This window comes from Dryas octopetala, chromosome 1, assembly GCF_963921425.1.
Source record: "Dryas octopetala chromosome 1, drDryOcto1.1, whole genome shotgun sequence".
NCBI classification, from domain to species: Eukaryota; Viridiplantae; Streptophyta; class Magnoliopsida; order Rosales; family Rosaceae; genus Dryas; species Dryas octopetala.
In genome coordinates, this window is record NC_141366.1 from 24,001,015 (window position 1) to 24,132,753 (window position 131,739).

Consider the following 131,739-nt stretch of genomic DNA (forward strand, 5'->3'; position numbering starts at 1 on the left):
GAGAGCGAGTGCGAAGCGGCTCTTTTTATTGCGCATACGTTAGTTTTTTAGCATACATTCTATCTATTATTGTGCACCTTTGATGTTTTTTTGTTTTTAGCGTGAGAGTGTTTCATTTTTTTTAGATTAATCTTAAACTTTTACGCATACACCATTGATTTGTTACGACAGTTGTTGTTATGAGTCTAAGTATCGGGTTCATCTCAAGTAATACATGCGAGAGGCCGGCTTTTCCTTTTGACCAAATTGTCATTACACTTTGTAGTAAATATTGTCACTTTTTGAGACATGTATTAACTGAGAATGTAGTTACTAAATTTATTTAGGCTTATTATGATTTTTGCCCCCTGAACTATGATCCCATTCCTAATGTGCCCCCTGACTTATTAATTTTATCAATTTACCCCCTAACAGTTACAACGTTAGTCTAATGTGCCCCTTCGTCCAATTTCCGTCTCAACTTCCGTCTATTTTGCTGATGTGGCAGGGTAAATTGGTCATTTCGACCTCTCTGGACCATTCAGCATCCCATTTTTTCCACCTAGACAGCCCCCAAATGCCACATCCCCACATGTGGGACCCACCCGATGCCAGCTCAGCTCACGTAGGGACCCAGTCTTATTGGGTCAACTGGATCGATCTCCATCAAACAACTCATCGCATCCCCTCCGTTTTCAGAAGATTCTCTGCAATTAGGGTTCCATCATCGCATCGCCCATCGCCTCCTTTCTTCAGAAGTGAAGCCGAGATTCTCTGTGGGATTTTGAGCTGATTTGGTGAAGTGAGGTCTGAAGATTCGTTTGCCAGACAAAAGTAAGTTTTTTTGAACTTTTGGAACTGTTAGGGTTTTCGACTTTTGGAACTTTTGGAACTGTTTGGTTTATTTTATTGTGTATCGATGAGTGGTGTGCCATGTGCAAGATTCTTTGCATTTTAAAGCTTTTTTGAACTTTTGGAAGTGTTAGGAATTGTTTATTGCTTTAGACCCCAGTTTTCAACGAATGTGGTCCATGGTTGGTGTGGTGTCGTGTACTTGTGTAATAGTGGGTTGGGGGTTTAATTGGGGGTTGTTATCTACCATTCAATATTGGAAACAAAATTTGTCTTTTACCTGGTGTTGCAACTTTATGGTTTTAGATTGGTTGGTGTCGTGTCTTTTAGTGCATAAATGAGGAGGGTGGTGGAACATACTTGCAGTGAAAAAAACTTAATATATGCTGCCAAGGGTTGTTACACACTTACATGCTGCCAAGGGTTGTTACACACTTACACCTAATAAATTTCATTAAACATACTTGCAGTTAAAAAAACTAAGAGGAGGGTGGTGGAACCTGCTGATGGCGAAAGGGAGAATGTGATTGAGGTGGAAAGTGAGTCTGAAGATGATAATGCAGATGATGGTGAGTCTGAAGATTATAATGCTGAGGAGAGTGAGCCTGAAGATGAAGATGATAATGCTGAGGAGGGTGAGTCTGAAGATGAAGATGCTAATGCTGAGGAGGGTGAGTCTGAAGATGATGAGGAAGATGATGCAGCTGATCCTTTGTTTGAGGATGAATTTTATGGGGTTAGTGATGAAGAGATTAGGCTAGTGAGGGATGATGATAGGCTATTTGAGGGATACATAGACCCCACTGCTGATGACAGAGACCCTAATGCTGAATTGGATGATAATGTGGTTTCGGATGAGGAAATTGATGATGAGGTGAGGACACCAGACAACTCATCAGATGAAGATCTTCCTCAGCAGGGCACTGCAGTTAAAAGACCAAAGAGGAGACTGCCCAAGTTTCATGAATTCAATGAGGATGTAGACCTAAAGGACCCTCATTTTAAGTTGGGAGACAAGTTTGCCACTGCTAATTTGTTTAGAAGGGCTGTTAAAGAGTTCTCACTGAAATGCGGTAGACAAATTGATTTTGTGAAAAATGATAAAAATGCAGTAAGGGCAGTTTGTAAGAAGAAGTGTGGGTTTGTTGTGTTTGCATCCTCACAGAATGGTAGTTCTGAGTTGTATGTGAAGACCTTGGTGGGCAATCATGTTTGCAATAAGGAAACAGTGAGCAAGCATCTCACTGCAGATTGGCTTGCAAAGAGGTATATGACTCAACTTGCTTACAACCCGAGATGGGAGCTGAATTCTTTCAAGGAACAGGTCCTAAATGAGACAGGGATAAATGCACAAGCCTCATTGATCTACAGAGCAAAGGCTAAGGCCACTGTGTTACTTGAGGGAACATATATGCAACAATATGGACAAATGTGGGACTATTGTGCTGAGTTGTTGAGGAGAAATAGGGGAAGCACAGTGATATTGAAGACATCTGGTGGTGAGCAAGATGCTATTAGGTTCCAGAGGGTGTACATTTGTCTTGGTGCCTTGAAGAGAGGTTTTTTAGAGGGATGTAGGCAAGTAGTTGGGCTGGATGGGTGTCACATCAAAGGACCTCATCCTGGACAGATTCTAAGTGCTGTTGGGATAGATGCCAACAATGGCATGTACCCAATAGCATATGCTGTGGTTGAGGTGGAGAATTATGAGACATGGTACTGGTTTCTGGAGCTGCTGGGGGGTGACTTGCACATTGAAAATTCGCATCATTGGGCATTTTTAAGTGACAAGCAGAAGGGACTTATAGATGCCATCAAGGATCAGTACCCCGAGTCAGAGCATAGACATTGCCTTAAGCATTTATATGCTAATTTCAGTCAAAAGCACAAAGGTTTGGCATTGAAGAAGCAAATGGAGAAAATAGCAAGGGCCACCACACTGGAGTGGTTTGATGCTGAAATGAAGAAGATGCTTGAATTGGATGAGGCTGCTTTTAAGTGGTTGCATGAAAAGGATCCTAAGAATTGGGCTCTTTCTCATTACAGTACCCAATTCAAGTGTGAAAAGATGCTTAACAACTACTGTGAGGCCTTCAACATGGCTATATTGGAGGCTAGAGATAAGCCCATTCTGACTTTGTTGGAAAGGATTAGAATGTACTTGATGTTGTTAACAGCCACTAGAAGGGCAGGTGTTGAGAGGTGGCATCATGAGGTAGGTCCTAGGGTGGTTAAGAAATTGAATGACATTAGAGATGAGGCAAGGTGGTGCATTCCAAGACCAGCATACAAGCACAAATACCAGGTTATCCAGCATGGTGGCAACAGGAGCTTTGTGGTTGATTTGGTCCAGCATACTTGTTCATGTAAAGCTTGGGACCTAAGTGGGCTGCCATGTGTTCATGCTTGCTCAGCTATAAGCTACTTAAATGGGGATCCCCTTCAGTATGTGGACAATTGTTACAAGAAAGATGCTTACATAAGAACCTACAGGGAGCTGATTGAGCCAATGCCAAGTAGTGATCAGTGGAAAAAGACTGGAAAAGCCCCAATGCTACCACCACTTTACCACAAGCAGCCAGGTAGACGTAAAAAGTCAAGGGTTAAAGCACCAAATGAAAGCCCCAAAAGGCCAAGTCAAGCTCACAAGCTGCAAAAGTTTAACTTCCACACAAAGTGTGGTAATTGTGGAGAGATTGGGCATAATGTTAGGAGTTGTAAAGCAAGTGTTGGGACTCGGGGCAAAAAGCAGGTAAATAATGGCCTTCTCATTTTTTCATATGTATATGCAATCTATTGTTGGGCTTTGGTTCTCATTTTATCATGTGTACATGCAGGCTGCTAAGAGTGCAAGGACCACTACAGATGGAAGTGCACGCAGGCCCACCAAACTACCAGTGAGTGGACTTGCCCCTTTAGTGTTGTCCTGTTACTTGACACTTTAGCATTTAACTTTGGCTGTTTTTTTTGTATGTTTCATGTAGTTCAATAGACAGACCCAAAACAATGGAGAGGGACCATCAAAGAGAACAAATCCATTGAGGAAGGCAAGATGTGTATCACATATGAGCCATCAGGAGGGTGAAGGGCCTTCAAATAATGTCCAAAAAGAAGGGCCATCTTAGCAGGACAACTTTGAGGGTCCATATGAATATGACAACTTTGAAGGTCCATCTCAGCAAGCCACTCAAGGTCCATCCCAGCCTCAGCCATCCCAATCTTGTGGAGACCCCCAACAACAAGCCCAACCTTATGGAGACCCCCAGCCTCAGCAAGCCCAACCTTATGGAGACCCCCAGCCTCAGCAAGCCCAACCTGGCACCAAGAAGGGCAAGAATAAGAAGCCCAAGACTGCAAACCAGCTATTCAGGGAGAAGTGTTTGAACTTGCAGAGGGCCACATTTGGATGGTTGGATTGATGATGTTAAGACAACCAGTCATTTTTTGAGAACTTTGATATGGGTGGCAGACAATTGTCAAGATGATGTTGGTTTTAGGCTCATTTTGTAAAACTTGCATATTGCCATGTTTTGTGTACTTTGTAAGCAGGTGTAGATGTTTGGATGTCTTGTGTTGGTTTTAGGCACATTTTGTAAAACTTGCATATTGCCATGTTTTGTGTACTTTGTAAGCAGGTGTAGATGTTTGGATGTTTGGTTTTAGGCACATTTTGTGAACCTTGGAAGGCTTGTGTTGCTTTTCGGATGATTGTATGCAGGGTATGCAGGGGTTGCAATATATAATGTCATATTACTGCAAAATTCATGTCCATTTATTTTCAAGAAAATCTTATGTCAATTTATTTCAAATAGGATCAACCATTAATTCATGTCAATTTACTGTCCAAACCCATGCCAATTCACCTTAGTTTTTCATACTATTCATTATCATATTCATGTCGTTTTCATACCATTTCTAATCAAATTCATTGCATAATATGGAAAGAAAATCTAAATAATATATACATTGTCAATTTTATTACAAACACAATTTCTCATACTGATGCCCTTTGTTACAGTAAGTAATCTGAACTGCAGTTTGATTTCCGCACAGTAAGTAATCTGAACTGCAGTTTGATTTCCAATTGGCATTTGATTTCCAATTGACATTTGACTGCTTAGTAATTGCCATATGAGATGTCAATAATCTGAACTGCAGTTTGATTTCCAATTGGCATTTGATTTCCAATTGACATTTGACTGCTTAGTAATTGCCATATGAGATGTCAACTGTTACATTACGGAATGTAAATTACTGCATTGATATAAATAATTCTTACACCCTTAATAGCATAATAACCAACAAAATTCCCCAGGAGACAACCATACATTGTCAATTTCATTACAAACCCAGTTGGATATTTTCCATACTTATGCCCTTAATAGCATAATAGCCAAGAAAATTGCCCAGGACACAACCAGGGCAACCCACAAGCGCTTTTCTCTAGCATTCTCTCTTTCAACCATTACTCTAGGACCCTCAATACCATTAAGCCTTCTCCGCAGCCCATTGATCACATCCCTTGAACGATCGCACATCTTTGGATCCAGCCACACGAAAAAACCACAACCCGTGTTTTTCTGCAAACCCAACCATTATTATCTCTAACTAAATTATTAAACATAAACCATGAACCAGAATCAACCCATAAATCTCACCCCACTCCACTTTGGACACCCATGAAACCTCCTCCCTGGATTCAAATCTGTCCAGGAGGTGGATATTCGTGCAACCAATCCACAGTGGCAGCGCAGTGATGATTCACCATCAGCATCTTCGTTCTGCGTCCTGCTCTGGTAGCTTCGATGGCTGCTGCTTCGACTCATTTTGAAGAGAAGAGAAAATTGATGAGGGAGAGAGGTAAGCTCGAGCTGAGATAAAGAGATGGGGATTTGAGGAGATAAAGAGGGCCAGCTGAGCTGGCATCGGGTGGGTCCCACATGTGGGGATGTGGCATTTGGGGGCTGTCTAGGTGGAAAAAATGGGATGCTGAATGGTCCAGGGAGGTCGAAATGACCAATTTACCCTGCCACATCAGCAAAATAGACGGAAGTTGAGACGGAAATTGGACGAAGGGGCACATTAGACTAACGTTGTAACTGTTAGGGGGTAAATTGATAAAATTAATAAGTCAGGGGGCACATTAGGAATGGGATCATAGTTCAGGGGGCAAAAATCATAATAAGCCATTTATTTAAATAGTTCTCAAAATATATGTGCAAGTAAGAAATAAAGTTGTAAGCAAACACTGATATTTTAGCAAGCGTAATCCGTTTAATAGGTTTTTTCTATTATATATATGTTTTTTTTTGTTTCATTTAATCAATGAGATGAAAATTTACAATCATATAAAAAGTCATAAAATTTGGGCTAATCATGTCTATACTGTTATTTAAAAAAGAGATTTTCTTTGTTGCACACCCCTAATCACTTAATTAGTGATTTTACAAATTTGCCCCATTGTAAAAATACCCTAAAACCCTCCTCCAACACACCGCATCTCTCTCCTCCCTCCCCTCCCAACCTGCCTTGCCGAGCTCTCATCTCTCCAGCTTCTCTCCCCTCTCTCCGGCTCCTCTCTCCTTCTAGCTTGTTGTCTGCAGCACCACCCTCCCAGCTTGCCGTCTTCCTCGCAGCACCACCCTCCCAGCTCGCCAACCTCCTCGCAGCACCACCCTTCTCACACACCACCCTCCCAGCTCACCGAGCTCCCCGCAGCACCACCCTCCCTACAACACCACCCTCTCAGCTCGCCAAGCTCTTCGTAGTACCACCCTCCCCGCAGCAACATCCTCCCAGCTTGCCGACCTCCCTACAGGCCGCAGCACCACCCTCCCAACTCAGCACCGACCCTCATCTCTCTCTCTCTCTATCTCTCTCTCTCTCCTCCCTGCAGCACCACCATCTTATCTCTTTCTCTCTCTCTTCTCCCTGCAGCACCAATTTTTTTTTTTTTTAAGTTACAGGTTCGGCGTACCAGTGCCGAACTTGGCTGTTTCGTTCAGCAGATATTCACCGAATAGAAGAGGATTGTTCAGCGGGTACCTGCCGAACGAAACAGCTAGGTTCGACACTGGTCTGCCGAACCTGCAATTTTTTTTTTTTTTTTAAGTTGGTGTTGCGGGGAGGAGGTGGTGCTGCGAGGAGGAGAGAGAAAGAGAAGGGTCGGTGCTGCGAGGAGGAGAGAGAGAGAGAATGAGGTGGTCGAGTGAGGGAAGGAGAGTGGGAGGGAGGCGGTCGGTGAGGGAGGGGGAGGGGCTGGGATGGCAAAGGCTTGAGGGTGGCTGGTTTTAGCATTTTTTTTTTGTTCTTTGTTTTTTTTTTTAATTTAAAAATTCACATTTGAGGTGGGGTGTGTAGTGTTTGGATTGGGTGGGTGTGTAGTGAGAAATTTGGTGAGATTAATGAGGTTGGAGTATTTTGGTAATAAGAGGAGTGTGTAAAAGAGAAATTTTAAATTTTAGAAGATGGTAGGAGGTGTGTAGGAGAAAAGGGTGTGCAAAAAGGAAAAAAAAAATGTGCAAATAGTAACTCTCTTAAAAAAACATACGTTACTTTTAAAATGAGAATGCCTTTTCATGAAAAAACTTATAAGGAAAAGGATTTTAAAGAGTCTCGTTTTTCTTGGTAAAAAGAAGAAAAAGAGAAGATGTATTTTTATATATTATTTAAATTTTCTAATTGAAGCTGTTAGATACATTTTTTTTAATTTGTAGTTCACTTGTAAAAAGAATTATTTTGAAAATAATGGAGACAATTTGATTTTTGACCTCAAAATAAAAAATCAAAATTTGATAGTAGTGTCAATTCTACATAATGTAGAATTGGGTCAGTTTTCCCATCTGTTTTAACTTAGATAGATAAAAATTATAAAACAGACAACTAAGAGAAAAACTATTTACAAAGTAGCATGGAGAAGAGTTTAAGCAAAGGCAAATAGAGTAGTAGAAACTTGGCAAAGTACACACGCTGGAATAACGACAACGATGTGCAAAGTAAAAAAAAAAAAGATGATAATTGAAAACAAATGCATTTGTGTGTGTGCGTGTGTGTGCAATCAAACATGCAAATTTTTCTTTCTATTTAGTTTTAATTTGACAACAGATGGACAGCAGCCAACATGTACCCACAAAGCTATCATCCACATATTCAATTTAAAGAGTGTAGTAACAACAAAAAATATGCCACAGTTAATGAAAAACATTTCATAGGTAAGAAAAAAAAAACTATTTAACAAAGTGCAGTCAAGATGAGTAAATGCTTTAATGATAAAAAAGTTTTGTAAGAAAGTTTTGTAATCTACAAGCATAGCTGCTCCCCTTTTTTCCTGTGCACAGGAAAAATGCTGATATTGGCTGCTCTGGTTTCAATTGATCCTTTTCTTTCTTGATTTTCTAGCTCACTTTTTCTGTTTCCTACTTGAGCTGCAGGTATTCTTCAAGCAACTCTATAGGTGTCTTCTACTTGTGCTCTTCTTCCCAGAACTGCATTGACTCACTCTCACACTTCTCTTTTGAAGTCACTTTCAAATAAGATTCTTTCTTTAGCCTGGTACCTTTCTTCATAAGGCTTTTTCTCTTCCTGATGTTCTTCCACTTTGCCCCCTAAATTTTTAAGATTTCTTTAAACTCTGCCTCAGGATTCTTCTTCTTCATCTCATTTAATCGATCTTTGGACCATAGGATATAAAGAGGGGCGGGCTGGCATTTTCTTTTTAGGGAACACCTATTTCTTATCATTCAATGATTGAACGACGTCATAGTGGGTCTCAACTCCTTCATCTTTTGTACCTTCTTAAACTTCATCAGCAAAGTGTCAAAATAACAAATACAGTGGTACCTGAGAAAGTTGCAAGTGCCATCTCTGCTTGGTATAAATAAAAGAGGAAGCTCATTCCCTTTGCACTGAAAGGCTTCATCCAAACAGTGTCAACTTCTAAAATCAATCAGGGTCATCAAAGTAAATTCTTTATTTGAGCACAAAAGAATCCCAAAAGAATCTTAGTAAGCCAATGTTAAGAAGTGTGTCTGCGAACTCAAGGCATATACATAACACATTCACATGCAATGTTAAAATAGGAAAAAGTGTTCTAGGGAACTTCTTATGCAGGCATGCAGTAATCTGATGTTCTAATGTTGGGATTTAAAGTCTAATATATATTCTAGAATTTACCATCTCCATCTCCCATTTCTTTCTTTTAACAAATGTTATTTGAGTTTTAAGCATAGTAGCATCAATGCTAATATAGAGAGGAACAGAAAGATCAATGCCTCAATCTTCTTTCTGGATATAGTACAAAAGACCATATGCAGTAGAAAGGGAACAGAAAGATCAATGCCTCAATCTTCTATCTGGATATAGTATAAAAGATCATATGCAGTAGAAAGGAAAATGCACAAAAAACTGGTTATTTCCTCTAAATAATACAGGATATTAATTCTCCAAAATGATCAATTTAGCTATTCAAAGAGGTGAGGAATGGTTTTTGAATTAATCTTCACATCTTAAAGGTTTGTTATTTGTACTATTTAATCTTCACATCTTAAAGTTTCATATTTTTTTTTGTTATAACGATAAATAGTTTTCTTTCGTTAGAGAGAGTTAGAGATGATCAACATCATTGTTTACTATGTTTTGAAGGTAAACAAAATAAAGGACTACACACAATTACAGCAACCCCTTACACACTCTCTGTTTCACTATATCCAATTGCAGGGAAAAAATACTAAATTAAATTTTGATTACCTACAGACTTAACGGTCGTGAAAGTCCTGGTTAGTAATCAGGAAAACAATAAAGAAAACAAAAGGGTGAAAAAAGATTCTTACAGCATATTGCAGCATGATTAAAAGGAATGCTAAACCCCGCAGGTATTCTGCAGAAAACCCTGCAGCAAAACTGCAGAGCACAAAATAATCCGTCAAATACAATAAAAAGAAGAAAATTACCATTACCTCTGGTATATCAAGGTTGACAGATCCATAGTGTAACTTAAAAAAATAGTGAGTGTGGCTCCAATAGTAAAATGCTCACACACCAACAACTGCAGATATCTTGTTGCATATGATGCACATGGAAGTAGGCACTAACACCGTATACATTCCCAAAATTATGACTGGAACTTGTGATTGCGCCAAACTATAAAAAATATGCAAACTGCAATTAGAGAATCCAAGCTTTGAAAGGAATGGACAAATACACGAAGAACTTGGTGCTACAGAAATGGACAACTACTGCACATTTTTTTAAGGGTTTTCCTTCTTATTCTTGTGTCAATGCAACTTGTTGCATATGATGCACATGGAAGTAGGCACTAACACCGTATCCGTTCCCAAAATTATGACTGGAACTTATGATTACCCCAAACTATAAAAAATATGCAAACTGTATTTAGAGAATCCAAGCTTTGAAAGGAATGGACAAATACACGAAGAACATGGTGCTACAAAAATGGACAACTACTGCACATTTTTTTAAGGGTTTTCCTTCTTATTCTTGTGTCATTGCAAGAGTTATGTTCTAAATTTCTAAAGAAGTTCCATTTCTTGTGCAGAAGTATTCCATTTTGGATTTAATGCTTGTAGACATTTTGGCTAGATGTTAAGATACTATTTTGGCTAAATGTGAAGATAAGTTCTGCAGGAGCACAATTCAATTGGATTGTAATCTGTCTATAGAATGTTAGAAATGCATTAACCATGATCTTCAACCCAAAAAAATAAAAAAACAACAAAAATCAAAGAGGAGAAAAATGAGTTGATTAATATTTAGTACCTCATCCTTCCAGTTTTATTGGTCTTCTTTTTGCATCTCTGGCCCACTCCAGTTGTCTATTTTTGCATAGTGAAAAATAATAAAAACCATAAAATCAAACAAAGGAACAAAAATAGTAAATGAAAGGTTTTTGGGGGAATATCATTATCAAAATCCTAGAAGTAAAATGCTAAATACAACATTAATAATCATTAATCCTAGATTCACAAAACCTAGCGCCACACCTAACATAGTGTGTGTGGGGCTTGTTGCCCCTCTGTCCAGAGTTCCCTTTCCCATTGGTGCATAGGTCAAGCTGTTGGGAAGAGGTGTTAGGCTGCACAATGCACACTACATAGATTAAAGATTTGACTTTCATACTAAAATTGTCATTACCTTAACAAAACTTTAACAGATAGATCGAGAAAAGAGAAGGAAATGCAGAAAATATCATTGACCCAACAATGAATTCTGTTTGTTAATATATGCAAAAGCCAAATATATCCTGAAAATGATTCCTAATAAAATAGCTTTAGGCAGCAAACCTGGGTATTGATGGAGGTAGTAAACTTAGGCCGACAATGAATTTGGAGTGAAACCCTCTCATCAAAAGCAATGAGTCTTCTTTCAACCCTTTTGCTAGTTTCGATTCTCCAACATTCTTTTCCAACGAAAAAAAATCAACAACACAGCCTTAACCCATTTTGGGTCCAACCCAAAATAAATCAAAAGAGAAAGAGAGAGAGAGAGAGAGAGCAAAGGGTAAACGGAGACGCTCACCATTTGGGTGGGTTGAGAAGGTTCGAGGTTTTGTGGGTTTTGGGCAGTTGGGATTTTGGAGAACGGATGCTCATCTGCTTCTCTTCTCAGCAGTCTCCCCCTCCCCCAATCCCTCTTACACATATCACTCCCTCCTTCTGATTTCCAAGAAAAGTCAAAGAAAGGAACAGACCTTTGTCTACAGAATGAGCTTTCCACGGGAGAAAGAGAGGGAAACTGAACCCAACAAAACTACTAAAGGAAATAGTGGGGAAGGAATGATGTGCTGCAGAAGAAGAGAACGTGCGAACGTGGTCAATTGGTCATGACTGGTTTTTTATTTTCTTAATTCGTTTACTTAGAATAGTGGTTGATTTACTTATTTATCCCCCTCAAATAAAAATTGTATGTTTTAGCAAACTGTTTCAACCATGGGTATTTGTGGAATATATGAAAATTTCACCTAAAGGAAACCTTTGCTTTATATATATAGATAAACTATCAAAAATGCTCTAAAACTAACTAGTTAGTAAAATAATATAATATTAACCACCATTTTGGGCCTACTACACAATGTAATCTCATAATCCAAACCGTTCATATTTTAGGTCTCTATTCAAAGATTAACCTTGCAAAAAATCAACCAAATCAGAAATCATTTAGCCATTCGACTATCATTACAATCATTTCATGTTTTATTGAAAAACTTGTGTTCGTCTATTTACATGAGCACAATTAGCTTACAAATAGTTGGCTAAACGATTTTCGATTTTGTTATTTTTTTTTAAGGATGATCTTTAAATGAGAGCCTAAAAAATAAACGGTTTAGATCATGAAATTACATTGTGTAGTGGGCTCAAAATGATAGTTAGCGTTATATTATCATACTAACTGGTTAGCACTAGAGCACTCCTCGATAAACTATATACTATATAGCAGCCTCCTTCTATTGACGTATACCTCAACTTATTTATGTTGAGGTATACTCTATTGGGGCCCACACGAGTCGTTTTGTGTCGATCCGAATCGTTCAATTTTTACATCTCCATTGATAGATCATCATTGCAAAAAATTAGCCAAATCAGAAATCATTTGCCTATCTAACTTTGATCAAATAAATAGACGAACCAAATATTTTCGATGAAACCGTTCATTTGTTTGATCAAAGTTAGATAGCCAAATGATTTCCGATTTGGCTAATTTTTTGCAAGGATGATCTATCAATGAAGATGATCCTTGCGAACGGTTCGGATCGACACAAAACGACTCGTGTGGGCCCCAATAAGATCATACCTCAACATAAACAAGTTGAGGTATACCTCAATAGAAGGAGCATGTACTATATAGTACTATCAAATATATAATTAGTGTTTCAATTGGGGTTTAAATTGGTAATTTGTAATTGACTAATCTAATTAGGGTTTGAGGGTTTCAATTGGGGTTTCAATTGGGGTTTAGAGTATATGGGCCATAGGGCATTTAGGGTATAGGGTATAGTCTTATAGTAAACAATAATATATATAAAAAATGATAAGCTAGGATATACTATAGTATTATAAACTATATACTATATAGTACAATATATATATAATATACTATATAGGCCATATAGGGATATATAAAATATATTTTAAGGTCTAAAATATAGCTAAGTTAATATTAATTTTATTATATAAAATGTGTATAAATGTGTGTAAAAAAGGGTATAAAAATATAAATATGTATAAATATATATGTTTTTTGTCCTACACGGTCCGGTCCGGCCCAGCTTCAAGAAGAGCAACACCGGAACCGAAACCGTATTAGACCGATCCGGTCCAGTTTGGTCCAATCTTTGACCAGTTTTGGTCAACACGGTTTTTACGATTTTTTTACTCCCAGTTTGGTTCGGTGTGCCCGGTTCACGGTTTAAATGTCCACCCCTACTCTTTTTCCCTCGAATTTTTTTATTTATATTTTTATATATTCCTTTTCTTTTTTTCTCACGCTTCACTCAAACAGTAAGAAGAATCCCCTACTCTCCCCAAGCACCTTCTGTTCCGCCGTTTCTTCTTCTTTTTCTGTTCATTGAGAGGTTAGCCAATGAGATATCGCCATGTCAGCAAAGAATGGATAAGGGGTCCCACACAGTAAACGGGCTTACCAAGTAAAGTGGTTTGGACTCTTGGAGTGGACTTTGGACTTTGGACTTAGGGTAAAGGGCAAGCCTATAAAGCCCAACATCACATTCTTGTGTTTTTGCTTGTAGCCCAAGTTCACAGAAAGTTATATTTATTATTTAATGAGTAGAAAAATGACATTTGGTCGCTCTTATTCGATTGGCTCTATCCAATCAGAAAGCTCAGTATCCCATCAAATAAAAAGAAATGAATAAAAACCTTCCCATATTTAACTCCCCTCTATAAATAGAATGACTACTCACTCTTACTGTCTTACATATTACAGTGTTGACTGTTAAGGTTGATCACCAGTGAGAAAAAGATGAAGAATAGTGGGAATGGGAAGGGGGGTTACAAAGGGAATGGGAAAGCCATGGAGGTGAGGAAGGACAAGAAGTCAGGGACGGGCATGAATGGATCACCCAAGAAGGGAGGCCATGGAGGCAAGTTCACTTGGGCTGGTGATCTTGCTTACTCCCCAGCCGAGATGGGCCTCCAGAAGGAAGTTCTCAATGCCAAGGACCCTAATTTTGAAGACCCAGAAGAGATCCCAACCGTCTGATTATACTGATCATCATGATATTGATCGTGATCTACTACTCTTGATGTTTATGTAAATAGATAATGCCATCCTACATTGTGTACAACTTTTCATTAAAGTGGGGTTTGTTGTTTTCGTTTGTTAGTGCATAATCTGATCGTTTTGTTCTTTCTCTGATGGATGCTTTATATATTTGTCAAATTGTTGATGCTTCTCAGATTGGCGTTTTAGTATCATTTCAGATGATATATCACAGAATCAGTTAGTTTCGGATTAAATTGTAACTTGTGAGTACTCTTAAAAAGGTTATTTGGTTTTAAAACAAGAGACAGAGAATGGGGATTGAATGATTATGATATTGTTTATTGCTTATGCCATTATAGATACAGCTTTAATAGCTCAGTAATGCACCACTATCCACTAATCCAAGATTCGAATTTTTTGTAACAATAATACACATAGATGACTGTTTAAATCACTATCTACAAGGTAACATTTGAAATCTGCATAGTATTTCAGTCTACAAGCTGTCATGTTATGTTAGTTCACCATTGATGATTTGTGATGCATGTCTGACAGTTCTAGAGACTTTCCAAACTTCATGCTGTACAAATTTCCATGACTATGCAGCATTCAAATTCCTAGCATTTTCAATGGCTTCATCAATTCCAGGGAAGGATTTAGATCCATAATCATCATGCTTTGAGGGTCCATAAATCTGCACAAAATATTATACTAATGGGTCCATCTTGTAATAATCAATCAAAATGCAAGATCACCAGGTTTGGAAAACCTGTTTAGTTTCAAGGGACCATACCAAATGTTTGTACCATGACCTTCCAAAGAGTCCATCTCGACCAGTAAATGCACGCTCTGCCATCATTGGTCTGTCATTCAGCTTTCTCACCTTAAAATGGTCCTTCTTCCACATGAATTGCCAACCTTTGTTTTGTTCTATTTCATGGAGAATTATGCTTCAGTTTTGCAACACATGTGAAATGGAAGTGTAAATAATGATTTGTAAGAAACTCAATTAATACCTTCCTCTAATTCTTTATTTTTGTGGCTGCTTTTTTGAGCTCCTCAATGGACTTGAACTGAGGAGTTAGGCTTATGTTCTTATCTGAGATCTTACCTTCCAAGTTCTTCATTTATTTCTGTCAATCAGGTTTTCAATGCTATTCAGGTTGATTTCAATTATTTTGGTCACTAAACCCCTGTGCAAAAGTTTTTTATTGTAATGTTGCCAATCCTAGGGGTGTGATTTGGATTGGAAAATCCGAATCCGACTGATTCTAATCCGAAAATTTCCAATTTTGGAACGTCCAAATTAAATCCGAAATCTGAAAATGCCGAATTCTGAAAATTCTGAAAAAAATTGGATTGGAATTGGAATGTATCTGCAAATTCCGATCCGAAATTTTCCAAAGGTATTCTGATTCGATATTTTTAAAATTATGCCAATTTATTCTGTATTTATATTAATATTATATCATTTATTTAGTTTTTTACTATATGTTTCATTAATTTGTTATTTGTTTCAAACACACACATACATATATATTAAAAAAAAAAAACTAATACTATTAATATAAACATATATATATTATAAATATATGTATATCATAATAACATAAATGCTAACAAAAGCACCCACATTTTTTGTACGTGTAATTACTAATTTTTTTTGTTTGTTTTTACTAATAACAAAAAGTAACGTGAAAATTCTCCGATTTTTTATCTGAAAATTTCGAATTTTTATCCAAAAATGTGATATTCCGAGAAATCCAAAAATTCGGAATTGGAATGAGATGTTAAAATTCTGATTTTTTGGAATAGAAATTTCATTCCGAAATTTTTTGGATTGGAATTGGAATGATTTAAAAAAAAAAAAAGTGCAACTTATGTCACTTCTGTCTAAACAGTAGCAAAGTCTTGCATTATTTTACCACAGATAAATGATTTTCATCCAATGGACTTTGATAACTTAATGTAACTATTAATGCTCAAAATGGCTGTATTTTGCATACGAAGATTGGCAGGTTGGGAAGTGGAGAATCAGATTTTGCAGCTTTTGTTCAACAAGTTGGAATTCCAGCAGCTGACATGTCTTTTGGCAAAGGTAACAATACATTTTTTTTTCCTCTAAACAATTTGATGTCATTACATTTGCCACTATAAAAACAAACAGTACAGCATTATGCTTTAAATTACTAACAAATAATTTTAAAATTGCAGGATACCCAGTATACCATTCAATGTATGATGACTTTATATGGATGCAAAAGTTTGGTGATCCAATGTTTCAGAGACATGTTGCAGGTTAGCCTATAATTTTTCTTTCTTATATCAAAAGCAAACAATTCTAGTTGCACTCCTTTGGCACTTCAATGAATATTAAATTACTCCTAAAAGAAGCATCCAAAGACAATTCTAGTTCCTTTTATATCCACAGTAATGTAGCATCTGAGGCATTGTTTGTTGATTTCATTGGTACTGAAAACAGTGGCAAATTTATGGGGTTTGGTAGCTCTTTGGCTAGCAGATGCAGAATTCTTGCCTTTTAATTATCTCTCCTACACTCTAGAGCTTCAGGTATGGCTAGGAGTGTGTTTCGGACGGATCGGATCGGAAATAGGGTGTGATTCTTTTGGTCCTGCCGTCAGGTATATACCGTTACAAGTTGATTGTTGATGGTGAATGGAGATATATCCCTGATCATCCTTTCGTAGCAGATGAAATGGGCCATGTTTGTAATCTTCTTGATGTTCATGTACGCATCTTATTCTTTGGATTTGTGTCTGCTTCATTTTGGTTTTGTTTTCTTTACATTGTGTACAATGAAAGATCATAATGTGGTGTCACATAGTGGATGTGTAGCAGATTGGAAGAACAGTGAGAGGAAAGTCATGCATCTTCACCATGTGGAAGCATATGTAGGCATGCACAGTCTTATAAAACCCAAAAATCCAGATCCCTAAAGTGGAAATGATAATTGCACACACAAGCACAAACACATGCACAAATGCAAAACACCAATGAGGTTGTGAGATCATGTATGCAACTTTATACTAATCCCTTAAAACGTGCCATTAAAGAAAGATTTAGATCACCAGTTACATACTCGTGATCACTCATGTGCAGATGCTTGGGTGAGCTGCATTTTTCCATGCAACCTTTCTGTTTATGATTTTCTAATTCTCTGTCAACTATTCTGGTTTTAACAGGACTATGTGCCAGAAAACTTAGACAGTGTGGCTGAGTTTGAGGCTCCAGCATCTCCAGACTCTAGCTATGATCAAGCATTTCCAGCTGAGGAAGATCTTACAAAGGAACCGGTGGTTGTTCCACCCCATTTACAACTGACTGTCCTTGGTGTGGAGAATTCAAATGAAGCTTCTTCAAAACCTCGACATGTTGTACTTAACCACCTTTTCATAGAGAAAGGATGGGCCTCCCAATCTATGGTTGCCTTGGGACTAACTCATAGGTTTCAGTCTAAATATGTGACTGTGGTCCTCTATAAACCACTTAGAAGGTAATCTTCACGCTTTCTTGCTTAACTCTGTAAAGAAAACTTGTTTGATATATTTTCGCACTTGTTTTGTGAAGGTATAATTGTTTATAGAATTGGTTAACTGATGTTGATGTTTGTTATATCATACTGCGACATTTGTTTAATTTGAAGTGTTTTTGCATAGTGTAATGTTTTCCTTCCCACAAATTATGGGAAAAAAAATTTATGGGTCTTATCTGCATACTCTTCATATTCATAGATGAAGATCTAAATTCCCTTTACCCCTTATTCATCAAGGCCTCTGGCTTTGGCTCAGGTGATAGCCGGTTTTCTGGATACAGGGTAGATACTACTACTGGGTTCAGCACTGGCCAAGCAAACTAAAACAATCTTTTATACCTTCTAAACTTGTTCAGTGGACTGCATATGGCTTAGAACCGCGTTTTGAATGTCTTAAATATAAATGGTCTGTTTGATTGGGAAGTTCAAACTGTTTTTTTAATTAAATAGTGGGGTTGATTTAGGTGGAAACATCAAACAGGCACACTTTTGTGTGCATTTTGCTTAGTTTATGATAGTAGTGCACGAAAAAAAGGGTCAGCGATAGATAAGTGCAAATAAGAGGGTCCATGCACACAATAATCTACCTCTTCAAAAACAGAACAATTTGGTATGCTTTTAAGTGTTTGGATGCAATTGTTTTTAGTTGAGTGTTCAAACCTGCCTTGCAAGTGTTTCAAATGTTTGCAAGGAGTGTTTCAATGTTCAATGTCTTTGTTGATCAGTAACACTCACTCAATCTTGTTAAACTAAGGGTGTGAGTGTGTGACCGACCAACAATTGTACTTGTACTCGAATGCTTAATTTAAAACTGGACCAAATTAAAGAAGTTTAAAACATGGTTTTTTATAATCATTATAAAGTCTGGAAGGGAGTTTGTAATGTTTATTGAAAAAGAGAACAAATTCTCACCCAAAAAAAAAAGGGAACTCATTTTGTTTTTAATTGCACTCCTATTAAAGAACTTCTGATGATATTGTAGAGAAGTGATATTCTCTAGCACAAACAGGTTTTAATGGCAATAGCTAATAAAATCCAATAGGAAATAAAAACATGTAAAAGAAAACTGGTAAGGAAATATAACTCTCTAACTTTAGCTTAATAATAAGTTAAAGAAAATTGCTCTGATGCTCCCTGAACTATATAAGATTGGGTGGCATTTTTAATTCACCCCTTCGCAAAAGGAAAAATATTTTATCCTTCTTGAACTTTCAAAACTTTGCAATGTAAGGTCGCGTAGCATGTATGGGAGTATTTTTTTTTTAAGGTAATTTTGTCATTTATCTCCCTGGCCCTGGACAACTAAATTGCAAGTTCTGAAAATAAACAACAAAAGTCATGACACTATGCCTTGGCATATATTTGGATTAATCTTCAAAGCTAACACAGTTGAAACTTGAAATGAGACCAACCTCCCTTTTTGTTTCAGCTAAAGCCTATACAAAAGTTCCATTTTATCTCAACGTGGACTGCTTATCGCACATTGTATGCACACCACATAGTAGAACGCAATGTGAGTGTCATGTAAGTGAATAAAATGTTGGGCGACTAAAAGCAAAAGATATTTGTGCTGACATACCTATATCATCACTGATACTACCGATATTACCGATATTTCATCAACATGGATGAAAGACGGAGCTTCCTCCCCTACCGGATGTCGGTACCAGGTTCGGGCCAAAATTTCAACAATTTCCCCTGGACTTTTTTTATGGCAACATATCATTAAGACTTGAGTAATTAGATGAATGAAGATTAGTTCAATTTAGGTCTATTAGATTTAAGATGACAAACAAACACCACCTAAGTTGTGTATAATGTAATAATTGATTTGACCGAACACCATTTAAGGCAGCTGGGACAGTACAATACATCAACGCACCACATGTGGTATTCCCAACACAAATCAATCTTGATTGTTCAATGCGCAATAGTAAGAAACTGAAGATATCATAGTGTGTCATTTACAGAGGGCCAGAGCAAATGCTACATAAGCTGCTAATGTGGAGGTACTTGCAAAATAAAACATCAACAAAGCAATCATTGGATTTGAAGCCATCTTGTATCACTTTCTACTTGTTTTGAAAATATTCGCCTTGTAAAATTTGAGTTCTTTGATGCTTTCTCTGATATCATCCAAGGCTCTGTGTTTTTTTTCTTTAGAAGGGGCTTTCTTTCGATCTGATAAGCAATGGCAAGACAATGAAGCAACTAGTCACGACTTGTACAAAGTATTGGGCAAACACTAATGGGAAATATACAGAGCACCAAGAGAAAAGCCCAAATACAAGTTCTGGGAAACCACATAACCAAGACTGAAACATAACCAGCTAGCGTGACAATGAATCTGAAGACAAAGTGGGGAAAAATAAGAGATGGTCTCTCGTGCAAATAGAAGATGATTAAAAATTTGCAATGCTTGCCTACTTTTTTAGAACTACTCCACACATCCCCAGGGGGACAACATGGGTGGCTTGTCCAAATTTTCCCACAGGCAGGCCTGGGTTCAACCAACCCAGGTCAGTGTCCTGCAACTTAGCCTAAAAAAAATATTGCACTTAATATTTCTTAACCACCAAATTCCTCATCATTGTTAAGCACCTTTGTCACCAATGTTCTTCATATACGAACATAATTTCTATGAGCGAAGTAAAAATTGGTTTAAGTTACAGGACTATACTTCATTGTAGTAAAAGCAAGGTCAAGCCATCCAGCGTTCTCAGTCGGATGGCTTAAAAGTGGTCATAGTTGCTACATGGCAAGCAAAATTTTTAACTCATCAGGTCTGAAGTTTCAAGCATATAACACTGGAAGAACCTTTTTTTTTTTTTTTTTTTTGATGTCTCAGGTATCCGGATCTTTGACCCAACTAATCCCGAGGGCACGTGTAGACCCACCAATCCAGATGGCCAGGACAAATCCCCAACTCCATCGATAGTCGATAGTGGAATTGGGTGGTGGTGGCCCCAACAGGAGTATACACCCAGTGGGGATCAAACTGAGGACCTTGCAAACTAGGCAGACTTCCCTAACTCGTCCTTTACCACTGGACTGACCCCTGGGGGTTAACACTGGAAGAACCTATTAAAATGATTAAAGAACTAAGGCACAAACAATAAAACTAATTCAAAGAATTTACTTGCCTTCTAAATAGTTCAGAAAAATTAGTGAATTTACCAGGTACTGGAAGAAAGTTTACCTTCAGGATACCAGCGAGTGCATAGAGCTTTAACACTACTAACATCCACTACTACATGGTGGAAAAGACTAGCCAAATCTGGCATGTATTTCTGCCAGAAAAAAGAAAGCCGGTTAGGAAATCCAACCAAGCTGATCAAATTTAAATAAAGAGTACTGTAACAAAATGAGGAAAACATGGGAGACCAAGAGAATAGCTAAAGCTTATCATAAAATAGATACAAGTTCACCTCTTTTTTGATAAGAAACAAAAACTTCATTAATAAATTAAATTGAAGAAATTACAAAGAAAATATATGAGAAGTGCAACAACTAATAAAAAAACATATAATACAATGAGAACAACACCACAATCAAGAAGAATTACATAAAAGCAATGTTTTAAAATTGCTTGACACAGAAGCTAAAATCCAATCCAATACCAAATTAACTCCACTTCCTCCTCCTTGTCCTTGAATAACCTCTAGTTTGGTTCCAGCCAAACACAGCAGAAAAAGCCAAAACAGCAGGTCTCAAAAGAGTAATCGCCTTCTGGGTTAGCCCTCCTGACAACAACAAAAACCAGCTCCTAGGGCACACCCACCAGTCCAAACACCTCCAAATGCGAGTCCAGATCTGCCTACTGAACCTGCAATACCTATGTAGTCGGCATTCTCCCCCTCCTTTTTCACACAACACACACCAATGTGTAGTCAGCATAAGGCCTTCTTCTCTGGAACATGTCAGGTATTTATTTTCCCATGAACCACCAAGTGAAAATTTGCACCTTAGTGGGAACACTACCCCTAGATCTACCATTAATGAGAACTGAAACATTTGTTGAGCTCAAAAACCCACTAATTCACCACATACTCCCAAAACCTTTCTGCTACACAAAGTCGAGAAATCCCCAATCAACATGACCATAAGCTTTCTCAAAATCAACTATAAAAACTACACCCTCTTAACACTTGGCTCTATACTCCTCCACCACCTCATTAGCAACTAAAAACGAATAAAAAATCTGTCTAACATGAGCGAAGGCCCCTTGAGAATTTGGGACAGTGTCACACGAATCTTCCCACGATCTCAAAGATAAAACTTTAGCAAGAATCTTCCAGAGGCTAGTAATCAAACTAATGGGACTAGAGTCCCTAATTCTCAAGGAGTGGAGCTTTTTAGGAATATTTCACCATTCAACATAAACAATAAGACAAGGGTCTATTTGGATTGAATGATTTAAAAGAAGGGATTGGATTTGACAATAAACATAGATGAATTAACAAACGAAAATAACTACAAAAACACTAGATATACTGTATTTGAAATAACTAGATACAATCAAGTATTTCAAATCTATGCATTTCTTCCTTTTGCCCCTAATCATAAAGATTCATCTATTGTTAAAGTCCAATCAAGAAACTACATAACTAAATGCCTAGATTAGAATCCTATTTCCGATCCGATCCGTCCGAAACACACTCCTAGCCATACCTGAAGCTCTAGAGTGTAGGAGAGATAATTAAAAGGCAAGAATTCTGCATCTGCTAGCCAAAGAGCTACCAAACCCCATAAATTTGCCACTGTTTTCAGTACCAATGAAATCAACAAACAATGCCTCAGATGCTACATTACTGTGGATATAAAAGGAACTAGAATTGTCTTTGGATGCTTCTTTTAGGAGTAATTTAATATTCATTGAAGTGCCAAAGGAGTGCAACTAGAATTGTTTGCTTTTGATATAAGAAAGAAAAATTATAGGCTAACCTGCAACATGTCTCTGAAACATTGGATCACCAAACTTTTGCATCCATATAAAGTCATCATACATTGAATGGTATACTGGGTATCCTGCAATTTTAAAATTATTTGTTAGTAATTTAAAGCATAATGCTGTACTGTTTGTTTTTATAGTGGCAAATGTAATGACATCAAATTGTTTAGAGGAAAAAAAAAATGTATTGTTACCTTTGCCGAAAGACATGTCAGCTGCTGGAATTCCAACTTGTTGAACAAAAGCTGCAAAATCTGATTCTCCACTTCCCAACCTGCCAATCTTCGTTTGCAAAATACAGCCATTTTGAGCATTAATAGTTACATTAAGTTATCAAAGTCCATTGGATGAAAATCATTTATCTGTGGTAAAATAATGCAAGACTTTGCTACTGTTTAGACAGAAGTGACATAAGTTGCACTTTTTTTTTTTTAAATCATTGGAGTGCAGTTTTGTGCCTGGTGAAACTTCATTGAAATTCTATTATGGATGAATTTTGTGAAGCAGTTTCTTACCATAGGTGAACTGCTGGAACCAACCCATGACTGGTAGATAGTTTGTGATGAGTTATCTGGGTCTTTAACCTTCAAAAATCAATATTTAATATGATGGAGAGGAGTGAGAAATTATACAGAAACCAGACATAATTTAAAATTCACAATCATGTTAAACAATTTGAATAGTATATCTATACAATTTTGCAATACCTGTTGTGTAGCTTGTTTAATTAGTTCATCAAGCTGTGGAGTTGCAGAGACATGGAATCCTGGCCCATATACTGCACTGTCAACATTCAAGTAAGCAATAGCCCTTGCAGCTAGCATTTCCCTGTTTCTTCTACCCATTCAGTTGATCCTATCTGCAAACAGTGTTTAATTTAAATTTTGAGAGATACACAGACAGAGGGAGAGAGAGAGAGAGAGAGAGAGAGAGAGACCAGGCCATATTCCTCAGCATCCCAATTACACCAAACAATTGTGCGCCGAGGTTTCCACCCTCTTTTCTGCAGCTTCCCTAATCTTTGGGCAATCTACATTACACATTGAAAGCAGCCTGTGTTGATTATTCCTTGCTGCAAAAGGAAGTTGATGGTGGTATATAATTTAAATCCACAATTTACCTCTAGCAGTGCTGCAGTGCCACTATTTGGATCAACAGCTCCAATTGTCCATGCATCCCGGTGATTACCCAGAATGACAAATCTACACACATTTGGCAACAGAGTGATTACTAATCATTTTAAGGTTGGTATCTTTCATTGATACATGTCGATTATGATGAGTAGTACTAGTTTTTTTTTTTTTGGCCATGAGTAGTACTAGTTAGTATCACTTTCTTTGTTCACATGTTTTAAGTCTCTTGTTAGATGCTGCTAATGCTTAAAACTTCTACTTGCAAATGATTTGAAAAGTACCTATCAGGTTCTTCTGCACCTTCTATGACACCAATCACATTCTCAATTCTCCCTAAAATTTGCTTTCCCTGAAACCAACATCCAAAACTGAAATACAAAGATAGCAATTTGCTGCATAATTAACTAAGCTGTTAACAATACTGAAAAAGTGTTTTCCATATATACAATGAAATTGATTTGAGACTTACTGTGTAACTAAAAGCTGTAGAATCCCAGGGCCTGGTCCAACCCTATAAACTGGGGCATCCTCACTTCCCTGCCAATCAGCATTCGCCTAGTGCCCTCCAATCGACCTCAAAATGGCTTCACCATTAGCCGCCGACACCGGCAGTGAAGGTATCAATGGAACATCCCCTCCCTTCTCAACCTCATCATCCGAAAGCCTCTCACAGTCTTCTTCAGTACTTGGTCTCCTTGGCTACATTTAGGTTGCTGTTCTGGTGATGGTGTTAGAGTTTCCATACAGGAAGAATTCGCCAAACTCACAAAGTGACCAGGAAGATGAGCTTGTTTATCTCCTTGGCTGCATTTAGATTGCCGTTCTAGTGATGGTGTTGGAGTTTCCATACAAGAAGAATTCGCCAAACTCACAAAGTGACCAGGAAGATGAGCTTGTTTATCTCCCTGGCTGCATTTAGGTTGCCGTTTTGGTGATGGTGTTGGAGTTTCCATACAAGAAGAATTCGCCAAACACACAAAGTGACCAGGAAGATGAGCTTGTGGCAATTTTTTAGAAATTTCCACTTTCGTACCTAACGAAAACCTACCAAGCCTCTCTTTCAAGATAGGAGAAAGTGCATCACAAGTGGTCAAGACATCAAGTGAGAGAATCACTCCTTTCTTAACAAGTACACTAAAAGATGACGACACACTTTTAACTAAGATATCATGATGTTCCACATCATAGTTGTCCACAAGAAGGAACAGAAATTCAAGAAGAGTGTGAGTCACATCAATGTATCTGGGTATAGAGTATACCATCAATAGCATTGCAGGCTCAATATTCATAATACTATCTACTCCTTCCTCAAAGAAGAGCCAATCATAAAGTAGAGCCAGTTTCACATTGGCTTCAACATATTTCTTCGTGCAAGATTTCAATAGCCAACCTATAACAGCCCATCTTGGAATGACATCTGACTGAATGATTTCATTTGGTGGGTGGTGTGCACAACATATAAAACGAACAATGTCAATTATCAAAGACTCTTTGTTTGGTTCGCATAGAAACTTCTTGGAAAACCATGCCTGGTGACACTTCTGGCTCCTCAACTTCACATGAGTGAGTAAAAATCGCAATTGGGCATCCATTTTTGGAGTAATCCGAAGTAACATATACTGACTTGAAGTCCTTGTTTTATAGAGCTGTGAAAACTCACTCCGGTTCAATACCAAATCCTTCCATATAGCTCTAAACTTGGGCAAATGAACCAAATCTTGTAGAAGCCGAACAAGATCCCTCCCAATCTTCACACACAAAGAAAACTGCTCCTTTAAAACTTTAATACAAAAATCAATCTCCAATTGCTTTAATGCCTCCAATTTTGGATTACTTAACAACCTATAGTGATCCGCTAACAACCGAAGATATGTATACAACCCACTCATCAAAATCATCGGCTCTACTTCTAACAGAGAATCCCATTTGGTCAAAAAAATTGTCACCATCTCAAAGCACAACCACAAATTTCCATCACTAAAATCTCCGCCAACAATTTGCCTCAACAAACAAATCAATAAACCATCAACACCTACTGCTAGAACATCAATCATCTCCTTAGTGACCCAAATCAATTGGCATTTCACCGGTTCAACAAGTTTTACATACAATTCATTCACGACCTTGACAAGGAAACTAACAAACAAGCCATACCCATCAGTGACAATGGCATGTAAGTGTTTAATATGTGTTTTGGTAACATGGGTTTCGCATAAAACCCCATAAAGTATTGCTTTGTTGAGCAGCAAGTATTCTTGTGGGTTTGGGATTGTTAATGCAAATGGCGGTCTGAGTTTTGGTTCAAGAAGCTCAAAGGCTTGCCTCAGAGAGAGCTCTGTTGGGTTTTCAGCTTCATGGGTAGCAATTTGAATCAGTTTCAAAGCCATGTAAGGTTCATAGGGTACAGCAACAAGCGATTTGAATCAGTTTTCTGTGTATTTCAAGATTTGGGCCTGAATTTGGAGAAAGTCCAGTCTAGCCTTTATGCCATGTAACTTTGTTGATTTGGTACAAATAACAAATAACAGATTGACACCTGCACAAATAAACCACATCAAATTTGTTTTAGTTTAAAATTTTAAGGCTTATTTACACCATTGACCCCTGTAAGATACACTATTTTTCACTTTGCCCCCTGAAACTTAAATCTTCTCAGTTTGCCACCTGAACTTCACAAAGTTATTGCAAAAGACTCTATGCCGTTAACTCTGTCAATTTTTCCGTTAAAATAGCTGATGTGACACCTATATGGCATGAGTGAGACCTTTTTTTAGTTATGTAAAATCCATGTGGACAAAAAAAATAATTTTTAAACTAAAAAATAATAAGATCCATGTCAATTTTTTATAATTTTGTTTGTCTACATGGATTTTACATAACTAAAAAAGGGTCTCACTCATGCCATATAAGTGCCATGTCAGCTATTTTAACAGAAAAATTGACAGAGTTAACGGCATAGGGTCTTTTGCAACAACTTTGTGAAGTTCAGGTGGCAAACTGAGAGGATTTAAGTTTCAGGGGGCAAAGTGAAAAAAAGTGTATCTTACAGGGGGCAATGGTGTGAATAAGCCAAATTTTAATAAGAAAAATCTGAATCTAACAACCCCCCCCCCCCCCCGGCCTCTCTCTCTTTCTTTCAAATCTTTCACCTCCTTAAAAATTAATCAGGAAACTTTTTTTCCTATTATTTGCCAAAAGAAACCTAATAGAAACCCACGGCTCGTCTCAAGATGGAAAAAAAAAAGCCCAAATCAGCTAATAACCAACTCAATCATCACAATGCCCAATTGATGAACTGTAAACCTAAATCCAGAAAATGGATATGTAAAATAAAAATTCTACGAAATAAATTGAATATTTTAGACTCAAAAATCAAGCCAGCAAAAACAGTAACCTTCATTAGCAAGATTTAGAAAAAAACAAAAAAAAAAACAAAAAAACAAAGAGAGAGAACGTCTAATATCTAAAGAAAAAAAAAAATCCTGACCTAGAGCCTAGAGGCCATGTAATCGTGGCAGAAAACTAAAATTCACACCTGGGAGAAGCTCGATTTGGCTGCACGGAATAAAGCAGGGCCTTGATTTTTGTCATGTTTGAAGAATAATAAGGTTATATACAGGAGAGAAGAGAGGGAAGAGAAGGGAAGCTCAATAGTGAGGACAGAGGAGAATCCTTTCAGGAGTTGAATTTTCTCAAACAGGACCCATGCTAGGAGGTGGTGGTGTTGAGAGTGGAAGAGAGACGAAACACAGAGAGACTGCACAGAGAGGGAGTAAAAGATTTGCGAAGAGTTGTAACTGAAAAATAGATTTGGGATAAGATACAGAGGTGGGAGGGGAGGGAAAAAGTTATATATATTTTTAGATTAAAATTTTAAAGAATAAAATTATATTTGGCCCCCTAATAGTTTAGCTCGAATTTCAACTCTGCTCTCGGTCCTTTAAAAATCAATCTAACATTTCAAGATGAAGTCAATTTTAACCCTCCATCCGGTCAAAATTAAATGCTGACATGTATGCATTGGCCTATTTTTGGGCTGAGGTGAAGGGCAAATTTGAACTATGTGGACTAAATAATCTTTTTGGGTCTGAGAACTAAATTATCCAACCTAGAAAAAAGAACTAAAAAAATCTGGTCTGTTAAAGTAATATAACTGAAAATTCAATAAAAAAAAAGATTAAAAAATCAGAAAAGGAAAAGGAAAATCAAAGGAGCAGCTCCTTATGTTCTCCATCTTCCTAATATCCTGAGTTCATCTGACAATAAATCCAGCACAGTATTCCCCTATGCCTTCCAACTATGGTGAAAACTATATCCAATGTGCTGAATAAAGAAACCGGTAAAGATAAACACTAACACAGTAAACAGTGTAATTCGGATATCAAACTTCCAACTAGAACCTTAAAATAAGAAAAAGTATTCATATCAAACAAATACAAAGACAACAAATCCAACAATCGTGAACCAAAGAGAAAGAGAAAGAAACCCATAAAGTTTTGAGCTGAATACCCCCAAAGCAGTCATTTGAGGATGTTTCATAAACTTCCAATTACTAAAAGCAAATGAGAAGAAACTTCTGTCATTATTGTAATTAATCTAAAATTATAACACTTACAGCATGATAAGCACTTGGGTCTTGCTATCTTGGTAAAATCTCCTTCAATATCTTAGTGTAGGGATATGATTTAGGCACTGTAAAATCTACTGCTAGTATTTAGTTTTGGTTTCAATTTCAGGCAGCAGACCAAACATTCTTCTCCGCATTTGGATCACTATTTGGATCAACATCCCCTCCCTTCTCAACCTCATCATTCGAAAGCCTCTCACAGTCTTCTTCAGTACTTGGCCATCCGGGTGTAGTGGGGTCACCAATTCCATTGTAAACAGTCCCCACCTGACCACAATTGACATAGACCACAGGACCAGTCATAGTCCCTGACTTTGCAAAGGCATGAAAAGTGGGCAGGACTTCATTGGCTACATCGACATATGGGTCACCGTCATAGATTTCTTGTTGCAGAGTAAAAGCGATGGGTGGGTCTTGGTGGTAAAGGTGTGAGTGTTAAGGAGCGTGAAACAGGGTATGTGAGGGCCACGTGGTAAGGGGCTATGTGGTAGAGCGTGACACAATGGACCGGGTTGGATTGCTATGCATCTGGGGCTTTTCCAAAAAGGGACTTTTCTTTGGCCCCAAGAAAAGACCAAAAAGCTTGTCCCTTACTCCCTTATATATGATCACACGAGAGATCTCGTATTACAATATTTGTGCTGACTCTCGTCTTCCTTTCTCTCTCTCTTTCTTTCTCAGTTTCTCCCCTGTTTTCCCGCCCTCTCTTCCAGCTGTATTCTAAAGCAGAATCTGCATGGAGGCCTACAAAGATGAGGCTTACCTCCAGAGCGTGATTCCCAAGCGCATCCAACTCTTTGAGTCCATCCAGGCCCAACAACATGCTCATCGCAACTCCCTCCCTCCCAATCCCATAAAGTAACCATAAAACCCAAAAACCCAAAACAGTACGTATATATTTTATGCTATATTTTTGGGTTTTTATTCTACTGGTTTTTTTGTTTGTTTAAATTTTAGGATTACATTGCATGACGATGTGGTGAGGGAGGGCAATAAGTGGATAACTTCGCCGTTGGGCATTGCGAGCCAGATTTCGAAGAGTCTGGCCTCCAATGCTGTGATTTGTGAGGTGAATGGGGTCCTTTGGGACATTAATAGGCCTTTGGAGGGCGATGCACACCTTAAGTTCTTCACCCTTGACTCCTTTGACGAGGAGGAAGTCCTCCGTCACACATTCTGGCACTCTAGTTCCCATATTCTCGGACAGGTACCAACAGTTATTCAGATTTCGGTTTACCGAATTCCACTGGATTTTTTTATATAAAGTCTAATTACTACCGTACACTGCAGGCACTTGAGGTGGAGTATGGATGCAAGCTCTGCCGAAGCCACTAAGTGGGCGCGGGCTGAAGAGTGGGATGCTCAGGTGGAGGCCTTGAATCCCAGGCCGACCTCGGCCAAGAGGAAGGAGGGAGAGGTTGCAAGTCCCAAACCCCAGGTCCAATCCAAGAAGACCAGGGCCGAGGAGCCACGCCAACTTCTGGGCAAGGGACCCAAGTTTGTCCAGTACACGGAGTACACTCCCCTCAATGCCGGTCTGGAAGCGATCTTCTCCAAGATCAAGGACCAACTCCCAGCTGCCAGGGAGATCAAGGGACCACCCCGGACAAAATCAGGGAGGGCGTTTTCTGCAAATACCACTCCAATCACGGCCACGTCACAGGTGATTGCTACGCTCTCCGCGACGGGATTGAGACTCTTGCCCGAGCGGGTAAGATCAATCAATTCCTGGCCGGTGGGCCTAGGGTACCCAAGGCCGCGCCGAAGAAGCCCACCAACACCATCGAGGTCCAGGATGCTGCCATCGGATCGATCGGCGGGGGACCAACCTTCGTGGGAAGCTCTAACCGATCCCAGAAGGAGTATGTCAGACAGGCGGCACAAGCTCACGAGTCCCTGTCGATCCAAGCGGATCAGCCCAGCACTTCCAAAAGACAACGGAAAGACTGGGCACCGGTCACCTTCGAGCCTAACGAAGCAAATGAGATCATCTTCCCCCACTATGATCCGGTCGTCATAGTGGCTGAGGTGGCCGGAACTACCATTGCACGCTCCTTCGTCGATGGAGGGAGCTCAGTCAACATCCTCTACCACTCTGCGTTCGCGCAGATGGGAATCGGCGAGGATAAGCTGGAGACCGATACACCTGCCTTGGTCGGATTCGGGGGAGAAGTGGTTCAGCCCCTCGGACACATTTACCTTCCCCTTTCGCTCGGGAAGGGACCGATCAAGAAGACCTGCATGACGTACTTCATCGTCGTCAAGCGGCCGTCAGCCTACAACATCATTCTGGGCAGACCGGCTCTGGTCGACCTCGACTGCATCGTCCATTATGCCAACCTCCTCATCAAATGTCCGGTGGGCGACGACTGCATTGTCATCCAGGGAGATCAGTGCTCGGCTCGGTCTTGCTACGCCGCTTCGATCAAGCAGAAGGGTCAGCTGCCGAACTCACAGGAACTCGACTCCATCGCTGATTCAGGCAGGTGGCCGAGGGCGGAAACTTTCGACTTCACTTCCGAGCCGAACCCAGACACTCGGCCCCTTCCCGCCGAGGCCTGGGAGGAAGTGCCGATCTCGGCCGAGACACCGGATCGGCTCGTCCGAGTGGGGACTCAGATCAGCCAAGAACAACGTTCTGCCGTAATCGACTTCCTCCGCGCCAATGCGGAGGTGTTCGCCTGGTCTTACGATGACATGCCAGGCATATCGTCTGACGTGATCACCCACAGGCTGAACACCGACTCGGGATGCAAACCGGTCCGTCAGAAGAGGAGGTCTTACGATCCGGTCCGATACGCCGCCATGGCTGAAGAGGTAACCAAGTTGCAAAACAACGGGTTCATCCGGGAGGTCAATTATCCCGACTGGCTCGCCAACGTGGTCATGGTGAAAAAGAACAACGGGAAGTGGAGGATGTGCGTGGACTTCACCGACCTGAACAGGGCATGTCCCAAGGACAGCTTTCCCTTGCCCAGAATAGATCAGCTCGTCGATGCAACAGCTGGACATCAGCTCCTCAGCTTCATGGACGCCTATTCTGGGTATAACCAGATCCTCATGCACAAATCCGACCAGGAGGGCACATCTTTCATAACTGATCGCGGCATGTACTGCTACAAGGTCATGCCCTTCGGCCTCAAAAACGCCGGAGCCACCTATCAAAGGCTGGTCAACCACATGTTCAGACCCTCCATCGGCAAATCCGTAGAGGTTTACGTGGATGACATGCTGGTCAAAAGCATCAAGGCGGACGATCACGTCAAGGACCTCTCAGACATGTTCGGAGTCCTAAAAGAGTATCAGATGCGGCTGAACCCAGCCAAATGTGTCTTTGGAGTTCGGTCCGGCAAGTTCCTTGGCTATCTGGTCAGCCAACGGGGGATTGAGGCCAACCCGGAGAAGATCCAGGCCTTGATCAACATGAAGTCTCCAAGGACACGCAAGGAAATCCAGAGTCTGACTGGAAGAGTCGCCGCCCTGAACCGGTTCATCTCGAAGTCCACTGACCGGTACCGCCCTGAACCGGTTCATCTCTGTCTCTGACTCGGCTCTCAGCTCAGTCCTAGCGAGAGAGGTCGGCGGTGTACAACACCCCGTCTTCTATACGAGCCGAGCCCTCGCCGATGCCGAGACCAGATATCCAAAATTCGAGAAGATGGCTCTCGCCCTGGTCAGCTCGGCTCGGAAATTGAGACCCTATTTCCAGGCTCATTCAATCATCGTCTTGACGGACCAGCCGCTCAGACAAATCCTGGCAAAACCCGAGACTTCGGGTCGGCTCATCAAGTGGTCAATCGAGCTCGGCGAGTTTGACATCATCTACCGTCCCAGGACGGCCATCAAAGGTCAAGCCATGTCGGACTTCATCTGTGAGTCGACCACCTCGGCGGAAAACCCACCGCGCGCCGACGCTACGCCAACTGCGTCTGATCCGAACACAAGTAACAATCATGTCCAGGCCGATCTTCTCACCTGGACCCTTTATGTGGACGGATCCTCCAACGCCATGGGAAGCGGAGCCGGGCTTGTTCTGATCTCCCCAGAACAAGTTGTGATGGAGTATGCTCTTCGCTTCAAATTTCAAGCATCCAACAATGAAGCAGAGTATGAGGCACTCATCGCTGGACTCAGATTGGCAAAGGAGCTCGGCGCGGCCAAATTGAACATCTTCAGCGACTCCCAACTAATCGTCAATCAGATATTGGGAGAGTACGAGACTCGGGAACCCAGCATGGCTGCCTATCTCGAGAAGACCCGTTTGCTGCTCGGGAACTTCTGCGAATACAAAATATCCCAAATCCCGAGGGCAGAAAATTGCAGGGCCGACGCCTTGGCACGCCTGGCTTCGGCCACGGATACTGGGTCCACTAGGCACGTTCCAGTCGAAATCCTGGACAGACCTAGCACCGTCGAGACCGAGGCCGCCGTTATGCAGACCGAGGCCGAGCCGAACTGGATGACGCCGATCGTCGGCTACTTGGTCTCCGGGATCCTTCCCCCGGAGAAGGACAAGGCACGTCTCATCAAGACCAGATCGGCTCGGTTCAGCATCATCGATGGTCAGCTCTACAGGAGGAGTTTCTCCCTGCCCTACTTGCGATGTGTCACTCCTCAAGAAGGTCAGGATGTACTGAGAGAAATTCACGAGGGGATATGCGGAAACCACTCTAGAGGAAGAGCCCTCGCCTACAAGACGATTCGACAGGGTTACTTCTGGCCAACGCTGAACAAGGACGCAGATCATCTGTCTCGCGCTTGTATCAAATGCCAGCAATTTGCCGCGGTTCCCCATCAACCTCCCCAGTTGCTGACCTCCATATCCGGCCCCTGGCCGTTCGCGCAGTGGGAACTCGATCTGATCGGCCCCATGCCAAAGGCAAAAGGGCAAGTCACCATGGCGGTGGTAGCAGTCGACTACTTCACCAAGTGGGCCGAGGCCGAGCCCCTAGCCACAACCACAGCCGAACGGATGGAGACCTTCGTCTGGAAGAACATCATTTGCCGGTTCGGCATGCCGCACACCATCATTGCGGACAATGGCAAGCAGTTCGACTGCAAGAAGTTCAGGAGTTTTTGTTCACGTCTGAACATCAACTTGCACTTCACCGCGCCTTACCATCCGCAGTCGAACGGACAGGTCGAGGCCATCAACAAAATCATCAAGAAGACCCTCAAGACTAAGCTTGATAATGCTAAGGGGAATTGGCCTGAACTCTTGCCAGAGGTGCTTTGGTCTTACCGAACTTCCTATCGCAATTCTACGAAGGAAACACCTTACGCATTGGCATTCGGGACTGACGCTGTCGTTCCGGTCGAAATGGGGACTCCCTCATTCCGAACCGGTACGTACAATCCCGAGACCAATGACGCCGGACTTCGGCTCGGCCTGGACATGATCGAGGAGAGGCGAACCGACGCAAATCTCTGCCGAGCCGCTTACCAGCAGAGGGTAGCCAAATACTACAATCAGAGGGTCAGACCCAGAAGCTTCAGATTGGGCAGTCTCGTCATGAAGAAGAATCCCCTTGCTGTCAAGGAGAGCTCATTCGATCCGAACTGGACCAGACCATACAGAATTACGGGCATAGTCAAGCCTGGCACCTACAACTTGGCCACTCTGGCTGGGAAGCCTCTCAAGCATAGCTGGAACGCTGAGCACTTAAAGACTTATTATCAGTAAGAATGTAGTTAGGGTCGGGGACTGTCCGACCTAACACTCATTCCAATCAATGAAGAGATGAACACATTTTGACTCATTTTCTTCTTATTTTTCGAAGCAAACACTGGGGACTCTACGCCTATACACTTTCAACAAAGAAGAAAAATCTAAGTGTTTCCTTCGAAAAATTAGTAAACCCATGTGCCGAGCCGAAGCGCCATTTCCGGCCCGACGCTCGGCATATTACAGACTCATCAGGTCTATAAACTCATGTGTCGAGCTGGCGCGCCATTTCCGGCCCGACGCTCGGCATATTACAGACTCATCAGGTCTATAAACTCATGTGTCGAGCTGGCGCGCCATTTCCGGCCCGATGCTCGGCATATTACAGACTCATCAGGTCTATAAACTCCCGTGCCGAGCTGGCGCGCCACTTTCGGCCCAATGCTCGGCATGGTACAGACTTATCAGGTCTATAAAAATCCCTGTCCGAGCCGAAGTGACTTCCTACAGTCCTAACGTTCAACAGGATATTTCTAAAGGAAAAATATACACTCCAACCAAAACTTTCATCGTGCATACCGAGCCGATCTGAAAGTAGGTTTGAATATTTTTCTCAAAAAACAAAATTCCTAAATATCTCAATGGGTATGCCGAGCCCATCTGGGATCACTAGGGTTTTCAAATTTTTACTTATCTTGGTTATGCTTATCAAGCTGATCCGAAGACAAGTTCTAATTTATCATTACCATTCATTCTCATTGCAATCGGCATGCCGAGCCGATCTCAAAATGCCTCTGTTTTTATTATGTTTTTCATTTTTATCATTTTTCTTATTCATGTGTTATTAGTTATGTCTTTAGCTTAACTTCCGAGCTGAAATGATAATAACTTTGCTCATAAAGAAAATATCGATAAATTAAACAAAATAAACCAAATACAGAATTGTTCCAAAAACAACTAAACCCGAGCCACACTTCGGCTCGGGAACAAAAACAAGATAAACATGAAAATTAAATAAAATCAGCTCATGCAGATCGCTCGGCAAGCCCTTCCTGGATCGGCTCGGTGGACCCCTCGGGCGTCTCCTCGCCGAGCTGCACCACCTCAACCCCGCCGATCTGCATCTCAGCATTGGGATCGGATTCGGGGACTGGGGGAATCGGGGTCGGCTCGCACTCGGGCGGCGGAGGATTCCCCGGCATCGACTCGGTCATCGAGGTAACCGCCTCGGCCCCAGCCCGGTGATCAGAAGGAGGGAGGTCTTCTTGTTGACTTTCCTGGGTGTCCCCTTCGCCGTCGGACTCGCCAACGAAGGACAAATCCCAATCCGGCCTCTTCGACCGGATCTCCTCCAGCAGCTCCTTGTATCCCTCGAACTGGGCGTCGGCAAGTGCCTGGACGCTCGGCACCCCAGCTTGACGCCGAGACTCGAGAGCCCTCCGCTCGGCAGCCTCGACGTCTCGCTGGAGGTCGTCGGCGAACTGGCCCAGCTCAGCCACCTTCTGCTCGGAAGCAAGGAGCTCCTTCCCGAGCAGAGCGACGTCCACCTCTTTCTCGGCCAGCTTGGACCGCAGACCCGCGGACCGATCGCGCTCGGCCTTCACCACCCGCTCGGCCTCGGCCAGCTTCTCCTTAAGCTCCTGGATCCGCTCCCGAAGCCTCCCCATTGTCGCCTCGGCCTCGACGGCGGCATGGGCGGCTTCAAACTGCCTCATGGCGAGCTGCAAGAACCAAAGAGAAGAATTTATTACTAATCCGAGCCGAGCGGATAGACGAAATCCGAAGTAAAAAAGACTTACCAACATGGCCTGACGGGATGTGGTCAGAGCTTGGTAGCTGAGGCTCGGCTCGTCCTGACCGGCCCAGAGCCCCTCCCGCGCCCTCGCCGTCATCACGCGCTTAAGGCCCGAGACGAACGGCTCGATGCAGGGGTCGACCTCCACCGTCTTCAGGGGCACCGAGCCCGAGGCTTCGGCATCCCCACCACCGGATTCGGCCCGAGTTCTCTTCTCAGGACGAGGCTCGGTCGCCGGGCCCTTCCTTTTCTCCCCCTGCCGAGCCGGCCTCGTCACAGAGGGCCCGGGTCGGGCTGCGGCGGCAGTAGGCGCTGGTACCGGGATCGGCTCGACGGGCACCCGACCTGCGGCCTTCCTTTGGGCGCTTTTCTCGGCTTTCTTCCTCAGCCGAGCCTCCAGATCCGCCGAACTCATACCTCTCTCCGCTCTTGGATTCCACCTGGGCACAAACCAGGAAATTCCGCTCGACCTGATCTGAGTCGGCCCGAGCAAGAACTTGGTGGACAGGTACTCGACCGGTGAATCTCTGATCACGGCGATCTGATCCTTCAGCTCGCCTCGGAGCTTATATTTGCCCCAGCTGACTGCAAAGACGAAACCAAAAGGGGTTAGCCACAAAATATATATACAATTATTACAAAACATGTACAAATTGCCCTCGGCTCGGCCCCCAGTCTTCCATTGCCCACCTGGGATCCTAAAAGCTCTCGGAACCCGAGCCGGGGTGGGTCTGCTCGGATCGGCGAATTCCCAATCCCCGGAGACGAAGAAATATCTCCTCTTCCAAGTCTTTTGGGAAGAGGGATTCCCTGTGAACAGTGGCCCCGAGTAAGCCTGTAGGTTGTAGAAGCCGAGCTCGGTGTTCTTCGACCTCAGTGCGTATGAACAGAACAGGATATCCTTGTCTGGCACACACTTGTGCACTTTGTGCCACAAGATATGCAGGGACAGGATGATCCTGTATACGTTCGGGTTAAGCTGGTGCGGCGCCGCGCCGATCATGGCCAGCCAATCCTGAAGGAATGGGTGTAGGGGGAGCCGAACCCCGTTCTCAAACATCTCTGGGTACATGGTCACCCATCCCGTGGGAGGTCGGCTCGGCTTCTCCCCTTCCATCGGCAATCTCATCTGCACGGCCTCGGGAACATAATACCGAGCCCTCAGATCCTCGAGATGAAACTTGGTCATCTCGTTTGGGATCTGATCGGCCTTCCACGTCAACTCCTCGTAAAAGTCCGGGTCGATCGGACTCCCCGTCACTTGCCGAGCCGAGGTCGACGCATCGTGACCCCTGTCCCTTTCACTTGAGCCCGAGGTTAGCCTGCTCGGGATGGTCGCGATCGGCTCGACGTCAAGGGGCTCCTCATCATCACCTTCGGCCGCCCCCTTGTTCCCGGTCGGAACTCGGCGCTTCGAGGTTTTCCCGGTCCTCTCGGGCTCGACGCACCTCGCCTGGGTTGCGACGCAATGCCGAGATGACCTCGTCCAACTCTTCGGACAACCGGTCCCAACTCGCCTCACCCGCAAGTGGACTTCGGCTCTGCTCGACGTCACTATCCCCCTCAAATGCTTCTCCCGAGCCGAGCCGGCCACTCGAATCAGTCTCAGACATTATAAACACTTTCTCACTTTTCTCTCTCTTGCTTTTTGGATCAAAAAGCAGTTTCTCTCAAGAACACCAAGAACACACACCTAAAAACCCGAAAACACAAAAACTCAAAAGTGAGGAGAATCACTTACTGGTTTTCCTCCGCCCAAAGTTTCTGCCCCAAACACCCTCGGAACCACCTCGCCTACCGCCGTACGTGGTCGGATTCGGGATCGGGCAACTTCTCAGACGACAGTGAGAGATTGAAACTCACGGTGAGAAAGAGAGGTTTCGCAGGAGGAGGGAGAAGGTCTGAAGATGAAAGTGGGGGTAGAGAGAGAAATCACCACTTTTATACCCCCATGCAAACCGATCTCGGCCCTTCATTTCTAGCGCTTCAAATGCCAGATCTTGACACCTGTCAAGCATTCAAAAATACCCTTAAGTGAGGTGACCCTTACGTTCCCCCATGCAGAAATCAAACATCCCTTCACCTGCCCCTGAGATATTCTGACCAATCACAAGTCGTCATGTGTTCGGATCTTCGGGAACATGGACTTGCAAGGTTCGGCTCGGCTCAGGTAAACACGCCATCTTTGGGATTGCCCTTGCACTTCAACTTCCAATCCACCACTGCCCGCTCGGATCGGAAGCTGGGGGACTCCTGTTTGTGGGAAAATCCACATCAATCCGAACAGCCAATCACGGCTCAACACGTGGCTGGTCAACACCCACCTCGGAGTTGACTCTCAGTGGTCAAACTTTGACCTCCACGTCATCACTGATCAGCATTTCCTCTGCCAGCTCAGACCGAGTTTCTACGCCGGGCCCACCATGTTCGGTCCGAGCCGAACCGATGATCTTCCAAGGGATCGAGTGTCCATCTTCCCACGATCATCCCGATTCAGCTCGGCTCGGCACAGGAGATGGTCTTCTTTCGAGTTCTAGCGTCGACCAGTTAAGGCTCGGAAAGACCCCAATCTACTGGACCGGCTCGGTCTGGAATCCCATGTCTGATCCGACCACACATGGACTTCGTGTCTTCGCATAGGAACATGTGTTCGTATCGGCTCGGCTCGGCTCTCCGCCGCCATTCCCAGGAAGATCACGCTGGGACGAACCGCCACACTTAAATGCACCTGACACAAATCTTCTGACAGATAGAATGTCCAGTCTGCATTCATGACTACTGGGGCAGTTTGCCTGAACCTTCCAACCTTGCATTTAATGGGGCATTCATTGCAGCATTGAATGCTGAGGAGGTGAGCAGCTGAACATGCAACTAGTTCTGACCAGGTGCGTGGGTCTCTGGCAACCATTCATTCACAATGCAGGTACCGTATTCATCAGGTTTTCCTTTGCTTATATATATCAACCCATATGTGCAAAACCACTACTACGCATTTTACACACAAAACACTTACACAAAATTTCCACTCACCAAAGAGTTTACCCAACTTGCTGAGAATAACCCAGAACATTTGCCTTGTTCTTCCTATTCTCCCAAGTTCATCCTCTGTTCTTCCTCATCCCTCATCAAACACCATCACTGATTTCATCATCGGAGCGTGTTTGGCTGGTACCACACCGGTCCATCTCCTTTGATCTTGTTTCTTTTGCAGGAAGATCTCAACCAACATCCACTCCATCATCCAGCAAAGCATCTGATCAGCCAGATCAGTTTTTCTAAGTTGTTGCATCTACCTTACGAGAATTTGCATCAACAGTATCCAATTTTCATTGTTCTTGAGCCAGAGGTACTTTTACTTGATGCTCTCAATGCTCTTAAGCATCTTGCTCACTCTTTTTTGGGTACCTAATGCAGCATGTTCATAAAAGTCATGTATAATAAAATGTATCCAATTTTCATTGTTCTTGAGCCGGAGTAGATCCTTGCTTATTTACTTTTGTGCTCATTCCAAATTAGTTTTAAAAACTTGATGAAGCTCTGCCAGTCCCTTTTTTAAAATGGTTTAGCTGGAACATTGAGACATAGGACTCATTCACCTTGGAGAGAGAATGGTAAAATTTTGTGATTGGTGGAATGTTGTTTTGGTCTGTTATCTGTACTTTGTTTTTTTTTTTTGTTTTTTTTTGTTTTTGTTTTTTTTTTTTTTTTTTTTTAAGCTAGCACAACAGTATTTGCCCCTGAATTTCTTGATTTTGTATGGATGCTTACGTTGTTAGTCATGTTACACAGGTGAAAGAAGGGGATGGTGCATTTTATGGCCCAAAAATAGACATTGGTGTATATGATGCATTGAAAAGAGAACATCAGTTGGCAACGATACAGGTATCTGATGATCACTTTTTTATTTACGATCTCTTGACGTTTCATTTTGTTGCTGTTATCATTTGGTAAAATGCTGTGGTTGCAGCTTGATTTTCAACTTCCTGCTCGATTTGAGCTGTATTACTCAGCTGAGGGTGAAGATGGCAAGAGGGAGAGGCCTGTTATGATTCACAGAGCTGTTTTAGGTTCTGTAGAGCGTATGCTTGCTGTACTTTTGGAACACTACAAAGGGAAATGGCCCTTCTGGCTTAGTCCACGACAGGCAATTGTGTGTTCTGTCTCATACATATCCGAGCCTTATGCTCTACAGGTAGGGTCTTTTCCTTCCTTCTTTTTTGGACTGACTCTACAGGTAGCTTGAGAGCGATTCTTGCTTCCAATTAGTGTTTTGCTCGAGTATAGATTGTCTATCATCTGAGGCTATGAGCCATGCAGCTTCTTATGTCAGCTCGTTCATATTGTGAGCCAAGTACTATATTTTTTGAGTACTCTCTCTTGGTGAGCTAATTCATGACCAAGTTAGAGTGTCTTACATTGTTTTTCTATTTTTGACATTTTTGGATGTCGAGTTAGGCTGAGCAAACATCCAAACTGTCTGACCAAATACTGTCTGTGGAGAGTGAAGATTTAGATCATGGAATTATGGGTAGAGTGTTGGCCTCTAGTGCCCGACTTGATCATCTCTGTCATATCTATTTGCTTTATATTTATTGAAGTAAAATGTAGTTTTTCAAGGTTTATATTAGGTTTCGGTCTGTACTCATTACTTGGTTAATAATTGAAACAAAAACTGTGTGCTTTGATAAATCTGAAACACAAAATTCTCTTGGTTACCGGCGAAGGAAACTGATCCAACCCAACCTGTCTTTGGTTAGGTTAGGAATTTTTTTGGTATTGTTTGGTTCAGCTTCTGTTGATAATTTTGGAAACTGATCAAGTAGCTAATCTGTTTTAATTCCTGTGGTTATGAGTTGTACAAATTGCCTGAGTTATATTTTCTAATGGATACAATATCTATAATATGAAGTCATGGATAAAAATTGTTTTTGTTTTTTGTAGGTGCGAGATCAGATCCATAAAGCTGGTTACTATGTCGATGTTGATGCAAGTGGCAAAACAATTCAGAAAAAGGTACGCATTCATAACTTTGGTGAAGGCAGGATTTGATTGCAGGACGCTTGTATGATAATAAACTTTAACAGCTGTAAGGACATTGTGCATTTTATTTTCTGGTGATGGTGCTTTGGAAGTATGATTTTGTTAAGAAATATTGTGGTTAAACCTTGGAATAAATAAATACGGAATTCCTCATTCAAACCCAAATAATAAAACTTATAATTGTTTTTTTCATGTTGTTAGAAACTCTGATATCATCTAAGCTGTGGTTTGATGACGTCAAATATGCCTACTGTCACGGGGAAGGGTCCAATGTTTATATATTACATGCTGCAGTCTGGTGTTGCATAAATCAATACATTAATGGTTATTGCCTTGGCTGGAAAATTTCAGATATGTAATTAAGATGTAATACATTATCAGTAAACTTGCATATGCGGCATAATTTGCAATTTTGGAACATGAAGATAAACAGTTAATGAAAAGTACCTCTAATACCAATGTTGTGATACCATGTAGTTTTTAATAATTTGTTGATAGAAGCCCGTGTTGGCTAGTGTCATTATAGTTCAATTCTATGTAGTAATATTTAGTGCGCAGCATACTGATGAGTTTTAGAGATTTAGTCTCTCAAGCATGAATATAGTGAGGACACCCCAATTAATTCTTTATGAATATTGCTTCACCGTTGTCAATTTGTTTAATGAACCGAGACATAATCTGGAGTAATTTTTATCGTTCAGCCCAGCCTTCTGTTCCTTAGATTGTTGTTTGTTTACTAATTGTTCTTGTCCTTTCAGGTTCGGGAAGCTCAACTAGCACAATACAACTATATTTTAGTTGTTGGAGAGAAAGAAGTTAAATCCGAACAGGTTATATTCATTTCTAATTTTCTAATATACCTATGCTGTGTTTCACCCTTTTAACAGTGTCTGACCACAAACATGAAATTCTGTTATTTCTTTTGAATTAAGCTGTTCTTCATCTGTTATGTTCTCGTTTATTGCAAATTTTCTTTGTACATGGCATTGTAGCATGGTTACTGAAAAAATTGAAAGCAATACTTTTTACTTTGAAACCATCAGACATCATAAGTCACTAGCACTGTCTATGAACCTGGTCCTTTCTTGTTAGTTATTATGAAATTCCGCTGTTCCATTGAGAGTTTCTTTGATCTTTGCTGTTGTAGGTTAGCGTAAGAATGAGAGACAAAGTTGATGCGACCCCAATGTGCATGAAGAGTCTAATCCAACTCTTCAAGAGCAACCTTGAAGCTTTTTACTAGGATCATTTCACTCTGTTGTCACATTGTTATGACTACGCTTCTCAGATTGGCCTTTTAGTATCATTTCAGCCGATGAATCACAGAATCAGTTAGTTTCGGTTTAATATTGTAACTTGTGAGTACTCTTACAAAGGTTATTTCGTTTTAAAACAGGAGACAAAGAATGGGGATTGAATGCTTATGATATTGTTTATTGCTTATGCCATTCTATGGTGAATTTATGAAGGAAACTTCATGTTCCTTATATGGCATCATTGAAGCTACATGTTCAATATTTATATATGAACTACTGGTTTATTAATTACCTGCAATTTCTACATATATATTTTAGTGCAAAAATTTAAACAAGTAAAATATTCATATACCCAAGTAAAACAGAAAAAATATCACAAAATTGTTTAAATAAAAGTTTCTGGCATTTAGAGTATATATATTAAATGGTTTGTATATTAACAAGAAACCATCAGCAGCACAGTTAAGGTGCAAGGTGGTGCACAAGAGGTCCTGGGTCCAAATCTCAGGCATGGCAAAGATTAAATCTCCTTTTTACAAAGTTTCAGGAAACTCGCCACGTGTCAGCGTGGGAGTGGCAGCGACGTGGCAGCGACTTGGCTGCCTGTGTGGCGCTGACGTGGCAACGACTTGGCTGCCTGCATGGCAGGCCTAGTGGCACCTGCTTGGCGCTGACTTGGCAGGCCACGTGGCGGGCTGGGCTGCCTGCGTGGCGGGCTTGGGCTGTTAGCCAGTTAGGCCTTGGGCCTTCTGAGCTGCAAGGCACATGGGCTGCTGCTGGCAGCAAGGTGTGGCAGCGAGGTGCTGGCAACAAGGGGGCTGCTGCTGGCAACGCGTGGGAGGGCCGGCTGCTGCTGGCTACACGGGGTGGTTTCCGATCACCCCAATAAATTTACTTTTTTTATTATTTAATCATTCAATCCAAGAGAGCATGTACAAAATATATAATCCCAAATAAATCAATCACATAAATTTCGGGTTCGTGCTTCATGGAGATTTTTTAAGAAATCAAGGTTTAAAAACATGAACATAAAAATTGTTTTATAAAACCTACTTGGTTGAAGAACAGATTGAATGATGATCCTCTTTTGTTTGGCGATCCACAAACCAAAGAGCTTTTCGGGCAGATAACGTGTTTTAAAGTATGTGGAGATATGGTTTGTGGAAATATGAGGCAGAGAGAATATGATCTATATATTTCATTCATTTTATAAATATCCTTATATGGTAGGGTATACTAGGGTTTTGAATATTTACTAGTATGCCCCTACAACTAATTACAGGAATAGCCACACATAATAATATATTTACAACACGTACGTATTTTTTCCATACCATATATTACTAACTATGCTCTCTTCAGCCCGTACTACATGACAGTGAGCACGAGTCCTAAACTCGAAAAAAATTACTTTTCAAGATGCAGATATCTGCATCTGCATCTTCACTTGCAATTTCTATATCTACATATGCAAATATATCTTGTAGATACAAATGATTCTCCTAAATGTCATTTGAAGCTTTTTCTTACAAAAGAAAAATTACTGTTGAAGATACCAGATCTGGTTTGATTCTTTGATGTCGTTTGAAGTTTTTTCTTAAAACAACTTACTTATGGAGATGCATTTGCATCTCTAATTGCAATTGCAGATGTTGCAGATGTATTTTAATTTATTTACACGTTTGCTACCACAAAAATTTCAAAATAATTAATTTAAAAAGTGTCCTAAAGAGTAAAGTGTGGTTTGCATTTCCTTACAAGTAAAGATATTAGTTGTTTAGTTCTTTAGGATAAAGTACCCACAAATTAATCCTCATATAGTTACAGACTGAAACTCATAAACAAACGCTAATCTAAACAACAAAGATTTGCAAGTGTTAATATGTGAAGAGTAAACATATACGAGAAAAGAACACATGGAAAAAAAAAAAAAGAAAAAAAAAAAGGCCATTTCCCCATTCATGTAAACAATCACTCAAGGATGAAAACGACATAGCATTCCCCCTTAAGCATGTACCAAACTTCATATGATCATCTCCCTTTTTTGTTAAAAATTCTACATATGTTGAACAGAAAAAGGCACGTGATAAAACAAACTGACGAGATAAATATCAATTTATATTGATAATTGAAAATCTAGTTACTTGGCATATAAGTTTCAAAGTACATGATAAGTAAAAGCACCAATAACAAAATACACCTCGAATGGTAAGTTAAGAAGTACAATAACACTACATCAGTTTGCAGCAATGCAAAATACAATCTACTCAAAGTGATCAATATGGGAAAGGGATTTAATAAATCCATCTGAACTGATGTTTTTTCTCTTTAAAAACTGGGAGTACCAATGAGCAGACAATTTAGGTTGTCTTTTTAAATCAGGGTCATCCAAATCAATGTAGTACAGTCCGTAGCTGGAATTATAGCCATCCAACAGCTCAATGGAATCCAAGAAGGACCATGCAAAGTAGCCCCTCGTGTTCGATCCATTCCTTCCAAAGGAAATATTTCATAAAGATCAATTAGTAATTTAGAACAAGTATTCGCTGTCAAACTATGTTTTAAGATAAAGCAAATTTCTCAAGGAAATTAAAAAGAAAATAAAGATCATATCAGATCGTGAAAGACTTGATAAGTTTGATAAAAAAAAAATTAAAAAATAAAAAGACTTGATAAGTAAAACATTTGTCACTAGGCTCACTACTTTTCTTATAAGTAAAATTTTAAGTTTGCTTGTTTGCATCAAAATAATAATTTTAACTTATCAAGAAATATTGCCTCATAAGCAATATCCTCCTGTAATCAAATTATTCACAAATCCTAAAAGTTTGTTGGACCAAAAAGAAAAAAAGATTTGAAGAGAAAATTAATCTTAATTTGTTAGACCAGAAGTAAAATAACTTATGAGTTTAAAAGTTGGTGCTATTCTACTCCATAACATAATGATCGAGCTACTCCATTTGTTTTTAACTTAATTTTCATGACTATACCAATTATTCTGTTTAATTCCTCATGAACAATGTTTACGTTCCATATATGTTAAATTTTAATTAAAAAAAAATAACTATTTTTGAAGGGAAAGAGAGTACCCTTATAGTATTCTTCTGATCTAGATACTAAATAAAAAATCTTTATGCTAATTTCAAAACCATTTAGCAAAAATACTTTGAGGTCTAGTTGTAATTTTCTAAAAGGCAAAATGGAGTAATTTAATTTCCAACTAATTTTTTCTTCGGTGAATAAATTTATATCTCTCGTAAGGTGCTATATTTATGCGACATATATGGAAAATAAGATAATCATATATCTATCTCTGGTAAGTTTAGAATGCAGTTTACAGAAAAAAGATATACCTCACAGCATCAAGCAAACCTCCAATGTGTTCGTGAAAATATTTTACCCTTGACCAGTCCTCCAATGATGAATTGCGTCTAGTCCGTTGACCTAAAATACATATGATGCCAGGTCTTCCCATTTAGATGTTGGAGGAGATGAAAAGAAAATGATAATTGAGCTGCTAATTTAAGCCAAAATTTAAGCCAAAGGACCAACAAGTATTTTGAAAGGGCCATTAAATCAAGATATGCAGTGCATAATTCATGGACTATAGTTTACTGAACGATCTCTTCATTTGTTGACCACTGATTAATGACACCAAACCTTGAGAAACAAGACCCAAATGATAGGATCGATTTTTTGGAATGATTCAAGGGGATGTATTAAATATTTTATCAAAAGATGCAACGTAAAATGAATGCTAGTTCCACTAACAGCTCTATAGTACTACTGCTAAGTTATTTTTCTCAATGAACCTGCAGGATGCCAGAAATGATGATTGATGCACAATCAGGCAACTTATTGAAGGACACAAGAATCATGAAAGTCAAAAACTTAATTATATAGAAGTGAAGTATTATATTTCTCAATAAATGCACTCTAGCACTACTCTGAATAAATTTCCTATTAGAGAGAGAGAGAGAGAGAGAGAGAGAGAGACCATTTTCATGGATGAATGTAGGAGGATTGCCATAATTTTTCTTGAGATATTCTAATAGTCCTTGCAGGCCCCAGGGAGTTGATGGATACTGAATCAAACAAACTGATCATTAATGCACTGAAAATACCCCCATAAGTAAACCGGAACAGGGTTTTATGCTCGAACTTCTACCTCGAAAACTGATGGATCACTTTGCATAGCTGCACATTTAAAGAAACTCCATAAGCTACCTTAATTATATCATGTCTAAGCAAGACAGAACTTCCTGGCCCTCAAGTGACTAATATACTAATGCCTGTAAGAAAAAAGATGAAAAATAATAAATTAGTGCAAAGTTAACCTCGTGAAGGAAATAGAGCTCAAACTATTTGATAAACCTTATATTGTGCTGAAAATCAACTACTTTCAGTATTTTCCCGATAAAGTTATCAAGCATAATTGTTTATAACTTGAAATATACTTTTCACTTAAATTGTGTTTGAATCTAAAGTCTGAAACATGTGACTGTTCACCTTTCACTAAATAAGCATAGTCGAAGGCAAGTTCAAAATATCATTTACTCAAAATGTTATCTTCAGTTTTGTGGAACATCCTTAACTTGAATGAATTTAGTGTAGATTTGTACCAAAACAATCATATGAATTTAGTGTATGTATGTGTAATGTGTTAGACGAATCTAGTCTATATATGTGCAAAGAAACATACATATAATTGTTGCTGCCCCATCCGCATTGAAGTCTCTGTTTTGCATCTTTAGGCTGCTGGAGTTGTCCTTTACATACGATGTGTAATAATAATTGAATCCTATGAAGTCAGATGAACCCTTTACACTTCTAGATTCAAGACTGGAGAAGGTAGGAAGTCTCAAACCTGCATTCTTTTTCATAACATCAGGATAATCTCCAAACACCAATGGATTCATAAACCTACAACACAAATTAGACGCCAATAAGAGAGAGAGAGAGAGAGAGAGAGATGGACCAAAAATATGACTGCCAATAAAAGAGAGAGGAACAAGCCACTTATGTAAACTTCTAACTTACCAACCAATATAGAAGTCAATGGCTCTTTGAGTGGCAAGTTCATCTTCAGTGGTATTTGTTAGAGGAACAAACCAAATGACCAAGAGATTGATCCCTATAAATCCACGCTGCTTGTTCTGCATCCCCAAAATTTCTCTACACTCATCAATCTATATAATTTCTTAGCTGTAAAGGTTTTATGTTCTCAAATTAAGACATGGTCAAGGCCTAAATCCTAAGTAACATGTAAACAAACTAGTAGTGGTGGAGCTCTTTACTATTAGTTGACTTAAGGGCATAAAATAATTGACTGAGTTATTGATTATGAAAATGAGCACATTGATCGAAGTGCTTGACAGGGAAAAGCTTAATAATTACCTGGTACCTTTCCTTGTACAATCTAGAAGCTGATGCATGAGCTAATAAGATATGATGAGCTGCCATGTATGGCTCGATTGAAGAGTTACCCTGAGAGCAGTTGACATCACCGAATGGAGGTGAGCATCTTCTTGGTGGAAGAAATCCAGAATCATAACCCCCAATTACAAAAACATTAGCCTCATTCACAGTAGTCCAATATGAGACTCTATCACCAAACTTTTCGAAGCACACATCTGCATATTCAGTGAAGTCTTTTCTGCATCCAAGCACATAATAGCCCCATCAAGTTCATTGCCCTTTCTACCTGCTGCATTAAATTTTACTAACAAAAGTTCAGAACCATACACAATCTTTCGACTAACCCATCCTCCATATTCATCTTCAAGTGCCTGTGGAAGATCACTATGGTGTAAAGTAACATGCGGCTGGATTCCTGCTTGAAATAAAGAATGCATCAAAAGAAGGAATTGTCAGAGCAGAGCATGTAGGGAGTGATAATTCTTGCTTTAAGAGTATAACCACTCCCAAGATGCAAAGGAAACAATAGTATCTTAATAATGATAGTAACCGTGGCTGATTAGTTCATCAATAAGATTGTTGTAATATTCTAGACCCTTTGGATTGACAGGTCGTCTTCCATCTGAAAGAAGAAAACAACTAATGTAAGGGTGGGAAGAAGAACCAGAAATCACTTCCTAATCTTAATGAGTAACAGTTGGGTGATCATACTTGGAATAAGTCTTGACCATGAGATGGAAAATCTATATGCTTCTAAACCAGCATCTGCCATGAGCTGGACATCTTCCTGCAAGATTTCAAATGAACATGCATAAACCATGAGCCTACTACAATACATAGTGTGATGTGCTTTAACTACTTACCTTGAAATCTATGAATTAGTAAATGATAGGAGTATCGAGAAAAGATGAATTCAATTCGTCAAGTATAAACCTTGTATTTGTGATACTCATCACATGCTACATCTGCATTGGCTCCATCAAAATACCCTGAAAATTTGAGTTGAGCAATGAACTAAATGGTCATGATACATGTGAATACGCAGTACGTACACAAATTGGAACAGTCAAATTCAATGGAATATGGATTGTAATTATAGGGATCATGTTATTTAACCCTCAATACACAAACTTGCTAAATTCTCCTTTCTTTCTTTCTTTCTTATTTTTTTTTTTTTCCTATTGTCTGGTTGATATTTTAACAGGACATTGCTAGGCATAGGTAAAAATAATTCACACATCCGAATGAGATTGGACTCATGATCCCACCTTGCATCCCTTGGTTGCGGGGGAAGAAATGGCATTGGTACAAAGACAATTGTATAATTGAACTCTTATATGCATGCATATTGAAATTCTAAAGAGTTTATATTCAGTTCATAATGATAAGGAAAGTAACTTGGTTTGAAGTTTCACAATGTTGTTACATCATATGGATTTATAGAAAGCATTGTTAACCTTAAGGTTAGTGGACACAAAGACACATATTGTTGTCTTGTAGAAATTGATATTTTACTTGCAAACTTCATTTGGATTTGCTACATGGAACAAAACATTTTCACATACAAAAATTTGAGATGAAGGATACGGATGAAGCTTCTTATATCATTGGCATATAGAGTTAAACAGACTGGTCTTGAATGTTATTAAGATTATCTTGAAAAAACTACTTCGAGAATATCTTGAAGAGATTTAATTAGGATGAAGGGTTATGCACCTACTGTAGCATCCATTGTTAAAAGAGACATATTCAGTTTGACCCAATGCCCACAAATCACACTTGGAAAGACAGCAGACGAAAAGGATACTTATTGCTTCAACCATTGGCAATCTCATTGATGTACAACCCAGGAAGAAATTATTCAAAAGGCTAGAAGAGACTAAAACCCTGAGGAAGAGATACTAAAATCTAACTTACACTGTATTAAATTCTTTCAATGCCACAAAACTACAAAAGCCGTCTAACACAGCATTGAGACTGTAGACATTCGAATACAGAAACCCTAATAAACCCCATATGGAAGTTCAAAATATTTAAAAATGTCAACCATAGATAAATTAAAAACTCTAAGAAATGAAACAACACCTTACGTCATGGACGTAAGTGTGTAGGCGTACATCATGATCAACACCATTAATATATGTATAAGTATATACAAGATTGATATTGGATATGTTGTGGGAATGCCTAGGCATCCAATGTAATCCATGTATAGATTTTAGAACACTAGAAGACTGCCAAAAAGGATATGTTATATTTGTGAGCAACCAATGAACGAAGGGTTATAGGCTTGCATTTAGAAGTGGTTGATATCCAAAATCAAGTTTTGCTGGATGCACAGACAGATGTTTACTGTAGGACACATACTCATTTTTATCAGAGGTGTTGACTAATAGAAGTACTAACCAAACAATATTATACTTGTAAATTGTAGAGCAGCAATAATTTACATCACATGCTGTTTAAGAAATTTTACCACAAGTCTGAAAATTATGGCTTCGAGTGCAAGGTCAATGACGGTGCATATATTGATCATCAAAGAGGATATTAAGCGCACAGAGAGTCATTAACTATAGAGATTGGAGCATCGAACCCAAAACTAATTGGCAATGGATAGAGAGGCTCAAAACCTTATATATTGATAATAGTGTCAGACAAACTAGGCTTCACATTCCCGATATGTGATATACTCTCTAACATTCACATCCCGAACCCCACTTCTAGACAGGAACTCAGTAACTTTTTTTCCTATTTTTTCTTTCCAAATTATTAAATGTCACCATAAAAATATTATATAACACACACACAATACATTCACACAAGTAGATGTCCTAGTGGTTTCTGATTTAACTAATTCTTTGCAAGGACCATTTATGGAAAACTTAAAAAATAGGAACAGCTCGGATCGTGAACTTATAATACAAAATAGGTCTCACAATGTGTCCCTTGCTAATATATAAGTATTCTAAAACTAACCCGGTATATAAAATAAGAAAATTAGTAAGTTTGGTACAGTTGATATAAACTAACCAGACCTTCGCCTCCATATATATAAAATAAAATAAAAAGAATTAAAACAAGATTAAAATGGAAATGTTCATATAAAAGTAGTAGAAGCTAACCAGCATGAGCATAGGTGTCCACTATGCTTGGAGTCCTCCCATCTTGGTATGCAGCACCTTCAACCTTTTCATATACATTTTCGAACCAACACAACCCCCTTAATTCAGCATTTTTTTTGTTTGCTTCAATTGATGTGGAACAATACAAAAGTATAGAAATGGTTTTTTTTTTTTCTTTTAATTTCTTATATATAAAAAAAAATTAAAAAAAAATTAAAGAAAAAAGAAGAAAACGGACCTGAAAGGCAGAGGAGGCAGCTCCAAAGACAAAGCCGGGAGGGAAGTCATCTTTGCTAAACTCATCAGCGCCTAAACAAAGATTTATACTACTAAGCAAACCCAAACACACCAAAACTGAAACTTGCAACATCGATTCCAACTCTCACTCCCACTGTGCTGGAAACTTGTAAAACTTTTGGTGCCACATGCATGTATATCTTTGACTTGTCAGTCACCGACACTGGTTGTCCCATGACTCCCAACGCTCCACGTCCATATGCTAATAAATAATGGGTTAATTGTGTCTGGACATGTTTGCCCCGTTTTGGTTGAAGTGTGTGTCCTACTTTGGTTAAAATGTGTGTCCCATTTTGGTACCAAATAAAATTGGCCAAAGTTCACTTTTGTTTTATTTAGTTTAAACTAAGTTTTACTTTGATTCATGTAGTTTTAATTGTTATAATTTTAGTTTTGTAGTTTACAAATTGTTACAATTTAAGGACAAGTTAGCACTTTTATTAATTAAATTGTCAAATTTGTTGTGCTTTTAGTTATGTACTTTACAAACTATTTCGATTTTGGTCATATATTTTATATACCGTTAACAATTTAATGACTAATTTAATAAATTAATAGACAAAAATCCTAATATGTCCTTGAATTGTAACAATTTGTAAACTACAAGACCAAAATTAGAACAATTGAAACTACATGGATGAAAGTAAAACCTAACTCAAACTACAGGAATTAAAAGTGAACTTTGGCCAATAAAATGTTGGATCAAAAATCAAAATGGTTCTTAAACTTCAACTGTCTTTTTTTCACATAATTACTCTCAATCTCTAACATAGGGCTTTCCTTCTTAAGGGGCTTAGGCTTCATTTGATGCATAAGATTGGATTATATATGATAAATGATTAGGTTTATGTGCATTCAAGGAAGAAGATGAAAGGTCCTCGCAAAAAAACAAAGTGGAAGATGAAAAGTGTCTTATAACTTGAAGAAAGAATATGGATTAGCTATAAGGGAAAACTTATCTCCTTTAATTCTACCATTTTTTTGGAAATTAAAAGGGATAAGTTTCCCTTATGAGTAGAAGTTTCTTTTTTAAATACAGATGAATTTAGCTATTTAGTCAATCCAATTCAATCATATATATCAAATAAAGTGTTAGTTTCCTATAATTGAATTGAGCATATAAAAGAGGGAATAGTTGGAAATGGCTTATTGGAGAAGGCAACAGGTATCATCAAGCAGAGGCTTCCAATTTGAACTAGGAAAAGAATCTCAAAAGCCATAGATAACATATTTGTTTCAAAGCAAAAATAGAAAAAAAATATATTTAAGGTGGACATGCAATCTTTCCCATATCTATGGAGATAAAATATATGTGCTTTCCAATTTTGGACACTCCTTAGACCTATGGGTCTGACCCTTTTTAACAGACCTTTTTTATTTGAGGACTCTAATGGTTGATTAGATCCCTTTCTGTAATTAATTAGGCTCGTTTAGTTAGTAGATTGAAAGCTTAAGAATGGAAAGATAATTTCATTTTCATATTTGGTAAATACAATCTTAGGAAAACAATTTATGCTTCATGGAAAGTGAAATCCTCCACCCAATTTAGGTCTCATTTTCCTTTCCTATGGAAAAGCGTTAATTACAATTTTTCAAGATCAAATTGTCCCCAAAAACAATTGAAAATTATCAAGTATCTTACATACCCTTATGCATATATAGAGGAAATTATAGATTTGGTCTACTTACTTTATAGCTAGTTCAATTTTGGTTCATGATCTTTTTTAAGTTCGGTTTTTGTCCACTTATTATCCAACTTGTTCGGTTTTGGTCCATTATATCTATTTTGGATGGATGTCGTTAATTTAAGGGGTAACTATGTAAGTTCCTAATAAAATTTATAAAATAAAAAAACAAACAAACAAATTAAAAATCAAAAATTGAAAATTACAAAAATAAAACTGAAAAATTAAAAAACATACCCAAAGTCCAGATCGAGGATCCAACCTAGGCTTGTTGCTGGGTCAAGGTGGGGGAGGAAGGGGGGCTCGGGGAGAGTTGGTTTGGGGAGAAGGGACTGGCCGAGGAGGATGGGGGTTTGGAGGGGAGGCTAGGAGGAGAGAGAAATAGAGTTGCAGAGAGTGACAGAGGGAAAGAGAAGGAGAGAGAAACAGATAGGTAGAGATAGAGAGAAGTGGAGGATTTTTCGATGGAGGCGCCGCCCAGTGGCCGAAAATGAAGGATTTGGAAATACCCCCCTCCCAAAACCCATCCTCCCAGTGCCCACCCGAAACCCACCCCCCGGCCAATCCCTCCTCCCTAGGGGTGGGCATAGGACGGGGGGAGATGGGACTGACCTCATCCCGTTCCCAATCCTAGAAGTTGCATTCGGGATGCAATCGGGACGGGATGACCATAATACCATTTCAAAACCAAATATATGGAACGGGATGGGTTTCGGGACCTGTTAGCTATTCATGCATTCATAACTATACTTCAACATACAACAATTCAAGTTTCAACAATGAATATAATGCAACTTCAAAGTTCAAAGTTTCAAACTCATGTTCTCAAATCTCAACAATTCAAGACTTTAAGCAAGGAGTTAAATTTCGAAATTTTCAGCGAAATTTCGCCGAAAATTTCGTTTTTCAGGACCATCGAAATTTTATCACATGTTCATCTATTTTTCGTCAAATTTCAACTAAATTATCGAAATTTTGCCGAAATTTCGAGGCATCTTCACGGCATCTTTTGGTGAATTTGAGCGAAATTTCGCCAAAATTTCGATCAAATTCACAAACCCAGGGAGAAAAGAGATCGTCCCTTTTCCCCTAAAAGTTCTAAAAAAAAAGGGGAAGGAGAGGTGTTTTAATTGACTAGGGAAGAAAGGGGGCGAGAAGAGATTAGAGAGAGAAGAGATCGGGGGAGAGAAGAGATTGGGGAGGGAGAGGAGGAAGAGAGGGAGATTGGGGAAGGAGAAAGGATGAACAGATCTGGGAGGGAGAGGGAGGAGAAGGAAGAAATCAGAGAGGGAGGGAGGGAGAAAGAGAAGATGAGAAGAACTGAGAGGAATAGGAGAGGGGGGACTAGGGAGTCACGGGGAATGAAAGGAAACAAAAAAAAAAGGAAACAAAAATGAAAATAAACAAAAAGAAAAGAAAAGAGGAAGGCAGGAAGCTTACTGTCTTCGTCTCTTTGAGCTTTTATTTTTTTCTTCTCAACTGAAAGAAATTCATTTTTCTTTTCTCCTAAAAAGTAGGAACTCAATTGAAAAGTTACTAAAAAGCCTACAACTCCCAGTGCTTATATTAGACTTCTTGGTTGGCTGGGCTCTCGGGCTCAGTCATGTCATGTGTTAATCATACTAATTTCATGACTCTTTGATCCCACCCCCACCAACCACATCATATATGTCAGTTTCTATGCCACAAGGCCTACAATGAATTTTAATTTATTTATTTCTTACATAATATTTTTTTTGAAAAACATGATTTGAATATCATGAGCATAGAAAAGTATTTTTAGAGTGTATAATTTAGGACGGAGCCTTTGGGCAATTGGAAATTTGGAAAAAAAAAAAAATTTGGGTTTTCGTTTGGCCATTTTAGAGTTTTGTTTAGTTTTTAAATTTTAATACATTTCTATATAAAAAATAATTAAAAATATATACCCTAAATAACCTAAACTCTAATATCTTATATCATATCTTAAACAATATAGAGTATAAATTATAAAGTATATATGGTTTGGTATATAAATTATAGAGTATAAAGAGTATTTAGGTATATACAGTATATAGAGTTTAGTATTAGGATTTAGTGTATAGATTATAGAGTATAAAGAATATACTAATTTCATTTATTCATTATACTAATTTTATTTAACAGTATTTGTCTCCAGCGAACATTATATTCATCTTATATCACATGAAACCTACTATATAATTTCGTTTCTTCAATGTTTTTTATCAATTTAGTAGATAATATGTTAAATAAACATATGGTAAAGTTTCATTCAAAATTTCCGTATTTTGATAACAATTTCCGTCGTTTCCGTCTAATTTTTGTCGAAATTTAAAAATCTTCGAAATTTCCGTCGAAATTTTCATCGAAATTTTTTCGAAATCCGAAATTTTATTCCTTGACTTTAAGTTACTGTTATTCAAATTTCAACAATTCAAGCTGGAAGTAATTTAATTCTATGGCATCAGTGCATCACAAACTCAGTCTACATCAATAACATCACAAACTTAAACTCAGTCTACATCACAAACTCAAAAAATTAGAATTAAGCCTTATGGCTTATTACAATTTACAAATACAAAATACAAACTACAAAGTTACAAACTCAGAAATCACACAAGATTTGATTTTAACCACTGGCAGCAGTGGTCACACTTCAAACTACTGGCAGGCTGGTAGCAATGGTCAACTGGGCACACTTTTGCCTTTGGTTTTGAACCCTTCAAACTACTGGTAGCAGTGGTCACACTTGCATTTTCTACAAAAAATAAATCACAGCAGAAAGTTAGAAACTATTAAAATTCAATACACAAAGCAAAGCAAGTAAAGTAAAACAAATTTACAAAACATTACCCAATTCAATACTTTCATAAAATTCAAGTTCTTCAATACAAGGTTCATCCCCCCTCAACCAGTTTTGCATACAAATTAAGGCCTCCACTGATGTAGGAGTTAATGAACTCCTAAATGCATCTATGACCTTGCCCTCAGTGCTAAAACAACTTTCAGATGCAACTGTTAACACTTGAATTGTCACGCCCCGAAACCCAGGTACGTAACAGAGGCACCTATCTTGAGAATACCAGAGACTACAACAACCAGTCCCCCGGTGTTATAATCCCAAATATCCACAAAATAGGTTAAGCCTTTTGGTTTAGTAAAAATGGGTTGGATCAGAGTGCTTGAGTTTGCAGCGGAAAATTTATTCAGAAATAGTTAATTTGGAATTAAACCAACCCTCGGAGCTACTATTGTTTAGAGTAACTTCAAAGAAACTGTTTATATAAACTCGATAGTTTAAAAGTAGACAACCCAAGGACTCAGTGTATATACATGATATGACCAAGGGTATATAAAGATAGTAAAAGGTCACCAAAGACCTGCCCAAGGAAATATACTGACTAAACAGGAACACAGGAGTTGACAAGCTCGAGACCGCACCACCACCCCTCAATCGAGGCCGTCAAAGTCCACACGCGCAGCACCTAAGAGGGAGAAAAAAAAAAACAACAATGTAGGGGTGAGCATCACATACGTTCATTGCTCCCCTTCAGGGAACTCCCTGCTAGGTTTGAAAAATAATTTGAGATAATTTAAACACAAACCAGTTGTCAAGCCTTGTAAAACTAGTAACATGCTCATACAATTTTCAAAATACAGTTTTCCGGGCCCAAGTTCAGAATCATACCTGTTGACCAGCCGTTAGGGCTAACTACCCTCTCACAAAAACATAACAAAGTCCTGCAGTCATTTGACTGGGACAGGGTAGCGAAAGTGGCCATTTCATGGTTATACCGCCTAGACTGGCCTCCCAAGAAGGACAATCGACCAGTCCGTCCGTACAACCCCTCATGAGGTTTTGGGGATCGAAACCCAGGGTCTACCGTAAGGGACCTTTCACTCTCAGGTCAAACACAATAACAATCTCACGAGAATATGCATAACAGTCATCATTCCCATCATCATAAAACCAAGCAGATATGCCAATCAAAAACATGCATCTTTATCACACAGTATTTATTATATAGTACATGCAGGAAATCCACTAGTCAGAGTGTGTTGTCCCCCTACCTAGCGTCCAAAGCTTTTGCCTGTTTTCGAGTACAAATCACAAGTTGCCACGTCGCAACGATCTCTTTTAGGTAACTGGAGTTCCTAGTTTGACAACAACTGGTGTTAAAAACGGTCTTCACGTAAATCGATGACCTTGTCTGTTAAGACCAGGTATAATTCAGAGGTTTGGCACTAGCGTAACTGCTAGGCTTCTCTGAATTCTTAATCCGACATGACTTTGCACCCCGAGGCAAACAGTCATGTCAGACCGTGTGGTTTCTATATCTATTTTAATTTATTGTCGAGGAGGTTGATCAGATATGAACCTACAACGTGACCAGGTCAGTGCATGGGGAAACTGAGGGAGCTCTGGCTCAGTACCCAACGCCTGTATGCTCATGGACTGACCTTAGTCATCACGTTATTTAGTTACCACTGATATGGCCTCAATATTTATTAAGTTCATTTGATAACAACAGTTAAACGGCGTTTCGTCTATAACCACAACTTAAATAATTGCAGATTAAATAAGCTGGGTTAAGGGTATACATGTTGAAGACTTCCCACGGGCAGAGTCTCGGTACTACTAGACTTGCTAAATAATAAGATTAAAATAGCCTAATTAACAAGAGATTAATTTAACAAAATTTTAGCAGAAATTCGACAGGGATCAAAAAATTACCTATGAAGCTCAGAAATGATTTTTTTTAAACTTCACCAAAACATAGCCTTCACACTACTAGAATTGAAGAGCTCGTCGCCACGATCGCGTAGGCGAAATCCGATCGTCGATCGGAGCTCCAGAACTCAAGATAAACTCAAAACAAGATTGAAGAAGAGAGAGAAAGAAGGAGAGAGGAGAGAGAAGCTCTCTCTTGGGAAGCGTGCGGCTGAAATGGGATGAAGATCAGCTGGGGTTCACGCCACTATTTATAGGGAGAGAGAGTAGTCAACTCGGTTGACTCATCCGAGTTGACTGGGTTGACTCAAGTCAACCGTCACAAAATGGGTCAATGAGGAAGTGACACGTGGCATGTGCACTAACACTTGGCTGCACATGCAGCCATCAGATCTTGCTGACATGCAGCGATGGACGCTCCAGATCGTGCCACGTGGCGCGATCTGGTGATTTCCTATTTTATTTTCTTTTTCCTATATTCCCCAATTTCAAAAATTAATTAAAAATAGCTCGGGACCCAGAAAAATACTACGGACTCGTATCGACTAGTACTAATTAACTATGAGGTCAAATTACCAATTTGCCCTTTAGAAAAATTTCGAAAATTTCAAGCTCCACAAACTAAGAAAATTTAGGAAATTCATAAAATAATCTCCCGGACTCGGAGTAATACGAGACTTGCACCGTTGGGTTCGTGAGTAAAAGTACTACCTTTTAAAGTTCTAACTTGGGTCAAAACCCTAGTCAAAGCTGGTCAAACAATTTAAAGCTCAAGGTGAACAAAATTAGATTTTCTAACAAATAAATTCTATAAAACCTTTTTTGAAAATAAGGAAAAATCACAAAATAAATTTGAAAATTTCCGGGTCTCACATCTTCCCCTACTTAGAAAAAATCTCGTCCTCGAGATTACCAAGGGTGCTCGAACCAAAAGTGGGTACGTGGACTCCAGTTCCTGTACAACGTTTTCTCCTTTACGTTCTCAATCAATCATAATCCAACTTTACTTGAGTGATAAAGAATGCATAACAACAACTCTCGAGAAAAATACCTCTATTGATCAAGTCGAAATACTGGAGACTCATTTTTAAAAAGATAAAAACAAGCTACGGTTGATATCAGTCCCCAAAGACACTTCCGTTGATCTGACGATACCGTAATGTCGAGGATCCTTCTGATAACCAAACCCGTAAACTAAAGCGAAAACGGAGACCTCCATTGATCTCGACTATAAGTGATACTAGAGATAATTTCTCCTCACAACAGTCATTCGCCCAATGTTGACCTTGCATCGTTGTCCGCTTTGTCGAACAAGTTCTTCTTAACCGATCCTAAGAGTTAGTAAGTTCAAAAACCTTAAAATTCAAAGTTTAGTTTTTTTTTTTTTTAAGGAAAATAGTTAAGGTAAGTAAGATACCGTCGGGTTCAGCATCGTCATCATCTCGATGGGCTCTTACAGCGAACACTCTAGCTCGGCCTCCTCCTCCACGTCCTGGACCACCTTGGTTAGCTTGACGTGGTGCTTGTTGCCCTGGTCGTGCTGGTTGAGCATTGGGTGCCTGTTGGAGTGGTTGAGTTTCTGGAAATCGGATTACGGCTCTCTCGACTGTTCTTTGGTCTATCCTTATTTCATTCCTGCGAGGGCACCTAGTCCTAATATGACCTTCCTCTCCACAATGGTAGCACACTACTAATCCTGCAATTCTTTTTGGCTGGTTGTTCTGCTCTGATTCTTCCCTAGAGTCTCTCTTCTTGTTGTTTTTCCTTCCATCAGACTTTCCATTTTGATTTCTCTCCTTGACACTATACAGATAGTCCTGCTCTACTGCATAGGCTGCCTCCACTGTTTCCTTATAAGTCCTAGTAGTTTGAGCAACAATGTATCTCCTAATGCTGTCTCTCAAGCCTTGTCTGAACTTCACAGTTTTGAAGTCCTCGTCAGCCATCGCACACTGGACAAATCTCCCTAACTCAGTGAACTTAGAGACGTATTCAGAGATTGTCATATTATCTTGCTTCAACTCCATGAACTCTTTCATCTTAGCTTGTCTCAGGGGTTGAGGGAAATACCTATCATAGAAGACTACTTCAAATTCCTCCCAAGTCATAACCTCAACATCTGGTTCTCGGTCGCGGACTGAATCCCACCAACGATCTGCTTCTCCTTCGAGAACATGAGTTGCCAACCAGACTCGGTATTTTGGCGGAGCATTGATTCCTTCCAACTTTTTCAGGACATGTTTAATCCAGGCCTCAGCTTTATCTTTTTCAGAATCACCATAAAATTTCATGGGCTTTATCTTAAGAAACCGGTCAAAGTAATGACCACGGCGCTGTTCCTGGCGCTCGACTTCAGTTTGATGATTTTGGGCAAAGTTACCCATAACAGCTTGGAAAACTTCGGCAAACTGCTGTGCGTTCATTTGGTTTGGTGGCTGAGCGCGGTTTTGACGTCGAGGCGGCATCTTGTCAACAAAACTGACAGACTGAAAGAAAAATGGGCAGACTTTAACAATGACTTTCAAGAATAGAAGAAAAGGATGATAAACAAGAGAAGTTCGAACAAGACTCTTGGAAGAAGAAAGAATTTCAGAAGACTCTATTTTGAAAACATTTTCAGGAAAACTGCTCTGATACCATTTTAACTGTCACGCCCCGAAACCCAGGTACGTAACAGAGGCACCTATCTTGAGAATACCAGAGACTACAACAACCAGTCCCCCGGTGTTATAATCCCAAATATCCACAAAATAGGTTAAGCCTTTTGGTTTAGTAAAAATGGGTTGGATCAGAGTGCTTGAGTTTGCAGCGGAAAATTTATTCAGAAATAGTTAATTTGGAATTAAACCAACCCTCGGAGCTACTATTGTTTAGAGTAACTTCAAAGAAACTGTTTATATAAACTCGATAGTTTAAAAGTAGACAACCCAAAGACTCAGTGTATATACATGATATGACCAAGGGTATATAAAGATAGTAAAAGGCCACCAAAGACCTGCTCAAGGAAATATACTGACTAAACAGGAACACAGGAGTTGACAAGCTCGAGACCGCACCACCACCCCTTAATCGAGGCCGTCAAAGTCCACACGCGCAGCACCTAAGAGGGAGAAAAAAAAAAAAAACAATGTAGGGGTGAGCATCACATACGTTCATTGCTCCCCCTCAGGGAACTCCCTGCTAGGTTTGAAACATAATTTGAGATAATTTAAACACAAACCAGTTGTCAAGCCTTAAAACTAGTAACATGCTCATACAATTTTCAAAATACAGTTTTCCTGGCCCAAGTTCAGAATCATACCTGTTGACCAGCCGTTAGGGCTAACTACCCTCTCACAAAAACATAACAAAGTCCTGCAGTCATTTGACTGGGACAGAGTAGCGAAAGTGGCCATTTCATGGTTATACCGCCTAGACTGGCCTCCCAAGAAGGACAATCGACCAGTCCGTCCGTACAACCCCTCATGAGGTTTTGGGGATCGAAACCCAGGGTCTACCGTAAGGGACCTTTCACTCTCAAGTCAAACACAATAACAATCTCACGAGAATATGCATAACAGTCATCATTCCCATCATATAAAACCAAACAGATATGCCAATCAAAAACATGCATCTTTATCACACAGTATTTATTATATAGTACATGCAGGAAATCCACTAGTCAGAGTGTGTTGTCCCCCTACCTAGCGTCCAAAGCTTTTGCCTGTTTTCGAGTACAAATCACAATTTGCCACGTCGCAACGATCTCTTTTAGGTAACTGGAGTTCCTAGTTTGACAACAACTGGTGTTAAAAACGGTCTTCACGTAAATCGATGACCTTGTCTGTTAAGACCAGGTATAATTCAGAGGTTTGGCACTAGCGTAACTGCTAGGCTTCTCTGAATTCTTAATCCGACATGACTTTGCACCCCGAGGCAAACAGTCATGTCAGACCGTGTGGTTTCTATATCTATTTTAATTTATTGTCGATGAGGTTGATCAGATATGAACCTACAACGTGACCAGGTCAGTGCATGGGGAAACTGAGGAGCTCTGGCTCAGTACCCAACGCCTGTATGCTCATGGACTGACCTTAGTCATCACGTTATTTAGTTACCACTGATATGGCCTCAATATTTATTAAGTTCATTTGATAACAACAGTTAAACGGCGTTTCGTCTATAACCACAACTTAAATAACTGCAGATTAAATAAGCTGGGTTAAGGGTATACCTGTTGAAGACTTCCCACGGGCAGAGTCTCGGTACTACTAGACTTGCTAAATAATAAGATTAAAATAGCCTAATTAACAAGAGATTAATTTAACAAAATTTTAGCAGAAATTCGACAGGGATCAAAAAATTACCTATGGAGCTCAGAAATGATTTTTTTAAAACTTCACCGAAACATAGCCTTCACACTACTAGAATTGAAGAGCTCGTCGCCACGATCGCGTAGGCGAAATCGGATCGTCGATCGGAGCTCCAAAACTCAAGATAAACTCAAAACAAGATTGAAGAAGAGAGAGAAAGGAGGAGAGAGGAGAGAGAAGCTCTCTCTTGGGAAGCGTGCGGCTGAAATGGGATGAAGATCAGCTGGGGTTCACGCCACTATTTATAAGGAGAGAGAGTGAGTCAACTCGGTTGACTCATCCGAGTTGACTGGGTTGACTCAAGTCAACCGTCACAAAATGGGCCAATGAGGAAGTGACACGTGGCATGTGCACTAACACTTGGCTGCACATGCAGCCATCAGATCTTGCTGCCATGCAGCGATGGACGCTCCAGATCGTGCCACGTGGCGCGATCTGGTGATTTCCTATTTTATTTTCTTTTTCCTATATTCCTCAACTTCAAAAATTAATTAAAAATAGCTCGGGACTCAGAAAAATACCCCGAAAAATACTACGGACTCGTATCGACTAGTACTAATTAACTATGAGGTCAAATTACCAATTTGCCCTTTAGAAAAATTTCGAAAATTTCAAGCTCCACAAACTAAGAAAATTTAGGAAATTCATAAAATAATCTCCCGGACTCGGAATAATACGAGACTTGCACCGTTGGGTTCGTGAGTAAAAGTACTACCTTTTAAAGTTCTAACTTGGGTCAAAACCCTAGTCAAAGCTGGTCAAACAATTTAAAGCTCAAGGTGAACAAAATTAGATTTTCTAACAAATAAATTCTATAAAACCTTTTTTGAAAATAAGGAAAAATCACAAAATAAATTTGAAAATTTCCGGGTCTCACATGAATGGCAAGAATATCCTTGGCAATTGCTGCCAACACAGGGTACTTAGGACCATTGAGCTTCCACCACAATAAAATGTCAAAATCATCTACATTTTTTTTGCTATCCATTCCAAAGGATCCATCAAATATTTATCAACTTCATGTGCCACCACAGCTTCATTACTCTCTTCCACCACCTTTCTCCAATCATTCAATATGTCATCCCTCCCACTATCTCTACCCTCATTTTCTACCATAGAACTAGAAGTGGCAATATGTGAATCAGAATTCACATTCATTCTCATGTGTATGCCACCATCTACGTTTGGTCCATACTCATGATAAAGGGTCATCAACACTTCTTTCAACTCTTTGGCAACCCCCTGCACCTCCCACTCTTCAAAACCCTCATTTTTATACAAATAAATTACATGTCTCATCTTGAACCTTGGATCCAAAACAAGTGCAATCAACACCAATCTGTTCAGATTGTGGAATGAGCCAAAATACTTATTGTATTTAGCTCTCATGTTGGCTGTTATGTCAACCAACACTCTCTCACTTTCTGAACCATTTGCCATCTCAGGTGCCACAAATAACCTTTTAATCTCATGTTCAATAGCTAATATATCATGAAAGGTTGTGTTGATAGTGAGATGCAAAGATACATTAACTCTTAAAGTCACATCATAAAACACCTTCAAAAACTTCACAAATACCCTTGCATTTTCCCAATTAACTTCACTTGGTGGTCCAACCCTAAACCTCTTACTACTACTTTGAATCACATTGTCATCCTCATCAAATTCTTCATCTGCTTCCTTGAAAAAGCCAAAAATGAGTTGTACGTCCTCATCCTCCCCCTTTCTTGCAAAAGCTTTTTTAAATTTCAAGGCAAATTCCAACATTATAAATGTTGAATTCCACCTTGTGGGGATATCCATACACACAAGACCTTTGCTGGACAGTTTCACTTTTTCCACTGAGGACTTAAAATACTCCAATCTCTGTGGAGAGGACCTCACATACTTCACAGCATTCCTAATAGCTAAAACAAACTTATTCAGCTTCTTCAACCCACTTCATACTATTAAATTGGTTATGTGAGCACAACATCTCACATGCAAGTACTTTCCACCCAAAACAGCTTGTGAATTCTCCCACATTTTCATCTAAGACCTAACCCAATCTAAAGCTACTTTATTTGCAGAATCATTGTCAACAGTTATGGTCATAACCTTCTCTATCCCCCACTCTAACAAACAACACTCAATAAGCTTCCCTATGGTGGTCCCTTGGTGATTAGGAATCACACAAAAGTTTAAAACTCTTTTGTGCATTTTTCAATCACTATCAATAAAATGGGCAGTTAGCACCATATAATTAAAGTTTTGGACATTTGTCCAAGTGTCAGTAGTGAGGCTGATCCTATGTGCACTCAACTCCTTCTTCAACTTGATCTTACAGACATCATACATTTTTAGAAATTGCCTAACTATGGTTCTCCTACTAGGTACATCAAACAATAGGCAAGCAACACTACAAAACTTCCTAAAACCCTTCTTCTCTACAAAAATAAATGGAAGCTCATCTACTACAATCATTTCCACACAAGCTTCCATAGCATCATTATGCACAAACCCCCTAGCAACAATCTTGTTACCCTGACCCTTATCACCAGCAATGATCTTTTGGTTTTTATTTTGGTTTGGTGGGTAATATCTGCAATATTTTATAATGTGCTTAAGCATTCCTGATGTCCCATTTTTCCCACTATCAACATCATAATCTCCAAGACTACCCTTAGGACAGTATATGCATTTGGCTCTCTTCATAATAACTTCTAAATCTACTATCTTCCCTGATTGATCCTTTTTTTTTTTTCTATTTTCTTATCATCATACACTTTAAAATGATCCCAAACCCAACTACGTTTGGAACCAGTACCAGCTTTAGGTTTACTATCATTAGTGAGGCTTACCTCTGCTTCATCTTGCATGTGCACTCCTTCTTCTGCTGGAGGTTCAGATTGCATGGGCACTGAGTTTGGAGGCACTGGGCTTGGTGAGGTTGCAGCAGAAGAAGCACCCACACTCTGCTGCTGTGATCGAGACTGCATCAACAAAGAAACAAACCACATAAACATGTGCAAAATCAATAACTCAACTGGGGATAAATAACTAATCAATTGGAAAATCACAGATAACAAACTTGTCAAGCTACACTAATCAACTGGGAATTTGAAACTGACTAATCAACTAATTAATCAAGAACCGAAGAACCCATAACCAAGAACCCATAACCCATAACCCATAACCCAGAAAGCTTACCATTTGAAGCTGAGAAGATATGACCCACTCGAAGCCCTAACCCAGTCATGTGACAATCTAATCAAGACTCAAGAGACAGATAGCGTGATTTCGAGAGGGATTCAAGATGGAATGATGGATTAGAAAGAGTTTGAGATGGATTCGAGAGGGGTTCGAAAGGGGATTCTGGATTCGAGAGGAATTCGAAAGAGATAGGTTCCGGCTTTGAGAAAGATTCAAGGGGAAAGCTGGAGAGGTATGTTCAGTTTTGGTAATATGAGAGGGATTCGAGAAGAGAGGTTGTTCTTGTATAGTTGTTTTGGTAATCTGATTTTAATTTTTGGTTTTGGTTGGAGAGGACTCAGAGGAGAGACTAGAGATGAGGCTGAGAGGCTGCGAATGGGAATAGACGAAGAGTAAAGACTGAAAGGCTGAACAAATTTGGGATTAGGGTATAGGCATTGGGTATTGTTAGTTGTGGTCAAGTCTATACTAGAAATATAGACTTGCCCAAACAGCCAACCAAAGTGTGACATGTAATTAAAAAATAAAAATAAAATAAAATAAATTATAAACGGTACGGTACGGGATGAGATTAAAGTGTGGGTACCAATCTCATCCCGTTGTATTTGGGATCGGTATGAGATAGTTCCGAAATTCACGAGACCTACACGGTATGAGACAAATTTGGGATGGTACCGGTATGGGTTCGGTATTCCGGGTTTAATGCCCACCCCTACTCCTCCCAAAACCCACCCTCCCCGGTTCCCCCTTCCTCCCCTACCCCAACCCAACAACAAGTTTTTTGTTTTTCTTTTTCAGTATTTTTTTCTTGTAATTTTTTTTGTTTTTTATTTATTTTTGTTTGTTTTTTTTTATTTTATAAATTTTATGAGAAAATTACATATTTGCTCCTCAAATTAACGACATCCATCCAAAATAGAAGGGATGGACCAAAATCGAACAAGTTAGATAATAAGTAGACCAAAACCGAACTTAAAAAAGATTATGGATCAAAATTGAACTAGCTATAAAGTAAGTTAACCAAATCTGTAATTTCCACTGCATATATATATATATAAATTAAACAATTTTTGTTTTCTATTACTGCATAAACCAAATATGAAAATGGAAATAAAAGGCATTTCCTAGTTACTTTCTCAGTATTAGCAAACATATTAATGGGAATCATGCATTCCCTTCCCCTTGAAAAATGCATAGATATTTATTTCTCAATAATTCAATTCCGCGAACCAAACAGGGACTTAGTGTTTTTTTTTTCTTTTGGCCTCCAATTTAACAAAATAAATTGCAAAAATTAGAAGAAATAAATTTTTTAATGGATTGGTCATTAAAAAGAAAATAAAGATCAAGCTAGTCAAAATTGTATAACATTAGAGGTTGATATCTTGTATATGTTGATCGAGTTTATAACAAGAACTTGTAATTCTGATATGTTGCGTGTTTATAAGTGGGAATAACATTTATCAGAGTTCTCTCATTAATTAGACCCAAAATAAGGCGTAAAGTCACCTTTGATCCCTGTATTTTGAGGTAAGTCGTACTTTGGTCCCGTCATTTTAATTTGCACGTTTGTAGGACCGTGTTTTCATTAGTGTCACAATCAGGTCCAATCCGTCTAAATCAAGATGGAAAATGCCAACGTGGCACCACCTGATTGGCTCTAAAGTAGACAATTTTGATGGATTGGACCTGATTGCAACATTATGGAAACACGGTCTTTCAAAAATTCAAATTGAAATAACGGGACCAACGTGCGACTCGTTCATCGTACAGGGACCAAAAACATCTTTTGGCCCCAAAAAAATCACAATCTCCTTGACAAGACATTATACTCATGCAATAACAAAACATTATAATAAAATAACCCAATAATTGAAAAAAGTTACTACAAGCTTGCTTGTTGTCGTGAACAAAACAATATTGTCCCCTAATATTCATCCTAAGAACTTAAAAAAAAAAAAAAAAAAAAAGAACAATTAGGTGGAGAGATTCAATGAGTGTTTATCACCTTATTAGTTAGCTCATTCAATGTGGGATTAGTGCTCAAACACTTGAGAGAAGGAGAAAGTGAAAACTTTGTACTCATAGGCCATGTTTGTTTCACCTTCTTAACAGGGACTGACTTAATTAAGACTTTAAGCCCATGTTTGGTGAGTTTAGGATTAAACAAAATAGGGCTTAGTGAATCCTCTCCAACTTAAATGAGACTTCTTAGGTGGGCTTAGTGAAACCTGTGAAAATGTGGAGGTTTAGCTAAGAACCTCCTTAGCTGGGTCTACCTAAGACCAAACTTAAAAATCAGAACACGACTTCATCAAAATCAGAACAAATTGAACGAGAAAGAGAGAGTGAGAAAAAGTGGGCAGCGGCGACCGGCGAGAAGAACTGGGCAGCGGCGACCGACGAGAAGAACTGGGCAGAAGCGACTGGTAATTTGGCTCTTTCATCTTCTACAGCAACCTAACCCATTTCTTCTACCTGCAGCAACAACAGAGAGTGAGTTCTCTTCAAAATTCCTCTCCAAATCAATTGTTTACATTGTGCCGTTTAAATATTTTCGCTGTTCTATCGTGCATACATGAAGGGACCTTCTCTTTTTTCGTCATTTGCAGAGACCTCTTCTCCTCTACAATTCATTCTCTCTTTTCATCAGTAAATCATCTTCATTTCTGTACAACCATACAAGTTCCACTCTCACCTCACCTCCATCTCATATACCCACTTCCTACAAAGTATCAAATTTAATGTTGTTGGAAAAAGAATTAGACTTGATAATGAAGAAACCCATTAGTAATGATACAGAAGCTCATTAAAGAATTAGATCCTAGAAATTGACTTCCTCTTTCCAACAGTGGATCCGATGGTTTGTACTGTTGCTGCCGGAAAAAGAACAAAGAAACCCAACTTACTGAAATGGGAAAATTTTTATCCTCTAAGAAAAAGTGGGTATGAGAGGGAGCTTAGGTAGAGATAAAATGGTGGTTTATTGATAAAAATAGAGAAGGAGATGTAGGAGGCGACTAATGAGAGGAGCTCTCTGCAAGTGATGAAAAGAGAGTGATATAACAAAAAGAACAATGAACAGTGAACCAAAAAATTAAAACAGTAATGATGTGGCACAATGTCAACCATATGATTTTTTTTATTCTAAATAAATAAATATAGGGATTTATGATTTTGTTTTAAAAATTAATTTTCCAACTTGTTAGTTCTGCACTACACCAAACATAGGATATGACTATTTTCATTTTTCAGGTTGTTAGTCCTGTACTGCACCAAACATAAAGGCAGTTCTTAGCTAGCTTAGTCCATGTCAAGCCAGTCCATGCCAGTCCCTATAGCTAGTCCATGCCAAGACAGTCCTGTGAAACAAACGAGGCCATAGGGGGTGTTTGTTACACAGGATTAAGGGGGACTGTCTTAAATAAGACACTAATCTCATGTTTGGTTGGACACAATATTAAGGTTAATGAGATTATGAAATCTGGTCTTACTAAAAACTCCTCCTTAGCCATTCTAATTTAACACCATGTGAAAGTAGTTCACTAAATAAGAACTTCCCTCCCTTGCTCCAGCATTCCCCAACCCAGCCCCTCCCCTCCCCTCCCCTCCCCGCCCCCACCCATCCTCCCTCTCCCCCTCACCCGGCCCTACCCCACCTCCCTCCCCTCCACCCAAACCCGACCCACCCAAAATTTTGAAACCAAAACCAGAGTAGCATTCAATCCACCCAGAGACCAAAATTCAAATGAATCCCACAAAATTAATCAAAACCTAGAAACCAAAACCAGAGCACCATACCAAAAAGTCAACAAAACAGAGACAATCCAAAACTTCTTAGCTTAGATTCGCAGTGCTCGGTGGTCGTTGAGGCAATCGAAATCCATGGCTAGACTCACCGTGACGAGGGGAAAAGGTTGAGGGTGGTCTGGCTTTGCGACTTGGCCGGAGACGAAGTCAACGGTGAAGAAGGGGCTTCGGGTGTTCCGGTGGGTTTCTGGGTAAAAGAGTCTTGCCGGTAGAGAGAGAAGAGTGAGAAGGTGGTGATTGTTGTGGTCTCACCGATCGGTGTGGGCTGGAGAAGATGATGTCGAGATAGAGAGGTAGTGACCTCGGGGAAGAAAAAGAAAATGGGAGAGAGAGGGAGATGAGAAGAGAGAAATTGGAAAAGGGGAAGAAAAAAGAAAAAAAAAAGTGAGAAATAGTGAAGGCGTGATGCACCACCAAACGTAGGACAAGCCTAAGCCTATCCCATAGAGTCCAGGACAAGCCTAGGAAATAGTGAAGTCCTTAATAGTGAGGAGTACCAAATGAGTCCATAGATTTATCAATCCCCGCGATACATTGTACAATCTCACAACACTCACAAGCAAGCATGACTATAATGTGTCTTCAATTATTTTTTTCTTGTATATACCCAAGGAATATAAAAATCACATTTGTGCTACATACATACCAAAGCTATGTCTACAAATTAGCAAAACTCAATTCATTCCAAGTTTGTATTTGAACTTGTTATCTTGTGAGGGTGGTTGAAATGCTTGACCCCCATGACGGTCTAACTTATGTTGTTGAGTCTGTAGAGTGTTCTTTGTGTGGAGTCGTTCCAATGTGGCCAGAACATCAATCATGAGTGGCCTATTCTTTGGGTCTGTATGGAGGCACTGTAAAGCAAGTGCAGCTGCGGCTTGGGCTGCCTTCTTGGAGTACTGACCCCCCAACCTTGTGTCCATGATTCTCAAAACTCGTCTACTATCACTCAGGAATGGCTTTGCCCAATCCACCAATGTTTCCTCAACACTCCCAGCTCTCTCATCATCCATTGCTCGTCTTCCCGATAGTAGCTCTAACAGAACTACGCCAAAGCTGTACACATCGCTCTTCGGTGTCAAGTGACCTGCTCATTTTGAACCATTAAATTAGATGAAGAGGGAAAAAAAGTTCCTTTAGTCAATACATTACATAATTGGTTAGATCAATCTCATAATGATTTTGTATTTCTTTCTACAATGAAAATAAGTTTCCCTTCTTCAAATACCTTTTTTTGTTCTTTCTTTTTTCTTATAATGAGATATTCGTAATGTTGCTTTCAATTCACTGACATATAGAACACATTTTTTTGTGGTTTATTGTTCTTATTTTATGGTTGGTCATCCTTGCAACTACTATAGAACGAACCAAGAAGAAAGGATGAATAGAAAGAAAGAGAGCTTAAAAGAAATATTTATTCACTAGTTTTCACGACAAGGAATATATACAATTTTCTTGCCATATTGATAGATTTAGCTATTCACAAATGGAAGCTGAAGAAACAAAGATGAAAACTGGTCCTAACAAACAAAAATAAGTTGAAAAAAAAAAACATCTCAGGTAAGAAGAACCAATCAAAATGAGACACATATATAAGACACAACCCGAACCAGTTTAACTCGATTGAACAGCAAAACTGAGATGAACAAGGGCCAGAACCCCTTTAGCAGAATAGAATGGACCAAATATCTGATGGGATAACTAGGCATCTGACCAAGTCCAATCAGTAGAAAATGTTGCTTCAATGTGTGGGAAGCATAAAAGAACATGACAACATGGCCTCACCCATTGGAAAAACTAGAGATGACTCACAACGTAATCCAATTTTGAACTTAAGAGCTTGTTGGATGCAGAACGACATAGGGAAACATAGAAGTTGGTCCTTGTGTTGGCATTCACAGACATGAATTGATCTTATTTTGAGAGAGCGGCTAAGCTTTTTTTTTTTTTTGTCTTTTACTTTTTCTTGAGGGGGGAGACTAAGCTTATATTTTCTATAGGAAAAAGAAAGTTGTTAACCATTAATTCATGTGCTGGATTATATGTTGGTTCAAACATTAAAGTATAGTTAATCAAAAATTTAATTTGAAGTGAATAAGTCACCCAGCATGCTTTAGCCTGATGTATGATTGAATCATTTCGTGGTGAACTTGCCCTCCTATATATGACCATTAATAAGGCGATGTTCTGTGTGGTTGAGGAGTGTGCTTTTTTCTTTTCATTCTTTTTTATTTTGTAGCTAATATTATTTGCACATGTTCTCTTTTCCAAGATTATCCTTGAAATTATAATGATGCAAATGGAAGATAACACTGACCTGTAGCAACATATTCTGGTGCAGCGTATCCTCTAGTTCCCACGACTCTGGTTGAAACATGAGTGTTATCTCCAGTAGGACCATCCCTTGCTAAGCCAAAATCTGAAAGCCTTGCATTAAAATCCTACATAAATTATATCAAAACTCTATCAGGCTTATGATTATAGATGAGCATTAATTGGTTAACAAATCAGAACTTTTGATGTTTAAGCATACTGAATCAAGTAGAATGTTGGAAGCTTTCAAGTCACGGTAAATGACATTAGCATCTAAACTATGTAAGAAGGACAACCCCCGTGCAACATCAATTGCAATATTCATCCGTATAGCCCAAGTAATAGGTTGAACACCTTCTGCACGAGAACACAGGAAAACAGAGTTATGGTTCAGGTACCTCCTAACAAGAAAGAATATTTATTTGACAATAACATTTCCTTTTGTGGATGATGCAATATTGTTTTTCACGACAACTGTCCCCTTAAATAGTCAGGAAGCATGCAGGCTAATAGTCACATGAAGAATCCCCAAATGTCTTTCCACTTTCTTGGAAACAAATTTTAAGGAACCATTTTCAGAAAACAGATAAAAATGTCCTTCATATAGAAACCAAGAAAATGGTGTCTGTTTCCCTTCACTATGGCTACCAATCATTTCCCAGGGGTCCTAGCCCCATTACCAGTCATGGTTAAAAACAGGACAGCAGGTGTTAAAGCCTAGGAGCTCGTATAAATACTTCATCAAAGAAAATAACTAAACTTTTTCAAATTCGAGTACTATTTCTTTAGGAAGGGAATTCCCTAGCTCTATGCAACAAATCCAATAAAACAGAGAAAGCATCTTCTACTTGCCTTGTTATTAAGCATCTAGCTTCTTGTTATAGAATTCAAAAGTTAAATGGATAGATATTAAATGAGGATTCAGTAAAGGTTCTAGTAAAATTTGAAAAATTAGAATACCAGAGGAAGCTCATAGTTCTTGTTGAAAGACATTTATTTCAACAGCAGAGTAGAATTAGGCAGCTGTAGGATATCTTAAAGATCAAGTATTGCATAAGCATGAACTGGAAAATTATAGGGCATCTAGTTTAAAATAGCATCAGTTTTCTAAACAGCTATTGTCTACTGATAATGATCCAAATTCAACAGCATACAATGATAGTATTGTAGTCCATTTTTCAGGTTAAATATTATTTGAAACCAGAAATATGTCTATCTATATGTACAAACCCAAGCTATTGTCTACTGATAATGATCGTAATTGAACAGCACACAATGATAATATTGTAGGTCCATTTTTCAGGTTAAATATTATTTGAAACCAGAAATATGTCTCTCTATATGTACAAACTACAAACCCAAGTAACAAATGTACATACAAATTGATAAGAAGAAACAACACAAGTAACTGAAATAAATATGGCAAAAAGATATGTATTTATACTTACTCCTGAACAAATGATTCTCCAAACTTCCCCTAGGCATACACTCGTAAACTATAAGTCTATTGTCAGATTCTGAGCAATAACCTATGAGTTTCACAAGATTTTCGTGGCGAAGCTGACCAAGATAGTTAACTTCTGCCTGCCAATTAGTTGAAAACACATTCAACTTCAGAATATGAATAGTAAAGTCTAATATAAAGAAAAAGCAAGGTTCCAGATTGTACATACAAGCCATTCCTTGTGGCCTTGAAAGCTTTCTTGCTTGAGTCTCTTGACAGCCACCACTAAACCAGTTCCTGGTCTGGTGGGAGCTAAGGTGTTTGCGTCAATCCATCCTTTGAATACCCACCCAAACCCTCCCTCTCCAAGCAGGCTGTCTGGGCGGAAGTTCTTGGTAGCATTCTTGAGATCATTGAATCTAAAGGACTTGAGGTGGGTAGGGACAGATGTATCAGCTTTGGATGCTATGAAAGCCTTATTCAAACCTCCCAATGGTGTTTTCTGGATAGTAGAGGTTGAATCCTGCTGTCCCTTGCCATTAGATTGTGTACTTCCTAGAAGGGTATAAGAAAAGGGTAAAAAGCAGACATTATATATACATTTTCTTCACCTTCAAATTACTATGGATCGAGTAAAAATGATCAAAAAACTATGTTAAAGAAACAAAATTAAACAACCATAAATAAGTAGACAGTGCTGGCTATAGAAACACGAAACTAAGCATGTATGTAAGTTTCATTTAGTTTCATCAGGTTGTATTTCCTTCACCCTTGAACAAGAAATATATGCAGAATCAGCTGCATAATGAACAGAAACTACAGTACTGATATGATATTGAGATAGCATATCAGTACTGTAGTTTACACACAATTAAGTGGGGGGGGGGGATTAGACAGCATACATTTACACATGCCTAGGAAAATTACAGTACTGAAATGATATTGAGATAGCATTAGGCCTTGCCTTTATTTCCATCAAAAGGTAGCAGTAAGCGGTGATCAGTTGGGAACTCAGACTGACCAAATTAACTAATCTCTACTAATTACATGGACTGGTTCTAATACAGACAACAATATAACAGTTATGGGATAGAAATACTCAGAATATCAATTTAGGATATGATCAAGTACAAAAAAAAAACACAATTAAAAATCAATATATTGAAGAAACAATGAGAGTGACAACCATTAATCAAAAGAGAGACCAGACATAGGAGGTATGGACATATACAACGCAAACGATAAATACAGCCATAACAAAGAAAGACTAGTTAACGTAGAAGGTAAAACATCAAAAGGGTTGAAGCTCACATCTTGAAGATTATAATAAAGCATCAAAGACTCAAAGTACACCCACAAATTCATAATATTTAATCATGTACTGGAAAAGGGTATTTTTTTAAAAGTGAAATTAAAATGTAAAACCATCAAAGTATGCCATAATCTAATTAACAGACAGAGACACAAGTTAAAAATAACATATACAACATGAAAATATGAAATTAGTACATAAAAAATTAAATTAAGAGCAAAATTAGGAAGTTACACACACACACACACACACATATATATATATATATATTAAAGTAGCAATTACCAGATCTAGAGAAGATGTTGGAAGAAGCATGAGCACACTTAGCAGGTTTTCTGCAGATGTTCCCCATCGTGGAGGAAAAGGAGAAGCAGAAGAGGATGACTGACTGAGTCTCTGATGAAATATGAAAGGCCACTTTGTAGGAGAATGTAGTAGGAGAGCAGGGTCGTCCATTGACAAAAAGCTGCTGATGTGCTGATCGAAGCTTTTTAGTCAATGGAAGAATTCAGCCGTTGAATAAACGAAAACTACTTGTGCAGAAAAGTATTACTCTACTGTTGAAACTTTAAATTAAGAAATATACTAGAGAGAAAAACAGAGAAATTTTGGTCCCACTCTGTTCCGTGCTATTAATGGTTTTGACTCTGTGCCTTCCGCCCTTCCTCATCTGGATTAAATATCTTCGTCGTGGAAAATTCACTTGACCGCCGCCGTGTCTCTCCTTATTAAGTTATTATGCATGTCGCCTCACTTTGTTTACTTATTTATTAATTGTTTTGACTTTTGATAGTCTAAGTCTTTTTCTTTAGAGAATCATAAAGTTGTCATTTTGACTCTTTTCAGTTTTATCAATTGAGGCTATTTCATCAATTTGTTTGATAAATTGATATAAGTGATAGACATGTAACTATTATTTTTTCTTAATAAAGACATTTCGTAATGGGCATTTGACTTTGTGTAAACGGAGCATTGAATGAAAAACAAACAAATTAATGAAATTACTCCAATTGAAAAATTGGAAAGGAGTGTTTATATTCTCACCCCTTGTCTTATTTCTCCACTTACCTTATTTTTGCACCCAATATTAAATTTAAAAAAATATATAAAACGCTCTTCTCATCTCTCATTATTCCTATAATACCATTTGATATATACCAACTAAAACACTCACCTACTAAACACTTTTCTCACCCTCTTTAACTATCATTTCACTCACCCATCTTTTTTCATAAGAATTATAGGATGGGTATAAGGATCTTTTTTGCTATTTGAAAAAAAGATTTAGATGGGTGAGTGGAATGATAGTTAAAGGGGGTGAGAAGAATATTTAATAGGTGGGTGTTTAAATTGGTATATCAAAAGGTATTATAGAAATAATGGGAGGTGAGAAGAGTGTTTTTATATTTTTTTTTTTTAAATTTAATAGTGGGTGTAAAAAGTGGGTGAGGAAATAAGATAGGAGGTGAGAATATAAGCATTCATTGGAAAGTCAAGTACCTTAATCATCCATATTGGAAGTCAAGTGAACAAATTGATACAAGTGCAATAATATAAGGAGCAAAATGGCAATTATCTCTTTTCTTTATTTATTTAGTGATAACCCAATTAAATTATAGCAAATATCATTTAAATCAATAAAATTTTTCAGTATTACATAATAATCACTTTGAGTTTTCTTGCAATAAAAGTCAATGAGTTTAAATTTTTTTTCTCACTTTAGTCAATAGTCAAATTCACTTGTTGACATCATGGATGTTTGGGCTTTAAAAAATTACCAATGTGTCCTCCTAGTTTTTAATCTCTCTCTCTCTCTCTCTCTCTCTCTCTCTCTCTCTCTCTCTCTCTCTCTCTCACCCTCTATTTCTATGTAATCCACGTCATATAACTCTCTCTTAGAGGCTTTCAAGTACAAAACACTCTCCCTCCCCCTCTAGATCTCAATTTTCACCTTTCTCATATTCCAATTTTCTAGGGTTTCCTTTTTCACATTCCTATTGCATTATTGTTTATTTTGTCTTTTAATTTTTCAAATTATTAAATGAGAAACTCAAACAATCAGAACTACTTGTGGCTTAACCGCTTTGCAATCCTCTTCATCAATTTTCTCATTTGCCAAACAATACTTTCTCACTTGCCAATTAGTTTTAAATTAGGACTAACTTTCATGTATTTTATTTTTTCATTTTCTGGATATGTTTCTTGTTTTAAGTAGAATATGTTGTTGTTTCTAATTTTTATAGCCTGATATGTTGCTTGATTTTGAGTGGAATATGTTGTTGAGTCTAATTTTTTTTTTTTGTTGTGAAATTAAGAGTGATATGAAAATATAGTAAATTATATCCTAGAACCAAACCACTAATAAACTTGATGTAAGGGACCTTAAATTAATAAGTTAGTGTAAGAGATATTTTCTGGAGTTTATACGGATGCATTTGTTGTATTTTTACAGATGCGCTGATTTCGCAAATGCACTTGTTGTATTTTTACAAATGCACTGATTTTTTTTGTACAGATGCATTGGGTTTTTTACAAATGCACTAATTTTTTTTTTCAGATGCACTGGGTTAGCCCTTTTTTGAATTTTGGCCTTCAAGTCAACTTACTTGGCTGGTTTTCCTTCAAACCAACAGTTTTAGTTGTCGGAACCTACAATCTAACGGACCTTTGAAAATAATTGGTAGATTAGGCATTGGTTGTGCATGATCTAGTGGATTTAGTGATGGTATTGCTATGTATGTGATTATTGGAGTTAGATCTAGAATAAGCTACGCGATCTATAATCTCTATGATCGATCACTCAGGCAGTGTCTATCTGATAATGTATGTTTTAAACTGTTTAACTATTTGTGACTGTATGACAGTGTCTGATTTATTTAGTTTATAATTTTGATTTATTTTGTTTCGTTATTTTGATTTTAAGTTAAGTTTATCTTGATTTGGAGTTTAGAATTGACGTTTAGAGTTTAGAATTGAGGTTTAGGGTTATAAATTTGTTTTTTGGGTTTTAATTGATTTTATGTTTACATATTTTTAGATTATGTAGTTATTTACATCATAATTTGGTGTTGGGCCAAAATCATGGCCAAATCCAAATTCACTAAAGCCCAATAACCAAGCCCAACTCATAAGTCCAAACTTTGGATAAATCACCACATGTTGCTCAAATTGTGCCATTTGGAATCTATTGCATGACGAACATAACAATAAGTTTGTTCTCGGCGAGATCCTTCCGCCGGAAAGAGCAGTACTTTAGAAATCACAAGTGTTCTATCTGGCCGAGAATGATCGACTTCACCAATCTTCGTCGGGCAATAGAGCAAAGAACAACAAAGAAGCATCTTTTTGTCAGAAGTCAGAGCGATCAACAAATGAAGTGAATAAGGAACTAACACAAATCCCACCATCAGATATGGACAAGAACAAGTTTCGAAAAAAAACATATATGGGACTGACATCGTTGGAACAAGTTCTAAAACCAGCTTCCACCATCGGATGTGTAGAGAATGATCAGAAACAAGTTCCCTTGATGGGTGGCATAACTGGGGTGTTCACACTTAGGAAATTTGAGTATAAAAGGGGAAGCATCCAACAGAAAGAGCATCCACGATCAACACAAAAAGACATAAGTCTTGAAAATCAATATCCAACCTCCCAAGCTCTCAATTTCTCCCCAAACTCTCAAGATCTTCATCTTCTCAACCTCACAACTCCTCAGTCACACAACTACCTACTCATAAGCTATTTGCATTTGATCATTTTAAATCCTTAATCTCTAAACATTTCATGTTTTTGTAAATTCTGCTAAGGCTACTCCCTTGGTATTGATTTTCTTGTAAGTTTCGACAGCCAAATTTTGTGTATCAATCATGAGGTTTATTGTTAGAACTACCATTGTGTCTCGTTTCCAGGAAAACCATATTGTGCATATGTTCTTTGTTAAAGTTCATTGTTATTTCATGCATCCAATCACTCAGCAAAATGTTATTCGCATTTATGAATTTGAAGCAATAGTCACATAAACCTTTGATGTTTAAACAAAGTCCTTGAGGATCAAGGCAGTGTGAACCTTTGGTGAGTCTTTGTTCCTTGCTCGCCATGCAATCACTTGGTTGAAGAAGAAAAATCTAGCGCAAACCATACAAACCATCAAATCTAAATTCTGTTACGGCCATCCCGGCTGAGAACAGTGGCACGCTCCCGCAACAACTAGGACTACAGTATTATTTGCCAGGAACTCCGGCGGAATCTCGCTGTGATTTTTGGGGGTAACAGTAGTACAATGACTGATTGAATTTATATTTGAAAATTAATTTATAAATGATTCTTTTCCAAGTTTATTTACTGCTTAATGTACATAAAGCTATCTAGTACTAGTTTGGTGTTTCCAAATGATTGTTTGTTAGATTTTTTATGCTTATGTCCTTTAAAGTTTGTGTGTTATTTTGTTAGTTTTGGACATTGTGTTACATTCACTAGGTTTTTTTTTTTTTTTTTAAGATGAATTGGAAGCTTAAATGAATGGTATATGTCATTTAAATCAAATTAGCGATTTAAAACATGAAAAATGAGTTCCATATTTACATGTTGTAATGAATGTTGTACTGTCTGTACTACAAATACAGTTTCTTTGTATATTGTTTATTTTTTTTGCATTTTTGTTGTTTCATATAATATAAAGTAGTCACTATTTTTTTTTTTTTGCCAATGAGATTAATTGGAAGCTTAACTAAATGGTATTTGTCATTTAGAATGAGATTAGGAGTTTAAAATATGAAAAAATGGGTTTCATACTTACCTTTTTATCTTAATTTAAAATTCATAATTATGTGGTTTAATATGCTAAGTGCCCAAAGGGTGACTATCCTTTAGTATGTGTCCAGCAGCCATGAGAGCAAAGATAGGCACGGTAAAACAAGTTGTAAGTATATATGTTATGTGCCCAAATGGTGATTGTTCTTCAGTATGTGGTTTTTAAAAGAGGGTTGCTATTTGCACACCCTTTTTTTTTCTTTTTGCACACACTTTCTCCTACACACCCCCTATCTTCTCTTAAAATTTAAAATTTCTCTTTAACACACCCCTCCAATTACCCTAATACCCCTATTTCATACATTTCACAAAATTTCTCACAACACACCCCTTCACCCACCACACCCCATCAACTCATACCCAAAAAAAAAAAAAAAAACACAGCTCCTCCCCCTCCCTCACCCGACCACCTCCCTCCCTCTCTCCTTCCCTCACCGACCACTTCCCTTTCTCTCTCCTCCCCGCAGCACCGACCTCTTTCTCTCCTCCCCGCAACACCACCCTCCTATCTCTCTCTCTCTTCTTCTGCAGCACCACCCTCCCTCTCTCTCCTCCCCTCCGAACACCATTAAAAAAAAAAATTTCAGTTCGGCAGGTTCCGCGGACCAGTGCAGAACTGGGCTGTTTCGTTCGGCACTCATCCGCCGAACAATCCTGTTATATTCGGCGGATGACTGCCGAACGAAACAGCCCGGTTCGGCACTGGTCCGCCAAACTGCATTTTTTTTTTTTTTAATGGTGGCTGGTTCTGGGCTTCGAGGTGGAAGACGATGTGCTGCGGGCGGAAGGGGAGGTGTAGCAGCGTGTGGGCGGCAACCAAGGTTGACGGTGAAGAAGAAAAAAAAAAGAAAAAAGGATGGGAATGGGGTGTGTGGGTGTGTGGTTGAGGGGAGGGCCAAAGTAGTCTTTTTCTTTGAGTTTTTTTTTCTTTTTTTTTTTAGAAGGGGTGTGCAAAAAGAAAAAAGAGGGTGTGCAAATAGCAGCCCTCTTTTAAAATTTATAAAAATGGTGTCTGTCCTTTAGTATGTGTCATGTCTGTATATGGTTTCTAAAATAAAAAAATAAAAAAGGTGATTGTCCTTCAGTATATGTGCAGCCATAATATAAAAGAGGCAGAATAAAAAAAAACGTTGCAATGTATGCTAAGTACCAAAACGCTGACTATCCTTCAGTATCAGTGCTCTTTAGTATCTGAGTATCGGTCCTGCAACAATAAGAGAAAAAAAGGCACCGTAAAAAAAAACGTTGCAATATATGAAGGGAATCACATATTTAAAAAAAAATTTAATATGCTTTTGGTAGGTTAGTTAAAATTTTAAAGAATGAGTTAAAGAAAATTTCACGTCCATATTCAAAGAAATGAAATCAAAAGAAGAACACATAAAGTAAAAAAATAAAAAAACTAAGAATAACAAAACGAGATAGAAAATAAAAAATCACAAAGAACATTTGCTATATTACTTGAAAAATCAAAGACTAAAGCAAAGCAATCAAACATTGATCTGAAACAATATATAATATTGAAAAAATCTAGACATTCATTTCAAAATTAATTGACAATAAGAGGAGTAGCCTAAGACTCTTATAAGCCATTAAGCCCAAACCGTCGGCCTCCCGAGAAACATGGTTTGCGGTGGTGTCGGCCCGCCACCGACCCACCCCTTTTTGGTCTACTCGGTTCTTGATGTTGTCAGGTTGTGGGCGGTGTTGATAGGGTTCGGTTGGAGCCGACAATGACGACGAGAAGAGACTCCAGTGATGGCAGTCGGTGGAGGCATAAACAGATGCAGAAGTACCACTCCATCGCCGTCGCAGCTCAGCTCCAGATGCAGAAGTACCACTCTATCGCTGACGTCATGGTTGAGCTTCGAAACGTTGGGGCCAAGAAGGTGGAGCCTACAGAGAAGGAGAAGGAGATGAGCGACGAGCAAAACGGCGATGTCGCCGAAGTTTAGGAGAAGACGGGAGAGTCGGTCCGTGTGCGGTCGGCAGAAGCCGAAAACCGAAGTTGGGCCAATAATAATTGGGTTGAGCGGGTTGGTGGTTTGTAGGTGGTGACAGACGATGGTTTTTTGGGTTGGTGGCAGTCGGTGGAGGTGGTTTCGTTGGGTCGGACGGGTTGATGCCCAACCCTAAGTGACGTGAAGCACGTGTGGCCACTCAGCCTAACAGACATAAGTGAGTTTGCTCTGATACCATGTAGAAATCTAGACATCCATCCCAAAACCAATTGGCAATAAGAGAAGTAGCCCAAAACCCTTATAAATCACTATGCAAGTTTATATTATTCCAATGTGGAGTTAATTACACTTACACCTCTTGAGGTTTATCGCCTTTTCACATACACCCCTTGGGGTTTCAAAAATTACATATACACCCCCTGAAGTTTCAAAACTATTGCATATAACCCCCTACAAGAGAAAAAAATAAATAAACAAAAAAGAAAATATTTGTATTGAGGTTGAACTTTACACCTTAAGTAATCTTATTAGGCCATTTAACCCATTAGCATGCCTTTTTGCATAATTTCTCATCATTTTTCGTCTCATTATAGAGGGTTATATACAACAGTTTTGAAACCTCAGGGGGTGTATGTGTAATTTTTGAAACCTCAGGGGGTATATGTGAAAAAGCGATAAACTTCAGGGAGTGTAAGTGTAATTAACTCTTCCAAAGTGTGACAACACTCTACATTATCACAAATATAATTGTTATTTATGCAATAATTAAATTCCTCAAAATTAATACATATCCCATAGATAACACCTAAATTGAAGACAAAATACGTAAGCCGATCACCAAAAAGCTCATGGCTATAAATCATCAAAGAACTTCATATTAGAGATACATAATCACTGAAATTGAGAAGATCACTCACGAGAGATTGTAGATGATAACAAGATTGCTGATGACAAATCAAGAGCTGAGTCGAATCAATTAAAGTTTACATGAAGACCAAGTATTTTAGGGAAATCGTATAAAAACTAGTCGACAACTGTTACTTAGAGTATTCACTTATGAGTTAAAATAAACAATATTAAAAAGCTTTGGTGGGAATTGAAGATATAAATGTATAGAAAATTATGATTAAATACCAAATATCAATAGTTTTTTAATAAAGCAGCAATACACTAATTTTTTTTAGTTTAGGTACTAACCTAGAGTAAAACATTTTGGATTAGGTCACAAATCAGATTGTTATACAGTTGTGACTGTCGAACAGTTACAGTTGTAATTGTCGAACAATCACAGTTGTGATTATTTAAAATTTATAAAAAATCAAAATTTTTAAGGGTTTCATACTTTTGATTTAGGTTTGGAGGATGAAGTCCTATAACCCAAAGACTAAATATTAAAGTTTAAGCCTTGCAAATATTGAAAAAACAATAAATCAATAAAAAAGTTATGTCTGTTAGACAGTCACAGTTGGATATAACCATATTTTTTAAAGTTGGTACCTAAACTGAAATTTAGTACCTAAAGTGATATGACATAAATGTTTTAGTAGTTGAAATGAAAAAACATTATAATTTGGTACCTAAAGTCAATGAACCTATAAATGTAGAGTTTATAACTTAAACTCTTATATTTTTGTGTGTGATCCAAAAAGTAATAGAAAGGAAATATATTGAGGAAAAGGAAAGGAAAATAAAGGAAACATTTTTTTTTTGTTGGAACTTGGAAAAGAAACGAAATATAAGAGAATATAAGGAAAAAATAAATAGAAAAATGTAGTGATCTAAAATGACCGTGAGAGACACAAAGTTTGCGTGCAACGTGCCGAAGCGCCTATTGACTCGGAATGCCCTAATAAACACAATAAACGGGGATTTGAACCATCCTCTTTCTCTTCCATTCTCTCTCTGCTCTCTTCTGCTTTCCAGTAGCTTCCGAATCCAAACGCTCTCAAAACCCAGAATTCGATTTCGGCTCTTGGGCAGCCATGGGTTCCGGTTTGTTTCTCTCCCGAGATTTTTATTCCCGAAAATTCCTTTCAGAGATTAGGGTTTTTCTGGAGTTTTTCGGTGAATGCCACATTATATATAACAACGTTGCTGGTTTGTTGTGTATGTGTTTGTAGATGCTGATATGGAGGATTACGGATTCGAGTACTCGGACGAGGAGCCTGAGGAACAGGACGTTGACATTGAGAACCAATACTACAACTCTAAAGGTATTAGAGGTTTTCAGTTTTTGGGTATATTTCAATGGGTTCTTATTCTTAGCCTTTGATTTTAGGGTGCGTTTGTGTTTATTTTCTTTTGGGTAATTTTCTCTTTGCCGCATTGCATTAGGTTTGATTGAGACAGATCCAGAAGGAGCACTTTCAGGATTTGATGAAGTAATTTGCATGGAGCCTGAGAAGGCTGAGTGGTGAGTACCACCATATGACTTTTTGCCTGATAAAAAATTGTTAGCTGCAAAAAGTAAATGATTTTGGGTACCCCTTAAACTTTAGCTTATTGGCACTAGTTTTTTAGAGGGAAGGAAAGAAGTCCAAAGAAAGAGTGTGTTATATAGCTTTTGCTGTTGATACAATTTCTAGAATGATATACAATGCCCTTATTGTTAAACGATGTTAGAATTCAGTGAGAAGCAAATGCAGAATGCTTGAGTGAGGAGGAGAGAGAGAGACAATGCCCTTATTGTTATTTTCTGTACCACAGTCCTCCGGTGATTAATTAGAGATTTGTGTTTAAATTTGCTTTTAGTTGTTCTTTTATATCTTTCACAGGAGAAAGCATCATCAGGAATCGAGGAGGGCTGTATTCTTAACTTGAGAAATGATAGGGATAATTGGAATACCATTGCCACTTAAATTGTGGAAGAAGTATGATGGCAGAATGAATAGTAAAACAATAAATCAAGTTCAATCAGTTAGTATGACTGTGATAATCGTCAGCGGGGCATAATAAAACAAATCTTATAAAAGTAAACGTTCATTTCAATTTAAGTTATGCGAGAAGTATGATTTGGGAGGGAATTGGACAATAAATAACATAATGAATCAGATTAAATCATTGGGTATAATTGTGGTACCTTAATATTAAATTGGATAATCCATCATAAAATGACTTTATAAACATTTATTCAACACCCGAGTCCCATATTATTTTGTTATTGCTTTTGGCAGTTTGATGTTGGAATTCCTTGATAATTTCCTTTTGTTTCTGGTTGTTGCTGGGTTGTACGGGGATTAGAATAATGAATATATGATCCTGACTTGAGATTTGAACTGGTGGTTGTATGGGCTGATCGAGTTGATTCAAATTTTTTTGTTGAACATTATTTCTTTTTTGGTCGGGGGGGTGAGGAAGTGTATGAGCTGCTTGTGTTCATCAGTTTGCACCAGGGCATTAATGTTCATTGTTCTCTGAAACTTATGATGATCCTAGAGAAGATGTCTAGTTTATGGTGTACATGTGCAATCCAAGCTTTATTCTTATATATTGTCTCTTTTTTTTTATTACTCTTCAATGGGACTACCATACTTGTGCCTTTTTTTTCCCTCCTCAATTCATTTGTTGGAGCTGTTCCTTTATGATTGTATTTGTTTCTAGGGGATTTAAAGCTTTGAAGCAAACTGTGAAGCTCTACTATCGTCTGGGGAGGTATAAAGAAATGATGGATGCATACAGGGTGATGTTGACATACATCAAATCAGCTGTAACACGAAATTACAGTGAAAAATGCATAAACAATATTATGGATTTTGTTTCTGGGTCAGCTAGTCAGAACTTTGGTCTCCTGCAAGAGTTTTATCAGACAACTCTAAAGGCCCTTGAAGAGGCAAAGAATGAGGTAATAATATAATCTTTATCATAAGGTTTTTCTTTCTAATTTCGAATGTAATATTCTTCTCTCTTGTTGTGCAGAGACTTTGGTTCAAGACAAATCTTAAGCTTTGCAAAATTTGGTTTGATATGGGTGAATATGGGCGAATGAATAAGGTAATCTGTGTGTTTAAAATTTAGATGATACCTTTCAGCATTGTGCTGTTTCTGATCTAAAAAGGCTGAGTATAACCTGTGTTGTACTATTAGATTTTGAAGGAGCTCCATAAATCTTGTCAAAAAGAAGATGGTACAGATGATCAAAAGAAAGGAAGTCAACTTCTGGAGGTTTATGCAATTGAGATTCAAATGTACACCGAGACTAAAAATAACAAAAAGCTCAAGGTAAGAATCATCAATCTTTGTTGTGGTCTGCCTCTCTCTCTCTCTGTATTTCTCTCTATAATCTGTCTATGCAATCTCTAGGATTGGGTTTAATCAAAGAAGAATGATACAATTTTAAAGAAATTATCAATACCAGTACATTTATAATGCCTATCAATGATGGATGACACTTGGATGTGTGAGATTCCATTTATGCAATTGTATTCCTATAAATCCAATAATCTTTTTCATTTAACATCTCTTTCCTTTTTTCCCCCGAGGATGGAAGCAAAATTTTTCTATATTGAAAAAGTTGAGAGAAACAAGACAAACACAACCTTAGAAGCCACATTTGAATTTCTAAACTACGTAAGCAATGAAAATGTGAGTGACACTTCACTAGGTTTGTTCCTAAGAATGTGTACCTATTCTCAATCTTCCATTTTGGTCATCAACATGGATCATAACATGTGGTGCACTTGGGGAATGTTCAATATATAGGTAATATTCTTCAAGAATAAATATCAAACTTCGTTAATATTCTCTTTCCAAGGCTTAGGAATCCGGCTCAAGTGCAACCTGTTGATAGGCTCATCAAACTAACTGATCAAAGCTCAAGTTCAGTAAATTCTTAGCGAGGCAGACTCAAGCCCAAAGTTTAAAGCTTGAATTAATCTTGTGCTGAGCTTGGCTCAAGCCTTATTGTGAACCTAGTGAGCCAAACCTGAACAACACAAAACTAAGTTTGTTTGGGTTGTTTGCAGACCCCCTCATAGGGATAATTTTATTCTGCCATCTCCAAAAACTGACTAGAACATGCAATTGTTAAGAACTTTATACTAGATAGACATTGAACCTCTTTTATGTATGATCTTGTAGTAAATAAAAGGTTTGTGTTTTACATTAATTAATGTTAAATTCCTGAATTTTAGTCAATTTTCTCAATTAATAATTTGTTTGATGCTCTACGATTGGTCTTTGGCTCTTGTTGTGAATAGGTCTGCTGGTGTTTCTGATGCCCCATGATCAGGGTTGGTTAAATGATTTTTAGATATAAGATACAGTTAAAATGAAATTGTTTATTTGAAAAGTGTTCTTGTAGTTTTAAAACCAAGCAGTAAGGAGGATTTGTTTGTGAGCAGTTGGAGTATGTGAAAACAAATGGGTGGGCAATATGTAGTTGTTTAGATTCACCGTTTAAATGTAAGTGGATAATTTTATTATGAATAAATAATTTAGTCCAAGAACAGAAATCATGAAATATGTATTGCTTAAAAATAAATGTAACTAATTGTTTTTTATAAGAAAATGTAACTAATTTTTGTTTTGTTTTTATAATAAAATGTAAATAATTTTTTGTTTTATATGAAAATGTAACTAATTGATATAGTTAGATATATATATGTATTTAGTGTTTCAAATATACATTTTAAAACTATATATAAAAATATTTAATATCAATTGAAAATAAATCTGCAACCTGGTCATGTTGTCCTAGGTCTAGTTCATCAAAATTTACCAATGCTTGAAATCGAAAAGTAAGAGGAGCACCACTTACACTCATCTACCATAGTAGGAAAAATCTGAACAGAATTCTATATAGTAAAAATATGCATTTATTATTTTGTAAGAATTTGTTGTCTGCCTCACTGTCATTTTAATCAATATCACCAACAGTTATGCATAATAAAAGTTCATCATGATTTTATAACAATTTATGCATAATACTAAAAGCCAGGTTTCTTTCATATTTGGATCAACCTATAAGGGGATAATGCCTAGCCCTTGTGTCAATCCCAAGGGGGTGATTCTCAGCTCTTGAAAATCGAAGCGAAGAACACCTCACCCTTGAATGAGTTCTGACCAGACAATGCCTCATCCTTGAAGGACACGTGAAACTAAGGGGACAATACTTCAACCTTTAAATACCATGAACCCCAAGGGAATATCTTCTCATCCCTTAGTAACCATCGAGTACCCTGTGCCAATACGCACATAAATAAGCGTATCCACACATGGGTGTCACCCACACCTGGAGCTTCTTTGCTAGGCAATAATTAAGGGCCAAAAAATGGTTCCAAACGATCTGGTAGCTCACATCATGCCATATGATCTGGTGTCCACCAGGTTCCATGTATAAAACTGAGGCATATCATTTCATGCATTTCGAGAAATTCCATTACTTCCCTTTAGGGTAGAACTTAAGGTCCAATCTTGGTAAACGAAGAAAATAGTGATTTCCATTGGACTTGTGGGAGAGAAATTAAGAAGTAAAAAAAAGTTTATACTCCATCCATTATTTATGTTTGGAGATAAAGGTGGGTGTTAGACCTTACTGTCACTGAGGCACTTACTGATAGTTTGTTATGACAATATAATGGATTTTGTGGTTTGTGTGCTATGTTTCGTAAGAGGGTCAACAAGGCCGACTTAACTTTGGCTTTGTAATAATATTTCACTCAGAACGATACTTTTTATTATGTTGGGTTTCTGTTTGCCGTTGCGATTGAGCTGCATCTTACTGGTTGAATGCAGCAATTATACCAAAAAGCTCTTGCAATCAAGTCAGCAATACCCCATCCTAGGATCATGGGAATAATTCGTGAGTGTGGGGGTAAGATGCATATGGCAGAGCGCCAGTGGGCAGAAGCGGCCACAGATTTTTTTGAGGCTTTTAAGAACTACGATGAAGCTGGGAACCATAGGCGTATACAGTGCTTGAAGTATGCTCTCTAGTGCCAAATAATCTTCTTTATTTTGACTTGGATTTCTCTCTCTCCCTCTCTCTCTCTCTCTTGTGTTTGTATGTGTGTATACAATTTGATAGTTTTAAAAAATGGTGGTGAGTCTACTAATTGTTATGTGCTATGTCTACAAGGAGAAAGAAGTTGAGATTGTAAGGTTTAATAATGATGATGGAGGAAAATGCCTCACGTTTCTCATGAAATATCTGCCCACCTTAACCCCATGCATCAGGGTTGAAGTCATACAAAATAAATTGCCCCATCTAATACATGAAAGTAATGAATCGTCTATAAGAGCCTTTGGATAATAAATATCTATAATTGGGATTTAAGATTTGGAATCTTTATTTTAGCATAGGATATGTTAGAAATTGTCTGACCAATAACTAAATTTTAAAGTATAATTTTTACTAGAAAGTTCTTTGACATGTCTTGGTATGAATGAAATTAAATTTTTTTAGTGCTATATTGTGTTGAGAACGTTGAATTGAGAACTAATACAAGATGACGAAGCATTTAAAGTATAAATTTCATTATGAAATTCCCTTGAAAGGATAAGCTACATACGATAGATGTAATTTTTGGTTGTATTCCTCTCTAGCAATTTATGGAATTATTCCCGAAGTTTTATTAATCTCTCCATCTTCAACGTGCATGGCTTGACAGATATTTAGTTCTGGCTAATATGCTGATGGAGTCTGAGGTTAATCCATTTGATGGTCAAGAAGCAAAGCCGTAAGTTTTTAAAAGATTTATTTTCTTTCAAGTTCTTGCATTTGTTGCTATTCTTATGATTTCTGTTACACAGGTATAAAAATGATCCTGAGATCTTGGCAATGACAAATCTGATAGCAGCATATCAACGAAATGAGATTTTGGAGTTTGAGAAAATTCTGAAGGTGTAGTTATTGTACCTTGACATGACATTTGTTTCTTTAATTTTTCCTTTTCTCTTTCTTTCCATATTGTTTCCCTAAGTTGATTTGCTATTTGTATTTTCTTCAGAGTAATAGAAGAACAATTATGGATGATCCATTCATCCGAAACTACATTGAAGATCTGTTGAAGAATGTTAGGACCCAAGTGCTGCTTAAACTCATCAAGCCGTACACAAGAATCCGCATTCCCTTCATATCAAAGGTGAGCCATAGTTTCTATCTGTTCGTAGCCCATTGTGTTGTTTAATTATTATTTGTTTAGAAACAACTGATGGGCTTTATCTTTTAGTTTACATACATGTTAATTAATATAGCCACCGCTGCTGCCATTATGTGCTTAGTCATATCACCTCTAAACTTACTGAACTATTTTGACATTCAGGAACTTAATGTGCCCGAGAAAGATGTTGAGCAGCTCTTGGTTTCACTAATATTGGATAACCGAATCGATGGACATATTGATCAGGTGAACCGGCTCCTAGAGCGAGGCGACAGGTCAGTTTACTTGTTTTATATATAGATTTTATCTATTCCATGCATTGATAGTAGATTAAGTTAATGTTTTCTTTTAATTTGCCACTGATTCATTCACAAACATTTCACAGGTCAAAGGGAATGAAGAAGTATGCTGCCGTAGATAAGTGGAACACACAACTAAGGTCTCTTTACCATACTATCAGCAACCGAGTATACTGAGAATGATTGCACACATATCATTTATGATCTCATTCTGTATGGTGCCCAGTTTTTTGTTATTATGTCATAGCTGAGTTACTGGATGAGCTGTGAATAGACGTGAATACCGAGCTTTATAGTTTCATTTGTTAGCTGGTTTAATGACAACATTCTGAAGTATTTTAGAGTAAGTAGAACCATTTTATCACATTAAATTGTGTCCAACAGTTGGTGGAGAGCCATCAAATTTGTGTGGTTCATGGAATGAAGCTCAACTCCATCATTTGGAGGGTATACATCTACATTCTACACATGTTTGCCTGTTTGGTTATGCACGGAACAAATGTGGTAAACTGTTAAATGGTTGGCCATAGTGTGGGAAAAGACGCATCAAATGTGTAAACAACCAACTTTGTTGGATATTCACACTTTCAGGTATGACCAAAATAAAAAATTTCTATCAAAAAACGAAAGAAGACAATTCCTACCTTCAAAGAAATTTGTACGATACTGGATGAAAATCCGGATGTTGATACTGGATGAAAATCCGGATGTTGATTCTGGAATTAACAATAATCCCTGGTTGAACCAAGTTTTAATCCTTGCAATTACAATTTAGGGAGTTGTAAGTTGTAACACTGCTGTTGCGTTATAGATTTCTGTCAAAAAAAAAAAACTAATTTTAAAGCTTAAACTAATAAATTTTAGGTTTATTTACACCATTGCCCTTTGTAAGATATATTTATTTTCTCACTTTACTCTCTGAAACTTAAATCTTCTTAGTTTGCCATCTGAACTTCACACAGTTATTGCAAAAGACCCTATAATGAGATCATTTTTTAGTTATGTAAGATCTATGTGGATAAAAAAATAATAAAAAATAATTTTTAAACTAAAAAATAATAAGATCCATGTCAATTTTTTATAATTTTTTTTGTCCACATAGATCTTACATAACTAGAAAAGGGACTCATGCCATATAAGTGCCACGTCAGCTTTTTTAACAGAAAATTGACAAAGTTGACGACATAAGGTCTTTTGCAATAACTGTGTGAAGTTCAGGTGACAAACTGAGATGATTTAAGTTTTAGGGAGCAAAGTAAAAAAAAATGTATCTTACAGGAGACAATGGTGTGTATAAGCCTAAATTTTATATACCATATTTAAACACTAAAATAAATTTTTTTGGAACAACTGGTAGGCTTAAACGGCTCAAAAACAAGAAGAGATTACATAAGGATGGACCTGGGCCTAAAGGCACCAATCAAGTCCTAAATAATTTTGTTTTGGTATCACACAAATAAACTTTAATCTACCTTAAACAAACTAGAATAAAGGCGGAGGCTATTCCGACCACCCTCTATTGCTGAGCTGACCCTAATATATTTTGGACAAATTTTTTCTATTTTATTATTTCTTGCAAAAAAAATATGAAATCACCCAAACCTATTCGGCAACATGATACCGAAATATACTGAGTTTGGCAGCTTATGACCGAATATAATGACAATATTCGGAAGAATACTGTCAAATGCATTTTTTTTTTATTCGATAGTTATTTACCGAAAACTCCGTCAATATTCGGCAATTAGGTGTCGAATAACCACAAAGATTTTGACAAACAAGTGTCGAATGACCCGACGAATAAAATTGAATTTTTTTATTTTAAGGGTAAAATTAGAATTTAAAAATAGAATGGTCAACTCAGCAATTTAGGATGGTCAAAATAACCTGGGCCTAGAATAAATTACCTAAGTCCTAAAACTATAAGATAGTTAAGTGGAAATTCAATCCTTATAAATATTATCGAAAATTTAGGGCGGTTAGAACTTAGAATAACTCACCGACTGCCGGCAGATTTTAGCAAAATTGCTTCGACTTGCCAACCCTTCTAATTGTTATAGAGAACACTCCCAGTCAGTCATCTCAAATGTTAACAGTGTATACCAAAGCTTTTTTGTTATTGATATTATTATTTGCTTTGATGCTAAGCCTGCATACATGAATCATACTATATTGCCAACATAAATTATGATACAAACAAGCACTGCAGATTATTAACATTGCACAATCTGTTCTTTCTAATCTAGATCCACAACCAACAGAGAGTATCATTGACCATCTCTCATATATGACATTTGAGGTGATCCATGGTAAAAACAAGCATTTGCACCTCTATGTAATTTCCATGCTTTCCGACATTAATACAACAGAAAACATAAGATCAAGACATGCTGCTGGTCTAAATCTATGGAAAGGGGGAAAAGAAAGTCCCCTCAAGAAAAAAAAAAAAAAAAAGAATGAAGAAATAGAGCAATGATAGAACAATTGGTGAGCTAGCATCAAGACAAAATTGATTATAGTTATTAATTTGGTTTCATTTCTTGCATATCCTCCTCAGTCTTCCAAACAACGTCGTCCAGGCAGGTTGAGAGGTTCTTATAGAACTGCACAAAAACAAAAATTAAAGATTCGACAAACATTCAAGTGAGTCATTTTTCTTTACCCAGTGTTCAGAAAATTGGATGTTTGGATTTTTAGAGCAAAAATAGCCTTTTGTTCTAAAAATCCAAACATCCACTTCTCACATATGTTGGTTTAACCACCATGGGCTGAATTCTGAAACAAATTGAAATCTTGAACATGAAACTTGATCTTGATAAGCAGTCTAATATTAGGCAATGGTTTTTATTTAAAAATAAAAAATAAAAACCAATATCAATCCCTATATCTTCTTTGAAAGGACAAGCCCCATATCTTAAACTCACTTATTCATGACCATACATGAACGCCTCAAGTCATATGACCATAAATCCTAATAGCAAGCCTACTTTATATATGGCATTGCCCACTAAATTTGGTTAAATATGTTATGGGTCATGACTAAGTATATACATTATACAGGCAGACAACATAAATACATTAAATTAAATTAATAAAAAAAAAAGAAAAGTAAAGTGAGAAGAGTACCTTGTGGAACTCCAAGGTATCCCCTTTGGCTTTTCGCACCTCAACCATGTGAAGAGAAGGTGCCACTTGAAATATCTGACCAATGCAAGGGTACGTCAAAATCGTATATAATTGAATTAATACTGATCCATATTAAAAGTTCAATAGACATATTGTGTACCTCTGTGGCAACATTAAGGTTTCCCTTTCTTCCAGCTTTCATGTTTTCAAGCCTCAACTGAGACAATAAAAGAACTTGTTAATTTCCCACCATTGTTCACAAATGCCTCAACTCAAATTCAAAATTGCATGTTGCCTGCATGTCATCACCTTGTAGTTCTTCTTATGTACGTCAAAACCAAGAGGCTTTGCAGCTTCTTCAATTTTATGGATTATCTCATTAGCAGGGCATTTTGATGTGAACCTTGTTTCTCTCTTATATCCCTGCAGATTGTGAAAAAAATCGAATTGGAAAAAAAAAAAAAGACAAATAAATAGTAAATTACATCAGATAAAATGATGTCTTTCATAGAGGGCATACTTTCATTTTATAATGGCTTTTAGTTTTCACTAATCACATTCATCTTCATTGTTACACAAATTCATGAGACTAGTCTTTATCTCCCATATTCGGGGAAACCCAGAATGCTGAAGCAAGACTGACCAAAATTTTCACAATGTTTAGTCCTTATAAAATGTAATGCGCGTAATACTCAAGATAAGCCTTCTAATAAGCAAACCTGTTCTACATCAAACAAATTCCCAAGGTTCAGCCCCTTCGACATTGAAATTAACTCAAAAGCATTCAGAGAGGCTGGTTGTTCTTCCTTCTTTTCTGTCACATGGTACTCCTGTCATGAAACCAAGAACATGTGTCAAACAACTTCTAGAACAGCGGCACTTTCTACAAATTCATAACTTTTAACAATGCTTAGCACCCAAAAACAGAACTTTAACCATAATTAACAAAAGCACTTCAACATACTTCTTTATCCTTGAAAACAGCTTCTACATCATCCAAGTTTGTATCTTCTTTCTCCTCAAACACAAGTGACTTGTAATCTTTCTTGAACCATGCATCTTCCAGAATTTCAGGAATAGTGATACGCTGTCATACAACACAGGAAATTATGGATTCCAGCTAAATAAATAATTGGTGGCGAGAATAAGTTCCATTTTCAATTAAATTCTGTCCATGGTAAATTTTAAGTTCTGGAGGGTTCTTGAAAAGCCCCACAAAGTATGTCAAGGGCAGAAGGCAGGGGTAAAGGAAATTGGCAGCACATGGTTCAAAAGGTCCATGATGCATGTTCAACATACTCAAACAATGAGGTTGATGCAAATGAATATTAAACCCATGACACATCCTTTGGACACTGCCTCAGCAATCTAAAATATTTAAAAATAAACAGGATATGTTAACTTTAACATCCACAAAAGATAGTTGTTAATTACATCCTAACTACTTAAGCTATTCGGAATAGTGGTAAACCACGAAACCTCCCATCCGCATTTACCCATTTCGTTGTTGGTTTACAAGATGCAGGGGTCCGTATTATACCTATATGTTTCTCTCTATCTGCATCTATGTGCCTCTCCATGTGTAGAATGGGGCTGCACGTGAGGGAGGATGTTAGGTTAATATAAATTGTTAGCTCATTCCCTAACAACTTAAAGCTATTCGGAATAGTGGTAAACCAAAACATTATCATGGTATCAGAGTAGGCGATCTAAGTTCAAATCCTTGTAATTGCAATCTCTGAATATAAGTTGAATTCCACATGTTGGACTCTAGTGGTGGAGAGAGACCCACATGTGAGGAGTGTGTAAATTATAAAAGAATTTCAGGCCCACATCCTAACTGCTTAAGCTTTTTGGAATAGTGGTAAACCAACAAATATTATCAATAATATTATCACGATTTATTTGTGTGGCTTTTGAAAATTAAAAGAAAATGATGCTTAATGCCAACTATGGTTCTTTCTGTCCAACACAAAATTGTGACAATATTGACGCTTTTATAGTCACAGTGTAGCATCTTAATTTTATGCATTACCACATATTAAGTATGGTGCACATTTATATATGATGCATGTAATAATATATGCATTGATACTCTTAAAAACCTTGACAGCTAGTTTCAACCTTCCCTCTCACCTCACTTTAATCATCCATATCTACAAACATTAGGTTTTAGCATGAATACCAATCACTACCAGGAGGGGAGAAATTATGAAAGTGGAGTTATAATAATCAGATGTAAGAATCAGCATAAAAGCCACGAGCTTATCAACCGAATGTGCATAAGTTACTTACAGTCATAGGGTTGGGATCCAAAATTCGAGCTATTAATTTCATGGCACCAAACGAGAGCCAAGGGGGACAATTATATTCAGCTGCCGAGATCTACACAGAGAGCAACAAAATGTAACAAACAGAAGATGAAGAATGATAGGTGGTTGCATTATAGAATCAGTAAAATGCTCACTTTTTTATACAGGTTCATAAGATTAGAATCATCAAAAGGCAAGTAACCTGCAAGCAATACAAAGAGTATCACTCCACATGACCACAAGTCTGCAGTTGCCCCATCATAGCCTCTATCGTTAAGGACCTAAACTCCAAGACAGTACATTTTCAAAGGATTAAGGACCGTGTAGAAAGAGATATATAACATGGAAGTTTGGCATGTATAAGTTTCACACCTCAGGAGCAACATAATTTGGAGTTCCACAGGTAGTGTGAAGTAAGCCATCATCCTGTCAATTCAATCTTACAGTAATAAATAAATGCTGGACCTTTAAGAGGCATCATGCCATTTCAAACATGCAGCAAGCTAATTAGAACAATAGGTGCATCAATGTTTACAGTGGCGATGGAAGTCTCACTTGAGAGAGAGAGAGAGAGAGAGAGAAGAAGAAGAAGAAGAAGAAGAAGAAGAAGATATTATACATGTTATAACAATTTCAAGAAGAGTGTAAAAGGTGTATCTACATAAAATTGCAGAATTTAAGATATTTAGCTGAACTTCCACACAACAAAGGTAACGTCAATAAGATCAAATGATAGTTACAGATGAATGATGAAAGAAAGTGAAGTTCAGATGACATTTGTCATTTATACCCTGACTTGTTGGGACAGTGCACTCAATCCAAAATCAGAAACTTTAAGGTTCCCATTTGCATCCAATAGCAAATTTTCTGGCTGCAAGAAATGCCATGAAAATGAAAGATATTAATTACCCTTTTCCCATATTCACATCTGTGATTTTCATGTTTGCTAGGGACAAGTACCTTCAGGTCTCTGTGATAGACACCTCTGCTATGGCAGTAATCAACTGCATTAATAAGCTGTTGGAAATATCTCCGTGCTTCATCTTCTCTCATCCGTCCATTATTTACCTTCATAATCAAAATAAGTTTTCATGAGAAGATATGCACTCTCTCTACCAAATAATCAGCAGATCTTGAATCTAATGGGGTTAAGAAATCCAAGTGCAGAGATGAGTGAGCAACATAACATGGTAATTAAAGAGCATTCGGCTAAATGGTAACCAAAAAAGAGCATTAGGCTAAATGGGAATGGTTAAACTGAAATCTTAATTTCAATCTGTCATTCAAAAGACCAATAAGTTGATTCAAGATCTCACTATCGAATAAGTTGTAAAACGGGTAATGAACCATTGTATAGAATAGAGCTGAGCTGGCAGAGAATTCGGTCACTCACAATTTTGTCGAAGAGCTCTCCTCCAGTAACGAACTCCATAACTATAAATATCTTTGTCTTACTCCCCATCACCTGAAAATACATTAAATTATTTATAGTGTGCACTATAAGGAAATTAATTTGACATCTAATTATTGTGCCATTTTTACAGGTTTTCAAATGGGGTTATCTTTCCCTTACAAGTAACTTCCTTCCCAGTCCTCCAGCCCATTGCCTCATTTTGCACCACATCAACTCTACACAAGATGGAAGTTACAGATAGGTCTACATCATCACTGCAATAAAAAACGGCCCACATTGCAACTATTGCTATGTTTTCATTTGGCTGGAGATATGTGGTGCCATAACAAAAATTGCTACAACCCAAGAGAGAGAGGGAGGGAGGGAGGGAGGGAGAGAGGGAGCGAGAGAGAGAGAGAGAGAGAGAGAGAGAGAGAACAATGCAATCAAATTTGTGCCAGAGAGCACTATTTCTTTTCTCTTTAATTATATTTTCATGCCAATTTGGAATGGTTACTGATTATCAGCTAATTTGGTGTTTCCTGGAGATTTAAAGTAGAAATACCTGGATGTTTTTATGTATTAAAGACCAAGTGGTGGTAGGAGAAGATGATTTTTTTTTTATCAGGCAGAAATTGAGATAGAGGCAAAGGCTAACTATTAAAAAAAGAAGTAATGCTGGCAGGCAGCAGCAGTACTGGTGTATGCATGAAGGTTGGCGGTGGTTCAATGATGGAGATACTTCTCAGAAGAGAGGAGGTTGGTAGGAATCGTTAAAGTTCCTACGATCTCCCAAGTGTTCGTTTTCAATGCAGCAATGATGTCTACCAATCTTGTATTTGTTTCTTATTGACATCACATTGTGCAAGATGAGGGACTGGACCTGAGAGCTACCAGATTCTACCCATCGTTTTTCCTTTTTTCCCAAATTGACAAATAGATATAAGACATTGAGAATAAGAATAAAAAAGTTAGGCAGACCTCAGGAATATAAACATGAGCAATTAGAGTAATTACGGTAGGAATCCAGAGAACTGAGGGTATTCCCCCTCCCCCATGTTTTGAGAGTAAAGCTGATCTCATTAAAGATAAACATATGCAATACAAAAATAGTGATTAAGTCTTGTTATCATCCCAGCTGTTAATTATTAACATCTCCTAAACAAAGGTACCCATCAATTTCAATTTTGAACTTTCAGATTTAGCACAATAAGATAAACAGATATGGTGATGTACAAGGATATAATTTCAAACATTATAAACATGTCCTTGAGAAAGAAAATGAAAAAACTACTTCATGAGGTTATTAAACTTGGTCAAACCATAAAAAATATGTACAGTACAGCTATGATGGATGTTGTATATACGCTCTGTAACGCTTCATATTGAACCCATTAATCAAGAGCCAAAAAGCCTTGAAGACAAAACTAAAAATGAAATATCATAGTTGAAAACAAATGTTGATTGGATTAACTTTGAATTCTGATGATATTTAAAGCCCCTCTTTTAATTTTCAAGGACATGCAAACATCCTTTCTGAAACTTCTTGAAGGAATTTTGGCTGAAGAAAACAGAAATAAATTGGTCATATTCCCCCATTAAATTATGATCATCCATAAACGAGCAAGGTGAATATAGAAACGCACACACGAGCATGCACGTATACACGCACACACAAAGATAGAGAGAGAGAGAGAGAGAGAGAGAGAGAGAGAGAGAGAGATGAAGGACCTCATATAACTGAACAACATTTGGATGCTTAATCAGCTTCATAGTTGCTATTTCCCGCTTGATCTGTAAAAATATGCAAACAACGTATAAGACCTTGATTTAAACTGTCTAACTTCCCTTTGTACACGCAAATTATTAAACTAAAGATGCATCAGGTTAGGACTGTGATCAACTAGTGGAATTAAGTCTGCCAAACCATGTGCAAAACATCTGGAAATCTTTTCAGATTTTAAGGAGAAAGCAACGGAGAATGATAACCACGTTGCCAAACCATAATTTAAGGTAGTAAAAGAAATAATATAACTATATTATGTATTTAGTTTCCCAATTCTGTAGAAGCAGAAAATTAATAAAAGAGAAAAGAAGTTATAAAATACAAAGAAGCAGAAGACAGAGAATGAACTGCCACCAACAACAATCTGAAAGAGACCTGTTCAGCCATCTTGTGCTTGAGAACCTTCTCTTTGTCAAGAATCTTAAGAGCCACAGGTTCCCCAGTCTCAGAATTTCTAGCAAACTTCACTTTCGCAAATGTTCCCTCACCAATTGTCCTTCCTACCTCATATTTACCGACTCGACGCTTGATTTTTGGTTGACTCATTCTCGATATACTAATTCAATTTCTAATACTTTCAGTTCTTCCGACTCTTGTAGGGTCCTGAAATGCATATCAGAAACAAAGAAAATTTAGAAAAAATAAGCAAATCTAAATTAAATTATGAAATAATAAAACTACTACAATTAAAGTTAGAATGCAAAGTAGAAAATAAACGCATTCCAATCAAACTTCTCAATGACTATGTACAGAAATAAGGCTATTCCATTATCTTTCTTCGCAACTATTCCATTATCAACAAGCAGAAAACTGGAAATACTAAGCTGATTATTATATCTCAAAGAAAACCAAGAAAAACATTTCTACCATTATAACTGAACAAAAAGAAAAAGCAGTACCTAATTCACAAATGACAATGACAAAAGGAGCTAATGACAGAATTAATATACTTCAAATTATATATTCGAGCAGTACAAATGTTAGGTGACTGAAACAAACAACACTCGAAACCTTATTATTCAAATCAAACAGCACATATAGTTGTAAAATATGATTGGTGACTGAAACGAATAACAATGGAATCCTTATATTCAATAAACACCAACTAGAGTTGCCAAATATAATTTGGTGGCTGAAACAAATAACACAGAAACCTTTTTATTCAAATCAAATAGCAACTAGAGTTGTCAAATATTATTGGTGGCTGAAACATATAACACAAGAAACCTTATTATTCAAATCAAACACCAACTAGCGTTGTCAAATATAATTGGTAATTTGGTATCCCCAAAGCATAATCCCCAAGATTCCTGTCCATATCTAATACAGGGTCGAACACAGAGAGAGAGACAGAGACAGAGACAGAGACAGAGAGAGTAAAAACATCAAATCCAACCGTCCCCAGTGATCCTATTTGTCCAGACAACCAGAATTGAGACCCAGTTCAAACCCACCAGAAATTTTTTATAGTATACATTCTTAAAAAATTATACTTTAAAATTGAAATCCGGATTAAAAAATTCAAAGAGGAATCGTAGCTAAAATTCGGGGCAGACTATTTACAGACACCGAAATCAAAGTAAACTGTAAAAAATTATAAGCCAAGGAATAAATAAAGCGATAAAACAAAACAATCTCAGTACAGAATTCAAAATTGATAAGATATTTAGTACAAATCCTTCAAATCCTTCAAACACTTCATGCAGGTACCAAAACCAATTTCACAACTGACCCAAGAAACCCAAAAAGGAATTGAAAAACTGAGAACAGAATTCACCCAAAAGTTCCCTCGAAAAATCTTAAATTGGCCTTCAAGAAATCACAAGGAATTGTCCATAAAATGATCCAAGAAAACAATTCAAGAACGATACTGAACAAGACGAGTGAATGAATCAACAAACATCTTCATATATAGGAACAAATTTTTGCATGCATACATACATATGCACATAAGCAACAATATTTTTAATAGAAATACATTAGAATAATAATCACGTGGATAATATTGTAAGAAAAGTGGAAATGGAAAAGGGGAAGACAGGAGGATATACTTGAATTGATGAGATAAGAAGAAAGGCTGGCAGCTGAGTGCTGATTGCTGATTGCTGATTGCTGTCTGCTGATTGCTGGTAGCTTTTAAGTTGGCTCAAAAGGCAAGGTGAGGGACTTGAGGAGTAAGAGAATTTGATGATTTTGGAGACGCCCAGTTGACTGCAATCAGTATCAGAATTCAAACAAAGCTACCACCAGTACTTCTCTCTTCTTAGTTCTATTACAATTATTGTATTATTTTATTGGATCAATTACAAAATAGCTACATTAAGAGCATCAATTTCAAAATACAATTATTGTATTATTTTATTGTCTCTTTCCTGGGCCAAAAAAAAAAAAAAAACTAGACTCTTTCAATTTGGTATTATGAGTTTTAAAACTTGACAATTAAGTACATAATTTTTGCTCTATTTGACAATTATGAGTTTCAATTTGTTAGATTTTTTGTTTTCTGCTTACATGTTAATATTAAATGTCATATGGCATTAGCGGGACAAATTTTTTGATATTTTGGATTTCAACTTACTCTTTTTTACCCATCATATGAGTATTTTAGACATAAAAATGAGTTGGAATAACCATCTGATAGACAAAAAAAAGTGAGCTGAAATTCAAAGTATCGAAAAGATGGGCTTCACTAGTGCCACTTGGCATTTAACGTGGACACATAAACAGAAAACGGCGAATCTAACGGGAGGGTTGACGGAAAGTATTTAATTGTCAAGCGGAGCAAAAATTGTGTACCTAATTGTCAAGTTTTGAAACCCATATACCAAATTGAAAGTGACATTATAGTTAATATAGGTATTTTGTAATTGATCCTCTTTTATTTATGCTTTTTTTAGTTATATTTATTTTGGACAATAAAGAAATATTTTGAATAATTTTATTTTTTTATATTGTACGGGGGAAATGAATATTGATTATTGAGAGTACGGTCCTGCTGTGGTAGAGTTGTCAAGTGCAAGAGAACCTGGTCCATGCGTTATGTTATGTGTGTTGTTGTAGAGCTTTCTTGCAGGCCCCATTACAGCAATACTTACCTAAATTAGTTTAATGTGTTCAAACCAAATAAAGAAATGTGGCTAACAACCCTCCATCATTTAATAGGATGTCTATTCTCTCCCACTTTTTTTTCCCCCAATTATTGCTTGGCTGCATTTCTTCTTTACACTACGTTTGGACGAATACTTTGAAACTGCTAAAAAATTTTAAAGTTAAAGAACTTTCAAATGATATGATTTAAAATTCTATAATTTGAAATTATTTTATTAGGCTAACCTAATAAACATAATGAAATTTAAATATATAATTTATAATTTTATTTTTTGATGCATTATTTATAAATCAGCGATGATGGTGATGGCAACAATAAAGATGATGGTTGTGGTAGTTTGATGATGATGGTAAAGGTGATGGCCCACATGAGGTGAGAGAAATGGTGGCGACGAGAATTGGGATGGTAGAAGCGGCGGCGGTGGCAGGTAGTGGGAGTGGTGGTGGTATTGTGATTAATTAGCAAGATTTTTTTTTTTTTGTAAATTTTTTTTTTATTTTCTTGAAATTTTGAAAATGACACTAAATTAGGTGAAATTTAAAGTTATGATTTATAGCCTTCAAATTCCAAGTTTTTTTCCACATTAAATTTTCAAAATTTTGTTTTTGCAAACTCAAATAAGGAAATTCGAATATGTAATTTCTTAAATGCTGAGTTTTATCTAAATTTCAAGTTGTTTTCTCCATCCAAACACACCATTACAAAAAATATTTTTTCTCGTCCCTTTGGGACATCTGATTTTTCTCATAGTAATGCTTGACAAATCATATTTTTAACTACATTATCTAAAACTACTCTAAAAATAAGGGTCTGTTTGGTATTCTACTTTAAAAATATATCTAATAATTAAAATATTTTTTTTTAATTTGTGATATCAAATTATTTTTTAAAATTTGAAAACATGTTTTGTATGAAATTTTTCAAATAAGAAACTTTTAAATGTTTCAAACACCTTACATGCAATAAATTGAATCAAACGCCTTAAACATATAATTCAAATCTAGCTTCTTATTAGGGGTGAGATTTTGAATCGAAAAACCGACCGAACCAAACTAGTGGGTGGGTCGATTTTTCTTGGGTTCGATTGATTATCGATATTCGGTTGGTTTTCCTAATAGACCGACAAATGTCAGTTGTCGACTCAGTTTTGTATACTGAAATCGATTGATATATCGACCAAACCGACCGATTATTATTATTTGTTCATTATTTATTTATTTTTGGGTTTATTTCATATTTAGTACCTAAACTTTGACCTTTGTCTTAATGTGGTACCTAAACTTTTATTTGTCCCAATTGAGTACCTAAACTTTTATTTTGTGTCTAATAGGTACCAAAATGAATTTTTGTTAAAATTGTCAATAAAAATTAGGGGCAATATAGTTAAAGTATATTTTAATTATTTTCTTTATATGTTTAAAATTATTAAAAAAAAACACACAACAAACAAAAAAAATTAAAAATTAAAATTAAAATATAAATTTTTTGAAATGACTATATTGCCCCTAACTTTTGTTGATAATTTTAACAAAAATTCATTTTGGTACCTATTAGACACAAAATAAAAGTTTAGGTACTCAATTGGGACAAATAAAAGTTTAGGTACCACATTAAGACAATGGTCAAAGTTCAGGTACTAAATATGAAAAAAACCCTTTATTTTTAAATACATGGCCCAATCAGGAGCATATGATTTAGAGTGCATGTGATTATCATGCACCCTACCACACCCCTTCACAATTGGTAAACATGAAATGTACCAAACGAAGTATCTAAACTTCGAATTTTTTAGGTGCCGAGCGATCGGACATATATATATATACAGTCCTTCTCTAAAGAGGATATCCGTTTTTTTTTTTTAATTTGCGGATGCCGACAAAGTGCCGACATGAGGTAAACAGTGTGTCGACACGAAATTCCAAACCTTGTTGCACACTAGACCTCATGTCAGTACTGTGTCGGCATCCGTAAATTTTGAAAAATGCGAACATCTTCTCTAGAGAAAAATTATATATATATTTGGTTAACTATATATACATATATTATAGGTTAGATGTACCAATCTGATAACTTTGTGAGATTCAGATCTTATAAATTTTGGAAGTTAATTCCTTAAATTATGAAATTTAAATCCCTAAATTGTGGAATTTAAATCCCTAAATTATGAGATTGAAATATCATGAATTATCAGTTTAAAATATATTAAACAATACAGAGAAAATTAGAGTTTAGTTCTTCGAATATTTCTTATTTAGAAAAAAAAATTTATGACTTTTTCCCCCAAATAAAGTCCTAATTCTAAATAAAGCTTTTTGACCATTGCCTTGTTCAAGAAATATGTCATTCTTTTTTTTTTTTTTTTTTTTTTGAGGGTATAGGGTACGAGTTCACCTCATACCTTCCTAGGATATAAAATGAGGTTTGTGGAGACTGCATGTTAGGATTTAACTCTGAGATTTTGGACAGAGAAGAAGTAAAAATACACTGTCGAACACTTGAAAATGACCAACAAAGGCTCAACACCTAATATGTGTGAAAAAATTGAAACTAATAGACCAATATTATGTAATATGAAATTGTTACAATATTATTGAACTTTAGTTAGAATTTTAAAAGTCATAAGACTTTTGTCAGTAAATTATTAAATTAAAGGACCTAAATGGAAGTTTTCTAACAATAAAATGGGCAATTATAGAATACAAAAATCCTACGTGGCATAAAAGGACTTCATTAAAATTCTAAAATCATTGTTGGGAGTCTAAGAAGGGTTTATAAATGGACAGAAATCTACAGTCCAATTTGGTATTGCTGTGCTGTGAGATTAATCACTTTCAGATGTGCTGTGACAAAAATCAACTGTAAAATAAAATAGTTAAACATTTGGTAAATTGTGTTCTTAAAAGTGTTGCGAGCATAAAAAATCATTTGTATGTGTTTGGTAAATTTTAATGTTAAAGTGCTGTGACTGTAACTGTGTAATTTAACTAAAATAGATATGATGTCGAAATCATTTTTTATTCATTTATTTGATTAAAACAACACTTCTACTTGCATCTATGCATTTTAACTTTCATTAAGCCAACAAAAATACCTCCTCATATGGGCAATTCTATAGTATTTTCCATATGAGCAATTATGTAGTATTTTTTCTGAAATTATAGTTTGTACAGTTTAAGTGTTCATTAGAAATTATTATAATTTTCATGGGGCATATAACTTGCCCATAAGTAACTAATGACTTGTCAATCTATTAATTTGTATTCACTGTACTGATGAAAGTATTATTTATTAAAATAGGAAGTAGAAATTTATGCTGTTATCAAGGAAGTCAGATTACACCAATTAAAGATGAACTACAAAAAACAGAAAAACTTCAAATGCCTCATTCTCTGATGATTTACATTTTTCAAAATCATAACAAAAATGGACAGAACAGAAGATGGGTCACTTGTCACGGAAAGACATCAACACACACCATGAGCCAAAAAGCATAACTAAATTTCAACTACATATAAAAGACAATCTTGATCAAGTTATATATAGAATCAACAATTATTTATGGCAGCCAACATAAGAAGAAAATTGAACCCTCACAAACAGAGCTTAAGAATAATCATGAGTCGTAAAAAAGAGAGAACTAAATTAAAATTTGAACTTTAACAGTAAGATAAGAAAATAATTAAAAGTAGCTAGTGCACGTCCATCAGAACCATATGTTGGACAAAATAGTTTTTGAACAATTCTAGATTAACATCAGAACCATCAAGAACTCATACAACCCCAATATATTAACTAGAGTAACAAGAATATTATACAATAATTTTCAAAATTACTGAAAAATTAAAAAACTTAAATCCAAACAAAAGTTACAAAACTAAATTTGACAATTGGAGTTCAAAATTTTTAAATCCAAACAATAATTCAGTTAATGAATAATAGATGTCTATTTTATTTTCAAGTCTTAGACTCTTCATGTTTGAAGCTCTGCTAAGCTGTCTCTAGCTATAGCGTTTGTATCAATTTAATTTCTTGTTCATTTACATTTCTCACAATTTACTTTGTGCTCTTGTTATTTTAATTCCATTCTAATTCAAGTATCTTTTAATTCATCGCATTTTACTTTCAAGCTATTTAATTTATGCTCTTACCTTAATTCCATTTAAATACAAGTTTTACTTAATGTATGCACTTTCACATTTCATGTAATTTGTGTATCGATTAATTATAATGTTATTTGCCTTCAATTTCCTTTAATCTCTTGCGTAATCTTGATTTCCGTTTCCTTTACATTTTTTTATTTTTCATTGCAAAAGTTTTTCCCCAAGACTTGAGAAGAACAAAGGCCAAAAAGCGGTTCCTTGCTTGACCTTTCAATCACAATCACTGGAGTAGAAGTCAAACAACGGCGCAAAACATTAATTCACACATCCTTCCAAGCCAATCAAGTTGTGGTCAATTGGTGACATGCCCTCGCACTCTAAGCCAAAGAATGACCTAGATTTTGCTCCTGCCTCCCCGACCAACAAAATAGCAAACAAGATCATAAGAAAAGAGAGAGAGAGAGAGAGAGAGAGAGAGAGAGAGAGAGAGAGAGAGATATATATATATATATATATTTTATATATAACGCAGCTCAGTCAGAAGTGCATTAAACGCCCATGCACAAATCCCTAAAGAGAGGAAAAAATGAAGTGTAACTGAGATGCAACTGAAATTTAGAATCACAACACTAACACAAGGCATACTCAGCACATAATTTTTATTTTTGAACAAAAACAAAAGAAACGCAAATCCAATAGGTATAAAAATTGTAAACTATAGAAGGGTCGTTGCTTTCATCTGGAAGATGCTCGACTCATCTACGTGTGAATTGCAAATAACAGACCCCAGACCACTCCCCTCAGAACAAAACAGGTTTTCCACTTAATGATGCCACATTCCCTACATGCTGCTACTTTTTTTTGGCCTTTTCCCCATAGTCATGCTTTTCCACCCCGCCAAGCCATAGAAGACAGTCAAGAAGCTTCAAAAAGTCGGTAAACGGTGATTTCTTGCTGCTTGAAGTACCGCCGGTCCTCTTCATCTACTAGGACCAGATTCAAATAATACTTCACACTAAACTTGTTGTTGATGTTACGATATGTTGGGGTAAGTTCATATGGACTGAGGAATAGTCTGATTGGAATTGATTCTCCTGTAAGAGAATAAGAGCTTATGCTGGTAAGAGACAATATCATTTATCACCCATCATCATAGAGGAAAAACTGCATAAAATAGTGTCTATACTAATAATACTCTTCATCAATTACGATCTAAAAATAAAATATGTGATTGAACAACATAATTGACACATGTACAGACAATTACGATCTCAAGGCAATGGTGTCTAGAGGAAAAACTTCATCAATTACGATCTCAAAATAAAATATGTGATTGAACAACATAATTGACACACGTACAAACAATTCCTCAAGGCAAAAGCCTCACATAAGGAAATTACTTTTTATGATTAAAGAGTTCTAAGCCTCAAGGCAACTAAAGTTTCTAAGCGTAGAAGCAAAAGGTTGTTGCTACCAATTGTTCATAAAAGCTTATGTTACATAATTTGGATAATTGAATTTCTATATTTTTCTTTTTTAAGACAACAATTTTTTCCCTTTTCTCATCTCAAGCTGTCCAATTGGATTAAAAACTTCACACAAAAGGGGGGAACTTGTGAATCCAAGTTACAGTTTAGTATAATCTGGCAACAATAGAAAAAGAGACAATTTATTATTCTGTGTTTAGAAAGCCCAACTAAACAAAGAATTTAATTCAGAAATAGAAAAGAGAGAAAATATTGCAGATGCCATCCGCCATATCACCCTTACACATTATATGATGTAAATGTAAATTTATTTTCATGTAGGGCTGGTATATATAATATGGCTGCTGTTTTTGAAAGTGGTGATGCCAAGGTCTCCCTGATGGGTTTTTTATTTGTTTTTTGTTTTTTTTTTGCCTGATGGGTTTACCATGAAATTTATTCATAAATGTTGGGATGTTATTAGGGTGGATTTGATCAAAGTCATGGAAGAATTCTTTAGAAGTGGGGTTATTAATAAAGATATTAATAAGAAGTAGGGTTATTAATAAAGATATTAATAACCCCTAGGGGGTACCAATTGAGTATCTTAATACCCTGAAGGACATATTAACCCTTAGGGAAGTGACACTTCTTAAATAGATTGACAAAAATTGGATTAGGGACTTATTAGACACAAAATAAAAATTTTGGGTACCATGTTGAGAAAAAAAAAATATTAACTGTAAAGATTCTTATCATTAAATCATCATAGATGTACAGGTTTCTTAGAAGAAAAAAGTTGACATGACAATATATCATGATATGTCAGACAATGATTTTCTGTACCTCTGACAGGAGCACCGTCCATCAACTCAAATTTTGCAAGGGTCTCTGTCTCAACATATGTATTAGGCCCTGATCCAGTAGACTCTCGACGCCTGACCTCAAGCTCCATATTTTTAATCTTGATTCTCACCAGAAGAAAATATATCTTGCCAATGATAACATCCTTCAGATGATACCTTAAAATATATATATATATATTTTTTAACTCCAATAAGAAGATATAAACAACTCCTCCAAGAAAAATTAAAAGTTTCAGCAAAGGAGCTTCATAGAGACTTACTTGCTTTTACTGTACTCAAATTCGATATGCATGCAATCCTCGACTCCAACTTCCATCTGCATGAAGCATTAATTTATAATACAGGAATGATATGGACAGCAAAATAGTACAATTTTCTTATAACACATATATGATGCAAGGCTGGGAAAGAACAAAGAAAAGTAAAACAAACTCAACCCAAAACTTTTGACAACTTCCTCTTGAATATTGTATTTTCAATCTCAATAAGCTTAAGCGCCATTCAATTACAGAGAGTGCATATTGAATAGGGAATCTAAAAAATAATCCCACAAGGACTAGGAGATACTGATCACAAAGATAAGAAAATAATACACCCCTAACAAAATAGAAAGCAAGTAATCAGCCTAATGTTTTATGTGTACCACCAGAAGTCCCATTAATTTCCTACGGTCAAAAACAATTCACCTCTGGAGAATTACATGTGTCTACATGCACTGGTCAAATATAACTATCAACTTTCATGCACTTTGCATCAGACTCGAACTGAGTCAATCTGAATCGTAAAGACTCCATCTGAGTTGAAACTGAGTTGACTGAGTTTCAGAAAGTTATAACCAAATTAGACTAAATTTTCACCCAGTCTGAATGAGTTTGGCTGGGTACCACGTGAATCAACTTGAAACATAACCTGTTTTACCCGATTTTGAACATACCTTGCTGGGTTTAATTCTTGGTCAACTTGGCACCTTTCCATTTGATCTTGGCTTGACATGGAGTTGATCTGTGCAGAATTAATCCAGTTTATTTTGAGACTAAAATGACCTAGCTTTTAATTTGTTCAGGGCTTCCATAACTATCTTAGCCAATAATTTGCTTATCAATCAAAGAGAATTACTGAAATGCCATGAATAATGTTATGCTTAAATTATTAGGTTGATTGACCTTATGCTTAAATTATTATGTTTTCTCATCCTTTAATTGATAAGAACAGTCTTTGTCAATCATAATATTAATAATATCAATTATACCCCACCCCACCCCACCTTCTTCTTCTTTTTTTTTTTTTTTTTAATCTAAATTGATTATACATTTGAAAATTGAAGATTTTATCTAAACCCTAACTAAGAACACCCCACTTTCGCCCTTTCTACAATAACCTCTATCACATTGCAAACACATTGTGTGTCTGATTCGTCTAATAATGTTTAATACAAAGAGTGTTTCCTACAAAAACAAAAAAACTAAACTAAACAAAACCTTGAGGGTTTGCCTATGTTATGGTGGGCTGTTTGGGCTAGAATAAACATGGTAAATGTAGAAGTAATGTTGGACAGGTAACAGGTTTGGTTAGGACAGAAACAATCAAATTAAGGCCTACAAGTTGCACAATTTGTAGAAAATTGAGGAACCTTAGAGACTGTTATTGTACAGTCTCAGCATTTATGGTGTTTCCAAATAGCCTTGGGCAGTAATTGTATAGGTTTAGATGTTGTTCCAGTCTCCTTTGAACTTAAATTCTAGTTTTTTCTCCTTGTTTTGGAGTGAAAAAAATTGACAAATAAAGAGGAAGAAAAGAAAAAGTGAAACAAACACACACAGAGATGAGAACTGGACAATCCATAGAGAAGGTAGATCACCTTGGTGAGGAGACTAGTCCCAAACTTTGTGTTGAACTACAATTCTACACCACAGGTTCCTTTATAAAACAAGAGAATGGGATGGTGGTAACAGAGGTAACCTTGTTACAATTAAATATCAATAGCCATTGGCAGAAAACAAGGGAATCGGGTGGTGGTACAGAGTTAAGTTAACTTCGTTACAATTAAATATCAATAGCCATTGGCAGAAAACAAGGGAGCGGATGGTGGTACAGAGTTAACCTTGTTACAATATCAACAGCCACTGGCAGAAAACACACGTATCAAAGGTAGAATGCATGCCTTAAGCACTACTTAAGGAAATAATATATATGTCCAAGCAGAAGGGGTGTAAAAAGAATACAAACCATATGTTGAACACGCATGTGTTTTGAAGATACATTATTTTTAACTTCAATGAAACTTGTATCAGCTACTTGTTAAAAGTAAACATCAATGACAAGTATCCAAGAAACTGAAAGTTACATGTTGAAGGAGTCTCATATAAGCCATTTAAGAAATAAGTAAAGAACAAAATTAAAAAGAGAAGACAATAGTCAAATAGAAAAGAAAAAAGACTTACCTTAATGCTGTTATTCATTGATGGAGGTGGAGTGTAGTTCCGAACCTGATGCAGAAAACCACAGTCAAATATCTTTTTTCGTTTAAATTTAAATAACAGTTTCTCCACAATTATAGTAAAAAATATTGGCAGATAAAATAAAAGTGAGCCCATTAACATACATAAAAAAAGTGCAAAGGATGGTGTGCAAGGTTCAAGGTTCAAGGTTCAAGGTTCAAGTCCCTTCAATGTAACAGAAAAAAAAAAGAAGTTGGGGGCTTGTTTCAGTTTTTAGGGATGGCGTTACATTTCAGCTATTAGATGTACTGCTGATGTGGATGCCTTACTTTGTTTGATTTTCAATAAATAAAGTTTCTGTTTCTTTTTTTCTTTTCTTTTTTAAAAAAAAGAGAAATCATATGACATATAGTCCAGGTTTTTCAACTATAAATAGCACAGGTTCTAAGCTTGAGAAGATATTAACTAATGCAGCAGGTCCTTAGAGCAATAGAGTTAACCATACATGGCTAAATTATCTCTCACCTACCTCCAATCCTAAAAACATAATTCATGTTTCTCACTCTTTAAATGTCTGAATCAATTACTCTGCTTCAAGAGATACAGATAGTATACAAGGAAGACAGTTCCACTGAATGCGCATATAACAGAACCAGGGATTAAATAAAACAGTTCTATGAGGTTCTTTCATAGTAGCCACACATTTATTAAAGGAAAAAGGATAAATATGGTGAAAGACTCGTGTAATGGAATGACAACTCATTGATTACGGAATACTAATTCAGTATTTTTCTTTTCGAAAGAGAATACTAATGCAGTATATAGCTTTAATATACAGAAAAAGGATTACCACAAAGTCCTGGTACTCCACAATGTTGCTGGCATAATATCGACTAATTGTCACTTTTAAAATGTACCTGCATTTTTTTGTGATAAATGCTGAAGGGGTTAGTTAAGCACTTTTCTTTTCCTTTCTATTATAGGAACATATTTCAGTTCCAACAATACAAATAGAAAATTTTATACTTCAAGGGGATTAAGAACCCATTGCGTGCTAAAAGATGAATGAGATAGTAAGTGATTCTGAGATCCTTTTACAAAATACACCACATATCAGGTATTCTCCATCCTCATAAAAAGAAAAGCAACACCAAAGTTCCAAGAACCACTCTCTGCTAAAACCATAGAAGAAAAGTCTCCATTCCAACATTACAACTCAAAGGATGCCCTCTGCCATAAAAAAAAAAAAATATTAAAAAAAAAGAAACAATTTCTACCAGATTTCTGCAGAAGTTACTAGTTACCACTGCAAACCTCTAATCTTTCCAATGACTCATCTACTTCTCACTTGTTTAAGTTTACAACAGAAACTAAGTACAAAATGCTGCCATCAACATTTATTAACATACCATCTTAGAGTTGACCCACAACTTCTAATAAATTTACAAAGTCAAAGAATAAAAGTAAAGAAAGAAGACATATAAACAAAAATACACACACAGATGACACCAAATTTGGGGCTGAAGTACATAAAACTTGCAATTGAAAGAAATAGAAAGAGTTAATGAGGTTGCAGGAGTTTAATAAGCATAGCTCCATAAATTTTATACAGGCAATTCCTATGTATACAAATTTTAAACATGTGGTGCCTTTTCATGGAAGGTATATGGCCCTATCTACAGTGGTGGGGCGGTAAAAAACAGATCTTTAGTCGCTTGAAGGAGAGGTTGCAGACTATTCTTAATGGGTGGAACCGTGGAAGGGGAATCTTCTTTCTATTTGGGTAAAGAAGTTCTCATCAAAGCAGTGACCCTTATTTTTCTCCTTATCCCCAAATATGGGCAGCAAGAGTCCCTCCTAAAGTTCGAGTTTTGTTTGGTTGGTGGCTCTTGGGAGGGTTAACACTTGTGATCTTGTTCAAAGGAGGAGGCCTTTTAGCTGTTTTTCACCTCAATGGTGCATTCTATGTAAAGCGGGGGAGGAGAGTGTAGACCATGTTTTCCTTCATTGTTCTTACTCTTTACAATTGTGGTGGAAGTTGTTTAGGGAGGTTGGCGCTTCATGGGTAATACCACAAAATTGTTTTGAGCTTTTGAGTACCTGCTTTCAGGCCTTAGGGAAGGGGAAAAAAGCAAAAACCCTATGGAGATGCTTGGTGCTGGCTGTTTTTTGGGTTTTATGGATGGAGCGCAATAGAAGAATTTTCGATGATTATAAGGGGGTTGAAGTGGAAGTTCTTTGGGAGCGAACGAAATTCTGGGCTGCTTTATGGGCATCAGTTACAGCTGATATTTTGGGCACACTCTATATCTTCTATTATGCTGAACGTGTTAGCTGTTGTGCAGTGAGACTAGTTGTGGGGCGATGTCTTGGGTTTTTTCCTATCTGAGATCAGTTTTGTTTTTATTTTTATTTTTTTCTTTATAAGTTTGTGGATTCCTGATCCACTCTGTGTTTTTTTTTTTTTTTTTTTTTTAATAAAAGTTCTCGTTTCTTCTCAAAAAAAAATTTAAACAAGAAAAAGAAAGAATCACAAAATAAAAAAATCAGCCTCCCGGATGTCATATCATATTAGAACACATCAAACTCTTCACTGAAAAATATAAATCCCTGACCATATAGACATTAATATACTAGTTCAATGGATGGATAGCATACCTAAGCCTTACATTGACTCCATTATATGATTCATATGGCATCTCAACAGTTGAAAATTCAAAGGGATATGTTTTTCTCTCATATAATTCACCTGGAACATCAAGTTCACGTACTGCACAGAAGCAACAATAAGTAATTGAAAATATTGCACAATAAAATAAAAAAATTGCATTGAAAATAGTCACCACATCAACAAACCAATGAAACAAATAAGAAAATGTAACTTACAGGCTGTTGATTGAAAAATGGCCAATATTAACCACAGCAAGTTAATTAAACAGTTTATTGAAGAAACACATTATGTTCTAATGCACTTACCAAGAGATGTAAAATCATAACAATTGCCTCTATCAAAAAACAGTTCTGCAACAAGGAGAAGGAAAATCGAGTTCAAACACTGACATACCAAATAGCAGAGGAAATTGTCCTCTAGAGTCAAAATTATATATAAGATAAACTACCAGCGCCAAACACCTGGAATTAAATATAGAAAAGGGATGCTTATAAAATTCAAGCAGAACAAGAAGCCCGATTAAGCTAAAGTATGTATGACATGGATAACACAAATAACTAGCTTCGAACCATAATAGTCAAAATTATGTATATCAGGTCAAATATCCACTAGACCCATAAAATTTCATATAGAAGAGACCCAGACCTATAAAGACTAAGAGACAATACTTTGACAACTGCAAGTCCTTGCTTTTTTTTTTTTTTTCACTTCTTAAACAATGATATCAAAGTAAATCTCATGGCTATTCACCTGGATTTTTATAGTACGTCCTTCCACTAAGACGCCTATTCTCCTTGATTTTACAATATATCCTTTCACTAGGAGCATTTGATGCTTTTATACCTTCTAGACTAACAAACGTAACCAAAATGTCCAGTTTTCATCTTGAAAATATTATATATTCAAACAATAATCAAGTAATATAACCTAATGAGGAGAGGAAATTGTGCTAATAACATCTTTAAACATCTGATGTCACATCAGCATTCTATTACTGTACTGCAGCACACATGGGTACTCCACAATCCACCTACTCCAATCTATAATGGAAGAGCTTGCTGCACTCTTATTGCTTTTAGAGGAGGTGCGAATGACCCCTTCAAGATTTGATAAACATATGTGATCAATTCCAAAGAAATCCACTCTCTTCTATGGTTATAGAAAATATCCCCACTGAAGGTGAAGGTGTACGTGGGAGAGCTAATGTGTGTGATTTAGTCCACCAAAGGAGGCCCCATATGAGTCATTCTCCAAATTGGTGTATGTTATGTAAAATAAAAAAGAATTTTGGGGGGGGCGCAGTGATGATCATGTGTTTCTTTCTGCCTTACTGCTCTGAAGTTGTGGCAGAGATTATTTTCTGTGGTTGGGGCTATTTGGGTGATTCCAAAGGATTGCTATGCTTTTCTTAGTGAACGCCATAGGGTGTTGGGGAAAGGGAAGAAAGCTGCACTCTTATGGGATTGTATGATGCTAGAATTTTTGTGGTTGGAAAGAAATCATAGAATATTTGAAGATTATATGGCGGTAGGAGAGGAGTAATGAGAGAAGGTCAGATTTTGGAAAGCTCTTTGGCTTCGCTCACAGCAGAATTTAAGGGCATTTCTTTTTCCACTATTTATCTAGATTGGAGAGCTGCTGGTGTTAATTTTAGTTAGGATGCCTGTATTGTTTTGTTGCGCAGCAGAAATGTTTAGGTGGAGTTCTGGTCCACTGTCTGTATTCTATTTTAACCTTAATAAAATCTGTGTTTCTTTTGAAAAAAAAAAAAAAATCGAACACCAGCCTTCCAAATCAACTTCAGTTGCTCAAAAGGAAGATCTGAATGATTGATGACTAATTGAGTAAAAAAAATATTTGCATGAAAAGGTACCAGAAGCGTGAACAAACCAAGATCTTTTTGTCAATACGACTCTGATGCAAGGATAAAACACTTATGCCAGAGGACAGATCTGCGTATTCATGGAGACTCGTAGATTCCATAACAGACACTAAGAGAGTTAAAGGAAGCTACGGAATAGATTGTTTCATTGTAATTCAAGGAGACTCGTATGGAGAAGGAAACCAGGATTGGAAAGATGACTCCCCCACCCAAATACCATTATTTATCATAGACTTGAGGTTTTAGCTTGAGCTTGGCTCGTCCTACATATAAGCCAAGCCAAGCTCAAGGTTGGGAGACATATTCAAACCAAGCTTGAGCACAATTGATCAAGCTTGGATCGAGCTCAACAAATTTAAATGAAGCCAAACTGAGAACCCTGATACTTCACTTGGCTCGGCCGTTTACACCCCTCCTATGAAACAAACTCAACAAAGACGACCGATTGAGGAGATAATAGTTGGTTTATGCCTGAACTTAATGAAAGGCATAAGGCTTGCTGATAAAAGAGATCCAATATAAATTGCAGAATTAAAGGCCAATATAGACCAATACAAGTGTGAAACTTGACCAAGAACTGAAGAGATGATAACAAAGGCTCTTAGACATGACACTCATGTCCACCCGTGTTGGACTTATTGCATACTTAAATAGAATTCACCTTCATTTACTCAGACACTTAAGAGTACAAAATTATCAAGGTGTTATGCATTTTGTTCAAGAAACCGAATCATTATTTATTTTTCATTATTATTTATATATACTCGTTCTTTTCCAAGAAATCATACACTCAACCAACTATAGATAGATGACAATATAAACCAAAAAGTGCACATGCATTATGAGGTGCAATATTAGTGATTTCTATAATGGAGGTACATATAATTTACTGGTATGCTATGTTTTCACTCTATGGACCCACATGATGGGTTGTGTCATTGTGTGATGAGTTTTAACCTTAAAAGGATTCAGAGAAGTATATAAGACTCATCCGCACTCATTTTCATTGCTTTATAGTTGAAAATAATGTGGCCTTCTAAGTCTTAATCCATGGTACAATACAAAATTAAGTCTTAAAGAATCATTATTTTCTTTTTCAAATTTTCCCAGCTAATCAATATAACCTTTTCAGCATTTTCAGTCCAATACTTCACAAAATAAGATAGGAAATAATACAGAGTAACGATTGAGTAATTCTAACAATTATCAAATATTTGTATCGAAACACTACAATAGATAATTGACTTAACAACAAGAAAGAATATCATGTTCAGCAGTTATTCCTATTATTTCTCTTCTACTCTATAGCAGCTTCTGTTGCTTCTGAAGGACCAAAATAGCTCAATGATGCATCTACGTCCTAGATGAGATACATAAAGACTCCAGATAATGCAGTGCACAGCACACTAACATTATCTTTGCAAATACATAAGTCTAGTCCTTGTTGCATTGACATGGTACCTTCTACTTAATAAAAGACAAACAACAAACAATGAAAATCACATAAACATGCTTGTGCAACAGTCAGAAAGCAGACCCCAACCCAACACATAAGACTTGTAAAGGAAGCATACCTATTTGACCAAGAAGCTCAATTTTAACACCAATATGTTCAACTTTCTTCCCTTGTATCGGTTCTATAATAACCTGAATGGAGCAATATGATGAACAGTTAATAACCCATCATGGGAACTGGAAAAGTTCACCATATGAAGTTCTAATGCACCACTCATAATAGATTAAGACATAAAAGGATATGTATAATGCAAGCTAAATTTTTGTGGGTGATTCCGAAATTATGGATTTCTATGCTTATTGAGGAGCACTATACTTTTGGAGGAGGGAAGAAAGCAAAAGTTTTGTGGAATTGTAATATGATTATTGTGGGTTGTGTGATTGGAATGAAATAAGATGATTTCTGAATATTATTGGGGAGAGGAAGTGGAGTCTTTGTGGAATAAAGTTCACTTTTGGACACCACTTTGGGTTTGATTTCCTCTGCATTTTGGGATACATGTTTCAGATTGGTAGGTGGCTGTTTCTCAAGTTTTTTTTTTGGTCTAGTTTAGATGTTTTGCAACATTTATTTGAGAAACTACCAGACTTGTATGATGTTTCTAGCAGCTGGTTGTTTAGCCTAGGGATAGTTCTTTATGTATCATATCAGACATGTCTTTTATGTCTGATATCAGACATGTCCTTGACACACTATCAGACATGTCTTTTATTTATTCTCAAGTGGATAGCCTTGGGGATGCCGCTTGGGAGTAATCCAAGGGCAATCAGTTTCTAGGATCCAGTAGTGGAAAGGGGACAAAACAGTGGACAAGGAGTCCACACAGAACAACAAGAACACTACAACAGCTTGGAAACATCAACAAAACTACAACAGATACAAGACCACAACCCCCCATATCCAGAACCCCTGAACTAAACAACAAAACTAATTACAACCAAAATCCTATCCGCACACAAAGGCCTGATCTACCAAATCTAGATTACAACTGCACTCCAATCATCAGTATTGATTGAAAAGAGTTACCTCTAAATTCTGAGGATACCGAAGCCCAAAGCGGTGACCAAAAACAAACCCTATCCCACAATTGATCTACCTCCTCACAACTAGATTCCTCAAAAAACATCCTATTTCTGTCCACCCAAAATATTGTCATCATAGCACATCTCCCCAGAACCAGTCCCTTTTACCTCCAAAGAACTTGTATCTCCTACACAGCAAAGCATTACAAGAACCTGGATATTTCCACTCCATGTTTTGAGAGTAATGTGGAGCAATGTCCCACATCGGAAAACTTGAGCTTAGCATATGTGCTTATAAGGTCTTGTGCCTCTCTACTCATTGTCAATTGGTTTTGGGTTAGATGCCTAGATTCTATCATGGTATCAGAACTTGGTTATCTGCATGTAAGGCCCAACGGCCACACGTGCTCCCACATCACCCAATACAATTTGTCCACGTGTTAGACTCAAAATCTTGTCACAGGTGCGGAGGCGTGTTGACAATAATGTGGAGCAATGTCCTACATCGGAAAACTTGAGCTTAACATATGTGCTTATAAGGACTTAGGCCTCTCCACCCATTGCCAATTGGTTTTGGGTTGGATGCCTAAATTCTATCATGTTTGCCACCCTAAACAATTTCTGCCACAACAATAGTGCAATAGGACAATGAAGCAGTAAATGATCCAAACTTTGAGCACCATTTTTGCACATCACACACCAATGGGGAGATATACACCAAGAAGGTCTTCTCCTTTGAACCATGTCACAAGTGTTCAACCTCCTACGAGCAATAATCCAAGCTAAAACTCGTACCTTGGGAGGCACTTTAGCCTTCCAAATGGCATGAGAAGAGAGAAAGAGAAGAGTTGTCCATTAGTTGCTTTGAATAAGATGTGCAAGAAAAAACACTTGACACCTTCAACTTCCAAAATCTCCTATTCGGTCTAGAAGAAACCAGCATTATATTCTCTACACAATCCAATAATTCAGTTAACTCCCCCACCTCTAGTTCACTAAGATTCATATGGGATACAAAATCCCAAGGCAAAAGATGAGAAAAAAAAAAATCAACACACATTGAAGCAATGAAAGCATTGTGATAACGAAAAAATCTGTAAAGACGAGGGAAACGAAAACAGAAGGCTATCTCCCCCATCCAGCACTCCTCCCAAAACCTCACCCCTCCCCATTTCCCACCCCAAACTGACAGTAAGAAGCGACAGGCTTGAGGCCTTGAGAGATGTCTTGGGGTTTTGGGTTTCAAAGGAATCTAAATGATCAAGAAGTGGGGGAATTAACAGAGTTATTGGCTGTTTTTGTTGGGTCCTTCTAGATCGGATAGAAGAATATGGAAGTTGGAGACGTAGGGAGTCTTCTCATGTAAATCCTATTCAAAAAACTTGATGGAAAATTCTCCTCTTCCTCCTCTTGGTCCCTCTCGTGCAATTTGGAAGGCTAAAGTACCTCCTAAGGTACGGCTGTTAGCTTGGATTATAGCTCATGGGAGGATGAATATTTGTGATAAGGTTCAAAGGAGGCACCCTTCTTGGTGCCTTTCACCTCATTGGTGCATGATGTGTAAGAATGATGCTGAGAGTGCAAATCATTTGTTGCTTCACTGCCCAGTTGCATTATCCCTATGGCAGACATTGTTCTGAGAGACCAATGAGTTGGGACATTCCAGCTTCATGTGAGAGTTTATTTTGTGAAAGACTCAAGTTTTTTGAAGGCAGAAAGAGGGACATGGTATTGGGAAGATGTGCTATATTGGCAGCTTTACGGGTAGTGGATAGGACCTTTGAGGGTGTTGGTGGATCAGTTATGGGATAGGGCTCGGTTTTGGGCTTCCCTTTGGGCGTTGGTATCTTCTGGGTTTAGGGATTAGTTCTTTCAGGCTATTTTTGTGATTAGAATGCTGTTGTGCTTTAGCCTACTGTTACTTACTGGCTTATTATAATATTTGATGTTGTGTTGGTTCGTTTTAGATTACACTAAGACTATTCAGTGGACTCCTCGTCCCCAGTTATGTACTTTCATATTCATTCTAATGGAAGTATGTATCTTATCAAAAACAAAAAGTGTGTAGCTTGTTGAGTGTGTTTTTATTTATGCTTATACATATTCATAAGGTTCTTTTGTTTCTCATAAGAAAACAAAATATATATATATATTGCTGCAGAGAATACCTCCCCAACAATGTTCTCTTTACTTTGGAAGAGAGGAACCATAACAGTTTGACCATTTTCCTTTATCGAAGGAACCTGCAAAAACACAGAATTAGCAAAATGTAAGGTTAAAGGTTTGATACTTAAAGAGTAATTCTGTCATAAGACATTCGGCATGTTAATCAACTTTTTTTCTATGACTAGTGAGCATGGTCACAAGAATTGTTTTTTCTAGATAAACAGGAGCTGTTGAACTCCTAAAACTGTAGGCCCCGAAACATGGTTTATAATATGTCTGCCATATTCTTTTCACAAGAAGAAACAAAAGAAATAAAACAGTCTTGAAGATAACCACTATACATGGGACTTTTAAGAATAAGGTTGAAGCACATTTGGTTTGTACTGAAAGTTTTGTCTGAGCCTGGAGTTCCACTAGAAAACTTAAGCAAAGTCTGGGGAAACAAAAAACAACAGAAAGAAAAAGAGAAACAATAGTGAGATGTAACAGACGCAAAGTCACTGAATTTATTGTTAACAGAGCGTGTTTCAGTAATTTATGCACATACAAGCCACCGTCTTTATTGAAAGATCAGTAAAGAACCAGGGCAAAAATAGGAGCTCAAAAAAGTAAGATCTTTTTATTCAATACCTGCTTGCGAGATCTTCCATTAGCCAACGAAATTGAAATGCTACATGGTGGCTTAAAAGCTCCAATTAGGAAATTCTGAACAATGATCAGGAGAGCAATTCTTTACTGACTCCAAGATGCTTGACAGAAAACAACAATGGAATATATATATATATATTGACAAATCTAAACTTTAAAAATATATTACCATTATATTCTTGTTAAATTCTGTATCAAAACTTTGTCAAACATGAAGCACCTGTAAATGGAAAAAAATAAAAAAAATCAATAGTAATTAACGAGGGCTACCAGAATTGTTAAACTCTTGTTCGTTTTGTCAGAGTGATATCATCTATTGCTTGTAATTCATTATGGGCAATGACAACCAGTTCCAGATTCATACTTTAAAGGTTGGTTGTGTGTACCTGGCGATGGTATTGAAGGTCGGGCTTTGGTTTGGATTTGACTTGAGTTGAATGGGCAGCAGATCAGGATTACAACCAAGCTCACAAGAGCTTCGATGATTCTTCTTCTTCAACCAATTGTCTATGCCCAAACAACTACTACTGTGTTCAGACCATAACAAATTAAAAAATTAAAAAGAAAAACAATAACTAGTTTGACTTCGATGCAATAATTGGATACGCATTGCCTTTCTGCAGTAGTGCAGTGTGTCAAAGGCTCAAAGCTGACATTGCTGCACGTGACGCCCGTCCACTCTCAAACATAAACGGCATTTAGAATTTTTTTTATTTTTTTTTTGTAAATTACAATTCTTTTGTTTTGGGTAGAATCGTAGTGGGGAGGCCAAAACGCCCAAAACAAATGTAACTGGCAAACGCGACTCTTGGGTTAACCAAGGAATAAAATTTTGGATTTTAAGAAAATTTTGATGAAAATGTCGAAAATTTTTAAATTTTAACATAAATTAAACGGAAACGATGAAAATTATTATCAAAGTACGAAAATTTTGAATGAAACTTTACTATATGTTTATTTAACATATTATCTACATTGATAAAAAATATTGAAAAAATCAAATTATATAGTAAGTTTCATGTGATATAAGATGAATATAATGCGCGCTGAAGGTAAATACTGTGAAATAAAATTAATATATTCTTTATACTCTATAATATATACATTAAATTTTATATACTTTATAATATATACTCTATATTGTTTAAGATATCGTATAGGATATTAGGGTTTAGGCCCTTTAGGATATTTTTAATTATTTTTTATATAAAAATGTATTAGAGTTTATTGGTTTAGGGTTTAAAAACAATTAAATGAAACCCCAAAACGGCCAAACGAAATCTCAAATCATTTTTTTTTCAATTGCCCAAAAACCTCAAACAATGATATGGTATATGATATTAGGGTTTAGGCTCTTTAGAGTATTTTAAATTATTTTTTATATAGAAATATATTAGAGTTTATAAATTTAGGGTTTAAAAACAACTAAACGAAACTCCAAAAAGGCCAAACGAAAACCCAAACTATTTTTTTTCTTTACAATTGCCCAAAGGCCCCAAACCCCAATCAACCCTAAACTTTTTAATTTTTTTTTTCTTTTTTTCTTCTTCTTTTTCTTTCCTTCTTTTTCTTTTTTTCCTTTCTTTTTTTTTTTTCTTCTTTTTCTTTCCTTTCTTTTCCCCCCGAGTCTCCACTCTCCAACACGCCTCCACTGTTTTTCTTTTTCATCCTCTCTCTCTCTCTCTCTCTCTCTCTCTCTCTCTCTCTCTCTCTCTCTCTCTCTCTCTCTCTCTCTCTCTCTCTCTCTCTCCCAATCCATCACCAACCCACCCTCACCCTCACCCTCACCACTTTCTCCCTCATCTCCCCCTGCCGCCCCGTGCCGCCGCCCCCTCCTCTTTCTCCCTCGATCTCCCCCTTGCCACCGCCCCATTTTTCTCCCAAAACTCAGCCTCCTCTCCAAAAACCCAAAAGTCCAAAACCAGATCACTGGCGAAAATTTCGCCGAAATTATCCCGAAAATTTAACAAAACTAGGTTTCGATTTCGACCCCTCCTTAAATCGAAAATTTCGGCCAAATTTTCGAAATTTAAACCCTTGGGTTTAATCAAGGAATTAAATTTCAAATTTTGAAAAAAAATTTATGAAAATTTTGACGAAAATTTTGATGAAAATTTCAAAGATTTTTAAATTTTGACAAAAATTAGACGGAAACGACGAAAATTACTATAAAAATATGAAAATTTTTAATGAAACTTTACCATATGTTTATTTAACATATTATCTACGAAATTGATAAAAAAATATTGAAGAAATCAAATTATATAGTATGTTTCATATGATATAAGGCGAATATAATGCGCACTGGAGCAAAACTGTTAAATAAAATTAGTATAATGAATAAATAAAATTAGTATATTTTTTATATTGTATAATTTAATTATATACTAAAATATAAACCCTAATACTCTATATATTCTACATACCCTAAGGGCCCGTTTGGATTGAGAATTTGGATTTGGATTTGAATTTCAAATTCATGTATTTTAAATTCATGTATTTCAAATTCATGTATTCCAAATCCTATTGTTTGGATAAAAAAAATGAAATATGAGGATTTCAATTGAAAATTTTTAATTTAAATATATCATTATAATAACATATGATAAGCTTGCAAAGATAGCTTATAAATGAGGCCCATGACCTATAAATTTAAAACTAACTCATTTTAAATTGTACTTTATATTAGAAATCACTATATATTGTTCAAAAAAGGATAACAAATCGTTCAAACCACATAGGAGCTTCATACATATAGTTCCAAAACAGATACAATATTGTTTAAAATAATATCAAATATTATTCACAAAAAGATCCAACACCATCAAAGAAATGTTGTTCTAATATGTTTTCCATAAAGAGCTTCAAACATGCAAGGGCTTCATCTTCTACCACTTTAATCATTGGTTTCTCAATACCTGAAAAATACACTCAAATCACCTAATCAATATAGTTTATATGAAAAAAAAATTAAAAAAAAAAAGGTAAAATTGATAATGAAGTGAAATTACCTTCAGACTGACAAATAAGCATCCATACCCACTCGTCTTTTGGGCATCAGAAAGAGATTTCAAAAGTGAAAACTCTTCTGGGTTATCAGCCATCAATATTCGTACGGCCTTAAAAACTTGCAATCTATTAAGGTTTGGTATATCTAAAACCACTTTATGTACTTCCTCTCCTCTGAGTTGTTTGGTCACTTGACTTGCCATAAACTCCTTTAGGGTGTTTGCCACATCACCAATTGCTTGTGCCACTGGATCTTTTTTCTTTTTCTTATATGGATGTGAGTTATAAGTTGAAGTTGCAGGATGTGTAGAAGCATGGGAGTTAGGAATGAAATCACCTTCATTTTCTTCTTCAGCCTTCATCATGTGCTCAGCATTTCCAACATCTTCTGCCCCTTCACCAGTCGCCCTATCTTTCCCGCACAACATCACAATATCATCCCAATTATCAATAACCTTGTTTTGATAACCACGAGCAGCAAGATGTGACTACAAAAATAACATGAAATAAGGTATAATATTGATGAAGTCAATGCACCATTCAATTCACCATCATGCATACCACACCTAAAAACAAATAGCTTATGCAGAATAGGTATAACACTTGTACTAAAGTCAGAACATATATTAAAATAGTGGTTGCAAGATATGCATAGTACTTGCACTGTACACATAAATATAGATGTGATCATGAATATACTTGCACTGTGCTATCTTAGAGAAAAGGGTTTTAAAAGAGCAATAAGAGATAGGCTTACTACTAAAGAGAGGTGGTTGCCTTTATCATTGATAAGCAATTCTACTTTTTGAATGCAGCAAGTAAGAGTAGTAAATAAAGTCATAAGTAATAATAGCTTATGATTTCAATTGTACTAAAGTCAGAACATATATTAAAATAGTGGTATAATACTTGTACAGATATGTTTATCAGACTACAAAAGACATAGAAATACATGTACCAACCAATTTACAAAACAATGAACCAAACTAACTTTGGCCTACATATCACAATTTCCACCACTTTGGTTTTTCTTTTGGTGCCAAGGATAAAAAGTGCAGGACACAACAAGTCACCAATGGCAAAACCCATAGTCAGAAGTGGCACACCGTTAAGCTAAAATTCCAAGATCCAACGCCAACTACTTTGACTCTAATTTTTGGAATAAGGCTGATAAGCAACTTGTACTAGTTAAGAGAAACAAAACTAAGCATTGATGTATCAATTTTGTCCATTAAAAATTTTGCTATCTTAGAGAAAAGGGTTTTAAAAGAGCAATAAGAGATAGACTAGCCAAATTAAGCACAGAGAATTAACAAATAGCTTATGGAAAATGAAAAAGCATAAGAAGCTTGGAATTTAAAATAGCAATAATTTTTAGTTATTCCTCACAATAGTCATTCCAAACACTCAAATTTTCTGCTAAGACTGGAACCATCTTTTTTTCTTCGTCCCAAGTGAGCCCATTTTGACTCTTGATGTCAGTAACAATAGCATAGTGTTTCTTCCAAGCTCTAAGTCTGTTCTTGACATTCTCCTTTGTCAAATCAAGTTGCAAAGTTGCAGTCAACTCATCCACAACTGCTTGATATGCTTGTGGTTTCCAATCTCCATCACCCTTGTTACCTTCATTCAGTTTGTAGTTAGTTAAAAACTGGGAATTAAGCACAAAAATAGGGGTCAGTGGGTAGAGTTTTCATTACCAGCATTCATTTGGTCATATAAAGCTTTAGCCATTGCAGTATCCATTTGTGGGTTCCATGTGAGGTATTTTCTTGACTTGCCTCTAATTGGGATTGTGACTAAGAAATACTTTGAGCTTGTGACTTAGAACTACTTTGAGCTTGTGACTTAGAAATACTTTGAGCTTGTGACAGAAATCTTTTCATATTTGTGTGAACTAAAAAAAAAAAAAAACTATAGATCATACAAACTGAAAGAAAAAAATAAGTAAAAAACTTGATTAAAAAGAAAAAAAAAAAAAGAGTAGAGTACAACAAATAAAAAAGCTGTAGTGTAGGTCGTAAAGCTGCATTGTATGGTATAGGGATCGGTGAGAGGGGAAAAAAGAGAAAGAGGTTAAAATGAAAATGTGAGAGAGAGATAAAAGTCTAAACATGATCTCCTTTTCTTTTGTCTTGCATAAGTCCTCTGCTGTCTTGACAAACTTAGACAACTTAGACCAACTTTCTTGTTGAGGAAACATATATATATATATAGATGATAGTGAAAAACAGACCATTTATAAGGAAAACAAAGTTATTCAAACCACAACCCATACAATTTCTAATGTCTTATGTTAATGGCAACAACTTTCAAATATATACCCCACAATACTTCACAGTAGCTCATCTAAAGTTACACAACTCTGAAGCCTATGATAAATCACAACCACAAAGTACACCACTATGCAAACACATACAATTCTCACCCACCAACCTGGTTATGTCATAACCAGAAGTGCTCTAGCTGCTCCTCTGTAGTAAGATCTAGTGATGGATCTAAAAGATTCTTGCCCAGCCTGAAATAAAACCAAAGATCCCTTGATTAAGTATATTCATTGCACTACTAAAACATAACAATAAATGTTGAAACACTATTGGAAATAAAATTTATTAAGTGCAACTGCTTGATTATGTCTGAGGAAATACTTCTTCAGCAAATGACCCAAAAACGTACAGACAGACAACTAGTACCCTCCTTTTATCCCATCCAATCTTCCTACTAATCCAATATTCCTACTTCCCGTTGACAGTTATTCCAATTATTAATCCTACTCCTCCTGTAATATTAACTCTCCCCAGAAAAAAAATAAAATTAAAGCCCTCTCTCCCCCTCATGTGTAACATAATGCTTTGCTCTTCTCTTTTCTGGGAAGCTTTTCTTAAGGAACAAACACAAAGCTTTGCCAAAAGTGACCCAAAAATGAAATAAAAAACACCAGAAAACAAAAATACGAAACCCCTGAAGAAAAAAACATGTAGAACCATAAACAAAAAGAGAAAACTAGCCCTAAATTTGAAGCCCTAAATTTGAAGCACAACCAACATTGAATCAAAAAACTTAAGAAGAAATGAGAATAGTACCTTTTGCAAATACAGTTGATGAGAGTATGACTTTGGTCCGATGGAGCTGATCGACGCCGGCAGGAGTCGATTCTGGGAGGTGGTGATTGTGTGGAGGCGAGGTCGGAGTTTGAGGTCGTGGTAAGACAAATTTTTGGCCAGAGAAGTCGAACCCGGCAAAGGTGGCTAACACCTAGGGGTGTGATTTGGATTGGAAAATCCGAATCCGACCGATTCCTATCCGAAAATTTCCAATTTTATTCCGAATCCGAAATTGCCGAATCCGAAAATGCCGAAATCCGAAAATTCCGAAAAAAATTGGATTGGAATTGGAATGTTTATGTAAATTCCGATTCCGATCCGAATTCCGATCCAAAAAATTCCGAAATGTTTCGAAGGCATTCCGATCCAATATTTCCAAAATTATGCCAATTTATTCCATATTATATATTTTATCATTTATTTAGTATGATACATATAACATATATTTTAAAAAAGATGACTAATACTATTAATATAAACATATGTACATTATAAATATATGTGTATCATAATAACATAAATGGTAAGTTGGTAACACAAACACCCACATTTTTCCGTACATGTAATTACTATTTTTTTTTTATTAGGGAGGGGAATTGAAGATATGGAGCAATTCTACAGTTATTCCAACTAGAATATCCCACCAGTTGTAATTACTAATTACTAAATATTTAAGCTTATTATTTTCAAAATTTCAAACATGATATATATATATATATATGTGAGTAATATGTATCTACTAATGACATTTATTCTAACAATGTTGGATGAGCTCCAAAGATTAATCCCCCACCTCTAAGATATGTGCTATTAAGCCTATTATACATTCATAGTGACATTTATTTCTCTTATATAATATATATGTTATAATATATAATATATACCATTAAACATACACAATATATATCATACATAATTTATTTCTTAACATACATAATCTAGCAATGAAAAACTTGCTAAATTGCATCTTTCTTTTTTTTTTCCTTCTTTTCTAGATTTTTTTTATGGTAATGGTATGAGATGGTATGGTTCTAAATGTTATTTAAATTAATATTTTGAATTTTCTTTTTAAATTGGACATATATTTTAATTACATTTTAATATAAATATTGAAATGCATCATAATCTATTGTCTTTTAATTTTTGTTTGTTTGTTAATTTCATCATTATTCTAAAAAAAAATCCAAACATGTTCTAAAAAATATTATGAAAATGTGAAAATTCCGATTTTTTATTCGAAAATTTCAAATTTTATCCGAAAGTTCCGAAAATGTTATATTCCGAAAAATTCCGAAAATTCCGAGAAATCCGAAAATTCCGAATCGGAATGAGATGTTGAAATTCCGATTTTTTGGAATGGAAATTGGAACATAAATTTCATTCCAAAATTTTTTGGATTGGAATTGGAACACCCTATTTCCGATCCGATCCGGCCGAAACACACCTCTACTAACACCAGAAGGAGCTCGTTGACGCTGACATGAGCAGATCAAAGCTTGGAGGTGGTGGCGAGGTTGGGTTTGTGTGGAGGCGAGGTCGGGTTAGATTTTCTATTGGACTGAGGATTTCAAATACCTACATTGAGAAGTGATTTCAAATACACGGTTTTAGGCCTTTCAAATCTATCCTGGATTTGGGCCAAATCCAAATTCTTACTTAAAATAAGCCCAAACAGGTGAATTTGGATTTGAACTCCCCAAATCCAAATCCACCTCTTGAAATACAGGTTCCCAAACGGACCCTACTACTCTTAATACTCTATAATTTATACATTAAACTCTATATACTCTATATTCTTTAGGATATTAGGTTTTAGGCCCTTTAGTATACTTTAATTATTTTTTTATATAGAAATGTATTAAAGTTTAAGGTTCAAAATAATTAAATGAAATCTCAAACCTTTTTTTTCTTTCCAATTGCCCAAAGGCCCCACACCCCCCCCCCCCTCTTTTTTTCTCTTTTTTTTTTCTTTTTTTTTTTCTTTCCTTACTTTTTTACCCTGTGCCTCTCTCTTCAATCTTTTTTTTTTTTTTTTTAGCTTTCCTTCCTTTTTTCCCGTGCCTTTCACCTAGCCAAGCTTTGTCTTCACTAAGTGTAACAACCCAAATTTTGGCTTATGGTAATTTTGTTACTTAAATTTTTCAAATTTGTTTTAAGATTTTTTTAAAGGAATTAGCAATTTCTTTAAATTTATTTTAACTAACTTAGACCTTTGGTTGTGGTTCTAGAGCTTAGTTGTGTGGAAATGAATTTTAGAAAATGAAAATTCAAGAATTTGGCGATTATTATTTTTTTCAGAATTAAATTATAAGAGTAGGATTTTTCATAATGTTTTTTAAAGCAATTTGACTATTTTGAGGTTATAGAGAATTAGTATTCATCAATACGAGTTCGTAGAATTTTTCGGTGAATTATTTGAAGTCTCGAGCTATTTTTGATAAATTTCTAAAGTTGGAGAAAATAGAAATATAAAAATTTCGATAATTTCGATAAATTTCGGTCAATTTTGCCGAAATTTTGAAAATTTCGGCGAAATCTTCCCGAAAAATTATTAAACATGTGTTTCGATTTCAGAACACTAAAAAAATGAAATTTAATACCCACTACACCATTTTCCTCTTAAATCCACTATTGGTTTATGTTATCTATTGATGCATTAGCAACTAAAAATTGGTTTGAAGGATTAATAGCTACCCTGCAGTCACTCTTAGGCTGCTGGTTGCAGAGAAAGGGGTGGCAATGTGGCTACCCAAACCAAATTTTTGGAATGGTGGAGTTTGGAGACCAACACTGCTGACAATTTCTGCCTCCACCAATGTTGCAGGCAGTTGCAAATAGAGGCTCACCATTTTGCAAATAGTTGCTGTATTGGTGAAGAGCAACTTGGATTAAAAGAATGCCTCCATGGACTTTGGTGACTAAATAATTAATGGATTCAAAATGCATTTTCCCACCAAATTAAATTTGCAGCTATTTGAATTGCATTTTTTCAGTTCTGGGCTATTTGCAGATCATTTTAACCCTATTATTTTCAAATGGTGTTTGCTGAAATTTGTATTGTAGCAAGAATTATGCAAAAAGTCAGACCACATAGCAATAAGTCATTTGAATCTTACATTACAGAAAACAAACAGAAAGGTGCATATTTATATATTTAACTTCAATCCTTACATAGGAGGAATTTCACAAGTGTTCCAAACACTGATTTAACAAAGATCATAGCTATCATTCAGCTATCTATATTACTCACACATTCCCTAATATATTCTACTGATCTCAAAAGATTGGTAGTATCTTACTCGAACTCAAATCACCCTGCTCATGGATTAGTTGACCTCTGATAATGAGCATATAACAAATACATAAATCTGCAAGAGAACCAAAAAAATCATATTTCAGAGTTAGAAACATGCCATTATCAAAGTCAAAAGAGTTGCTCAGCAAACATTAAACCAAATCAAAACGTTTATATAAAAAAACATAAATGAAAATTAAGAAAACTAAATAGAGAAACTCAAACTTTAAAAACAAAAAACAAAAGACAAAGAAACCTGTTTGTTTTTGGGCTTAGATTGAGTAGATCTTGCAAATTGATGTCGTCAAAAATGGAGGAGAAGAGTCGCGGCTGTTAGGGTTTCGAACCGCCGCCTAGGGTGGTCGTCAAGATGATCTGAAAGAACCCATCAACTCAGAGCGACGAGCAGGTGAAGATGAGAGTGGTTTGACATGCCTCCATCGCCAGAATAGTGTAATCGCTGGCGAAAAAGAGGTTTATGTGTGACTTTAAATCATGTCGATGGCTGGGTGTTCGGGTCGACGAAGACCAGAGGAGGAAAGAGGAGAGGGAGATGAGCATTTTGGTGGTGGTCTCGTCACCATTGGAGGCCAGACGGAGGTGGAGTCTCCGGAGAAGACTCCCGGCAGAGAAGAGGAAAGTGAGAAAGAGAGGGAGAGGGTGCGGCTGTGTTTAGAAGGAAAAGAGAAAGTGACTACTGTAGATGAGTTTTTAACTTTTTATAATAAAACCCTAGGTTGCGAAATTACAATTATAACATCTCACAAAAAATTTTAATAAAATATGCAGTAGGAAAGAAATTTATAATTTTCTAAATAGATTTTCAGAAGTTTTGAAATTCCACTATGTTTCCAACGTTTTAGTATAGGTGCAATTGCAAATTTTTGGCAAAATAAAAGGTATAGGTGCAAATTCTAACTAAATTTGGTGAACATTCTATTACCCACTCCCACTAATTTTTTATTTTGGTTACCATTTTTGTTTAGCTACTTATTAGTCAACCATTGTACAAATTAGTGGATCCTAATGCAACTATTAACTCCACCAAAATTTTTAAAAACAACTAAAATATTTATTGGTGACTTAAAAAAATGTCATTTGTCACTAACTTCAATTTAGTTTCAATTCAAGGTGGCTTTAAGCCATATTTGTTGTAGTGACCTTAGGCTTTAATTGTAGGAGTCTAGATCCTCTATCCCCATTTTACCTGTCCCTTAGCCAACATATCGACACATGTCCCACTACATAACACCAATTAACAGCCACTTCAACTCTGTTATCTCTTCTAAAAAATAAAAAATTAATTAAATAAAAAAATATCAAACGTGTTTCCCTCCAAAGTCACTTCCTTTTCTATGTTCTATTTGGGTCTGAGTCCCTTCCTATTCTTTTCTTTATTCTTCAAAGAAGACAACTTTTGAAGAATACAGCTTTCTACAACGCCAGACTACTCCAACAAAGGGCAGATCCATGAGCAGAGCTGCAAGAGAGTGAGAAGGAAAGCACTTGGAAAGTTGGAGATAACAATGACATTCTGAAACTCATAGGTTGATCCAGCTTCATTGCCCTCTATGCGCGACCCCGTTTCGATCTCGAAGCCATATCTACTGGCGATTTCACAAACAATCATGACAACGCCGTTTCTGGAAACCATATGTACTGCCAATTTCACAAACGCATTGATTTAAATTTGAAAGCTATAATCTGCAGTGCGTTTGTGTCTCTAAACTCGTCAATTTCAGAACGTCCGTTCAAGTCCAGTTGCCTCATTTAGCTCTAAACTCCAATATTGGCTGGACTGCTGGAGTACAAAGAGCTTTCTCCTTCTTTTTGAATATTTTGGTCAAAAAGAACTTTCTTCTACAATGAAGAGGAAACAAAACAAAAAAAGGTTAAATACAAAAATGGTCCACGAAGTTTACACTGATTCTCAATTTAGTCCACTAACTTTAAAAAGTATCAATTTGGTCTACGAACTTTTCAAGTTGTACCAAAGCAGTACAAACATTAAATTTTATCGAAAAATTTAATGGAAACTGGTAATGTGCACAACAAGTGACCACATCTTCAAGGGCATTTCAGTCCGTTCATCACATTTTCATGTAACTAATTCTGTTAATTTTCAGATAGAAGTTAACGTTTGTATTGCTTTGGTACAACTTGAAAAATTCGTTGACCAAATTGACACTTTTTATAGTTAGTAGACCAAATTGAGAATCAGTATAAAATTCGTGAACCATTTTTGTAGTTAACCAAAAAAAAAAAATTAGAAGAGGAAGAAGATTGGGAGTGAAACACGTTTGCTACTTTCCTTTAATTAATTTTTAAAAATCAGACCAAAAAATAATTAATTTTTAAAATTATTTGGAGATAACAGAGTTTATGTAGCTGTTAATTAGTGTTAAGTAGTGGGACATGTGTCAAGATATTGGCTAAGAGACAGGGAGGGATAGGTAAAATGGGGACAAAGGATCTGAACTCTAATTGTAGCAATATGCCCTTTTAATGAGAAATTTCATTAAATAACCCTTTTAAATACAATTCTATTTTTTTTAACTCTTCTCTTTCAACTTTATCTTTAAAACTCTTTGGCTCATTTTCGGACAAAAATGCCCTTCTCGTCGTCACATGGTCGACAAAAAAAAAAGTAGAAAATGATGAATATAATGAACTAGCTGCATCACTATCTAAAGTAGCTGTAGCACCATGTGTCAACCATTTATCGACCATGTGTCGACCATTTATCGACCATGTGTCGACCATTTGTCGTCGATGACCCAGTAGATCCAGTTGATTATGCTTGTGCTCATGGTAGGGATAATCAAATTTTAGATCTAAAACAACAAACCCATGTCAAAATTTCAGATTTAGAACATCAAACCCAAATCAAAATTT

At 37.1% G+C, this 131,739-nt stretch overlaps 5 protein-coding genes, 2 long non-coding RNA genes and 4 pseudogenes across 16 annotated transcripts; 2 read left to right on the plus strand and 9 right to left on the minus strand.

Annotated features, from left to right (window-relative positions):
• Positions 1-7,747: 7,747 nt before the first annotated feature.
• LOC147299304 (uncharacterized) lies at positions 7,748-11,799 on the minus strand. 3 transcript variants are annotated; one of them, XR_015119849.1, is made up of 5 exons: positions 11,365-11,799; positions 11,130-11,245; positions 10,830-10,921; positions 10,606-10,661; positions 7,748-9,969 (listed from the first exon to the last, which is right to left on the minus strand). It is a non-coding gene; the product is annotated as an uncharacterized LOC147299304 (long non-coding RNA). The 3 variants fall into 3 exon arrangements; XR_015119848.1 differs by having other exon boundaries at positions 7,748-9,729; positions 9,869-9,969; positions 10,606-10,921; XR_015119847.1 differs by having other exon boundaries at positions 10,606-10,921.
• Positions 11,800-14,578: 2,779 nt separating this feature from the next.
• On the minus strand, positions 14,579-28,634 carry LOC147299305 (putative glutamate carboxypeptidase LAMP1; annotated as a pseudogene). The gene is made up of 13 exons (XR_015120058.1): positions 28,532-28,634; positions 24,170-24,378; positions 23,986-24,053; positions 23,692-23,773; positions 23,509-23,601; positions 23,279-23,430; positions 23,087-23,155; positions 22,766-22,853; positions 22,565-22,648; positions 22,292-22,380; positions 15,073-15,200; positions 14,861-15,017; positions 14,579-14,761 (listed from the first exon to the last, which is right to left on the minus strand). The product of XR_015120058.1 is annotated as a putative glutamate carboxypeptidase LAMP1 (transcript).
• On the minus strand, positions 19,376-20,901 carry LOC147299306 (uncharacterized). Its single transcript, XR_015119988.1, has 2 exons — positions 20,820-20,901; positions 19,376-19,801 (listed from the first exon to the last, which is right to left on the minus strand). It is a non-coding gene; the product is annotated as an uncharacterized LOC147299306 (long non-coding RNA).
• Positions 28,635-39,547: 10,913 nt separating the features above from the next.
• On the plus strand, positions 39,548-42,139 carry LOC147299307 (threonine--tRNA ligase, mitochondrial 1-like). The gene is made up of 5 exons (XM_086230096.1): positions 39,548-39,673; positions 39,759-39,983; positions 40,733-40,804; positions 41,590-41,661; positions 41,979-42,139. The coding sequence occupies exons 1-5, from the start codon at positions 39,548-39,550 to the stop codon at positions 42,072-42,074; spliced, it is 591 nt and encodes a 196-aa protein (XP_086086222.1). The 3' UTR covers positions 42,075-42,139.
• A 2,037-nt stretch (positions 42,140-44,176) lies between these two features.
• On the minus strand, positions 44,177-51,052 carry LOC147299308 (beta-glucosidase 11-like). Of its 2 annotated transcripts, XM_086239859.1 has the most exons (13): positions 50,866-51,052; positions 50,628-50,691; positions 48,439-48,494; positions 48,217-48,292; positions 48,056-48,127; positions 47,833-47,920; positions 47,485-47,743; positions 47,128-47,243; positions 46,790-47,010; positions 46,256-46,284; positions 46,085-46,172; positions 45,441-45,531; positions 44,177-44,579 (listed from the first exon to the last, which is right to left on the minus strand). In XM_086239859.1, the coding sequence occupies exons 1-13, from the start codon at positions 50,995-50,997 to the stop codon at positions 44,351-44,353; spliced, it is 1,521 nt and encodes a 506-aa protein (XP_086095985.1). In that variant the 5' UTR covers positions 50,998-51,052; the 3' UTR covers positions 44,177-44,350. The 2 variants fall into 2 exon arrangements, with proteins under 2 accessions (XP_086095985.1, XP_086095994.1); XM_086239868.1 differs by lacking the exons at positions 50,628-50,691; positions 50,866-51,052 and having other exon boundaries at positions 48,369-48,491.
• Positions 51,053-55,221: 4,169 nt separating this feature from the next.
• On the minus strand, positions 55,222-64,931 carry LOC147299309 (zinc finger BED domain-containing protein RICESLEEPER 4-like; annotated as a pseudogene).
• Positions 64,932-69,185: 4,254 nt separating this feature from the next.
• Positions 69,186-74,458, minus strand: LOC147299310 (putative serine/threonine-protein kinase PBL3; annotated as a pseudogene). Its single transcript, XR_015121909.1, has 6 exons — positions 74,050-74,458; positions 72,682-73,007; positions 72,457-72,592; positions 71,229-71,365; positions 71,013-71,136; positions 69,186-69,782 (listed from the first exon to the last, which is right to left on the minus strand). The product of XR_015121909.1 is annotated as a putative serine/threonine-protein kinase PBL3 (transcript).
• A 7,943-nt stretch (positions 74,459-82,401) lies between these two features.
• FUS12 (proteasome family protein) lies at positions 82,402-89,402 on the plus strand. The gene is made up of 12 exons (XM_086244870.1): positions 82,402-82,529; positions 82,658-82,750; positions 82,872-82,950; positions 84,138-84,378; positions 84,453-84,527; positions 84,621-84,755; positions 87,270-87,457; positions 88,145-88,213; positions 88,287-88,377; positions 88,484-88,618; positions 88,799-88,911; positions 89,022-89,402. The coding sequence occupies exons 1-12, from the start codon at positions 82,520-82,522 to the stop codon at positions 89,110-89,112; spliced, it is 1,320 nt and encodes a 439-aa protein (XP_086100996.1). The 5' UTR covers positions 82,402-82,519; the 3' UTR covers positions 89,113-89,402.
• A 1,687-nt stretch (positions 89,403-91,089) lies between these two features.
• Positions 91,090-99,802, minus strand: LOC147299312 (CBL-interacting serine/threonine-protein kinase 3-like). 3 transcript variants are annotated; one of them, XM_086242338.1, is made up of 15 exons: positions 99,604-99,802; positions 97,928-98,155; positions 97,498-97,560; positions 95,767-95,838; positions 95,334-95,441; positions 95,164-95,244; positions 94,746-94,799; positions 94,529-94,654; positions 94,357-94,446; positions 93,026-93,148; positions 92,781-92,891; positions 92,371-92,484; positions 92,222-92,278; positions 92,062-92,136; positions 91,090-91,538 (listed from the first exon to the last, which is right to left on the minus strand). In XM_086242338.1, the coding sequence occupies exons 2-15, from the start codon at positions 98,096-98,098 to the stop codon at positions 91,458-91,460; spliced, it is 1,326 nt and encodes a 441-aa protein (XP_086098464.1). In that variant the 5' UTR covers positions 98,099-98,155; positions 99,604-99,802; the 3' UTR covers positions 91,090-91,457. The 3 variants fall into 3 exon arrangements, with proteins under 3 accessions (XP_086098464.1, XP_086098469.1, XP_086098477.1); XM_086242343.1 differs by lacking the exon at positions 99,604-99,802 and adding an exon at positions 99,330-99,475; XM_086242351.1 differs by lacking the exons at positions 97,498-97,560; positions 97,928-98,155; positions 99,604-99,802 and adding an exon at positions 95,947-96,012.
• A 5,495-nt stretch (positions 99,803-105,297) lies between these two features.
• Positions 105,298-120,091, minus strand: LOC147299313 (vacuolar protein sorting-associated protein 26A-like). 3 transcript variants are annotated; one of them, XM_086228843.1, is made up of 13 exons: positions 119,823-120,081; positions 119,606-119,656; positions 119,419-119,493; positions 119,130-119,221; positions 118,791-118,865; positions 115,659-115,731; positions 112,508-112,552; positions 112,190-112,301; positions 110,382-110,448; positions 109,535-109,579; positions 107,354-107,409; positions 107,074-107,249; positions 105,298-105,855 (listed from the first exon to the last, which is right to left on the minus strand). In XM_086228843.1, the coding sequence occupies exons 5-13, from the start codon at positions 118,830-118,832 to the stop codon at positions 105,677-105,679; spliced, it is 795 nt and encodes a 264-aa protein (XP_086084969.1). In that variant the 5' UTR covers positions 118,833-118,865; positions 119,130-119,221; positions 119,419-119,493; positions 119,606-119,656; positions 119,823-120,081; the 3' UTR covers positions 105,298-105,676. The 3 variants fall into 3 exon arrangements, 2 of the variants coding, with proteins under 2 accessions (XP_086084969.1, XP_086084968.1); XR_015119827.1 differs by lacking the exon at positions 119,130-119,221 and adding an exon at positions 108,028-108,095 and having other exon boundaries at positions 105,718-105,855; positions 107,074-107,218; positions 119,823-120,091; XM_086228842.1 differs by lacking the exon at positions 119,130-119,221 and having other exon boundaries at positions 119,823-120,091.
• A 2,315-nt stretch (positions 120,092-122,406) lies between these two features.
• On the minus strand, positions 122,407-124,179 carry LOC147299314 (uncharacterized; annotated as a pseudogene).
• Between the last annotated feature and the right edge of the window lie 7,560 nt (positions 124,180-131,739).

Coding starts and splice junctions, on each gene's coding strand:
- FUS12 (XM_086244870.1), top strand. Junction 82,751..82,871: donor CCAATACTACAACTCTAAAG/GTATTAGAGGTT, acceptor GCATTGCATTAG/GTTTGATTGAGACAGATCCA. Junction 87,458..88,144: donor AGGCGTATACAGTGCTTGAA/GTATGCTCTCTA, acceptor ATGGCTTGACAG/ATATTTAGTTCTGGCTAATA.
- LOC147299312 (XM_086242338.1), bottom strand. CDS start 98,098: ATGAGTCAACCAAAAATCAAGCGTCGAGTCGGTAAATATGAGGTAGGA. Junction 95,442..95,766: donor GAGAGCTCTTCGACAAAATT/GTGAGTGACCGA, acceptor TTGATTATGAAG/GTAAATAATGGACGGATGAG. Junction 91,539..92,061: donor ATACCTTGGAGTTCCACAAG/GTACTCTTCTCA, acceptor GTTTTTGTGCAG/TTCTATAAGAACCTCTCAAC.
- LOC147299313 (XM_086228842.1), bottom strand. Junction 110,449..112,189: donor GGAGTCAATGTAAGGCTTAG/GTATGCTATCCA, acceptor AAAAAAATGCAG/GTACATTTTAAAAGTGACAA. Junction 109,580..110,381: donor TGGAGTACCAGGACTTTGTG/GTAATCCTTTTT, acceptor TTTCTGCATCAG/GTTCGGAACTACACTCCACC.
- LOC147299307 (XM_086230096.1), top strand. CDS start 39,548: ATGGATGCTTACGTTGTTAGTCATGTTACACAGGTGAAAGAAGGGGAT. Junction 39,674..39,758: donor ATCAGTTGGCAACGATACAG/GTATCTGATGAT, acceptor CTGTGGTTGCAG/CTTGATTTTCAACTTCCTGC. Junction 39,984..40,732: donor CCGAGCCTTATGCTCTACAG/GTAGGGTCTTTT, acceptor TGTTTTTTGTAG/GTGCGAGATCAGATCCATAA.
- LOC147299308 (XM_086239859.1), bottom strand. CDS start 50,997: ATGTTGCAAGTTTCAGTTTTGGTGTGTTTGGGTTTGCTTAGTAGTATA. Junction 48,128..48,216: donor ATGGTCAAGACTTATTCCAA/GTATGATCACCC, acceptor TTCTTCTTTCAG/ATGGAAGACGACCTGTCAAT. Junction 47,011..47,127: donor ATTGACTTCTATATTGGTTG/GTAAGTTAGAAG, acceptor TTTGTGTTGTAG/GTTTATGAATCCATTGGTGT.